At 37.0% G+C, this 144179-nt stretch overlaps 4 protein-coding genes across 14 annotated transcripts; 3 read left to right on the top strand and 1 right to left on the bottom strand.

Moving 5' to 3' along the window:
* Positions 1-7848: 7848 nt before the first annotated feature.
* Positions 7849-30360, bottom strand: LOC111598379. 2 transcript variants are annotated; one of them, XM_030223737.1, is made up of 14 exons: positions 30323-30360; positions 29416-29760; positions 29304-29353; positions 29050-29245; positions 27971-28982; positions 27775-27909; positions 26063-26274; positions 25934-26005; positions 12421-12695; positions 12181-12361; positions 9031-9273; positions 8518-8961; positions 8205-8381; positions 7849-8150 (listed from the first exon to the last, which is right to left on the bottom strand). In XM_030223737.1, the coding sequence occupies exons 2-14, from the start codon at positions 29449-29451 to the stop codon at positions 7998-8000; spliced, it is 3186 nt and encodes a 1061-aa protein (XP_030079597.1). In that variant the 5' UTR covers positions 29452-29760; positions 30323-30360; the 3' UTR covers positions 7849-7997. The 2 variants fall into 2 exon arrangements, with proteins under 2 accessions (XP_030079597.1, XP_030079596.1); XM_030223736.1 differs by lacking the exon at positions 30323-30360 and adding an exon at positions 29916-29962.
* Positions 30361-34060: 3700 nt separating this feature from the next.
* LOC111598378 (regulator of G-protein signaling 7) lies at positions 34061-88029 on the top strand. Of its 10 annotated transcripts, none has more exons than XM_030223727.1 (11): positions 34065-34298; positions 35300-35436; positions 45799-46460; positions 59681-59777; positions 59842-60757; positions 60813-61325; positions 71725-71937; positions 71989-72138; positions 84870-85841; positions 85906-86007; positions 87987-88029. In XM_030223727.1, the coding sequence occupies exons 3-10, from the start codon at positions 45948-45950 to the stop codon at positions 85964-85966; spliced, it is 3435 nt and encodes a 1144-aa protein (XP_030079587.1). In that variant the 5' UTR covers positions 34065-34298; positions 35300-35436; positions 45799-45947; the 3' UTR covers positions 85967-86007; positions 87987-88029. The 10 variants fall into 10 exon arrangements, with proteins under 10 accessions (XP_030079594.1, XP_030079595.1, XP_030079587.1 ...); XM_030223726.1 differs by having other exon boundaries at positions 35300-35432; XM_030223728.1 differs by lacking the exon at positions 34065-34298 and adding an exon at positions 34396-34472 and having other exon boundaries at positions 35300-35432.
* Positions 88030-88182: 153 nt separating this feature from the next.
* LOC115483019 lies at positions 88183-89127 on the top strand. Its single transcript, XM_030223725.1, has 3 exons — positions 88183-88447; positions 88520-88961; positions 89026-89127. Exons 1-3 carry the CDS (start codon positions 88183-88185, stop codon positions 89084-89086), a joined length of 768 nt encoding a protein of 255 aa, XP_030079585.1. The 3' UTR covers positions 89087-89127.
* A 2454-nt stretch (positions 89128-91581) lies between these two features.
* On the top strand, positions 91582-92287 carry LOC111599651. The gene is made up of 2 exons (XM_023315331.2): positions 91582-92162; positions 92227-92287. Exons 1-2 carry the CDS (start codon positions 91669-91671, stop codon positions 92285-92287), a joined length of 555 nt encoding a protein of 184 aa, XP_023171099.2. The 5' UTR covers positions 91582-91668.
* Positions 92288-144179: the final 51892 nt, after the last annotated feature.

Raw genomic sequence — 144179 nt, forward strand, 5'->3', positions numbered from 1 at the left:
AATTTCAAAAAAATGAAAACGCCAATATTTTAACTTTTCCAATTTACACACAAATGCCCATAAATTCCCATAAAAAGATTAGCTCTGCGCTCTTCAGTTAATTGCAATAAAAATTTCTTAGAAGAATGCCTTGTTTTGACAATTTTATCATGTAATACACTAATAGCATAAAAAGGCATATACATATTTCCTCAATTTTGAAGGCAAAAACTGTAACACAGAAAACGTTATTCTCGATGTTGGCCGACAAAAAGACTATCCAATTTGAATTAGCCGTGTCTGTGTATTCGTTTATGAACACCTTAATCTCAGACTCAATGAACTAGAATTTTGAAATTGTACACAACGTCTTTTTGTAGCACGTACACATCAGGTCCGGTCTTAATAATCGAACATTTTTATGGTTCCAGTAAATCAGATTAGAAACTAAATTAACTAATAAACTAAAATATAAATGATGATTCTACCTTTATTTGAAACCATTGAAAATGGGAATTTACTTTAGACGCAAAAATAATAGTCTTTTACTCAAATTTTCGAAATTGTTCTTATACTTAACTGTTTATTGATATGTATTTATATAATTATAAAAAGGATAACAAAACAAAAATAATTTAAATTACCCATTTGTCAAACTATCTATTAATTGTTTAAACAAAATACTTTGATTGATCTTAACTTAATGTTATATGAATTTTAAAAATTACTTTGACATCTCGTAGCATTTAACACAATTTGGAGGCGTTTTTCATTGAAATTAACGTTAGGTATTCAAGAGGGATCTTTTGTCACTATGCGGTTCCTTTGATTCCATTTTCCCGCTCTTTTCTTTAAGTATGCCTACAAATGTTCAGAACGGGACTCTGGGAAGGTGTCTCAACAACCTTGCCAAAATTATATGTGTTGATAGAATTTGAAATTTGACTTATTGTTAATAAGCCCAAATTTTTCCGCAATTCTCCTCAAATATATATGTTAATATTCCGATAGAATATGGAAATCATATGCTGAAAATTTCATTGAAATCCGTTAAGGGACACAAGATCAAACAATACATTTGGCCAAATGGCAAAAGCACGTGGCAAGAAGAGCCATATAGACGCGTACATTTAAGCGCGTGATATGTTACTTAGCATAGCGAGATTTTTCATGTTGATTTAAAGCAATTTAAACAAAATTTAGACACTAAATGTTTACTTTGTTTTAAACGCGAGCAAGCACCTTTGAATGTTGTGCTGACTTCTACTATATACATGGAGTATTGTCATTCTAAACAAATTTGCAGAGCTGTAATGGCATGAGCACTTGCACTAATTGAACGATGGTCAGTTTCTTACTACGATAGAACCATGATTAAGCGAGCCGTTAAGAGAACAGTCTCATAGTATGGCACGTTCGATATATAAGAGATATATAAATATATTCGTTTATAAATATATATATACATATGTAGTTACATAAAACACGTGATTACACTTTTACATCCACAGCTATATGTATGCAAACTTAAATAAATTTAAGGAAAAAAACATTTTCCCCACATCATTCAAATTCGTATCTTCACAATCAAGTTTCATGCTTGTCAAAAACAAAAAAAAAAAAACAAAGGAAGCAATGCCCCCATCAGTCGAACTCGCAATTTCTCGGCGCATCGCCTCTATCAACACCGTGTGTTATGCCTTGAATTACCATTTTTAAAGGGTTCAGGGTAAACAAAGAAACTTTCGTGGCCAGGGATCGTCGTTCACGAAAATTGGTGCTTACGACGAAGAATGGTAAACCTACAGATCACCGCCTAGACAAAAGAACGTAAATTCCCCAAAGCATTTAAGCAGGAAGACAATACTCAACGCTGTTAAATTGAGCAATTATGAAAATCCAGTTCCAAAAACTCTCTGGGCACAACTGACCTAACCTGTTCCTGCAACAAAAGCGTTTTTACATAGATTCAACATGAGCCAACTGCGTCTCACCCAAATGAATATTGAATCTAAAAGTCTCCAGACTGTGACCTAATAACCCTAAAGATGATTGTTGTGATTCCTTGTTGTGCCGACTACATTAGTGTCCAGCTTTTCAATGTCATTACCAAATTTGGCCAATTCCCAGAGAGATTAAAAGTTATCAAAAAATATCAAATGAAACCAAAGCAAGGAAATACGAAGCATTCGTAAAGCGAGACTATGAATAGCGACGCTATGAATAGTTTAATTAAAAGGTCTGATGTATAAAATCAAACCAATGCCCTCAAGCAAAACACATAAGCTGTGAAAGCCTTCGACACGAAGTCTAAGATAATATGAGTAGATAAGATAAGTAAGATATATCATTGCGGTGTCCGATGAGCACAGTATTGAATCTGGTATTCCACAATGTAGTGTACTTGGGCCATTGCTATGTCCACATACTAAATATAAAAGAACACAAGACTGAAAGGCAAAAACCTCCATTGGCTTATAAATGTTCCATTTTTCCTGCTCTGCACCTAACTTCTAGAATCATTCTGGATCTGCCAGTTATGGCAAAACGTTAGCATCAGCAGAATCGATGTTGCCCAAAGAGCCCAATCGAAGCTGTTGAGAACCATAACTAAACATAGGGAGAGATTTAAGCATTCTCCCAGACAGCAGGCAAACTCTCAGAACTTACAAGGTTGTCTAACCAATCCAGACTTTGCCGTAACGACTTACCAACACAGCGATGAGTCTTCGGCACGCGCATTCAGGATACAGTCAAAAAAATAACTTTTAGTTAAGGTATGCTAATAATTTTTGAAAACTTATAATTAGTCTTTTTATTATAAGAAGATTTAATGAAAACCAAAGGCAACATAAAAAAATTATATATATAAGATATAAAAAAAAAAATCAAAATTTTCAGGAATTATAACTTCTCGGTCATCCTATTTAACAGGCATCGCATCTACTAACACCGGCACTTCATTACGCAAAAGCTAAGCGGAAAATCTAAGTAAAAGTATCAGCTGACCATAAAATCACAATTTTATCGCAATTGTTGTTGTTAAAAAAGAGAAGAATGCACGCATTAGAATATATGTACGCACAAGTAAATGAAAAATGCATGGGCTTAATGTAGTATCAGTCGTTTTTCTTAATAATTTCGGTCCTACTCAACTGATTTCAACGAAATTCTACTTATTCAATTGAAATATTTGCCAGCTTATATTTGCAACAGAACTTAATGTAAAAATTTTTTTACCATTTTGAGCTGGTATTCAGAATGCACCAATGTTCGATGGAAGGCACAAGGAATGAGAGGCAGACAAAGCTCAGTTGTATTTGAGAACTGAGTGCAATCGAAAATCACTGCGCTAAAGCAATGTCAAACGAAAATAATATTAGTGACGCTGCAACATTAGAAGTGGAATATGGCTCTCTACCTAATATGTCAAATGATCCATGGCGAGTGTTAATGGACATGCAAAACAAAAATTTAATTGAACTTGTAAAAGCATTAAAATCAGCGCCATCTGTAGCAACAATTAATAAGGCAGTTGCCGAAATTTAACGTCTATCTTATTGGCTCTGAAAATAACATGCGAGGCAGTGCGTTAGTGACGGCTCTGAGTGCAGCGTTGGAAGGCAGTGCGTCGCAGTGGCTCTCGCACATATGTTATCCCGAAGTAAATTGGGCTGAGTTCAAGGAACTTTTCGTTCAGTGCTTTACCAGTGCAGAAACACCAGCAGCTATGTTTTTGACAATGTTATCAACTAGCCCGTCCGACGGAGATTGTCTCTCCAATTATGCTAGTCGCATGATGACCTCACTCATCACTAAATGGCGTGATATGGAGATTGCTGTTTCTGTGACGCTTGCTCAGTTGTCTCATATTGATACCAGATTGCAACGTCTAATCTTTACTTCAAACGTGCGCACCTGGAGTGAGTTACAGACCGAGCTTAAAGCTTTCACATTCAACAAACAGAAGAAATCTTTACAAGAAAAAAACAGCTGCAGCTGACATAAAACGGCAGAAATTGTCAACAATAAAATGTCATTTTTGTGGAAAATTGGGTCACAAGGTGGCTAAATGTAGAACTAGACAGCAACAAAGACTTTCTTCCCGTGTTGTGAGCATAGTGATAAGAGCGTGTTTGGTCGCCAATAGCAATCAAATTAAATCTGTTTCAAGTGTGGCGAAGTTGGACACATTTCAACCCATTGCAGTAAGTAAAAGATGGACAAGGTCAAGGATACGCATCAGGTGAAGAGAGTGCAGATTTATGAAGTTGTTGAGCCCAAAGGAGAGATGATTCATCATGGCGTGGTTTTCACGATAACATTTGACTCTGGTGCGGGATATTCTTTAATGAAACAAAAGATAAGACTAGTTAGTTGGTAAAAGAATTAACAATGTAGTACTATTGAAGGGTATTTGCAATGACAGCATTTTTAGTACATTATAAATACTTAGCAATGTAGAAATTAACAATCATTGTATTGAAATGCGATTCCATGTTTTGGACGATGAAGATTTGAAGAACAAAATTGTGATTGGTCGAGAAATATTATCGCAGGGTTTTCATGTCATTATGTCACCCGGAAATTTAGAAATTGTCAGATCAAAAATTGTAAGCTATTGTTCAAATAACGATCTATTTTCTGCATACTTATTTTGTCGGTGAAGATAAAGATAAATTAAACAATTTATTGAAAAACTTCTTAGCTCAAATTAATTAAAATTAAATTAGCAGACCCTAGAAAAGTTGTTCAAAGATGAGAACACAGACTTGGCCTAAATGAAAGGGAGTTAAGGCGGGACAAGATTGAAGAGCTGTTGGAATAAAATGTCATAAGGGAAAGTTGCTCACCAATATCCAAGTTCTCGTGGATACGGTGCTATCTTATTACATAAAATCAATAATAAGCCTTATATCGAGTTTTTCAGTAAGGCTGCTTCACCTGCTGAGGCACGATACTATTCTTATGAATTGGAGACTTGCGGTTGTCATGGCTATAAAGCATTTCCGTCATTATTTAACAGGTAGACATTTTGTTATTTTTACCGATTGTAATTCACTTAAAGCATCAAGATCCAAACGTGACCTATCTCCCAGGGTCCAAAGATGGTGGGCTTACAGTCGATCTCGTTTGATTTACAGTATAGGGAGAGTAAGCGAATGGCTCATGCTGAATTCTTTTCCAGAAATCTCCCATCCATGGATACGATTGGTACTTGTAAAATTTCTCAGAGACGAGTCAATCTGGCGGAGATATCTAGTGAATGGCTTATGGCTGAATAGCGCAAAGATTCCGATATTATTAATATTGTGAATAAACTAAAAGATAATACTCTTTGCAGAGGACATTGCAAAAACTTATGAGCTAAGAGCAGGAATAATTTATCGGAAAATTCAGAGAAATGGTAGAATTCGATCTTTGCCAATTGTTCCAAGACCATTTAGATGATCTGTAATAAATCTAATTCATAAGTCAATCATGCACTTAGGTTGGGAGAAGACTTTAGATAAGGCCCATGATTATTACTGGTTCGATCACATGTCTAAGAACATGCAAAAGTTTGTTGAAAACTGTATTACTTGCAAAATGTCAAAGTCATCATCAGGTAAAATTCAGGCTAGACTTCATCCAATACCAAAGATTGACACACATGATACACATAGACATGACTGGAAAGTTGACTGACAAGTCTGATAAAAAAGAGTATGTCATTGTCCAAGTGAACGTTTTTACTAAATTTGTTTATTTAACACACACACTCAAGATTGATGCTGACAACAGTATAGGTGCTGTGAAATTAGTTGTATCTTTTTTTTGAGTAACAAACCGCTTAATAGCAGACCAGGGTAAGTGTTTTGCCAGCTCTAGCTCTTTAGTGAGTTTTGTTCTCAACAAAAAATAAATTTGCATTTAATTGCGACAAAAGTTTAGAGGACCTATACAAATAGCTGAGTTGTTAGACGGAGATAGATATCCTTAGATCAATGACAAATAATAGGAAATACAAGTATGCTCACGAAGATAATAAGATAATAAGATAATAAGAAAATTGCCAAAGGAGTATGTACCAGTTAAGCTAGAAAGTAGTGAAGAGGCTTTAAATGAAATGATTGAAAAAGAAACTGTTGAGAGAGATTGAAATAATTGAAACTGTTGGAAGAGACAGTATGGATGCCTGAAAGGCTGATTATAAATCTTGAAAGAATTTGTCATAATGCAAGCACAATAGCAAAAATGTTTTGATCATGGCGTGTGTCGCATAAGATGGAAATAAGATGGGTTTATGATAATGAAAAAATTATTAAGAAAGTTAAATTCATTTAAAGATTAATTTTATATTACTTTAAGAATGAAATAAAGAGTTGAATTTAATATTCTAGAAGTTGAATTGTAGTTGCAATTGATACAGTTGTATGAAAAATGAAAATGTTAATGTAAAATTCTATTCGATAATTTATGAATAAAATGATTTATGCAGTAAAGCATTTTCATGGAATTACATGAGGTTGTGTTGTGGTCAGGATAGCCGTGCTTAAGTAGTTTGTCGGCGCGTGCTAGTAATGTGTGAGGATCGCACTGCGTATGGTGCGTCTTCGAGCATTTTCGTTAGAACTGCAACATTATGCTGATATTGCATCATCCTTTTTGTGCGTTGTGATTGTTTGTCTGTGTTTTGTAGTTTGGTAAAGTCCCGTTTTAGCGAGGCGATAGCTACAGAAGCTGTCGCTGAGCGTGGTTCGATGGAAGGCACACGGAATGAGAGACTGACAAAAGTTCAGCTGTATTTGAGAACTGAGTGCAATCGAAAATCACTGCGCTAAAGCAATGTCAAACGAAAATAATATTAGTGACGCTGCAACATTAGAAGTGGAATATGGCTCTCTACCTAATATGTCAAATGATCCATGGCGAGTGTTAATGGACATGCAAAACAAAAATTTAATTGAACTTGTAAAAGCATTAAAATCAGCGCCATCTGTAGCAACAATTAATAAGGCAGTTGCCGAAATTTAACGTCTATCTTATTGGCTCTGAAAATAACATGCGAGGCAGTGCGTTAGTGACGGCTCTGAGTGCAGCGTTGGAAGGCAGTGCGTCGCAGTGGCTCTCGCACATATGTTATCCCGAAGTAAATTGGGCTGAGTTCAAGGAACTTTTCGTTCAGTGCTTTACCAGTGCAGAAACACCAGCAGCTATGTTTTTGACAATGTTATCAACTAGCCCGTCCGACGGAGATTGTCTCTCCAATTATGCTAGTCGCATGATGACCTCACTCATCACTAAATGGCGTGATATGGAGATTGCTGTTTCTGTGACGCTTGCTCAGTTGTCTCATATTGATACCAGATTGCAACGTCTAATCTTTACTTCAAACGTGCGCACCAGGAGTGAGTTACAGACCGAGCTTAAAGCTTTCACACGCCAGCTTTCAATGACAACATTTGACTCTGGAGTGGAATGTTCTTTAATTAAACAAAAGATAAGTGCAAAGTTCGTTGGTAAAACAATTATCAATGTAGTACTATTGAAGCGTATTGGCAATGACAACATTTGTAGTACATTGCAAATACTTAGCAATGTAAAAATTAACAATCCTTTGGTTGAAATGATATTCTATGTGTTGAGTGATGAATATTTGGGGTCTGAGTGCAATCGAAACTCGCTGCGCTAAAGCAATGCCACACGAACTGTTACATATAAACTAACAAAACTATTATACCATACAGACTTTTCAACGCTCAAACCTGTCACACTCGATACCTGTAAAATTCGTACTTGTTTGGTTTCCTCACTTTCAGGTCCGATCAATAAAAATATGATCAGACGCTGATCAAGGCTGATCCATACATGTAGTTACACTATTTATATTATTTAGATAACAATATGCTTTGTATTTAGAAATGGTTGGGATCGGAAATTCGGTAATAAGGACTTTATATTAATACTGTTTCCATTGTATAAGGTTGTTACAGCTAAAGAGTTATAATCACATTAGTGTTATTGCTGGCACATAGTCACATAAAAGACGGTGATGATTTACGGGATCGTGAATGAGACTTCGATGTGCTTTTTAGACTGTGACGTGAGCTGCTGCGTGGTTTAAAATTGTAACTATCCCATGGTTCTGATGCGCGTCCAAACCAGTTTACTAGGTCAATCACTTCTAGCTGCAATTCAAATTATATTATAAAAATTATAATTTAGTTTAATTTTATGCTTACTTGAAGAACTTGCGGTAGTTCCTTGAATATTTCAGACTTGGTAAGATAAGCGTGTTGCGATAAAAAAGAAATACAACTGGACTTGAGCACTGTTGCTACGTAACGATCCGCTATGCCTAATAGACAGACTACGGAATCCTCATCTATCAATGAATTCAGTGTATTTTCACATATTTCCTATAAATATAGACAATCGAAAATGTGAGACTGAGAAACCAAGCAGTTAGAGAAAGAGAAGGACATAAGGACAAGAGACATAAAGTAAAAACGAGAGAACAATTAAGAGAAATGATTAAGAACCCAGCTAAACTACCTTTAAATTATCAATTGAGTATCTATCAGCCAGCAGCATAAGTTCGCATATTTGATCAGCTCCCACAGTACGATCTATAGGAGCACCATAAATGTAAAGTAGCAGTCTTCGAAAGATAACTGGCGAAGTGTCTGTTATAATGACTTTTCTGTTGATCGATTCCTTCATTCCGGACATTAATGCTTTTTTAAACCATTCACAGCGCGCGGCCACAATTACACGATGTGCTTTAAAGCTATGAATTTGCAGTGACACATTTTTTAGTTCAGTGTGCGTCGCCATCAATGTAGCCCAACTCCTGTCGCTAATTGTGGATGACGCATATGTGTGCACTTCAAATTCCATATCCGCCATTTGCGCTGAGTGAAGCAAGCGTAATGCATTTTTTGATAGGTTGCTTTGGGCTGCAATGGGCGGCTCACACAAATGTCTTATTAAGTTAAGCTGTATGTAAATAAAACCGATCTTATGTTTTTATACGGTATGGATTAAATATTTGTTGCACATATTTACCTTAAAATTTCTGTAGTCATAATATTGATTCGTGGGCATCGTTTTGCTACTGCTCTGACCTAAATCCAAATTATTTTCCTGGTCAGCCAGCTTGAGATCATGTTGTAGCTGGTTAGATGGCTCCAAAAATCCGAGCTCAATAATCGACTTCAAAAATTCTTGTTTTCGGACCACCTTACATATTTCCTCAATAGCTTCTCGAAGCGCTGATTTGTGATCCAATAACTTTACAAAAACGCCATTCTATAAAAAATGAGAAACTACTTAACACCACATTCCCACATCACATCATATAATCGGAATTCAGTGTATACTAGTTTTCAGAACATGCAGAAAGACGCGCAGAAGGCCCCATATAGTATATATAGTTTTGATCAGGATGAAGGGTTAAGTCTGCATAGCCATGTATGGCCAAATCAATTAATTAATTAATTAATTAGTAAGCGAGCTCGTAAGCAACCAAAGCCAAGGACTTGAATTTTGATTGTATATTTCTGTATACTATACACAGTACGAGCTAATAACGCAATCCGTTTCATTATTATCGACAAAAATCGATTATTCAAAAATTCGATTTTTATTAAGCAGAGCTTCAATACCATACCTTACTATTACGCTCTGAATTTAATTGAAAAAGTGTAATTATAACAAAAGTTGTTGAATAATTAATTTCCCATAGTAAAACACATTAGAGCAGCAACTGCGTAAAGTTCGTAGTCATCGGAATGCGTGGTTATGTGTGCATGTGTTTGTATGTGCACATGTGTTGCTTGTAACCTATATATAAATGAAAAGAATGATGATTGAAATAGCAGATTCAGGGTATTTTGTTGTTGGCAAATAATTAAAGAAAATTAAAATTTTTATAAAGCTAAAATTACGTGCGAGATATAATTTAGTATCTAAGTTCAGCAATATTATTTATCGAATATCAAATATCGAATATTTATTGATAATTTGATATACTCAATCTCTCTTATAACTTCTGAGATCGACGCCTTAATTCATACGGACAAAATCGACCCACCTTGTCGTCGCTGGTCGTCAAATACATATGCTTTTTAGCTAAGTCAATTAACGTTGGGCACCTCCGACTTTCTTATTTGTTTTTTATACCCTGATCCCATTAAAAATGGGAAATCAGGGTATAATGGTTTTGTGCAAATGTATGTAACAGGCAGAAGGAGGCGTGGCAGACCCCATAAAGTATATATATTCTTGATCAGGACGACAAGCCGAGTCGATTGAGCCCTGTCCGTCTGTCTGTCTGTCCGTCCGTCTGTCCGTCTGTCCGTATGTGTGAACGCGTGGATCTCAGCATCTATAAGAGCTAGAGACTTGAAATTTTTTTTGTAGGTCCGTGTATAGCACGCGCAGGTCAAGTTTGTTTCAAATATTCGATAACTATTCGCATTTAATTGTTATCGAATAAAAACATTATTGAAATGCAATAAATAAATTATATCTCAAACATCTTAGGAGCTAGAGCCTCCAAATTTTGTATTTAGTCTTATGTATATTTTATGCAATTTTGATTTTTGTTAGATTTTGGATACCGGCTCCAAATTCCCCCAAATTCTTAAAATTTAAGTTTAGTTGGAACTAGGGCCATTATGTGAAGGCGTTTGCATCTCAACCAAGCCAATAGGATATGTAGATCATATGCTGAAAATTTCATTAAAATCCATTAAGTAAAACAGAAGTTATTAAACAAAACGTTTGGTCAATTTGCAAAAGCACATGTCAGCAGCGCCACGCGCACGCATTTTTCCTATGCGTGTGCACACATACATTCAAATGCGTGTATTCTTTTCTATTCCAAGAATTGAAATTGCGATTGAATTGTGCTGAATTATTAGCTGCTACTTATGTTTAAATTTGCAACAATTCGCGTAAGAAGGGCAGTGGCTGCGTTGGTAGAGGCGCCGCTCGTGTGCAGCTTGGTCCGGGTTCGAGGTTATGAAGTGGCGATGTTGGTAGAGTTTGTGCACGTTGCGCAAATAATCCGGGTTCGAAACCTGGTCTCGCAATGTCGATTTTTATTTGTTTTCTTTTTTTTTTTAATACTCGATACAAACTACGGAAAATATTACAAAACTCAAAGGACTGGGATCAGGGTATCTCCTAGTCGGGCACCCCGACTAGAGCTTTCTTACTTGTTTCTGTATTGTACTTTGTTTAGAATAGTAAAGTAAAGTAAAGTGGCCTTTGGTAATATAGTCATATTAACGTATTTGTTATGTTCGTGTGCGTAGTCTTTTGCTAAGGAATTTGAAATTTTTATTCCTGTATACCATTATCTTATTACCTTACCTCATTATTGATATAAAATGAAAATATAATGTTTTTTAAGCCTAGCTTGAATATCGGAAACAATTTCTCTAGGGGCATTTATGATATGAATACACAAACTTAGTATATTATTTCAAATACGTATGAGAAAAACACAAATCTAGATGTCATCATGCTCTAAACATTTTTTAATAAAGTCCATGTAGGAGGAAAATTATTCAACAATTCAGGCCAAGCGGAATCACTGCGTAAACTGCACATTAAACAGAGACCGTGGTTAAACATACTTGTGTATGCACACGTAAGAGGTATTGTTTGTAATGTATGTATAAAAAAAAGTATAACGATGGAAACATCATCTCTTGCAGGGTTCACCAGACCTTCGAGATGTCACCCCGAGTCTTAATTCGAGTAATGTTGTATTCACAACTATGCCATGATAATTGTTCAATAGGGAGAGTTTAGTTTCGCATGCATTTGAGAGCAAATATAATTTTAAATTTGGTATCATTGATCTTAAAATGATTAGGTGTTGTCATAGCTTTAAGCAAGATTTTGTACAGTTTATGGTACACTTATTGACAACTTTCGTAGGTTTACTAATATTATAATATTATTGTATATTATATTATAATAAATATTAGTCAAATTGGAATAGTCGACAATTATATAAGAAATGGGTGATAATGTTATAAGAATCTTCTTACGTTCGAAAAGTATTATCTGATTTTACAAAGTTCCTAGTTTTGATATAACAGCTGGGCGAAAAAGTGGACATATGATGTGCTAGTGATAATTGTTTAGAGTGTATGTATATTTAAGGTTCAAGTATATGAAATATATAAAGCAATTACTCACAATTTGACTGGTAGCCAACTTAAAGCAGAATTTAAATTGTTTCCATCCCAGCTTGTCATCTAGGCGATCTGAAAGATTCTCTATAGTCGATATGTAAGCAGGTATGTCCACAATAAGCTTTTCGAGATTCTGTTTAATCGTGCTGCGCTTACTAAAAATGTCCATTTCACAAAAGGTGCTCCTTAATAGAAGAATGAGGTCGAAAAAGTTAGAAATATAAACATATAAACATTTGCTTACTTTTTGTCTTTAATTATTTCCAGGGCAGTTGTGATACGTCCATAAATGTCACGCATTTTTCGAACTTCGTACATATATAATACAAACTTTAGATCGTTTTCTGCGAAGCCGATGCGTTGCTCTGAATGATTGTCATAAAGTGCAGAACCGACGGGTGGACCATGACGTGGCCTAGGCGACATTATTACGCCGTTAACAAATCGCTGCTGCATAGCAATATCATCATTCAAATGTTGCTGCTTCTGCGTCCGATCTAAATGAGTGCAATTTAAGTTCTATTCGAAAAAGAATTAAACTCAAATGTAGAATAAATAAAACATGTTGAATTAGTTTTGATGCTCTGGTAGTAGTCAATATTAATCTATAATCTCCAATGAAGTGAGACAGTAAATTGGGTTTGTGCAACGCTGTCTTTTTGTATGAACGTAAGCCACTTGAAATTAGAATATATACTTATGGGTACACCCCTGTGTTATAATGTTGGGATATGTCAAATCGAGCCATACTATATCCGGTATATCAGAAACGCTAATATTCAAATCTATCAATGTATATATTTTAGTTTGTTAGATCTGGAAACTTAAAAGCTCGTTTAGTGAGTCACTGTTAGCCTCCTCTATTCATGCATCAAATATACTTTTTTTCTATCCCAGATATCCCAAAAACTATACAGTGGAAATTTTAAATGTATACTCATATATCATACGCATTACAAGTTTATCATTTTTGTTTTGATAAATTAACCCATTTTTTTATTATCGATCAAGATCAACTTAAGCGTAGCTTGAATACCGTAAGTTTTTAAGATTTCAGATTTACTGTGCAGTTTGGACCTGTAGTAAATAAAGATATTGTGTATGTTTTGGATTTTGGATACTTCGCTCCCTTCCCACCAAAAACATACTACTCCAAGTATCGAAATTTCGATTGAATTGTGCTTGAATTGTTCACTTAAGTTGCAAATTTCTTTCCAAGCCATGAAGACAATGCCAGAGTACGAGCCTGGCGGCAAAGGGAAATTTTTTTTGCTTTCTAATATTTTAATTATGAAGTGGCGGTGTTGGTAGTATTGATGTGCGTTGCGTTGACAATGTGGGTTCAAATCTTGGTGACGTAATGTTGTTTTTTAATTTTTTTATACCCTGATCCCATTAAAAATGGGAAATCAGGGTATAATGGTTTTGTGCAAATGTATGTAACAGGCAGAAGGAGGCGTGGCAGACCCCATAAAGTATATATATTCTTGATCAGGATGACAAGCCGAGTCGATTGAGCCCTGTCCGTATGTCTGTCCGTCCGTCTGTCCGTATGAGTGAACGCGTCGACCTTAGCATATACAAGAGCTAGAGACTTGACTTGAGACTTGTAGGTCCGTGTATAGCACGCGCATATCAAGTTTTGTTTCAATTGTTATCGAATAAAAGCATGATTGAAATGTTTTTAGTAAATAATATCTCGTACGTTTTAAGAGCTAGCGGCTCAAAATGTTGTATTTAGTTTTATGTATATTTTATGCAATTTTGATTTTTGTTGGATGTTGGATACCAGCTCCAAACTTTCCAAAATTATTTAAATTTCAGTTCGAAATTGGGCCATTATGTGAAGGGGTTTGCATTTCTATTAAACAAATAGAATATGTATATCATATGCTGAAATCCATTAGGTAAAACAGAAGTTATTAAACAAAACGTTTGGCCAATTTGCAAAAGCACATTTTTCCTATGCGTGTGCACACATACATTCAAATGCGTGTATTATGTTCTATTCGAAGAATCGAAATTGCGCTTGAATTGTGCTGAATTATTAGCTGCTACTTAAGTTGAGATTTGCAGCCTCTTTCACAAGCAGAGCAGTAGTAGACTCTGGGTTAAAGACATTTTTTATTGTTTTAATTTTTATTTTTAGTATGAATTGGCGGTGTTGGTAGAGTTGCGTAAAAATTGTGGGTTCGAATCTTGGTGTGGTAATGTCAGATTTTTTTTTTTTTTAATACTCGATACAAGCTACGGAAAATATTAAAAAACGTAGATAGGACTCGGATCAGGGTATCTCTTAGTCGGGCACCCCGACTAGAGTTTTCTTACTTGATAAATATACTTCATTGTTTTTATCTATTATAAGTTTATGAAAATGTTTGAACTCGCAAATACACAATAAAGCTCCAATAGGAGAGCTGGTAATTCAATCAGGAAACCCCAAAAATCGGCCGCAGCGTAACAATAGGAATTTTTTTTTGTATAAATTTGTGGGTTCCAACATACATTCAAAACGGTGGTCAGTTTCAACTGCGAACTGGAGTTTAAAGCTTTCACTTCTACAAATACAGCAATAGACACATGTCGCGAACACTACGGCCATCGAGGAACATTAGTCGAAGTACTGTTCGTTGCCACACAACTGTCGCTGTCTTAGCATAAGGTGCTTCAGTAACTGGGAGGCTGCAACATAATCAAGAGATGCTGCCGTCACAGCAGAGTACGCGATGTTGCCGTTTGTTGTCGTCATTTTGGCACGAACAACAGGCATGCTGCTCTCCAGAGCGATGTAGGTCCTGCGTCTGGGTTATAAAAGGCGGCCGCAGCTCAGCATAAAGGACAGCAAAAATATAATAAAAAGTTAAAGAATTAAAAGAAATCCGAAATTCAGTGCGAGCAATGTGATCAAATAAGGGACATCGATACTAAGGACATCGGGCAAAATAAATAAGATGCCTATCAAGCACATAGACACAGTGAAAAGGATCCGCGAACAACAGTTGCCAGCAGTGGAGTAGCTGAAAAGAGCGCTTAGAGCTTATGAATCCTGTGCAGGAGTAATCCTTTGCTACTCAAGAAAAAAACAAGAATATTTGAAAGAGGATTATGTTGACCACATTTGCCCCACAACAAGAAATAAGAGGTCGAGGAGCAAGCAGCTCTGCTCCAGAATACCAAAAAAATCGACAAACAGGAGCACAGATGGAGTTATGAGCTTCGATGGCAGGACAAAGCTATTTTCGTTACTAGATCAGGTGGCCTAGCAGTCATCTTCGGTCTGGATCTGGACCTGATGCTGATGGTGATACTGGAGCTGTAGGAAGATATGGCCAAGAAGTGATATGTGACAAGTAACAGACACTGGACAACGTGAACAACAATTATTAGCAGCTTCAAAGAGTATTTTCTGCCACTTTAAGAGCTTGAAGGACATAGTCACTCGTCGAAGACCAAGGTGGGTGAGGTATTCAAGATATATATGGTGGAAATGGAGTAAGTTACGGCAGCATCAGTGCTCAAATAAAATGCAACGCTGAGGACCCTTGATTACCATCGGAGCATGGCAAATGAAGACCTAGATCTGCCCCAAAGACATGCACGCCGATTCAACGAAAATATTTCCAGAATTTAGCCAGCGCATGTCGGATGTATGGCCCAACGTGCCACATGGCTATAGAGTGTTAAATTGGGAGGTGACCAGCAGTTTTCAGGGGCGAGTGAGAGCAACAACGAGAAGACCCCAGGCGTTAGTAGGCTCGCGTCAGATTGAAAGCACACAGTTGTTGGCCCCAAAAAGAAATGTGTAATACTTCTGGCAGACAGCAGCTGCAGTCAGGTGGACTCGCAAATTGAGGCAAAGCTCAGACTGAGGAGTTAGCAAATCTTTGTCCCTTTTCTGATACTGCAAACGGGGAGCGATCCATTAAACCAGCAAACAAGGGAACAGCCGGAGGAGAGGCAGTGGGTCCCCAGACACCAATATAGGCAAGCTCAGAGCTCAAGGTGAGTGCACAGTGTTCACAAGAATGAACAGATGAGCCTCAGAGGGACAGTTAAGCAAAACTTACAGAGTCGGTCTTCTGTTCACTCCTATCTTGGTGCTTAAAGAAATTTGGGAATCTACTCGTAAGAATCGCCCGCATCAACGTATATTGTAGATTGTACATCTATGACAACAGGAGCGTTAGAACTCACAAAAATTTATATGTTCTAAAGATGCAGTGTTATAGAGTAAGAAACTTAAACATTAAATTATTTAATTACTGTTGACTCATTATTATCGATACAAAAAAAAAAATGGGACGGCCCTTTGGGAGCGGGGCTATTTGAAAATATCCAATGATTTCCAAACTTTGTCAGACTAAGCCCCAAATTTTTAAACCCACTGAGGCCGTGTCTATTCGTGAATATTGTATAACTTACCGTTTTACAGCTAGATACGAACTCTGAACGACAAAATTACCAAAACTGATATATGTATCAAGCCCCATATTTTCCAATTAGAGCTGACATTGATTAGACCGTAAATGCGTATTATGCAGGCCGAGCGCAACTTTCTTGTCTTTCTTAATTTTTTCCGAATACCCAAATGATTAATATAAATTGCTCAACTAATAAGCTTACTGAAGCATATTTTTTTATTGATTGAATAAACTTTTTTACAGTGAAGTCACGGCATATAAATTAAATAATCAATAATCAATTATCTAATTATACTATTTACGCAAATGTTTTTAATTCAACCTTCGTAATTGATTAAAGTTAGTATGAATACACTTGACTGTGGTGGCGTTCAGTTGTGTAACGATCTTTATTCGTTTGAGTTACTGTTCTTATACCCGTATTTGATCCCTTAAATGTAACTTATCTATGCTCAGAGTGTTGGTATGTCTAATTTTAGACTCTAAGCATGTAATTTGATCTATTCTTATTACACTCCCTGCAAGTGGTTGAGGACGTAGACGGCATGCGTAGAGTTCTGGAATTCTGCGGAGGCCAAATGTGACAGCTAGCAGTTGCTGCCTCTGGTTTCTCTTCTTAATTCGTTGCCTGTGTCTCCGTCTGTATAGCATCCCAATTTTTCGATGCTTTGCAGAGATCTCTGGGACGTCCAGGCTCATCGTTGTTGATGCGCTGATTACCTTGTTGGTTGATAATCCAGCTATATTGCCAGAGGCAATCCATCCAAGTTCGTTCTTTTGTCCTAGGGTTTTCTTGATTTTCTTTACTTTTCCTAACATGATTAGGGGAAGTAAATCAACGCCAATAACAACATCATTTTTAAGGGGCTCGTTAAAATGTTGGTCTGCTAGCTCGCAAATATTCCAATCCTTATTGCCATCCATTTCAATTTTTTTGGTCGGAAGAGCTCTCTGAAGTTTTTGCATAACAAGAGCTGCGTTCTAGTGACGGATTTTTTACCTGGGTTTGATTGTTTTGTTTGATTGATTGATTTGCAAACACTATTTTTTCCACTTTCAGTTCGGTTCGGCGCAGTTTTAATTGTGCGGCTTTTTCAGATATTAAGGTTTTTTGGGAGCCTCCACCTATAAGAGCCCTTAGCTGCTCGTATTTTCCAGACTTATTTTTAATCTGGATGAGCGCAGTCCCCAGCACCGTTTATTGCCTTTTATTTTCATTTGGACAGTTGCTGCTGACGGTCTCTTTATTATTTGCATCTTCGTGAAGCAAATAGTTGTGTGCTTTGGTGCATTGATTGCACTTCCAATTCTTTTTGCAATCTTCAATGCTATGGGTGCCACGACATTTATAGCAGAGCGTGTTTTTATACACAAACTCCTTGCGCCTTCCAAGGTTCAGCTCTAAGTCTCTGTCACCTGGTTAGTGTCAATTGGCAAAAAATTTAATATTTTGTAGCTCGTTGTCTTTGCTTCCATCGACGTATGAACGGCACTCTTTTCCACTGAGTCTATTGAATTATATACTTGCTCAATAAACTCCAGCACATTATCCAAGAACTAAATTTCTCTAGCTTTCAATACATGTTGCTCGTAAGTTTGTATGACCTCCGTAGAGAATCGACGCAACAGAATTTTAGCAAATAGAACGTCAGTTTCATTACCAAATTGACCTTTTTCATTGATAATGAAAATACATTCTGTTGCTGAGTCCAAGAACTTACGGATACTGCCTTCATCATTGTTCCTCATAGCGCTTGCATATAAGTTCCCACGCTGAATTGTAGCTAGCAGACGAACCAATTAATAAATGGCCTACGACCATTTTGTTTTCTCCTTTGAGGCATAATTTCAGGTAGTTCAGCTTCCTTGTGGCGCTGATATCTTTCCCCTTGTGAGTCACCTCGCAGAATAGTTCGAAGAACGCTGACCACTCTTTAGGACTTTCATTAAAGCGAGGAAGATCCACTTTCGGTAGCTCTGTAACGTCTTCTTTTATATTTTGCAAGTCACCTACTCCTAGTCACTTAGTTTTCTTGTGAGTATGGTGACATTGCATTCCAGCTCGTCGATCTCATCAATGTCAGAGAGTGTTGTCCGTGAGCGTTGAGTGAACTTTGTTCCACAGGAAAATCTACCTATCTTTATAGTTAAGGATTTATCCCTGGCTACTGAGCTCCATATTGGCATACACTTCTTGCATGTGTTGCCTTACTTTTAGAGCTCGTTTGTACACAAGGTCTACCATCACATCCATTGGGCTCGAGCTTCTTCGGGAAAATATTATTTCCTGCTGCCTGTGCTGTGTCTTGGATGTCTCTGGTTGGGTGGATACTGTTTGGTCGGTGTCTATGGCGCGGTCGGCAACTTGGACTTTCATCAGAGACTCGTCGTAGTTCCTGATGTTTTCCATTATGTCATCATATATTTTCTCCTTAAAATATTGATGGTCGACGACACCGATTTTGATCAGCGTTAGATGATTGGCAGTAAACTCATCCTTGTTTGTGATGCTCTGCCGGATATTGTCATAGATCTCTGATTGCTTTTTGAGCAACTCAAGAGTTTTTGCCGACAGCATGTTGCTTGTGTTGTTTCGTGTGAAAATTTGTTCTTGATTAGTCTTTGGTTTGACCCGTTGGAGGTAATTTTGTTTGATCGCCTGGTTGATCGTGCTGTGCCTCTACTCACAGCTCGAATTGGTAAGCCAAAGAAAATTATTTAAACAATTTTTCACTTCACTTTTACACTTATCACGAACGTAGCCTTGTAGATTGTACTCGAAGGACCGAAATGTGAATACACAAAATGTGAACGCCATTGTGGTGGCGTTCAGTTATGTTATGATCTTTTTTCGTTTGAGCTACAGTTCTTATACCCGTACTCAAGCGTATTTTATCCCTTAAATCTAACTTATCTATGCTGAAAGTGTAAAGCTGGTATGTCTAATTTTAGACTCTAAGCATGTGATTTGATCTATTCTTATTACACTCCCTGCAAGTGGTTGAGGACGTAGACGGCATGCGTAGAGTTCTGGAATTCTGCGGAGGCCAAATGTGACAGCTAGCAGTTGCTGCCTCTGGTTTCTCTTCTTAATTCGTTGCCTGTGTCTCCGTCTGTATAGCATCCCAATTTTTCGATGCTTTACAGAGATCTCTGGGACGTCCAGGCTCATCGTTGTTGATGCGCTGATTACCTTGTTGGTTGAAAATCCAGCTATATTGCCAGAGGCAATCCATCCAAGTTCGTTCTTTTGTCCTAGGGTTTTCTTGATTTTCTTTACTTTTCCTAACATGATTAGGGGAAGTAAATCAACGCCAATAACAACATCATTTTTAAGGGGCTCGTTAAAATGTTGGTCTGCTAGCTCGCAAATATTCCAATCCTTATTGCCATCCATTTCAATTTTTTTGGTCGGAAGAGCTCTCTGAAGTTTTTGCATAACAAGAGCTGCGTTCTAGTGACGGATTTTTTACCTGGGTTTGATTGTTTTGTTTGATTGATTGATTTGCAAACACTATTTTTTCCACTTTCAGTTCGGTTCGGCGCAGTTTTAATTGTGCGGCTTTTTCAGATATTAAGGTTTTTTGGGACCCTCCACCTATAAGAGCCCTTAGCTGCTCGTATTTTCCAGACTTATTTTTAATCTGGATGAGCGCAGTCCCCAGCACCGTTTATTGCCTTTTATTTTCATTTGGACAGTTGCTGCTGACGGTTTATTATTTGCATCTTCGTGAAGCAAATAGTTGTGTGCTTTGGTGCATTGATTGCACTTCCAATTCTTTTTGCAATCTTCAATGCTATGGGTGCCACGACATTTATAGCAGAGCGTGTTTTTATACACAAACTCCTTGCGCCTTCCAAGGTTCAGCTCTAAGTCTCTGTCACCTGGTTAGTGTCAATTGGCAAAAAATTTAATATTTTGTAGCTCGTTGTCTTTGCTTCCATCGACGTATGAACGGCACTCTTTTCCACTGAGTCTATTGAATTATATACTTGCTCAATAAACTCCAGCACATTATCCAAGAACTAAATTTCTCTAGCTTTCAATACATATTGCTCGTAAGTTTGTATGACCTCCGTAGAGAATCGACGCAACAGAATTTTAGCAAATAGAACGTCAGTTTCATTACCAAATTGACCTTTTTCATTGATAATGAAAATACATTCTGTTACTGAGTCCAAGAACTTACGGATACTGCCTTCATCATTGTTCCTCAGCAGTTCCATGTTCACTAGCTGGTTAACAGCGTTTCCAAATATTTTGCGCTTTTTTCATAGCGCTTGCATATAAGTTCCCACGCTGAATTGTAGCTAGCAGACGAACCAATTAATAAATGGCCTACGACCATTTTGTTTTCTCCTTTGAGGCATAATTTCAGGTAGTTCAGCTTCCTTGTGGCGCTGATATCTTTCCCCTAGTGAGTCACCTCGCAGAATAGTTCGAAGAACGCTGACCACTCTTTAGGACTTTCATTAAAGCGAGGAAGATCCACTTTCGGTAGCTCTGTAACGTCTTCTTTTATATTTTGCAAGTCACCTACTCCTAGTCACTTAGTTTTCTTGTGAGTATGGTGACATTGCATTCCAGCTCGTCGATCTCATCAAAGTCAGAGAGCGTTGTCCGTGAGCGTTGAGTGAACTTTGTTCCACAGGAAAATCTACCTATCTTTATAGTTAAGGATTTATCCCTGGCTACTGAGCTCCATATTGGCATACACTTCTTGCATGTGTTGCCTTACTTTTAGAGCTCGTTTGTACACAAGGTCTACCATCACATCCATTGGGCTCGAGCTTCTTCGGGAAAATATTATTTCCTGCTGCCTGTGCTGTGTCTTGGATGTCTCTGGTTGGGTGGATACTGTTTGGTCGGTGTCTATGGCGTGGTCGGCAACTTGGACTTTCATCAGAGACTCGTCGTAGTTCCTGATGTTTTCCATTATGTCATCATATATTTTCTCCTTAAAATATTGATGGTCGACGACACCGATTTTGATCAGCGTTAGATGATTGGCAGTAAACTCATCCTTGTTTGTGATGCTCTGCCGGATCTTGTCATAGATCTCTGATTGCTTTTTGAGCAACTCAAGAGTTTTTGCCGACAGCATGTTGCTTGTGTTGTTTCGTGTGAAAATTTGTTCTTGATTAGTCTTTGGTTTGACCCGTTGGAGGTAATTTTGTTTGATCGCCTGGTTGATCGTGCTGTGCCTCTACTCACAGCTCGAATTGGTAAGCCAAAGAAAATTATTTAAACAATTTTTCACTTCACTTTTACACTTATCACGAACGTAGCCTTGTAGATTGTACTCGAAGGACCAAAATGTGAATACACAAAATGTGAACGCCATTGTGGTGGCGTTAAGTTATGTTATGATCTTTTTTCGTTTGAGCTACAGTTCTTATACCCGTACTCAAGTGTATTTTATCCTTTAAATCTAACTTATCTATGCTGAAAGTGTAAAGCTGGTATGTCTAATTTTAGATACTAAGCATGTAATTTGATATATTCTTATTGCACTCCCTGCAAGTGGTTGAGTGCGTAGACGACATGCGTAGAATTCTTGAATATGTTGTATGTTCATACCTGAACAGTTAGTGTTCAAGCATGAGCATGTGATTGCCGCCTATCTCCTGGACTGCGAGGAGTCTAGGGGTATAATTCCCTATCCTCAAATTACATGCTGTGGGGAACCAGTGGTAAGATATTCAAAGAAAGAAATGGAGAAATTTAAAGGAATGTTTGAAGTACCATAAAAGTCTGCGACGCTCATTAACCTATAAAGAGGCATATCGGTAGCCAATAAATAGACTGTGACGAGCAAAGTTCTCCAAAAAGCTACAGCGGCAGGAACACAAAGTCTCCAATGATCAACGGCGTACAAATAGGTTGCAATAGCAAATCATAAAATATACTATGTTGATGTATCTCGCCCGTCGGGAACCAGTTTAACCAACAACACGTGGACGGCTCTGCGTCAGATAAGAAAAGATCAGATGGACGATCTGCTCTGGAATGGCCCGGCTTAAAATACTTCAGGAAAAAGGATTCCTTTTTATGAATAAAACAAGTAAGAAAGTTCTAGTCAAGGTGCTCGATTAGGAAATTGTCGAAACGTTTTGTTTGATAACTTCTGTTTTAGCTTGTGATCTACGTATTCGATTAAAATAATAGTCAGCTGAGTAAAAATGCAAGCTCACATATTGGCCTTATTTCCAACTGTACTTAAATTTAAAGAATTTGGAGAAAATTGGAACGGGTATCCAAAATATAACAAAAATCAAATTTGTAAAGAATTTACATAAAACTAAATACAAAATTTGCAGGCTCTAGCTCTTAAACTTTAATCGTTAAGTACGAGATATATTTTAATAACAGCATTTCCATCATGTTTTTAATCTATAACATTAAAGCGGGAACAGCTATCGAAACTAAGAAAGATTGATATACATTGATGTGGGATCTTAGAAATTGACGATAAAGAATTCGTTGAGCTAAAGATTCGAGCATTAGAAGTTTAACAATTAAAATGAACAGCTTAAAAAAAGTAAGAAATTCAAAAACGAAGCTATAAAAAAATAAATAATATCAAAGATAAATTACTTTGAAATAAAATAGTCGACCTTTTCATATATAACATTAAAAGCTTTATGAAATATGAAAAAGCGAATTTAATTTTTAATGTTAGATTAGGAATTTGTAACCTAAAATTTATCAGGCATAGTGTAATAAATATTAAAATGTCAGCTCCTAATGGCTAATGACAAAAATTAAGTACTTTATTTTTATTGGAAATTTTCTTGTGTAGATTACGTGATTATAATTTGGTTTCGATAACTTATCCTTTTTCCTTATTATCAATAAGAATCGGCAAGTTAATATCGTCTTCAAAAAGTGTATAACACAACAGATAGAAGAAGAAATAGGTTGTGAACATTTAATTTTTAATAAATCTTTAGAAACAGTCTACTGTAATAGTTACATTTGGAGCTAAGCTTCCAAAACGGTAAAATTTTCCCCCAAATAGGCCCATTTTTTGTGCATATATAGAATAGAGCAATAACTCAATAATCCAATTTAAGGGATTCTAGCTCTAAGACTTTAAAAGATAGAGACCCTGTGGATTGCCAGCACCCTGTAATAATTTATATATATATAGACGCTGATTTATATTCCAAATTTCTTTAAGCTCAAAATATAACAGAATTTGTACAACACAAAAAAACATTTTTTTTACAAAAAAAATTATAATCGATCATGATTGAACAGCATTAACTACCTTCAACAATTCAATTGCGATTAAAATTCAAAGCGATTAAAACAAATTCCAACATTTATGTCCATTTTCTTGGCTTTTTATGTAAATGTATAGCATAACTCTAAAGGAAAAGTAGAATAAAATTACGTTGTTGAAAGATCAATGTCATCCGTCTGTACTATTACAAATTCCAAAAATAATTAAAATTTCAACAAAAATATACAAAACTAACAAAGTGATGCTCGTTCCAAAGCACCGACGAATATCATCATGTAGAACATCTGAATGATTAATGAAATATGACCTAAATTACGAACATCAAAATTATAGTGACGAAAATGAAGAAAAAATCGACATACATCCTTCTGACCAGCAACATCAATTGAAGAAAATGTTCATTTATCGACAATCCCACACACCAACGCATTACCTTAAAATTGAATAACAGACAAGCAAGGCAAACTGCAATGAAATAAAAATCTACCAATAAAAAAAGTTTTCTAAGAACTTTGGTTACATGCGTCAATCAACATTACTACTTTATATACTCCAACTTCACGTTTGAGTCGAACGATATGCCTTCTGCACTGCTAGTCGTTAACCTTATGGCTTTTGCATTTACGTTCACTTTATTAAGAAATTTGCCACCAATGTTATGGATGCGCTTAAGTGCTAAGGAGTTAAGGAGTCAGACGTTATTGTGCTCACCTAAAAGTGTCTCAATCGCTGATAACATATTACATCCCACAGCCTTCTATTAAAACGATGTCGTAAACGATAAGTATGAAAATGATCCTCCTTTAAAAAATCTGTTACCCCAAGTCGTGTAAAACATTACTAGAGCTAACGGTTCTGTGATAGTTCTGATTTTCGCACGTCTACTGGTGATACACGTTAAATTGCCAATAATCTGTGCGTCCTTGCCATTAATGCTCTTTTAAAAAAATTTGGTCCTTCAACGCGCAACATCTAATAATCACTCATTACTTCTCTTTTAATGTGTCGCGTTCATTTACTACTAGTACTCCTAGCAAACTAATGTAATACTCTACAGCGCTATTCATAACTTATATTTAGGTTTTGTATGTTTGTCCTAATTAAATTCAAACGGTCACGGCATTTAAAACATTAAATCAGTAAATAATAACATAATTATACTATTTAAATAAAAATCTTAAATTCAACCTTTGTAAATAATTTGTATTAGACTTACCGAAAAAGCTTATCAGCTTTCACCAATAATGTAGATATTTTTTTAACTACTTATACGAGCAATAAATATTTATATTCATAATTTAATGTTAAAAATGCCTCGGACTATGTGTTCATAAGTATATATGCCAAATTTCAAGCTTTAGCTATAAACGGACCTAAAAAAAAAATTAAGTCTAAAGAAGGCGATCGTCGCGCTCCGATACACTGACGGACAGACAAATAGACGAAAAGGGCTAAATCAACTTGGCTTGTCGTCTTAATCAACAATATAAATACTTTATGGGGTCGGTTACGCCTCGATCTGTCTATTATATCTCGCATTTTCAATGGGTTCATCAGGGTATTAACGATAAAGAATACATGTACAATACATTTAAAATGCAAATATATAGATTTTGTGGCTTTCGAATTTATACGGTCAGACAGAAGGGCATGACTAGATCCACTTAGCTCATCGTCCAATGAAGAATAAATAAATACTGGCGCTATCGACTGAAAATACTTGTTTACATGAGTATATATGAGTATATACTCCAAATTTCCAGTATTTAGCACTTAAACTAATAGCGTTTCTGGCATATTAGAAAAAGTGTTTATCTTAATACAAACATTAAATAGACGGGCATTGTACAAAACCAATTTATTTCGAAAATTAGTATTAAACCTCTTGGCCATTAGTGGACGTACATATAACGCCAATCTAGCCAATCTAGTTTAGACTTTCTAACTAAAATATTCTACTCCTTTTATGCTTTGGTTTTGCGTTAAATTATAACAATATTGATTTAAATATATATATATATATATATATATATATATATATATATATATATATATATTAAAAATAACGATCAGTTTTTTCTCTTACCTTACACATAGTTCCCAAAGACTTTTTGATTTCCTCTATCACAGTGGTTAAAATTAATAAAGTAGATTCAATCTAATAAAGATGGAAACATAAGACAAGCTGATGTTGAATTTTAGCTTAGGATCTTACCTCAGGTACAAGATAATTCACCAATTCTTCCTTCTCATAAATGCTTAATCCTATAAATATTTCCAGAGCATTTCGCAGCAATTGCAGTACTTGCGACATAAATATTGGTATGCGGGTTCGCACAAATTTGACGATTTCATTTTTCTGATAACGAGACAGGTGAGTGGCATCTTTTATAAAGATTTTGCAAAATTGCAGTACTTTAGCGCAGCCTTTTGAAGGGAAATGCATAGAACAAATTAATAGTTCTTGTCAATTGTTTTAGTTTGATATTTTTAGGTGCAGTTCATTTTTAATTTAATAAGTTCTAGTCAATCGGCGTTTTTAACATAATACCTTGAATACATATAAACATATATAGAAAGCATGTAGTTAAAAATATACACGCACAAATATATGTATGTACACAGTATGTCCAAACACAATGAGGGTATTTTTAAAACACGTATCGTACTATATTTGAAAGGTATTTCTTATTCGAAATAGTCTCCATTCAGCAGGAAAAAGAAAATAGTCGCATGGTGATAGATCAAGAAAATACGGAAGGTGGTGAGAGAAATCAGTTTTTTCATCAAAAATTCACGAACTTTTTTGACTTTTGTGAGGTGGTGCCTTTTTATGCAATAAAAGCAGCTGTTTCCCCTCTGGATATTCAAGTCTAACACGAACGGTCAACGAACGTGATCAACATTGTCTTCATTCTGGACTGAAAACACAGATTGACGCTTAGTTTCAAGGTCATATTTAAAGCGCCATACTTCATCACCACTTATGATCAAATAAAAAAAATCTGAAATGTTTTCAACTGTTGAAATGATGTCTTTACAATGCTACACACGAGCGATATTTTTACCCGAATCGTCAGTTAAAATAGTCCAAATAGTACCAGTAGATGCATTTAATTTTTCATCCAACATTCTAACAGTGAAATTACCGTCGACAGCAATGATTTCGGGGACTTTTTCACCAATTCAGCAAGATTAATTACTTTTGGACGACCAGGACTTTCATCATTAATCATTATTCCAATCTTCACGACCATTTATAAATCGATAAAAAAAAACACTAATAAACTTTCGAAAGAGGTAACCAATCATCAACATACACTTTTTGCATCAACTCGTTCGTCTCACTAAATGTTTTTCCAAGTTTAAAACAAAACTTAACATTTGCTTTTGGTTCCGTTGTATTTTTACGACACAAGAACAAAAAATAATGTCATTAAAAAGCGCGTAGACCTGTACCTTTCTACCAATATTAATAAATATATAAGCCTCTAGAGGGCGTCAAACCCCCAAACAAAATCGTCCAATGTTTTGGAAGCGCTTAGACCGTCAATGATTATTATGCAGTCGGTAGCGCCCGGCTGCAACGTTTTTAATTACTTTTCTTACTTGTACTACATATATGACAAATATTGTAAATATGCGAATTCGAATCGTGAGCTGAGCATGTTTTATTTTGGTCGGCTATTTTTTTTTAAACCGTCACTTTTTTATGCTTAAATACGTACATAATGTAAGAGTGCATGTACAATTAAAACTGTATGAGTTTTGCTTTGAGTGTCTATGAGTAGATATAAGCTATGGAATATTTTTCAAAACGCATAAATTTCGGAGTTAGGGAATCTCGTAGATATGGCTCACCCGACGAGAGTTAATTTTTATATATTATTTGCCCTAAAGTGTATTATCATAAAAAATGAGTTTTACCTATTGCACATTCTCGGAATCCATTTTGAAACGTCGCGTATAGTAAAGCTGGCGTGTGAGATATTGTAGCAGGATCTAGGTACTGTATTAGACGGTTGAGGATGTTGTGCAGATCCATTGTTATATTTACGACAACTTTCAATATAGAAAAAAGAATATTTTGGGAAATGTATTACGTTTGGAAAGTTGTACTCACATTTTTTAAGTTGTAGTAAACGCAAGTATGTGCGAGCTGGTGGCACCAGCTTTGTTAGGGAAGGTTGCGCTTCGCAAAAGTTTATTAGCTTCTCACAAACGTCCTCATCCATTTCAGGAAGCAAGGATTCTGTATAAAGCCAATGCAGGATCGGATTTAAAAGAAATGTGGATAAATTGAAAAGTACTCCAACTGGTGTCAGTGGTGACGACGGCGGTGTATCCATTGAATTGATAAACGGAAAAGGGCTGCGGGCTCGGTAAGGAGACAGTGGTGGTCGGCGTGTATTACATATAGCCAGATTCGCAGTGCTGCTGTCGTTTTGAGGATTAGACGATGACATGGGTAGTAACATCGATTCCTGACAGAAATTAAAAATATTTTTGCATTCTATTTGAGACGACTCCAGATGTGAATCGGAATGGGAAGTTGATGGAAATCGACGCAAGCCACCACCTTTCATACGTAAGAGTCCAACATCAATATCGCAAAATGTTCCAGGCGAATCCTTTTCATTACCATTGCTTAAGCAGCTAAAACTGCTACTAAAATGATGCACACGCTGCGCCTCTAATCCTGTGTTTGGAGTCAAAAGCTGATAATCGCAGATTGGCTGCATATATACGGAGGATAAACTTATGTCATGAAATTTTTTTGTTTGCTTTTTGCCAGCATCAACAATCGCAATCGATATTTTTATAGGATTAGTATTTGACGTATTTGATATAAGACGCAAAGGCTGTAAGTTTTGAGATGTTGAGAACAGGGTATTGTTTGTACACATACTACAATCAAATCCGTTGAGACGCAATATTGAGGAATGAAGAGCATATTCTAATCCAGTACCACTTTTCACTAAAACATCGCTAAAATAAGGGTCCAGTAGTGCTTCACCAAAACTAAATTGATTTTCCTGACCATTTGCTCGATCGTTCTGGAGCCTCTTGCATTCAAGTGAATACCAGTTTTCGCAACTAAGTATTAGGGAGTCAGTTGGCATTATCGTACTAGTCTACATATGTTTTACACAAATAAAAACAGTATTATTGACATAATCGATTGAAATGGAAACTACTCACATTGAACTCAATACTGTGGCCATCAAAAGCGCCAAAGACGAGACGAGGATTAGCCTCGTGTACATCAAACGTTTCACAACTAAATAAAATTCTTGCTGAATCATAGCAAGTGCTGCTGTCAGTTATTTCAGGAAGTGGACTGACTAGATCATTATACCAGGTAATGTCACTAGTATCATCTAGGCGAAATTTTATGCTGCACAGAACGAGGCCATTGTCTTAGATTATATTTCCACGTTCATTAAGAGACTTACCCCTCTAGTCCAGATAACTCGCGCATGCCTTCAAATTTACATGAAATTATCTGTGTCGTAAATAAAATTTAAAGTCCGAAAGTTTTGTGAATATAATTTTGAAATATGTTACCTCCCATGTTCCAAGAAATGTGTGCTCCAAAGCCATGATGTCTGATGTTTGTTTTCTTGCTCAATGCGAGGCTAAGAAAAGTGTATTTGTGAACTTCTGCCGCACTAGGGCCGAATAAGTTTATAGTATGCCACAATGAGGTACACTCATGCGATATTTAGGTAGTCACAATTTGAACTCGTATATACTGCATGGTTTCAAACATATTGTTGATTTATCGAATTGGCCTTTAGTGTAATTAATTAAAAAATTTTACTGTTCAACTGCTGATATTTGATGAGACAGGAGTAATTTAATACAATCCCAGTACTTTTGCGCATGCTTAACATGCATACATACATATATCTGTGAATATAAATACAGATTTATAACGTGTTTCTCTTCAATGTATGCTAAGAGACTTTTATACGCATATTTCTAATTAAGAGCTTTATTTGAAATTCTTAAAGAAAAGTATTAATTTGTCACAAAATGTGTAATGTACACAAAGTTTCACGAACCGCAGATTTATTGAAAGAATCGATCGTTTTTGTTTTGAAAACAAAAGTTCAAGGGTGGTAAAACAGTACTGAATTGGAATTCCTGTATACTGGACAACATATATATATATATATATATATATATATATATATATATATATATATATATATATATGTATATATATATATATTTTTTTTTTTTTTAGCTTTGTCCCAGTTCAGAATATCGATAATAAAGAAATGTATTATATAAAAGATGTACAGTATAGGATTGAAATTTTAATAAATATATTTATATATGAGTTTCACAAAACATATACAATTTATACAACAAGTGCTACCGTTGTTTATAATGCGCCAAACCGATGCGCGTGTCAGTGAAATTTTGAATGAATGAATATACATACATAAAGTGGTTCACAACTTACTTCAATCAGCATCTATAAAATCTTGATTAAAAGAGATACTAAAACAAATAGGAAATGTCTAGTCGGCGCTGCCCGAGTAGCAGATACACTAAGCTCAGTCCTATTTGCATTTTTTTTAACTTTTTCCATAGTTTGTATAGCTATTGAGCTTTAAAAATATAGAAATAAAATTCGATATTAGGAGACAAAAACTTAAAATATCATCAAAAAACAAAGATAAAGCCATTCATAACATTTCTCGGCAATAAGCACTATGTCTACCCAAAAGGGACAAAGCACTTACACGCCAAGTTTGCAGATCTAAAGTAAACTACCAGCTGACAGTTCAAATACAATTAAATCGCAAATTTCGATGCTACCCATAAAAAAATGGCACGCATGTGAATGTATATGTGCACATGTATAGGAAAAATTATCTACATATTCTATTGGAGTAATTATCAATTATAAAAATGTGAACTCCTATTTCCAAGTGAATTTAAATTTAAAGAATTTGAAGTGGTTATAAAAATTATAACAAAAACTAAAATTGTAAAAAATACTAAACCGGGAATAGCTGTCGAATAAGATCGTTAGTAAAAAGGTACACTCTTTCATATATTGGCTCTATTTCCCACAGAAGTTCAAATTTAAAAAATAACAGAGTTGCAGCCGGTATATAATATAATAAAAACCAAAATTGTATAAAATATTAAAAAAACTACATTTGGTGACTCTAGCTTTAGCCGTCTGGGATAGACTTAAATAACGGCACTGTGATCATGTTTTTAATCGATAAGAATAAAACGTTGAGTTATCGATTATTTAAAACAAACTAATCATAATCTATATATATATATATATATATATATATATATATATATATATATATATATATATATATATATATATATATATATATATATATATTTATACCCAAAAATTGGCGAACTTCATTTTATTATATTATCCTGATCAAGAACTTATGCCCAAACCAGCATATTTTTAAATCCTGATCCAATTGAAAATGTTAAATCAGGGTGTAATGATTTTGAGCAAATGTATGTAAAAGGCAGAAGGAGGCGTGGCACACCCAAAAAGGATTTATATTCTTGATCAGGATGACAAGCCGAGTCGATTTAATGTCCGGCTGTCTGCCCGTATGTTTGAACGCGTCGATCTCAGCATCTATAAGAGCTAGAGACTTGACTTTTTTGTAGGTCTGTGTATAGTACGCGCATATCGAGTTTGTTTCAAATATTCGACAATTATTCGCATTTAATTGTTATCGAATAAAAACACAGTCGAAATGCAGTTAATAATTATATCTCGTACGTTTTAAGAGCTAGAGCATTTTAATACCCTGATCCCATAAAAAATGGGAAATCAGGATATAATGGTTTTGTACAAATGTATGTAACAGGCAGAAGGAGTCGTGGCAGACCCCATAAAGTATATATATTCTTGATCAGGACGACAAGCCGAGTTGACTGAGCCCTGTCCGTCTGCTATCCGTCCGTTCTTCGATAACTATTCGCACTTAATTGTTATCGAATAAAAACATTATTGAAATGCAGTGAAAAAATTATTTCTCGAACGTCTTAAGAGCTAAATGTTGTATTTAGTTGTATGTATATTTTACGCAATTTTGATTTTTGTTGGATTTTGGATACCGGCTTTTTTAGTTGGAACTTGAGCCATTATGAGAAGGCATTTGCATCTCAACCAATCCAATAGAATATGTAGATCATATGGTGAAAATTTCATTAAAATCCATTAAGTAAAACAGAAGTTATTAAACACAACGTTTGGCCAACGTATTCCAAGAATCGAAATTGCGATTAAATACTGCTTGAATTATCAGCTTGTACTCAACTTCAAATTTGCAACTTTTCTTGCAAGAGGTGCAGTGGCTGCGTTGGTAGAGGCGGCGTTCGTTAGTGTTTAGTCTCGGGTTCAATCCTCGCGGCGACGAGACAATTTTTATTGTTTTATTTTTTTTTTTTTAATTATGAAGTGGCGGTGTTGGTAGAGTTGGTGCACGTTGCGCAAACAGTCCGGGTTCGAAACCTGGTCTCGCAATTTCGTTTTTTATTTGTTTTCTTTTTTTTTTTGAATTCTCGATACAAACTACGGAAAATATTAAAAAACTCAGAGGACTGGGATCCGGGTATCTCCTAGTCGGGCACCCCGACTAGAGCTGTCATACTTGTTTGTATTTAGTTTTATGAATATTTTATGCAATTTTGATTTTTGTTGGATTTTGGATACCGGCTCCAAATTTCCCCAAATTCGTAAAATTTAAGTTCAGTGGGAAATAGGGCCATTATGTGAATGCGTTTGCACATCTACCAAGTCAAGAGAATATGTATATCATATGCTGAGAATTTCATTAAAATCCGTTAAGTAGAACAGAAGTTGTTAAACAAAACGTTTGACCAATTTGCATAAGCACATGTCAACAGCGACACGCGCACGCAAGTATTCCAATGACTGTACTCTTTTCTTGTGTACTCTCTGCTTGCATTATCAGCTGCTACTTAATTCCGAATTTGCAACTCTTCTCGAAAGCGGTGCAGGGGCTGCGTTGGTGGAGAAGACTCGTAAGCGGTTAATCCTTGCCTTCCAGCCTCGTGGCGATGGAAAATTTTTTATTGTTTTAATTTTTAATTATGAAGTGGCGGTGTTGGTAAAGTTGGTGCGCGTTACGTAAAAATCTATATTCGAATATATATGTCGTAATGTCGATTTTTATTTATTATTTTATTTTTTTTAAATACTCGATAAAAACTACGGAAAATATAAAAAAACGCAGATAGGACTGGGATCAGGGTATCTCCTTCTTCTTATGTACATATATACAAAACAGTTATTCCATTATTATCTATATTCAGAATCCATTGAAAATAGAAAATACTAAGTGTTTTACTTGTGGCCCTACACTCGATCGTTTTAGATCTTGGTGATGGTCGGGAATTCCTGGTTAATGCTTTAACATATCTCTCATGTTTTTAGAGTTAAAGAAACCAAATTTGAAATTTATTTTGATCAAATTCAAGTTCAATTATAGATATAGTCAATACGTAAATTGAAATACGCATCTAGCTTCAGAATATATACATGAAGTTCATATATTTATTATGTGAAAGTTCACAAAAGTATATATTTATATTTATATTCAGCCAAACAACCATTAGTCAAGACCAAAATTTATATTCTTTTATGAGAAGGCGTATGTGGTATACTATATTGTTAAATTAAAAGGTTTTTAAAAAATTTAAAAAAATTATAACTAATCAATTATGAATATTTAGTATTTTTTGTAATGATTAATTTTCGGAAAAACCACATAGGTTAAAAGGTATCAATAAATCGGTGGTTAGTGTAAGATAATCCTTGAAATTTATTTTCTCATAAAGATTAAATAGTCAGTAAAACATGGAAGTTAACTGAAGACATCTAGAATTTAGATTAAATTACTGAAATTAATTTGTTGTCAATAAGCACAAAATCAGAAACTACCGACACCAAAATATCAACTATTTGTATATTTTACTTTAAAAGGGAAATGCAAATATTTTTCAGCATTCATGAGAATATTTTTGTTGTTCTGCTGTGCAACGACGTGATATGACCGCAAAAATATCAACAGCGAAGTTCCTTTAGTCAGAGGGTATGTTTTTAAATATCTATGTAACTAAAATAGGATTTGAGAGCTGCATAATTTTCTCTTAGGCAATACATACCGTACTTTTTTCTCTCTTTCACTTTATTTCTCTGAAAGAGTTCTGCGCAGACAGTCGAGCCACTGCGCAGCAAAATCCATATTCCATATTTCCTCGCTGAGAATACAAAGTCTGTGTCTCATGTTCTGCGGACGTCCTTGTCGTGAGTGCATCATTTACTCGGACTATCAGCGTTAAGTCAAACACTGAGACAGAAAAAAAATTTTCTTTAAATAACTATAAATGCAAACGAAAATTGGTATATAAAATTGGTAAATATTTGAGAAAAAATTCATTTCATTGTTATATAACATATTTTTTTTCGTGAATATGTGAATTACTACCCGCTTAAGAATAGTTTAGTTCATGTTGTGAACAAAAAAGTTTATAAAAACCGATGGGTAATACACAAATGTAATGGAAAAACTTGTGTACTACTAATTCCGGTGAGCTTGTTGAGAATTTTATGTATGAGTATGTTTACGTTTGCTAAAGGCATTTCAAATTATCATAAAAGCAGAAACAGATAAATAAACATACATATATGTGATTTATGGCTTTGTAGTTTAACTGAACTAATAGCAAATACAAATGGGACTTTAATTAATATATCGATTGTGGGAAACTTGACTTTTATTATTCCCTAAAATTATAGCAACCAAGTATATAACCGATATTTAAGAAAAAGGTAACGTGATTGTACCAGGGTAATTACGCCACAAGGACGTATACGAATTTAGAACAGAAAACAATAACGCAATTTTATCTCTCTTTTGCTGTTTCATATTTATCATAAGATAACACACAAAATAATATATTTACGTATTCCTCACTGAAATTAGGTAAAAATTCATTCTGATTATAGGTTAGTAATGCCATACATACACAAAAATATTTATAGTAAATTGAAATAAAGCTAGTACATACATGTATGTTTATATATAAATGTATAGTCGTGTAACGCAAATGGATATTTTAATTACTCGAAGTTGAATTAGAAAATTAATACAATTGCAATTTGCAACTCTTCTTAGTAGGCAGTGATTTATAATTTTTGGTACGTCCTTAGAAGAAGTGTCCAAGCTAACTAACAAATTTCGCCTCAAAAGGGCATAATAAATATTTGTCAATTCAATACAATAAACAGGTCAACAGTAAGTCGATTATCGAATTTTTAAATTTCTAAAACAGTAGAAGATATACATTTTTTCGATTTGCCACGCTCTCATTAGGCGTACCGACATAATTCTAAATATCTACTACATTTTAACAGTACTCGTCCCCGCCAGGCATCGAACCTATGACTCCTCGGCCTTACGCCTCACCTGTATCATCGCCGCCACTTCGTACATACAGACGGCTCGTAGTCGTAATGAATAATATATCAATCATCCCACCACGAATGTGTATGTGAGTTTTTAGATATTAGAAACTAATTACAATGATGGTAAAAAAGATAGATATTCTAATAAGTTATCAAATTTGTACATATGTCTATAAAATATCGAATATAAATTTCGGAATAATAATTAGCTAAAAGAAAACTTGGCGAAAAAAAATTTAAAAAAAATTATAAACTATTTATTTAATATTATTCTTATATCTATATAAATATATGTTCATTATACAGTTATATGCATAACTTGCTACACTAAATAAAACCAGCATACGAACTGCACATAATGTATACATTTCGGCATAATTCAAAACACAACCTTAACAGATATAAAGTTCTACTCAGACGTTACTGACTAGGGGATAACTTGAACCCTGTCCGATCTGCTGTTTTTATACTCTGATCACATTGAAAACGGGAAATCAGGGTATAATGGTTTTGTGCGAATGTATGTAACAGGCAAAAGGAGGCGTAGTAGACCCCATAAAGTATATATTCTTGATCAGGACGACAAGCCGAGTCGATTGAGCCCTGCCCGTCTGTCTTTCTATCCGTATGTGTGAACGCGTCGATCTCAGCTTCTATGAAAGCTAGAGAAATTTGAAATTTTATTTGTAGGTCCGTGTATAGCACGCGCATATCGAGTCAAATATTCGATAACTATTCGCATTTAATTGTTATCGAATAAAAACATCATTGAAATGCAGTTAAAAAATTATATCTCGGACGTCTTAAGAGCTAGAGCTTCCAAATTGTATTTAGTTTTATGTATTTTATTACTTATTATTTTATGAATTTTTGATTTTTGTTGGATTTTGGATACCGGCTCCAAATTTCCCCAAATTCGTAAAATTTTAGTTCAGTAGGAAATGGGCCCATTATGTGAAGGCGTTTGCACATCTACCAAGTCAAGAGAAGATGTATATCATATACTGAAAGTTTCACTAAAATCCCTTTAGTCGAACAGAAGTTATTAAACAAAACGTTTGACCATTTTGCAAAAGCACATGTCAGCAGCGCAACGCGCACGCATTTTTCCTATGCATTCAAATGCGTGTATTCTTTTCTACTCGAAGAATCGAAATTGGGATTGACTTGTGCTGAATTCTTAACTTCAAATTTGCAACTGCTTAAGTAAGCAGTTCAGTGGCTGCGTTGGTAGAGGCAGCGCTCATTAGCGATTAGTCTCTGGGTTAAAGAATTTTTTTCTTGTTTTAATTTTTATTTTTAGTATGAATTGGCGGTGTTGGTAGAGTTGCGTAAAAATTGTGGGTTCGAATCTTGGTGTGGTAATATCAGATTTTTTTTGTTTTTTTTTAATACTCGATACAAGCTACGGAAAATATTAAAAAACGCTGATAGGACTCGGATCAGGGTATCTCTTAGTCGGGCACCCCGACTAGAGTTTTCTTACTTGATAAATATACTTCATTACTTTTATCTATTATAAGTTTATGAAAATGTTTGAACTCGCAATTTCACAATAAAGCTCCAATAGGAGAGCTGGTAATTCAATCAGGAAACCCCAAAAATCGGCCGCAGCGTAACAATAAGAATTTTTTTTGTATACATTTGTGGGTTCCAACATACATTCAAAACGGTGGTCAGTTTCAACTGCGAACTGGAGTTTAAAGCTTTCACTTCTACAAATACAGCAATAGACACATGTCGCGAACACTACGGCCATCGAGGAACATTAGTCGAAGTACTGTTCGTTGCCACACAACTGTCGCTGTCTTAGCATAAGGTGCTTCAGTAACTGGGAGGCTGCAACATAATCAAGAGATGCTGCCGTCACAGCAGAGTACGCGATGTTGCCGTTTGTTGTCGTCATTTTGGCACGAACAACAGGCATGCTGCTCTCCAGAGCGATGTAGGTCCTGCGTCTGGGTTATAAAAGGCGGCCGCAGCTCAGCATAAAGGACAGCAAAAATATAATAAAAAGTTAAAGAATTAAAAGAAATCCGAAATTCAGTGCGAGCAATGTGATCAAATAAGGGACATCGATACTAAGGACATCAGGCAAAATACCTAAGATGCCTATCAAGGACATAGACACAGTGAAAAGGATCCACAAACAACAGTGGAGTAGCTGAAAAGAGCGCTTAGAGCTTATGAATCCTGTGCAGGAGTAATCCTTTGCTAGTCAAGAAAAAAATAAGAATATTTGAAAGAAATTTCGCGAAGAAAAAAAAATAAGTCTTCAAGTCTTAAGTACGAACTTAGATGTATATTTGAAAGACATTTGGCGAATGGAGAATAGGATAGCACACAACATTAGGATAGGGGGATTGCAAATTCTCATGGTCGCTATTTGACGCAAAGTGAAGTAAAGTAATAGCCGCAGCTGTGGAAGACGACATGGAAGGCGATAGGCGTATCGTTAAAGTGGCGCGGTTAGTGTTGTCGCTCGCCCTCAGGAAGCGCAGCGAGGATTATGTTGACCACATTTGCCCCACAACAAGAAATAAGAGGTCGAGGAGCAAGCAGCTCTGCTCCAGAATACCAAAAAAATCGACAAACAGGAGCACAGATGGAGTTATGCGCTTCGATGGCAGGACAAAGCTATTTTCGTTACTAGATCAGGTGGCCTAGCAGTCATCTTCGGTCTGGATCTGGACCTGATGCTGATGGTGATACTGGAGCTGTAGGAAGATATGGCCAAGAAGTGATATGTGACAAGTAACAGACACTGGACAACGTGAACAACAATTATTAGCAGCTTCAAAGAGTATTTTCTGCCACTTTAAGAGCTTGAAGGACATAGTCACTCGTCGAAGACCAAGGTGGGTGAGGTATTCAAGATATATATGGTGGAAATGGAGTAAGTTACGGCAGCATCAGTGCTCAAATAAAATGCAACGCTGAGGACCCTTGATTACCATCGGAGCATGGCAAATGAAGACCTAGATCTGCCCCAAAGACATGCACGCCGATTCAACGAAAATATTTCCAGAATTTAGCCAGCGCATGTCGGATGTATGGCCCAACGTGCCACATGGCTATAGAGTGTTAAATTGGGAGGTGACCAGCAGTTTTCAGGGGCGAGTGAGAGCAACAACGAGGAGACCCCAGGCGTTAGTAGGCTCGCGTCAGATTGAAAGCACACAGTTGTTGGCCCCAAAAAGAAATGTGTAATACTTCTGGCAGACAGCAGCTGCAGTCAGGTGGACTCGCAAATTGAGGCAAAGCTCAGACTGAGGAGTTAGCAAATCTTTGTCCCTTTTCTGATACTGCAAGCGGGGAGCGATCCATTAAACCAGCAAACAAGGGAACAGCCGGAGGAGAGGCAGTGGGTCCCCAGACGCCAATATAGGCAAGCTCAGAGCTCAAGATGAGTGCACAGTGTTCACAAGAATGAACAGATGAGCCTCAGAGGGACAGTTAAGCAAAACTTACAGAGTCGGTCTTCTGTTCACTCCTATCTTGGTACTTAAAGAAATTTGGGAATCTACTCGTAAGAATCGCCCGCATCAACAAATATTTAGATTGTACATCTATGACAACAGGAGCGTTAGAACTCACAAAAATTTATATGTTCTAAAGATGCAGTGTTATAGAGTAAGAAACTTAAACATTAAATTATTTAATTATTATTATTATTTAATCATTATTATCGATACAAAAAAAAATGGGACGGCCCTTTGGGAGCGGGGCTATTTGAAAATATCCAGTGATTTCCAAACTTTGTCAGACTAAGCCCCAAATTTTTGAACCCACTGAGGCCGTGTCTATTCGTGAATATTGTATAACTTACCGTTTTACAGCTAGATACGAACTCTGAACGACAAAATTACCAAAACTGATATATGTATCAAGCCCCATATTTTCCATTTAGAGCTGACATTGATTAGACCGTAAATGCGTATTATGCAGGCCGAGCGCAACTTTCTTGTCTTTCTTAATTTTTTCCGAATACCCAAATGATTAATATAAATTGCTCAACTAATAAGCTTACTGAAGCATATTTTTTTATTGATTGAATAAACTTTTTTACAGTGAAGTCACGGCATATAAATTAAATAATCAATAATCAATTATCTAATTATACTATTTACGCAAATGTTTTTAATTCAACCTTCGTAATTGATTAAAGTTAGTATGAATACACTTGACTGTGGTGGCGTTCAGTTGTGTAACGATCTTTATTCGTTTGAGTTACTGTTCTTATACCCGTATTTGATCCCTTAAATGTAACTTATCTATGCTCAGAGTGTTGGTATGTCTAATTTTAGACTCTAAGCATGTAATTTGATCTATTCTTATTACACTCCCTGCAAGTGGTTGAGGACGTAGACGGCATGCGTAGAGTTCTGGAATTCTGCGGAGGCCAAATGTGACAGCTAGCAGTTGCTGCCTCTGGTTTCTCTTCTTAATTCGTTGCCTGTGTCTCCGTCTGTATAGCATCCCAATTTTTCGATGCTTTGCAGAGATCTCTGGGACGTCCAGGCTCATCGTTGTTGATGCGCTGATTACCTTGTTGGTTGATAATCCAGCTATATTGCCAGAGGCAATCCATCCAAGTTCGTTCTTTTGTCCTAGGGTTTTCTTGATTTTCTTTACTTTTCCTAACATGATTAGGGGAAGTAAATCAACGCCAATAACAACATCATTTTTAAGGGGCTCGTTAAAATGTTGGTCTGCTAGCTCGCAAATATTCCAATCCTTATTGCCATCCATTTCAATTTTTTTGGTCGGAAGAGCTCTCTGAAGTTTTTGCATAACAAGAGCTGCGTTCTAGTGACGGATTTTTTTCCTGGGTTTGATTGTTTTGTTTGATTGATTGATTTGCAAACACTATTTTTTCCACTTTCAGTTCGGTTCGGCGCAGTTTTAATTGTGCGGCTTCTTCAGATATTAAGGTTTTTTGGGAGCCTCCACCTATAAGAGCCCTTAGCTGCTCGTATTTTCCAGACTTATTTTTAATCTGGATGAGCGCAGTCCCCAGCACCGTTTATTGCCTTTTATTTTCATTTGGACAGTTGCTGCTGACGGTCTCTTTATTATTTGCATCTTCGTGAAGCAAATAGTTGTGTGCTTTGGTGCATTGATTGCACTTCCAATTCTTTTTGCAATCTTCAATGCTATGGGTGCCACGACATTTATAGCAGAGCGTGTTTTTATACACAAACTCCTTGCGCCTTCCAAGGTTCAGCTCTGAGTCTCTGTCACCTGGTTAGTGTCAATTGGCAAAAAATTTAATATTTTGTAGCTCGTTGTCTTTGCTTCCATCGACGTATGAACGGCACTCTTTTCCACTGAGTCTATTGAATTATATACTTGCTCAATAAACTCCAGCACATTATCCAAGAACTAAATTTCTCTAGCTTTCAATACATGTTGCTCGTAAGTTTGTATGACCTCCGTAGAGAATCGACGCAACAGAATTTTAGCAAATAGAACGTCAGTTTTATTACCAAATTGACCTTTTTCATTGATAATGAAAATACATTCTGTTGCTGAGTCCAAGAACTGACGGATACTGCCTTCATCATTGTTCCTCAGCAGTTCCATGTTCACTAGCTGGTTAACAGCGTTTCCAAATATTTTGCGCTTTTTTCATAGCGCTTGCATATAAGTTCCCACGCTGAATTGTAGCTAGCAGACGAACCAATTAATAAATGGCCTACGGCCATTTTGTTTTCTCCTTTGAGGCATAATTTCAGGTAGTTCAGCTTCCTTGTGGTGCTGATATCTTTCCCCTAGTGAGTCACCTCGCAGAATAGTTCGAAGAACGCTGACCACTCTTTAGGACTTTCATTAAAGCGAGGAAGATCCACTTTCGGTAGCTCTGTAACGTCTTCTTTTATATTTTGCAAGTCACCTACTCCTAGTCACTTAGTTTTCTTGTGAGTATGGTGACATTGCATTCCAGCTCGTCGATCTCATCAAAGTCAGAGAGCGTTGTCCGTGAGCGTTGAGTGAACTTTGTTCCACAGGAAAATCTACCTATCTTTATAGTTAAGGATTTATCCCTGGCTACTGAGCTCCATATTGGCATACACTTCTTGCATGTGTTGCCTTACTTTTAGAGCTCGTTTGTACACAAGGTCTACCATCACATCCATTGGGCTCGAGCTTCTTCGGGAAACTATTATTTCCTGCTGCCTGTGCTGTGTCTTGGATGTCTCTGGTTGGGTGGATACTGTTTGGTCGGTGTCTATGGCGTGGTCGGCAACTTGGACTTTCATCAGAGACTCGTCGTAGTTCCTGATGTTTTCCATTATGTCATCATATATTTTCTCCTTAAAATATTGATGGTCGACGACACCGATTTTGATCAGCGTTAGATGATTGGCAGTAAACTCATCCTTGTTTGTGATGCTCTGCCGGATCTTGTCATAGATCTCTGATTGCTTTTTGAGCAACTCAAGAGTTTTTGCCGACAGCATGTTGCTTGTGTTGTTTCGTGTGAAAATTTGTTCTTGATTAGTCTTTGGTTTGACCCGTTGGAGGTAATTTTGTTTGATCGCCTGGTTGATCGTGCTGTGCCTCTACTCACAGCTCGAATTGGTAAGCCAAAGAAAATTATTTAAACAATTTTTCACTTCACTTTTACACTTATCACGAACGTAGCCTTGTAGATTGTACTCGAAGGACCAAAATGTGAATACACAAAATGTGAACGCCATTGTGGTGGCGTTAAGTTATGTTATGATCTTTTTTCGTTTGAGCTACAGTTCTTATACCCGTACTCAAGTGTATTTTATCCTTTAAATCTAACTTATCTATGCTGAAAGTGTAAAGCTGGTATGTCTAATTTTAGATACTAAGCATGTAATTTGATATATTCTTATTGCACTCCCTGCAAGTGGTTGAGTGCGTAGACGACATGCGTAGAATTCTTGAATATGTTGTATGTTCATACCTGAACAGTTAGTGTTCAAGCATGAGCATGTGATTGCCGCCTATCTCCTGGACTGCGAGGAGTCTAGGGGTATAATTCCCTATCCTCAAATTACATGCTGTGGGGAACCAGTGGTAAGATATTCAAAGAAAGAAATGGAGAAATTTAAAGGAATGTTTGAAGTACCATAAAAGTCTGCGACGCTCATTAACCTATAAAGAGGCATATCGGTAGCCAATAAATAGACTGTGACGAGCAAAGTTCTCCAAAAAGCTACAGCGGCAGGAACACAAAGTCTCCAATGATCAACGGCGTACAAATAGGTTGCAATAGCAAAACATAAAATATACTATGTTGATGTATCTCGCCCGTCGGGAACCAGTTTAACCAACAACACGTGGACGGCTCTGCGTCAGATAAGAAAAGATCAGATGGACGATCTGCTCTGGAATGGCCCGGCTTAAAATACTTCAGGAAAAAGGATTCCTTTTTATGAATAAAACAAGTAAGAAAGTTCTAGTCAAGGTGCTCGATTAGGAAATTGTCGAAACGTTTTGTTTGATAACTTCTGTTTTAGCTTGTGATCTACGTATTCGATTAAAATAATAGTCAGCTGAGTAAAAATGCAAGCTCACATATTGGCCTTATTTCCAACTGTACTTAAATTTAAAGAATTTGGAGAAAATTGGAACGGGTATCCAAAATATAACAAAAATCAAATTTGTAAAGAATTTACATAAAACTAAATACAAAATTTGCAGGCTCTAGCTCTTAAACTTTAATCGTTAAGTACGAGATATATTTTAATAACAGCATTTCCATCATGTTTTTAATCTATAACATTAAAGCGGGAACAGCTATCGAAACTAAGAAAGATTGATATACATTGATGTGGGATCTTAGAAATTGACGATAAAGAATTCGTTGAGCTAAAGATTCGAGCATTAGAAGTTTAACAATTAAAATGAACAGCTTAAAAAAAGTAAGAAATTCAAAAACGAAGCTATAAAAAAATAAATAATATCAAAGATAAATTACTTTGAAATAAAATAGTCGACCTTTTCATATATAACATTAAAAGCTTTATGAAATATGAAAAAGCGAATTTAATTTTTAATGTTAGATTAGGAATTTGTAACCTAAAATTTATCAGGCATAGTGTAATAAATATTAAAATGTCAGCTCCTAATGGCTAATGACAAAAATTAAGTACTTTATTTTTATTGGAAATTTTCTTGTGTAGATTACGTGATTATAATTTGGTTTCGATAACTTATCCTTTTTCCTTATTATCAATAAGAATCGGCAAGTTAATATCGTCTTCAAAAAGTGTATAACACAACAGATAGAAGAAGAAATAGGTTGTGAACATTTAATTTTTAATAAATCTTTAGAAACAGTCTACTGTAATAGTTACATTTGGAGCTAAGCTTCCAAAACGGTAAAATTTTCCCCCAAATAGGCCCATTTTTTGTGCATATATAGAATAGAACAATAACTCAATAATCTAATTTAAGGGATTCTAGCTCTAAGACTTTAAAAGATAGAGACCCTGTGGATTGCCAGCACCCTGTAATAATTTAAATATATATAGACGCTGATTTATATTCCAAATTTCTTTAAGCTCAAAATATAACAGAATTTGTACAACACAAAAAAACATTTTTTTTACAAAAAAAATTATAATCGATCATGATTGAACAGCATTAACTACCTTCAACAATTCAATTGCGATTAAAATTCAAAGCGATTAAAACAAATTCCAACATTTATGTCCATTTTCTTGGCTTTTTATGTAAATGTATAGCATAACTCTAAAGGAAAAGTAGAATAAAATTACGTTGTTGAAAGATCAATGTCATCCGTCTGTACTATTACAAATTCCAAAAATAATTAAAATTTCAACAAAAATATACAAAACTAACAAAGTGATGCTCGTTCCAAAGCACCGACGAATATCATCATGTAGAACATCTGAATGATTAATGAAATATGACCTAAATTACGAACATCAAAATTATAGTGACGAAAATGAAGAAAAAATCGACATACATCCTTCTGACCAGCAACATCAATTGAAGAAAATGTTCATTTATCGACCATCCCACACACCAACGCATTACCTTAAAATTGAATAACAGACAAGCAAGGCAAACTGCAATGAAATAAAAATCTACCAATAAAAAAAGTTTTCTAAGAACTTTGGTTACATGCGCCAATCAACATTACTACTTTATATACTCCAACTTCACGTTTGAGTCGAACGATATGCCTTCTGCACTGCTAGTCTTTAACCTTATGGCTTTTGCATTTACGTGCACTCTATTCAGAAATTTGCCACCAATGTTATGGATGTAATGATCAAGTCTGCCGGTTGTGATTTCTGAGCAAGGAACAACGCGCTTAAGTGCGTAACTACAACGTCAATAGCAGTTCCGATTTGAAATATGAAGCAGCACTAAAGCTAAGCAACTCATATATCGCTCCTTGGAATTGCCACTTCTTGTTTCGACGAACAACGAACATTGGTGCAAAATTTAGACGATACTCGATGCTCGTACTTTTGTAACCCTTTTAGAAAATCTCGATAATCTTGAAGTTCTCACTTCATCACATTTCCTAATTTGTGAACCACTTATGGAGTCAGACGTTATTGTGCTCACCTAAAAGTGTCTCAATCGCTGATAACATATTACATCCCACAGCCTTCTATTAAACGATGTCGTAAACGATAAGTATGAAAATGATCCTCCTTTAAAACATCTGTTACCCCAAGTCGTGTAAAACATTACTAGAGCTAACGGTTCTGTGATAGTTCTGATTTTCGCACGTCTACTGGTGATACACGTTAAATTGCCAATAATCTGTGCGTCCTTGCCATTAATGCTCTTTTAAAAAAATTTGGTCCTTCAACGCGCAACATCTAATAATCACTCATTACTTCTCTTTTAATGTGTCGCGTTCATTTACTACTAGTACTCCTAGCAAACTAATGTAATACTCTACAGCGCTATTCATAACTTATATTTAGGTTTTGTATGTTTGTCCTAATTAAATTCAAACGGTCACGGCATTTAAAGCATTAAATCAGTAAACAATAACATAATTGTACTATTTAAATAAAAATCTTAAATTCAACCTTTGTAAATAATTTGTATTAGACTTACCGAAAAAGCTTATCAGCTTTCACCAATAATGTAGATATTTTCTTAACTACTTATACGAGCAATAAATATTTATATTTATAATTTAATGTTAAAAATGCCTCGGACTATGTGTTCATAAGTATATATTCCAAATTTCAAGCTTTAGCTTCAATAGTGGTCAAATGGGTTTCGATCAGGTGGACAGCTTTATAGACAGACAGCACGACTGACCTTGCACAAAACCAATATATTCTTTCACTTCGTTAATGCGTTTAAAAATTATATTTTTTACCACATAAAACGGAATAATAAATGCTTAAAATATATGTTACGAAGATTTGCTCAATAATTAATTTCAACTATACCCTTTACTCTATTCATAGCATATACACAGGAATTTAAATAGAAACATCGACCTTTCATGTAAAAAAATGTGGTAAACAAAATGTACAAGCACAAAATTTATAGAAACTAATATATATAATCTTCGTACGCCAAGAAACATTTATCAGATAAAAGTACACAAAAAGCAATGGAGCCACCTAGCCGGTTACAGCCGAAAAGAGAACAACAGTTGGTTCTTTGCAGTCCGTTTATCACAGTCGAAACGTTGCCAACGTCAGCAACAGAGCATCATATTCAAACACAAAAGCAAACGCAGGAACATGTTGTTCGAATATCACAATATACAAAAAGCTCACCACCATTGATTTCACGTCAAACGTTCATGCAACCCTCAACACAAAAAAATTTGGGTACATTAACAACAGTAAATCGAAGTACCACTAACAATACGAACGATGAAAGCAGTCCAGCATTGGCTTCAACTGCAGCAACCATTAAAGCCACTACACAGGCAGCTACTGGTTTCAGTGGCAGTTCGTTGGGGCATAACTATCGACAGCACCATCATCAGACGCACCACCAGCAGCCTGGTTTAAATAACCATCCCAGTCATGGTAGTGATACTGGATTCAGTGGCTTCTCTCAACTAGCCCATCAGCAAACCATTGAAAAGCTTTCTCGTCCAATGGCTTTCGATAAGGTAAGTACCTGACTATCTTCACTATAGAGAGAATTAAAAAGAAATCTAATAAGAACAAGTAAGAAAGCTGTAGTCGGGGTGCCCAACTAGAAGATACAGGGCTCGTCGTCTCTGAGCGTTGCCTCTACCAACACTACTACTGCTCTGCTTGTGCAAGAGGCTGCAAATCTGAACTTAAGTATCAGCTGATAATTCAATCATAAGTCTATCGCAATTTAGATTATTCGAATAAAAAAGAATGCACGCATTTGAATGAATGTGTGCACATATGTATGTATATAAGAAAAATGCATACGCTTGGCGTACGTGCTTTTGTGAACCACGTGCTTTTGTAAACTAGCCAAACGTTACTGTTATTTTACGATCTATGATCTACATATTATTGGAATTTAGTAAAAACGCAAACTATGTCATTAGCCTTTTTTCCAACTGACGGTATATATATACTTTTGCCTGTTACATACATTTGCACAAACCATAATACCCGGATTTCCCATTTTCAATGGGATAAGGGTATAAAAAGAAGCAAACCATATTAGAATGGGTTTCAAAGCACGCTTAAAAAAAATAAATAAATATTTATCGAAAAACAAATAAAAGTAATCTGAGTATGCTATACGTATGACTATACATATAAAATTTTGTCTCTAGCTTTTGTGGTTTACGATATGCCTATTGGGGGTGTGGTAAGTCAGCAAAAAATTTATCTTTAGTTTTAGAGCTAGAACACTATAATTTGTGAGTTTCTGATTAGATCATCTACAAATCGATGCAATATTTATATATATTATATTTTGATGCTAGAGGTCGAGCCGAGCTAATATTTCTTCTTTCGATAACTTATTCCATTTCCGTAATATCGATAATTTGATTTCGTTTTCCACAGTAAAGTCCTATTCTAGTCTGCACTGTTAATTGTAATGTATGTAGAAAAGAATCGTTGAATAATTTGAAGATTATAGCTTCATAAGGCTTATATATATATATAATATGGGATGACACTTTTATACCCTGAACGCATTTAAAATGGAAAAGCAGGGTATACATGCTAGTATGTTAAAATATATGTAACAAGCATAAGTATATATATAGACTTGATTAAGACTACTAGTCGAATCGATTTAGGCCTGTCCTTCTGTTCATCTGTCCGTAAGTGTGAACGCGTCGATGACAGCATCTATAAGTCGTGTATAGCACACGCATATCAAGTTGGTCTCAAATAATCGACATTTTTTATTGTTTTTTTTTTTATTTTTTATTAAAAAGTTACGGTGTTGGTTGAGTTGGTGTACGTTGCGCAAACAATTCGGGTCTCGTAATGTCGTATTTTTTTTCTTTTGAAATACTTGATTCAAACTACGGAAAGTATTAATAAACGCAGATAGAACTGGGATCAGGGTATCTCCTAGTCAGGCATCCCGATTCTAAAGATTTTCTATTCATCTTTATTTGACTTCTGTTACTGAATGTGTTTTTTTAATTTTATTTGGTCTTAATTTAATTGTGATGCTTCTTTACTGAGGCTTCTAATTATTTATGTGGAAATACTTTATTATGAAAATACTTTTTATACTTTAGCTTCCTAAGCGACTTTATATTTTTCTTCGGAACGCATCAACAAATAAGCAACCATATTCTTTGCTTCTCTATTTGATGATGATTATTTAATAATTTGATTTAATACCATAGTATAGATCACAGCTTTGAGAATAAGAACCAATCTTTATGTTCACCACAAAATATTTGCAGTTGAATCTTAGGTACCTCTGGAAGGTTATCCGTTTTCTCTTGGCTAACCTATTGAATTTTTTGCTGCCTATTCTTAAATTTTATTCTAACGTACAAGCCACTGTTATATTATTCCAATTCGACCTACATATCCAGAACCTCGCCCTTGTAAAACGGGTTGAGTTGGCTTGCCAGAAACAGCTTACTGGCGACGGGTCTATATCAATAATAGCTTGCCAATAATGGCTTGCTGGCGACGGCTTGCAAACAGCAGCAGACGATAACTTTGCCATACGCGGCTTGCTGTCACACATTAACAAATTGAAGTTTTATATAGCATATACCTTACTCTCTAAAATTGACATAAAAATTAGATATTTAGTGATAGCAAGCAATTTAACACAAACGAGAAAAAATTACATTGAAGTAAAATTCAAAGTAAAATAAGCTTTAAAAACACTTTAAATTATAATTGATATTATAATTTAAATTATTAATAAAAGCAAAATATATTGCAAATTTTTACTACACTTAAAACTACATTATTCGCATACATATATATCATATTTGATACAATGAATTTCACTTTCAAATTATATCTCACAGTTTTGGAAATTATTTAAGTATTGATATATTTTACCCTAAACCTTAAAAATATTTTTAGTAGTCCGAAAAACAAATCAATCCAACTTAATAAGACCAGTACTTATATTAGATCAAATTGGTCAACAATCAGTGTAATATCAAATTAATCATCAGCACATAAATTAACAATTGTGAAATTTGGCAACCGCAAAGGAAATTAAAGCCACAATCAAAAGAATTTTAGAAGAACGATTACCAGAGAAGAAAGATTACAGAGTTAATCCAACAAGATTAAATACTTAGGGAATTTAACCACAACAGCTGAATAATATGAACAATTTAGATAAAGTATCTGACATTGTCAAAAGCCTTCGCGAATTTTACGAAAGCCCAGCTGAGTTCAGGTCATGGAAGAAATGGTTCGGTGGGATTTTATCAGTATACGCGTATCAAGAAGGTAATCCAAAATATTTCGGAGTTTTATACGTAGAGTAATAAAATTATGGGAAGTGTTGCCATAGAATGTTACAGTACACCATTAAATTTGAGGGCAATATCCAAACGTTGGATCCCTCATCAAGCGCTATCTGATTACTCTCTAGTACCAGTATAGTATGATCATCTACAATAACCCCGGGTGCCCAACAATAGGCATTTTTCTCTAATATTAAATAAAATCGGGTACATGATTAAGATGTATAGTGGGTAAGTTGATTTTAATAAAGAATTTACATTGATCGCAGATGCCTTAGATGTTTTAATTTGAGCAGTACCTTCACAAAATAATAAACGAATCGCATTTATCTCAAGAAACGTATTAAAAACCGAAGTAATCTACGAAACAGCAAAAAGGGAAATCCAAGCAATTACTTGGACAGAAAAGGCAGTCCGTTGGTATTTGTATAATAAAAATCTATACAAATAATTAATCATTAACAGATCATTTTCATAGAAAGAGGGACGTAACATAGATGGAAATCATACCTCGACGAATACAATATGGAATTACTCTACAAGTTTCTAAGTAAAGATCTATACAGATGATGAATCATTAACCCAAGGTTGCAATTAGTCATATCTCGATGGAAACAATTAAGAATTACTCTACAATCAAAATGTAGTAGCTACTATAAAAAATACCAATAAAAAGCCAACAAAATCACCCTTCAACGCTTTTGAAAATATTCATTATAAAGAAAAACCAGCTGCCTACAAATTGGAAACCTCACGTTCCACAGAAATACCATGTCTCAACTGACTACAATGAAACACGGCTTCCGGAATATCCCGGACATATCCAAAATATTGAGATCTACTCAATCGAAAAAAATCTCATAATAATAGACAAATTGTCAAACTCCCCAAATGCGTAGTAATGGATAACAAAAAGCCACTTAACTCAAACATACAAATCTTTAAAACTCTTCCCAACAAAGGGTTTTTGAATGGACAGATCGAAAGGTACCATTCAACCCTCTCACATCATGAGATGTGTGAAAATATAGCAACAGTTAACAGAATTAATTAATAATGTTTGCGCTTATAGTTATTCAGTACACTCAGTAAAAGACAACAATTAACAGTCTTTTTCAAGAAAAAACAAAAGCAATAGATCTGGAAATGTATGAGATAAGTGGACAGGACAACAATGGAAAACTAAAACGAAAATAGCATAAGAAGGATTTTTCTCCCGCCGCATTTGTAGTTTATTATTTAATAAAATATAAAAAAAGCCAAGAAACGAAATAAAAATACAAAAATCGTCCCGGATCAAGGAAGATTGAAGAAATTCGTAAGTTTCAGTTAGTTCACAAGTCTGAATCCTACACACATATTTCCCTAAGCAACACACACAGACCAACCTCAAAAACAGTTATTGTATTTCAATCAAAATTAAATCGTTCGTTTATAAGAGACAATTTCGATCACTAAGTTTTATCGGTTCTACTTGGAAGCACACCTTAAGAAACAATAAAATCATTATTAATTCGCGCAGAAATTATAATCAAACCATAGTTACCAATACGATTAGTAAATATATATAAGTAGACTTAGTCATGCAATAGCTATCACTTTTCAAGCAGCATGAGGATAGCAATTTGCTGTTCTTGCTGGCGACAACTTTGCCAACAACGTCTGGCAGCAATCTGGTCACAATCATCAAATTGACGCAGAATTTTTCTTAGTTACTAGCTCTCTAGAAAATTAACTACAGTCAGTTGGATGCGTAAGACGAGTGAAAGGAACAAAAACCTGAGTCCAAGTCCTATAGCGCATTATGCCTTGGGCGATTCTGCATCCTCAATTCTTTCTCGCTGCCCTCGGATGGTATCGAGGTTTTGATGATTCATCCTGTGCAGGAGTGGCAAGCTTAGGATCAGCTCACGGCTGATGATGTTAAGCCGCAACTCCGTTAATCATAGCCTTACGCTCGAAGGTAATTAAGTGAGAGCCGTTAACTGATACTTCCGCCCCCCTCATCTGTTTTGACTTTTGCACTTTTTGACTCTTTGCTCTCATTTAACACTACGATGACGATACCGTCATCTATGACTGAGACTGGGTACAAGTGGCTCGGCTGAGAAAGACAGTGATCCGTTCCTCCAAAGTGTAGACAATTATGTAGACAGACTTAATCTTTGGATAATTAATTATTATATAAACAATACTATGTGATTGAAGGAACTTAACAGATGAGGTCTCTAATAGGCTAACTATGGGTATCTCTGTAGGATGTTCAGACATTACGGCTTTTAAATCTGTGTGATCCAATATGATAGGACTTATAATATTAGACTTGGCAAGTGTAATTGTGAGCATCAGATTCTAAATTTCAGTAATCAACATTCAATTCCTCACTAAAAGCGTTTCATAGAGATGTTGAGTGTCTACAAACTCACTTCTGTTTGCTTTTCATATTTTGTTTACTTCAACTTTCGGTATGTATCTGGAGTGTGAATAGTCGGCGATCCGAGCTTTCGCTGTTGCCAGCCTTACGGGGAAAAGACAACTGTAGGTTGTCTTTATGGAACACCCTCCTTTTAATGAAAAGAGACGTTCCTAGGTTCTTGAATAACTTCTTCTGAACATAAAGGGATAAGCTTATATCCTAGTCTTTTTTTCTTTTTACAAAGACCCTACATCAAAGCTTCGCTAAAGTTCTGCAGAAGAGGCATGTATTATCTCAATTGTGGTCACAACAGCAGTATTAAAAGGTAATGCCTCGTTAAAAGTCGGAAACGCTTTTTTCCTGTTCATGATCACACTTTTGATGTCGTTTTAACCGAATTTAGGACGACTGTGTCATCTACACTGGTGAAGTTGACGTCGACGCAGTAGTAGAATTTAAGCATCTCGGAACCATTTTTATAGTTGTTTGATTTCCCCTTCACATTAATATTTACTCCAATTGGATTTACCAGGTCGAAACCTATAATGGCGTCGAGTGTGGCAAATGAACTTAATAAAAAGAAAGTAGATGACTTACCAAAAATGTTTAAACAGCATTTCTGGCTGATTTTATCAGAGCCATGAATGGAACTGACGGTGAATGAGGATTTTACGAATATTATATCTCTCAACTTCTTTTTTTTTTCTTCTTGTCTTCTTCTTCTCTTTGATGTAATTCTTTGCCGTACCCGTGTCGATAAGAAACTTTAGTCTTCTCTTCTCTTCGTTTTGGATCCAGTTACTGAACTTATTTTTATTGTAACCTGTCTGCTGCTTAAACTTTGACACTAAAGGGTCAACGGCCATGGGCTTTGCCGACTTGGCATGGGTTTGGTTGTTTTGTATATTATTAGACTGTGCATTGCTGTGCTGTTCATGTTTCATATAATAGGGATTCTTTTCTTGCATTCCAGGAGATTGGCTCGTTTGGGAGCGTTTTTGCTTCCTATCAACTTTATAATTCTCTTTTTCTTGCTTCGCCCTAGAATAAGATGCTGAGAAAGCGCATCTCTCTAGGCTGGCCTCTGAGTCTCTGTCTAAATCCAGAGCAGACGGCAGATTTTGTTATTTGAGCTGGAAGAACTACAGCTCTCAATTTTTTTAAGGCTGGTGACAAATGTGTGCAACGCATCTTCTCTAACCTTCTCGTTCAATGTAGCGGTTCTATCTACTTCGTACGATGCTGAGAACTTATTGGTGACCATTGTAAGCTTTCGCTGGAAACTCCATTAGCGGGTCATTATTTTGTTAAACTTTCTCTACGTCTTGTCTTAGGACCCGTAGAGCTGTTCTATCCGCGTATGTGTCGTCTCAGCTAGCTAACATAGCGTCAAAGTCCAACAGTGTCTGATAAGACAGTGACTTTGCGGCACCCATAATTCCATCGTACGGCCGATTGTTGTGCTTTTGCCTATTGCTTTTTGTCTTTAATTTGTTTTTATACCCTAATCCCATTGAAAATGGGAAATCAGGGTATAATGGTTTTGTGCAAATGTATGTAACAAGCAGAAGTAGGCGTGGCAGACCGCATAAAGTATACATATTCATGATCAGAACGACAAGCCGAGTTGATTGAGCTCCGTCCGTCTGTCCGTATAGGTATACGCGTCGATCTCAGCATCTATAAGAGCTATAGACTTGAAATTTTTTGTGGGTCCGTGTATAGCACGCGCATATCAAATTTGTTTCATATATTCGATTACTATTTCCATTTAATTCTCATCGAATAAAAACATGATCGAAATAAAGTTAATAAATTATAGAGCCAAATTTTATATTTAGTTAGTTATTTTATGCAATTTTGATTTTTGTTGGATTTTGGATACCATCTCCAGATTTCCCCAAATTCTTAAAATATAAGTTCAGTGGGAAATTGGGCCATTATGTGAAGGAGTTTTCATTTCTACCAAGCCAATAAAAATGTAATCAAAATCTGTTAAGTAAAATAGAAGTTATTAAACAAAACGTTCGTCCAATTTTCAAAAGCACATGTCAATCTGCACACATACATTCAAATGCGTGTATTCTTCTCTATTCGAAGAATCGAAATTGCGATTGAATACTGCTTGAATTATCAGCTGCTACTTAACTTCAAATTTGCAACTTCATGCGTAAGCAGTGCAGTGGCTGCGTTGGTAGAGGCGACGCACGTAAGCAATAATATCTGGGTTCGTGCTGCGCGGCGAAGAATATTTTGTTGTGTTTTAATTTTTAATTATGAGGCGGCGGTGTTGGTAGAATTGATGCGCGCTAAGTTAACAATTTGGATTCGAATCTTGGTTTCATAATGCTAGTTTTTATTTGTTTTATTTTTGAATTCTCGATACGAACTACGGAAAATATTAAAAAACGCAGATAAAAGTGGGATCAGGGTATCCCCTAGTTGGGCACCCAGACTAGAGTTTTCTTATTCGTTTCCTTTGTTGTTTTATTTTTTAGCTTTAAAAGCTCATTGACAATTACGGTTAGCGCATTAATTTATTTGTGAGTGTTTGTATTCGCTCTGCGTTGTTTGGGTTTCCCTAAGGTCAACTTCGTCGGTCATTCCAGCTACTACTATCTTTTCTGTCAAGTGCGACCTATGTATATTCCTTTTTATATGCTTTTTAGTATTATTATTTATTTTTTTTAATAATTAATAATAATAATAATAATAATAATATATTGTGGATCCAGTGAGAACAGTTGTCCCCAAATCTGCTTCTTTCTTCTCTTTCTCATACAAAGGTATCAACTTATTACCCAGGCGTTTGGTGCTTTTTACCTACATCTTGCCTACATCGAAAACTCGATTTTGCCTCTTCTTATTGATTCTACTTCACTGGCCCTAAAAACTAGTTGTACTGTGTTAGGGCTACTTTCCATCCTCCATCTCTAGGCTCCTTGCTATGTCTGCTTACGTGCTGTGGAAACGTCCACTTTTCCATTCGATATGCTGTGGAGCGGGGATGCAAAGCTTATTGACGTTTCAAAGATGTTTGACAACATTGGTTTTATCGTCGATTTAGTATGGGGGTAGATGTTCATCAACTGAATTAGTGCAATTTTAACATCTATTGAATTTGAAAAATTTGTCAATGCTGGTTAAGAGTTTTTTATTTGTCGAAAAAATGTCGACTTGAAGAATTTCTCAGGTATAAGACAACATAGAGGTTTTACACTCGTAAAGGTTTTTTGGTTCAGAGTATTCGCGGATGGACCTTAACTTTTTGAGGTCGGATCTTGCACCTGCATTGGTTACAATGAAACCAAGAATACTTGACACATGCTTTGTAAAATTGAGATTTTTTTAATCCCACTCTCATATTGGCTTCTAGAAGTTTTTCCAGTACCAAATCCACCTGTCTGATATGATCTTCTTCATTCTTTAAGAAAACAATTACGTCATCGACATAAAAATCGCACGACCTTCCAATCTGATCGCGCAATACGTCAAAAGTTAACCTGCAAAACTCATTTTCCTCCGTTGCGTTCTGCAAGATTGATCTGATGATCGTGAAGTATTTCGCTTGTCCCAAGTTTACTAATATTATCCAGATATGGATGGGATACCATTTATTCATTTAACTTCCTGAAATCAATGACCAAACTTTTTTCTTTTCACCAAACTCGTCGATGCCTTTCTTGTTGACCACCCATATGGGTGGTACCACGTATTGGTGGTACAACAGTACGGGGACCGGGATTTTCTGATAATACCATTTTTTAAGAGATCATAAATATCTTTATTGACAAAATTTGCCTCACCCGCTGGGAATGGGGACATTTTTATATAAATAGGCTCGTCGTGGATTGTTTTGATGGTACCAACGATTGCCGTATTTTATGGTTAGGACTCGTTTGGGTTTGCAAAAGTCTTAGACCTCTTTTGTTACATTTTCTCAAAGGTTTGTGCTCTTCATGTCATGATAGCTTCATGATTAGCTGTGCCAACGCAAGTATGTTCGGCAAACTACTGGGTTGAGCTACATATAAGGCATTGGTTAATCTTTTCCTAAGATTAACACACGGAGTGCATCCGTTCTGTATTTTTCATGCATATGATTGATGATAGTCACATCATGTGACATAACAGTTTTGTTGGTGAGGAGTGTGAGCTTTATCCAAAATTCCAATACCAATAGCCGCATCATATGACATAATAGTTTTGTTGGTAAGGAGTGTGAGCCTTATCTCAACATCATCGTAAAAGTCCAATACCGTCATATTACCCTGTCTAAGGGTTCTCATCTTTTGTTTGCCTAAATGTACTGGACGCTTGTCTGCATAGGTAAAATCTATTCTGTTAATAATAGCGTCGAAATTCAACTTTGTGTTAAATGAAAATGTTCCTATCAGTCACTATACAGTTTGTAGGCAGCCTTTGGTACTTGGCGCCAAGTCACGTATTGATCTTGTGTGCCATTAAACTCCGGGACAGACTTCACTATTGAAACATCCTCATACTCTTTTATGTTTAGCTGAATTACTGTCACCTGACTAACACGGTCTGTCAATTCCTGTAATCTTTGTTCAAAATCTGTTTTCTGGGCACGTAAGGCTGCATAAACTGCGGCATTGGTGATTGCACTGTTCAGCGTTCATGTTATCTCGTTTTGGTAAATTGGAATTAATGTCTTAATTAATTATCTCAAAAAGTCTAGTGAGCCCGTATCGTCACTACTCATTTAACTCTGCACCATTGGGTGAACAAATTAAACGAATTAATGCGTAATAACCAAAAGAATTTCTGTGGTTTTGCATGTCACAATCAAAATCGAATAAAGGAATTTTCTCGTTATATATTTTCACCAAAGAGAAATAACCAAAGAAAAATAATTATCTATTGGTTGCCAACAAGTTCGCATACGAAGTTATGAGTACTTTGATAAAATTTCACTTTATTCCGATTATGACAGTTTGATTGCTTAATTATTCAGTCTGCTAGAAATACCCTATTTTTACACAGCGATTACATTTTATCTCTTAGCTAAGAACTAATCCGTAGGGTATAAACGGCATAGGCTCGTTTGTCTGTTGGTGGCCAATTAAGTAAAGTATTAAGATTGTATTAATGATAGATGCTTTATTTCCGTGTGATCACGTCGGTCTTAGTCTGGCGAAGATACAACCGGAAACAAAAATAATAATTACTTTCTTTGTGTGAAGTCGGCTGCGTGCAATTTTGTAACGCGATTGAAGTTGAACTTGACCAGCTATAGTTAAGAATTGTTAAGAATCAGGGAATAATGGTTTTGTTAAAGTGTGTTTTACAGACAGACAGAGGAATAGCAGGCCCCATAACTTTATATGTTCTTAATCAGGAAGACAAGCTTAGTCGATTTAGTCCTGTCCGTCTGACTGTCCGTCTGCCTGTATGTATAAACGCATCGATCTCAGACTATTAGAAAGTCCGTACAGCTATGTGTGCGATAACTCTTAAGATCTTGCTTAAAATGCAGTTAGTAAATATGTAACTCATTCAACATTCACATGTGTGCATTATTTTTTATTCAAGACAAACTTAAATTTAAGCTTCGTTGACAATAAATTAATAATATAGGGCAACAACAAGTAATAATCTCCGATTGTTCAGTGAAACAAAAAAAACAACATTACAAACAACATTACTAAACTAAAAGCAATGTCCTACACACAAAAGAAAGAAATATTATATCACAATTATATATATAAAACTATTGCTATAATTTGTTACAACTATTTTGTTATCATTGTATTCAATATATAAATTCAGGGTACTACCACAAAACCTAATTGTTAAGTAACAAGAAAACTCTAGTCGGGGTGTCCGACTAGGAGATACCCTGATCCCATTCCTATCGAGTATTTAAAAAAATAAATAAAATGGAAACGACACCAAAATTCGAACCCACAATTTCTACGCAGCGCGCATACCTCCGCCACCTCATAATTAAAAAAAATTTAAAAAAAAAATAAAAAATCTTCTTACGCAGCCGGGATCAGACCCTGGGATTAGCCACTTACGAGCGCCGACTCTTCCAACACCGCTAATTCACCTCTTGCGAATTCACCTCTTGAGAGAAGAGTTGTAAATTTGAACTTTGGCATCAGCTCATAATGAAGCACAATTCAATCGCAATTTCGATTCTTCGAATAAAAAATAATACACGCATAAATACGTGCCATTGGCGCTGCTGATATGTGCTTTTGTAAATTGGCCAAACGTTTTGCTTAGTAAATTCTGTTAGGTTCTTAATGGATTTAAATGACATTTTCAGCATATGATCTACATATTCTATTGGCTTAGTAGAGATGCAAACGCCTTCACACAATGGCCCTATTTCTAACTGAACCTCAATTTTAAGAATTTGGTGAATTTAGAAGCAGGTATCCAAAAACTAAAAAAATTCAAAATTGCATAATATAATATAATATAAAACTAAATACAAAATTTGGAGGCTCTAGCTCTTAAGACGTACGAAATATAATTTAATAACTACATTTCGATCATGTTTTTATTCAATAACAATAAGCCGGGAACACTTATCGAATGTTTCAGACAAACTTGATATGCGCGTGCTATACACGGACCTACAAAAAAAATTTCAAGTCTCTAGGTCTTATAGATGCTGAGATCATTCACACATACGGACATACATTTGCACAAAACTATTATACCCTGATTTCCTATTTTCAATTGGGATGTACAAGTAACTCCAAAGAGCAAACCGAAATTCAAAATATTGTAGTTGAGGAAAACCACTCTCTATAACCTGTTGTATCCATTTGATCAAAGGTACTTTTATTAAGAATGGGGGAGTCATATATGGGACACTTCATATGTGCAGGAACAGAAAATAGTCACGAACTTTTTTGGTTTTGGGAAGTGGTAAATAGTAAATAGTATTCTCCATCAACAATTTGACCTTCTGGAACAAATTCCTTTTTACAATATCATTGGAATCGTAAAACGTGATCAACATTGTCTTCATTCTGGACTGAAAACACAGATTGACTCTTAGTTTCAAGGTCATATTTAAAGCGCCATACTTCATCACCACTTATGATCAAATAAAAAAAATCTGAAATGTTTTCAACTGTTGAAATGATGTCTTTACAATGCTACACACGAGCGATATTTTTACCCGAATTGTCAGTTAAAAGAGTCCACTTATGATCGGATCAAAAAAACCTGAATTGTTTTCAGCTGTTGAAATGATGTCTTTACAATGCTATACACGAGCGTTATTTTTACCCAAATCGTCAGTTAAAATAGTCCAAATAGTACCAGTAGATGCATTTAATTTTTCATCCAACATTCTAACAGTGAAATTACCGTCGACAGCAATGATTTCGGGGACTTTTTCACCAATTCAGCAAGATTAATTACTTTTGGACGACCAGGACTTTCATCATTAATCATTATTCAAATCTTCACGACCATTTATAAATCGATAAAAAAAAACACTAATAAACTTTCGAAAGAGGTAACCAATCATCAACATACACTTTTTGCATCAACTCGTTCGTCTCACTAAATGTTTTTCCAAGTTTAAAACAAAACTTAACATTTGCTTTTGGTTCCGTTGTATTTTTACGACACAAGAACAAAAAATAATGTCATTAAAAAGCGCGTATACCTGTACCTTTCTAATGCTATCAATGTTTAATTGATGGTGTTACGTGTTTCATGATTTAAATAAAAAGTCCCCTTATTTTTTGAGCATACTGTGTAGTCTAATAAACTCATATGTAGTGACACACGGAACCTCTTTTCAGATCCAACAAAAAACTTATCTTCCAGATTCAAAATTGTAGACAAATTGCCACCTCGTTCAATGTAACCAATAACCTAGCTATAAAAATTCTTTGTTTTAAATAAATATTTAGATCTGACTAATTTTATTATTATTTTAAAGAGCATGTCGTTTAAGACAACAGTTATGGAATCACTTAACAAGACGTACTGACTTGCCAAATATTTTTGCATTTTTTAGATGGAGGTTCTAGTACGGGAAATGCAAGATCAGGAGCATGGTGTGCCAGTTCGTCAGCAAAAGATGTTTCTTACATCTATTCCATATGCTTTTATGGGTAAGTACGACATTTAATCTAATAAGGATTGCAACTTTAGATACGCTATTTTATTACCACACAGGGTATGATTTAATTGAATGGCTTATGGACCATCTCCAAATAGAGGAGTCGGAGGCATTAAACATTGCCAATCAGCTGTGCCTACATGGCTACTTTTTCCCCGTCAATGATTCGAAGACTCTGACAGTTAAAGACGACTCATCTCTTTATCGCTTCCAGACTCCTTACTACTGGCCCTGGCAACACAAGGCACCGGACAATGTGGAATATGCTATTTATTTGGCAAAACGTTCACTTCGTAATAAACAGCGCCATGCATTAGAGGATTACGAGGCTGAGGCTTTCGCCTCGCTCCACAAGAACCTTAAAGGCAAGTGGGACTTTATTTCAATGCAAGCAGAGGAGCAAGTACGCCTTGCCAAGGAGCGTAAGAAAGGGGACAAAATTGTAGGCGACTCACAAGAGCGTGCTTATTGGCGCGTACACCGTCCACCACCTGGGCAATTTACACCACTTGAGCCGTGTCCGGTGCCGTCACGAGATCGTCAGGGCCAGAAACCTAACAAAAAAAAGACTGTTGATGATATACAACGTGAAGTGGAATTTCTGAGCAAAACCCTAAATAGAACACGAATGAAAATGTCACAAGCCTGTGAATCGCTTGTTAGCTACTCGGAGACGTTTTACGAGTACGATTTCTTTTTGCAGCCAGCGCTGCCTTCCAATCCTTGGGTAACTGAGGATATTACATTTTGGCAGCTAAACAATACGTTTGTGGACATACCTACAGAAAAGCGTGTAAAACGATGGGCTATTTCTATAGAAGAACTTGTGTCTGATCCCACAGGGTTGCAGGAGTTTACTATGTTTTTAGAAAAAGAGTACTCTCACGAAAACATACGATTCTGGATTGCAGTCAATCGTCTTCGTCGAGCAGCTCACTCGCAAGTGGCGCGCAATGTTAACGAGATATTTGAGTGAGAAAATTCTTACCCGCATAAATGGAAGCATAATAAAAATTTTTATTTTCAGAGAGTTCCTTAAACCTGGAGCGCCTTGCGAAATTAATATCGATGGCAAAACCATGGAAAGCGTCCTACGTGGTCTTCAAAATCCTTCGCGATTCACTTTTGACTCTGCCTCAGAGCATATTTACATGCTTCTTTTAAAGAAAGATTGCTATCCACGCTTTATACGTTCAGATCACTACAAACGACTTATTGATAGTGGCATCCAGCCATCGCATAAAAAACGTTTCTTTAATTTTGGAACCGTGAGTGGAGCGAAAAAGAAGATGACTGCCGCCCTTTCAAGTCAACCAAATGTAGGCGAGGTGACTAAGAACACATCTACAGCCGGTACAGCTTGCGGTATTTGTCCTGTTACCAATACACCACCTTCAGGTAATCTAGCGCGACGTCGCGGTAGCGACCGCAGTCTTTCTGGCTCGGCGCTTGAGCTAGCAGTCATTGCTGTCGATAAGAGTGGTAGTTCCAAAGTGCCGCACTCTCATTCGCAAAATAATGTATGTGAGCTTTCTTACAGGTAAGATCTATTATAATTTGATAAATATCAGTTCTATTCCATCCTCAATCGGCGAAGTTATACCAATCCAAGTTGTTTGATTTATTGATATTAATCGTTCCTAGTAAAAATATACAAAAATGCTGCAGTCCGGCATTAACGACTACATAATAGTCATTTGCGGTCAAAACATTGCCAGCTCGTACAATTTAGAAAATATATTTTTTTACCGAGCTTCTACAATTTAAAGAAGCATATATATATAGATATAAGTTTTGGTAAATCAATAGAGGAGGTCAGCAGGAACTTTGTCGTCAAATATCCAGTTCTACACGTTAAACTGTAGAAGATACAATTTTTTCGATTTTCCACACTCTAGTACGCAAAGACATATTAGTTTTGGCTCTTCCTAAGGAATCTTTAGAAGTGTAAGTGTAAAACCGTATCTGCCATATATTTAGGTGTGCATGTACAAAATTGTAACCGCGTGTGTTTTTTTTTTAAATAAATGCATAAAATTTCGGGCACCCTCTTAAATGTTTCTCGAGTATTGGATATATATGATTCGATTTCAGTTTTTTATGTTAGCTACAGCAAGTTGTTTCAAAAAACTTTCCTGTTTCAATGTAGTCGATTAATGAACAGTCAACCTTCAGTTATAAAAGCACATGGCTTACGTCTTTTGAGGTACTATCCGTATTTTGCCAATTAGAGGCGTTGGCTCTCTTCTTGGCAAACTCGATATTAGGTTTAAAATATAATTTGATTGTGAAGATACGAAATCATGTTATGCTTTTATTTTTATTCATTGATAAGAGTATAATATAATGGTCTTGTGAAAATGCATGTAACAGGCAGATAAAGTAAATATATTTGACTAGGCGCTGTGTCCACCAAATATAGACTTGAAATTCGAAACGTATAATCTTGACGCAGTAAGCAGAGCGCATGATCTGTTAGAAAGTTTATAATTGCGTTCATTCTTAATCAGGGAATACACTTGACAGTGATGGCATTCAGTTTTGTAATAATCGTTATTAGTTTGAACTAGAGTTCTTATAACCGTACTCAAGCGTATTTCATCCCTTAAATGAAACTTATCTATGCTGAGTGTGTAAGGCTCAGCGTTGCTATGTCTAATTTTAGATTCTAAGCATGTCATTTGATCTATTCTTATAGTGGTTTAGGGCGTAGACGTAATATGCTGTATGTTCATGCCTGAACATTCTTCGGAGGCCAAATGTGACAGATAGCAGTTGCTGCTTCTAGTTTCTCCTCTTAATCCGTTTCCTGTGTCTTCGTCTGTAAAGCATCCCAATTTTTCGATGCTTTGCAGATCTCTGGGACGTCCAGGCTCATCGTTGTTGATGCGCTCCAAGTTTGTTTCTTATGTCCTAGGGTTTTGTTGATTTTCTTTAGTTTTCCCAACATTATTAGGGGAAGTAAATCAACGCCAATAACAATATCATTTTTAAGGGGCTCGTTAAAATGTGGGTCTGCTAGCTCGCAGATATTCCTATCCCTTTTGACATTCATCTCACTTTTTTTTGGTCGGAAGAGCTCTCTGAAGTTTTTGCATAACAAGTGCTGTGTTTTAGTGACGAATTTGCTTTTAAACTTGGGTTTGATTGCTAAGCGAACACTATTTTTAAGAATTTCACATTTTGCAAAATTTCTCGAACTTCCACTTTCCGTTTGGTTCTGCGCAGTTTTAATTGTTGTGCGGCTTCTTCAGATATTAAGGTTTTTTAGGAGCCTCCATCTATCAGAGCCTTTAGCTGCTCGTATTTTCGAGACTTATTTTTAATCTGGATGAGCGCAGTCGCCAGAGTTAACAACGGATAATACTACGCTGTTCCCACCTAAGCCCCTTCGCAACAAAAGCTAACTACGACCATGAGTGCCAACTCGGACACATTCAACATAACGGACCATAAGTAGCTGAAGACACTGACGCCGCGACGGTGCACGCTAAAAAAATATATGTGCGCAGCTACATTGAGTTAATGCGTTTTCGGACATTTTCTCAAGAAGAGACAAATTTTGCATCAGCCTATCTAGCGCTGTAGCTTGGAAAAAGTCCCGTTTCAGCGTCTGGCGCCGAGTGAAGTTCGGCGCGAATAAAAGCAAAAACCTACGACTGCCAGAGAACAAAGAACACTCTCATGCTGGACATTGAACGGAGCACATTAATTAAGCAACAAAAATTAAACATAAAACCACGAACACAATTAAAATTAAAGCGTTTTATTTACACCAACGATTGTAACACATAACCTCGGCCACGGTGGCATCGCCCATACGCTCGGGATGGTAACTGGCGCAGCCGGAAAAACAACGGAAAACAGCGGAAATCAATGTTACCAACAACATTACTACTAATACTGTAAGGGTATGTAGCGGCAAACATGAAAATGTGCAAAAAAAAAAATTAAACATAAAATTCAATATACATATACATATGCATACATACGATTGAATAGAAACAAAACAATATACACACGCATGAAACATATTAACCTTGTGGTTTCCAAATGGTTAAAGATAACGGTGCCGTTTGCTACGTAGTGAATCACATTAATTGAAGTCGCTGCCGAAATAAAGGACAAATACCACGCCACCATTGTCATATACATATACACGACAACTTTGACAACTGTATTTCACTAATTCTCACGATGGAAGTTACATTACATTGCATTACATAAACGCATACATAAGCTATATAAAAAAAAATGCACAATTTCATAGTCTGTCGTTACAAACAATCCTATACATATATACAGAAATATAAACTATTTTCATAATTATCACACAGATTACAGACAACACACTGAGTTCGAGGCTACAACCCGATCTCCACACAAACAAACAAAATGTCAATGTCAAAAATATTATTTCCAAAGATTCTCCCAAATACTAAGGGAAGAACTAGGTCAGGACCTAGCAGCCAAAATCTTCCGCTAGTAGCCGAACAAGAAGAAATAGTTGAGATGACCCACCAGGAAACGATTCAAGCCTCACAAGCAAGAATGGACTCGGGTAGATCTTCGGTCCCGCTAACCCCAACTGTTAGTGGTACCACAAACATCTGCACAATACTCACTCCGACCGACATTTTAGCCTTTGTAAAAGAACTACCAACATTTGACGGAACACCAACAACATTGGACAAATTTATTACAAACGTCAAAGAAATTATTATGTTAATCAGGGGCACGGATCAAACACCTTACGAACAACTTGTGCTCCGAGCTATTCGTAATACAATAATAGGAAGAGCTGACGAGGGATTGACACTAGCTAACACCAGCCAAGTGTGGGATAATATCAATGAAAATTTGTATAGGCTGTATGGCAACAAAAATCCGAAGCTACCTTATGGAAATGCAGACTCTCCAAGATGGCCTATCTTTGGGGAAACTTTTCTTCGGCATATCCAAAATCAGGGAGCAACTTTACTCTTTGCTCAGAAACAGTACCGAAAGCCCAGAGGGTCAAGCTATAAAGAAACGACTGTACAACGACGTTGCCCTTAATGTATTCGTTATGGAACTACGCGATCCTCTCCGATCGGTTATCAGGGCTAGAGACCCCAGTACTTTAGAACGGGCATACGAAATATGTCACATTGAACTTACGTACTCAAAACCGAGATACACTGACGGACGCCGAAACTATAATTATAACAACCAGAGGTCTAACAATTACAGTCACTACAATCAAAAATCAAGTCACAATGGACAACACAATAACAACCATATCCCTTATAACACAGACAACCCACGATCAAATAATTATAATAACCAACCTCAAAACCCTTTTAGCAACAATGAGCAGAGACATTTAAGCAATATAGTAACGCAAGACACTAATTCATGCAACATCAACGATTCCACAAATTTTTTTACAACTGCCTCTCCGCCCCCGAAAAATATTTGACTCTACCTAAATACAAAGCATGTCTACCATACAAATAATAACTTCGTTTAATAATACACCATTAAAATTCCTGTTAGATACTGGATCAACAAACTCTTTTCTTTTATTGAACCAAATCTAATAACGATAGACAAGATGACAACACTAGACTTACCCATTAGAATAAATACTGTTCTTAGCAGTCACGAAATTACAAACTCTACAAATATTCCTCTATTCAAAGAATTCAACGAGTCAACAAACATACAACTATTAATTTTCAAATTCCACACCTTCTTTAACGGCATTCTAGGTATGGACATACTAACAAAACTAAGTGCAAAAAATTGACTTACCAACACGACAGCTAGTAACCCCTCTTGTGACTTTACCCATCTTCACGAAAGTCGACACTACCATTCACGTCTACGAAATTTGTAGCTCTAGCAAGACATTATTACCTTTGCCAGTCCAAACGCCAGACGGCGACTTCTACTTACCAAATACAATACTAGGAAAACACTTTACCATTTCTGGTGGATTATACACTGCTACCAAAGGTGTTGCAAACCTCGAATTGGTCAACGAATCAACCGGCGATCAAGTTGTTTGCATTAAAGACCCCTTACCCACACAACCTTTCAATAACAACGAGTTCATCCACTTCCACAACCTTGTGAATGCACCAACCCTCGAAGGCCTTACGCAGTCTAAACCCAACATTCTGAGTACGGAAAACCTAAATAAAGAGGAGAAATCACATCTCATCCAAATTTGCTCAGAGTTTTCAGACATATTTTATAAAGAAGTCACCCAACTAACCTTCTGTAGCGAAATAACACACTCGATCCCAACTACAGGTAATATTCCAATCCACGTTAAGTCTTATCGTCAGCCATTTATTCATAAACAAGAAATAAAGATACAAATTTCTGAACTTATTGATCAAAAACTAATAAGAAATAGTTTTTTGTCTTGGAGTGCACCCGCATGGGTTGTTCCAAAGAAAACAGAGAAAGAGATACAACAGAAATGGCGACTCGTTATTGATTTCAGAAAGCTTAACGAAAAAACAATTTCTGATCGATACCCAATGCCAAACATTAGTGAAATTTTAGATAATGTTGGTAAGGAATCTTATTTCACAACACTAGACTTGGCCAGCGGATTCCACCAAATCCAGTTGAGTTCCGCAGACATCCCAAAAACTGCGTTTTCTGTAGACAGTAGACACTTCGAGTTCCGAGAGCCTTTCGGATTAAAAAACGCTCCAGCCACATTCCAAAGGGTGATGGATAACGTTTTGAGCGACTCCATAGGAAACATATGTCTAGTGTATTTAGATGATATTATTTTTTCAAAATCACTACAACAACAACTACAATAAATGATATTTCAATAATATTCTCCAAGCTTAGGAAGGCAAACCTAAAAATTAAATCTTCAAAATGCCACTTCCTAAAAAAAGAACTCGAGTTCCTTGGACACATTGTTACACAGGATGGGATAAAACCAAACCCAACAAAAATTGAGGCTGTAAAAAGTTTTCCATTACCCAAAAATCGCAGACATTAAGTCTTTCCTAGGTTTGCTCGGGTACTATCGTAAATTTATTAAGGACTTCGCGAAAATTTCCAAACCCAATTAAAAGGGATAAAGCCCATTGTTATAGATCAAGATTTCTTGGACGCATTCTAGCTCTAAAAAACCCTCCTTTGCAACGACCCCATACTTAAATATCCCGACTACGAAAGGCCATTCACCCTAACGACAGATGCAAATAACTTTGCTCTAGGTGCCGTTTTGTCACAGGTACGCTTAAACAATGACAGACCAATATGCTTCGCCAGCAGAACTCTGACGGAAGTTGAAGTAAATTACTCAACGGTTGAAAAAGAAATGCTAGCGATTGTATGGGCAACCAAGTATTTCCGGCCATACCTTTTTGGCAAAAAGTTTACGATCGTAACAGATCATAGACCACTAACGTGGCTTATGAACTTTAAAGATCCTAGCTCAAAGTTGGTTCGTTGGAAGCTTCGCCTTAACGAATTCGACTTTGACGTTATATACAAAAAAGGGTCACAAAATGTCATTGCTGACGCCCTCAGCAGAATAGAAATACACCTAAATCAGAAAGACAATAGCTAAGACCAGCTCGAAAGTAGTGTACCTACAAAGAACGTCATTAACGATTTCAGTACCCAATGCATTATAAAGAGTGGACAACATCCTAACATCACTTCAATGGCAACTTTCAAAAACAAGCTAAGACAAACAATAACCCGACAAACATACAACTTGACAGAAGTAACCAAAATGCTGAAACTAATTTTAAAACCACGCAAAGTAGTTGCAGTACTCACAACGGATGATATTTTTCAACTCATTAAAGAATCCTTCAATAAATATTTCTCCGACAATAAACTATACAAAATTGTACGTTGTGAATCCCTACTCGAAGACATCACTGGCACAGAAGACCAAACTAAAACTATTGAAAAATATCACATTGACAACAATCATAGGGGCATCGACGACACGTATGCACACCTCAAACGACAGTACTATTTCCCACAAATGAAAGCAAAATAACAAACCTCATAAAAAACTGTGACACTTGTTTAACTCTAAAGTACGACAGACAACCTCAACCAGTTCCCCAACTACTAACCGAAACACCTAACATGCCTTTAAAGATAGTTCACCTAGACGTCTACACAATAAATAACAATTGTAATCTAACTATAATAGATAAATTTGCTAAATTCACACAAGCCTACCCCCTCCTAAGCAGAAATACAGTCAACATTGTTAAGAACCTGAATCCCTTTTTCAGCCTTTTCGGCATACCACAAAAACTTGTCTACGACCAAGGCACAGAATTTTCAGGGAAACTATTCAGTGATTTTTGCGGACAATACAATATACAAAACGACAATACGACCTCCTTTCAACAGTCCTCAAACAACTCGCCCATCGAAAGATTCCACTCGACTCTGACAGAAATCTATAGACTCATCGAAGACAAATTTAAACAGACAAAATCAAAAATAGAACATGATGAAATCTTGACAGAATGCCTAATCACATACAATAACGCCGTACATTCTAGTACAAACCACACCCTTTGAACTATTTGCAATTAAGATAAATAACGAGCATTATTACCTAACTAAATTCAACGAATTCCGCGCCAAAATCTATTCTCAATTACAAAAGAAAATGCATCAAGCTAAAATCAAACTTGTAGAAAAAACCAACGACAATATACCTAACCCACCCACTTTAGAAGAAAACGACGTTGTCTTCAGGCGAAAAAATTGACGCAATAAATTAACAGCTAGATTTACAAAACACAAAGTTAAAGAAGATAGCGGCCCGACCCTGTTATAACAGCCAGAAACCAAAAAATACATAAAAAAAAAAATTCGCAAAACCATTTAACGACTAACTAACACTACAAACTGATTTACATACGCACAACACTACATGGACAGCTCTTAGACTTCTAGCTATTGGACAGTAAACAACCAATCTTGTTCATAAATGCGGAGACTTCAAGAGATATCGCCGGATTAAGAGCATTGGAACACGTTGTTAACCTGACCAACTATGACACAAACATCATGAAAAGACTCCCCACACCTACACCATTGTACGAACCAAAAAACATCAATACTAGAAGAAGTCAATCAAAAACAATACAAGTTAGACAGTGTAGTGAATCGTAAAAAGATTAAAAGAAACCGTTGAAAATACGAATAAGGAACGGGGCAATCCCAATACAGTCATTTACACATATACAATCTACTCACTCTAGAAACTAAGATTAATGACAACAACAACAATTACATTCATAATACAAATAATCAGCGTTAGATTATTGGCAGTAAACTCATCCTTGTTTGTGATGCTCTGCCGGATCTTGTCATAGATCTCTGATTGCTTTTTAAGCAACTCCAGAGTTTTTTCCGACAGCATTTTGATTGTGTTGTTTCGTGTGAAAATTTGTTCCTGATTTAGTCTTTGGCTTGATAGGTTGGAGGTGTTTTTGTTTTGATCTCCTGGCTGATCGTGCTGTGCCTCTACTCACAGCTCGAATTGGTAAGCCAAAGAAAATTTTTTAAACAATTTTTCACTTCACTTTTACACTTATCACAAACGTAGCCTTGTAGATTGTACACATAAAAAGGTAAACGCCATTGTGGTGGTGGTCAGTTGTGTTATGATCTTTACTCGTTTGAGCTATAGTTCTTATACCCGAACTCAAACGTATTTGATCCCTTAAATGTAACTTATCTATACTGAGTGTGTAAGACTCAGCGTTGGTATGTCTAATTTTAAATTCTAAGCATGTAATTTGATCTATTCTTATTGGACTCCTTGCAAGTGGTTGAGGGCATAGACGGCAAACGTAGAATTATTGAATATGCTGTATTTGCACGCCTGAACAAAATCAGAACTTTAAAAATTTTTTGACGACAAAAACTATGTATTGTGTATGTGCCCGTCAGTCTTTTCTGTCCGTATGTATGAATGCGTAGATCTCAGAACAAATAAGAGCTTTAGACTTATTTGTAGTTATGTACCATGCGCATATCAATTTTGCTTCAAATAACCAATAGCTATTTCAGTTACACTGTTATCGGTTAAAAATATTCAAAATGCAGTGTTGTAATATTCTTATAATGTTATAGTATGCTGGTGGTATCCTAGTAGCTTGACGCGCAGCCGTAAGGTAGATCTTTTTCCGACAAACCAGAGATGATTCTTCAGTCTTGTAGTGAATTGCTTTTTTGTTAATTAGGGAAGGCATCCGGGTTCGTTTTTTGTTAAGCAGCATTCACTGCTAAGGGAAGTAGATCCGTCCAATTGGACGGAAGAACAGTCTCCTCTTCTTAACGCAAAAGTGGTTAGAGTTAAATTCTTAAAATTGATCATCACATTCCATCTTTTTAGCCAGGTGTTAATGGTGTGTCTATGTTACTGGCGGTCTTTGGTGAGTTGGTATAACTGGCACCCAGTAATCTAGTGCCCGATATGGTTGGCATGTCAGCGGTAAATAGGATTTTCCATTCCCACTTAAGCGTGGATTTCTATTTTTAGTCGATCTGAGAAGGTCAACAGTAAGCCAATTGCTATATTTCGAAATTGCAATTGTAAAACTAGCAAAGATACAGTTGTACTCGGTCATACTATTGGTTCATTGAAATTCTGAGTACAGCATGTAATCTTTTTGTGCACATTGCATGCAGTAGGCAGAAGAATGTATGAGATACCTCATAAAAATATATATTGTTGATCAGCACGGCGCATTAAGTAAAAATAGTAAAAAATGTTATCAGAATTTCAATCATATTGTCCTATGTCAAAGTCCACGTGTTAAGTAGCTCTACTGTTTTTGGATCACCAATTCCAAATCAATAATATTTAGTTATAATATTCAATGGGCAAAAAATACTTTTTATACCCTAAACCCATTGAAAATGGGAAATAAAGGTTTAATGATGTTGTTTTAATTCTATAAAAGGAGGCGTCAGGGCCTATAAAATATATATATTCTTGATCCGGATGACAAGTCGAGTTTATTGAGACCTTTCCGTCTGGCTGTCCGTCCGTCCACCTGCTCGTCTGTCCATATCAAAGGTAAAGTCTCGAAATTATATAGGTCCCGGTATAACCCGCGCGTAGCCAGTTTGTTTCAAATAATCGATAACTGTTTTTATTTTATAGTTATCGATTAAAAACATGGTCGATATATAGTTATTATTTATATCTCCAATGATTTTGTATTAAGCTTTCTGTATATTTTCTACAATTCTTATTTTGTTATAATTTGCACGCCAGCTCTTTAAATTAAGTTTAGTTGGAAATAGAACCAATATGTAAAGGAGTTTGCAGTTTTACTAAGCAGACGAGTACTTCGACAGAATATGCAGATCATATAACAATTTCATTCAAATCCGTTGAGTAAAACGGAATAGTTTGGCCAACATTTGGCCAAGCGTGCGCATTTTTCCTTCACAAATGCGTACATTCTTTTATATTCGAAGACATTCGAAATTACGATTGAATTGTGTTTGAACTGAAAGCTGCTACTTTAATTGTGATTTTTAACTTCTTACACAAGCAGTGCAGTGCAGTGCGGCGCTTGTTGCCGAGAAGCTTTGTGTGCAATGGCGGCGGCGGGACGTTTTTTGTTTTTTAATTGGTAAAGTGGTTCGAATCTTGGTGTTCTAGGGTATGTTTTGACTTCTTTTTTATGCTCGATACAAGCTATGTAAAAATATCAAACAGACGCGGACAGAACAGGGTTCAGGGTATCTCCTAGTCGGGCACCCCGACTTGAATTTTCTTACTTGTTGGAAACGAGAACGCACACAAACTAAAAAATGTAAACTAAGTCCAATTATCTGAAAGAATTACTCATCCACTCTATTGAACTAACTGCTAAATATATTATATATTCTAAAATGGTTGTTTTCATGTAACGCAGAGAATCACCGAACATAAAACTCGTTCAATTAGACACTTCTGTGGATATCCAGCCAGCACTATCAGATATTTTTATATGTCCATGGGATGAGCCAAATATAAGTTTAGCATCTGATGTACCTGTGATTCCACCTAATAATATAAATATAGCTGTTCTATTACCTTCTCGGTCCAGTAGTACTAATGTCGATGAGCTATCAATGCCGTTTAACAGGTAAATGATCAAACAATCTATTAGTATATAATAAGTTAACTGTTAAAATAGCAATTCAGAAAGCTGTGAAGTTTTGGAACGTATGCAACGGAACTTTTGCATACGACATCAGGCAACCAAAGATTGTGCAGAGGCGTGCTTACGGATTCCAACAGCAAACTTAATCGAGCAACGTCGTGCTTCCATTTCGTTAACGCACAGGTATCATATTTTACCCAAAAAAAGGGAGTTCGTAGATTTTTTTCATTATACCCTGATTTTGTTAACTGTATGTAACAGGCAGAAGGAGGAGTTTGAATTTTTACTTAGCTGACAATTACTCCGATATAATATGTAGATCATATGCTGAAAATTTCATTTTGGTGTCCTAATTTCGGTTGTAATTGTTTTTTTTTATGTTCGATACAAGCTATGGGAAATATTACAATAGGAATAAATTCAGAATATCTCTTAATCGGGTACCCCGACTAGAGCTTGATTACTTGTTTTATTTTATTTTTAGTAGCCTTTGAGAAATTAGTCGTAATAGTTATTCAATTCTCTGTAATACGCAGAAAGAGGAGTGTTTAACTTTGTATATTCTACATTTTAAAAGCTTATAACTCTAAATTTAACGACCCAATTACTAGTGGCCTTCTTTATTGGCTTAAAAAATTACATACATCTAAGCAATATGAGGGTGTCTATCTTCGAATATTTAGTTACTGTAAAACCAAAAACTGTTAAGAATCTACATGAAAGTAAATTAAAAATTTGTAGATTCCTCTTTGAAAAATTTAAGCGATATTATTCAATAACTGCAGTTCGATGACATGAATATTTATTGATTCTTCGATGATATACAATATATATATACCCGTTTTTCTATCTGCAGTTGATCTCAGAAAATTTGTTTATATGTAGATCCCCGAAGAATTAATAAATAAATATATATATAATAAATATATATATTACTTACACCCATATATATTACTTACAGAAAAACAGATGCAATTACACATTTAAATTAATAATTTGAACATTTCGTCTGTGACTTGCGTCAAATAGATCAAATACTGTATAATCTAAAACAAAAGTAAATATATATTTTCGAAATTCTAGCAATGATAGCAATTGATTTTATGAAAAGTCAAGGCTTAATAGGTTCCGTGGTTAATAGGTTCCGTTAAGTATTTGTAACTTTACGAGCAGACAATGTATTGCGTCGATGGTAAAGATGACGCGTGAAGTCGAATAGTTGATCTGCTTCTCAGCTTCTCAGAAAAAACAATTTTGAAATAATTTTTTTTCTTTGGCTCAGCGTGACATTTCAATAAGTACTAACTTACACGTGACCAGCGATTGTTTCACCTGTTGGCAACGAACAATAATGATGCTGTGCGTCGAACCTTTTCTTCACTTTGACAATTTTATGGTGTACATAATTGGTTGAAAAACGTCAAAATAGTAGATTTTCAATTTTGATATTGATGCCGCTGTACCTCTTTGAAGAATCTGGCTCGTTACGTTTTATTGCCTGATGCCTGATTGCTGATGCTCATCGCAGACTTTTTATTGTGCAATACATTTTTGTAGTCCGATGATCATCACATAATCTTATTACTGGTTGTCGCTATATTTATAGGCTGATTTTGGATACTTTAAATTTTTCTTTTTGAAATTGGATCCCATCATTTCGATCTGGGAGTGTCTCCAATAGTCTTCGTACAGCGTACTTTCCTAGAACTTTAACTGCAGACAAAAAGCGAAAATGATAACGGTTTTTTGCGAAATGTTGCTTATGTATTTTACGCATAGCGAAATAAATTCGAAGTATTTTTTATGTACATTTAGTTGGCGAGTGGACAAAAACTGATTAAAAATGCCAGGAAAACATTTAACAATTGAAGAATGCCATATTATTTTAAGTATGCATGTTAAGCAACAAAAATCCTATTCGGAAATTGCGGAAATAATTGGTCGAAGTCGTTCTACAGTACAATCTGTCATTGGAAGGTTTAAATATGAAGGGCGAGTAGAAAATAAGCAAAAATCAGGACGACCGAAAATTTTGACAAGCTCGGATCAGCTGAATATAAAACGAATGGTATCCTCAGATCCATTTATTAGTAAAAATATGATAAGTGCAGAGCTTTTGAAGTCATCGAACAAGGAAGTGCATCCAGAAACTATTCGAAAAGCCATAGTTGCTAGCGGGTATAAGTCGTGCACTCCCAAACGAAAACCATTTATAAGTAAGGATAATAGTAAAAAACGTTTGGAGTTTGCTCATCAGTACAAAAATGCACCAATTGAGTTCTGGCGTCATATATTATTCTCAGACGAATCAAAGTTTAATATATTTGGATCAGATGGACGACTGCTTGTGTGGAGAAGAGCTGGAGAGGCACTAGATCCAAAAAACACAATTAAGATAGTAAAGCATAGTGGTGGTGGTGTGATGGTATGGGGGATATTATTTTTTTCCAAATTGTTAAAATATTAGTTAATAAATCTGTAAATTTAAATTTTTAATTTTTGCCTATCTTGTATCACTTATTCGTTGCCAAAGAAAAAAATTATTGCTGTACGAAGACATTATTGGTCCACTGTATGTTGAATACAAAAGAATGAGCTACAGCGATCTATACTGTTCGAGCCTGTTTCATGAAAATTGCTATTATATGTCTTTGTTCTATTATGATTTAAACATGTGTTAACAAGCAGTGGTATATCAAAACAAATTAAACCCTATTCACATATTAGTTATTTTTGGAACATAATTTCCATTTCAACCATTTTTGTGAGGAGATGGTATTTTAAATATAAAATAAACAAAAAGCATAATTAAGCTTCAAAGACATGAATATGAACTGAATATGATAAACATTTAATTAGGTTTCATGTACATTGGATAAGTCATTATTTTAAACAAATTTGACTTTTGAGTGCTATAGATCTTCTTTTAAAATTTTAGAATAACAACGTATGAAATAATGCTTGGTAGGCTAATGTATTCGAATCGTCGCAATTGCCGCACGGAAAAATCGAGAAATATTCGTGTATGACTGGGGAAGGTGTCCGCATGAGAAAGGAACGGACTAATCACCATCCAGGTGCGTGACATGGAGTCAACAGAAAGATAATCAGCTAACTTTGAAGACTTTCGATTATTGACACGTCAGTCGAGATCTGCTACTATAGATTTAATTCATCAGGAAATACTTATATTATTACGTTATTACATGCTCACATTTTTTAGCTCTTTGTTTTATCAATTAACTGCACTTAAAAAATACTTTGTCAATTTTCGTCTAATCGTGTGGGGTTCTCACACTGCGCATCTTCGTTGCTGGTCGCTAAAGTATAGTTGACTACAGACCGGCCCGAGTGACATTAGAAATTCATAGTACAAAGCATGAAACAAAACTTTTATATAAACATGATCACAAAGTCAAAAGGACCAAGTTCAAAACAATGTGTTATAATTAACGTCGTGTCAATTAGTTAAAACATATACCTAGCGAAAACAAAAAAAAAAAAAACAAGTAAGAAAGCTCTAGTCGGGGTGCCCGACTAGGAGATACCCTGATCCCAGTCCTCTGAGTTTTTTTAATTTTCCGTAGTTTGTATCGAGTATTCAAAAAAAAAAGAAAACAAATAAAAATCGACATTGCGTGACCAGGTTTCGAACCCGGATTATTTGCGCAACGTGCACCAACTCTACCAACACCGCCACTTCATAATTAAAAAAAAAAAAAGCAATAAAAAATTTTTCATCTCCACTGGTCTCGAACCCCGGACCGAGCTGCATACTAGCGCCGCCTCTACCAACGCAGCCACTGCTCTTCTTATGCGAGCTGTTGCAAATTTGAACATAAGTAGCAGCTAATAATTCAGCACAATTCAAGCGCAATTTCAATTCTTGGAATAGAAAAGAATACACGCATTTGAATGTATGTGTGCAAGTTATTTAGGTCTATCCGCTCCAGTGGTCCTCGTAAGGGGATGCCGTCGGGTAGATCCAGGTTGTTAGTTGATAATGTAGATTAGGTTGAGATACAGTTAAGTATCAGATCACTGGCCTTGTGGCTCAGTGATATATTAATTAATAAGTCAAGATTATACGGCCAATTGCCGGAGCAATGTTTATTCAACGTGCGTTAGCTTACGTTATTGGAACAGAACTGATCGTGACAATGAAATGAATAAAAGACTAAAGCTAAGTACATAAAAGGGAAATATGAATCCAAACCTAAATACATATTATATAAAGATCACGCCATGGGCTGTCGGCCGCGCGGAGCTATGCCGGCATATTTATGTTAGCGCTACAATGTCTGCGATTGCGACATATAACGAAAACTGCTAATGCCCGCAATAGCATATTTTGCAGACGTTGCATTCGCAGTGCAACCGAAATCCGATACGTTGATGTTTTAGCTGCGTGGGTTGCTCCGAACTTAACGCGAGGGTTGTTCGTTAACTTGGTTGTTAACTATTCCCCCTTTAAGTTCATTGCCGTCCTCGGTGATGCGCAACTCCTGGATGAATCTCTGCAACTTAATCGAGGTGTTCTTCCGATAACAACATAGGCCAACTACGATGAGGCTACAGAACAGGAGGCTGATAATTACTCCAATGGCGAACCAGAACTTGGGAGATCCGTTAGATGACATGTCGTCGCTTAATTCCCTAATGGCGTGCAGGTTGTGTTCATTCATTCGCAGAAGTAGGGGTACGCTTAGCACGTGATCGTGTCCCGTAATGTTCAGTAAAGGTGAAGTCGGAATGCAAGGAACCATATCGACAGTTTTATCGTGGTTGAGATACGTGGTGTCGTTTACCATGGCGTTGCGCTCAAACGTTATGAGATTAGTTCCCCTGACATATATTGTGGGGCTTCCATCTATACTAACGCTCGCAGGCTGGTTGATGATGATCATTCCTTCGTCAACCCTTGTCATAGGTTCCAGGTGACTGGGCTGCGTTCGGCATATGGCTGATTCGCCTGAGTGTAATCCGCGGGCGCATGTATCATGCGCGGCTAGCTTGCAAAATGTTGCGTGGTTAGTTGTGACGCAATCGGTGGCAGCTTTCACTCCGTCCTTGCATTCAGCTACTATGTTATCGTGTAATTGTAGCACGGTGTTTTGATGTGCCACCGGAAAAATTATGATCTTTTTACAAACAAATCTTATATTAGGGTATTCTATAATTATATGAAGGGTGCTGTCGGATTGAAATATTTTAATTTTTGATACTGCCATTAAACTAACTATGGAGACCTCTGTGAGCTGTTCAGTGAAAATAGATTTTAAGCTTTATGATCAAAAATAGTTGGATTTATTATATCTGATTTGGCAAGCGTAATTGTAAGCATAAGGTTTTGAATTTCTGTGATAAGCATTCTATTTCTTGCTAAAAGTGTTTCATACAAGTGTGGGGTGTCAACCATTTCAGTCTTTTTAGCTTTGATTATTCTATTAACTGACTCTGTGAGCAGGTTGATTTGTTTCTGAGTTTCTGTGTTGATTACAATTTGTCTATTGTTTGATTCTATTAATTGTGTTTCCGAATTTCGAATTTTCTCCAAGTCAGACGCATCAGGCGTTCCAGCTATTACTTTTAGTGCTGTGCCTAGGAAGTCTAAACTTCTTGCTATCCTGTGGTGTATTGTTAGAGTGGACAATAAGTTTTGGACGTGTTCTATGTCTCCTTCTAAAAGCTTTCGCATGTGAGAGAGGGGAAATAGTTCGGATAATTTTATGGTATCGTCTATGATGGCTGAGAATTCTGTCAAGTTAGTCGAGTGTCGTATGAATTTACTTTGCTCCCATAGTAGAACACTACCGTCTAGCACAGGAATGTATTTCGCATTTGAGAAGTCGGTGATGCGCGCCCCCGTTGCGGTTAGAATTGACAGTATTATGATGGTCAACCTGTAGGAAATGTGAAGCGAAGTTATATTAACTGTGTGGAACCAAAAAAATGTTGTAGTTTATTTAAGGTTGTCCTTATGGACCACCCTCCCCTTAATAAGTACAGCCGTCCCTAGGTCTGCTTGTATGTGTCCCTCAGAACATAATGGGGTCAGCTTGTTTCCTAACCTCTTGTTGTTTTTTACGAATACTTTTTCACCTACATCGAATACCCTATTTTGCCTATTTGTGTTATATCTGATGAGTTGATCTTGCTGGGCTTTGATTATCCTGTCTTTGATATTATGTTGTAACTCGATATTTTGAGAGTGAATGACGTCTATAGTCTCTGTTCTGTAACTGAATGAATTGTTCTATTATATTCTATAGTTGCTCTTATTATTATCTGTGTTGTGTATTGTCAAAGTCAATTGGAACCTTTTTGGACATGTGTTTGCTTACCATGCCGTTTTCGCCCTTAAGCATGTTAGTTAAAGGTCTCGCAATTGACACAAAGTCTTTAATAAACACCCTGTAGTAACTAGCAAGTCCCAAAAACGATCTTAATGCGAAGAGGTTTTTTGGTTCAGGGAATTCTTGGATCGCTTTGACTTTTTCGGGATCAGTTTTTGCTCCATTGCTTGAGACAATGAAACCTAAATATTCAACGCTCTCTTTAAAGAATTTAGTCTTCTCTTTAGAGACCCTCATGTTGGCGTCGTAAAGCTGTTGGAGAACTATGTCAATGTGTTTGACATGGTCCGTTTCGTTTTCAGAAAATATTATCACGTCATCAACATAGACGTAGCATATTTTTCCGATTTGTTCTCTTAATACATCATCGATTGCTCTTTGAAAGATGCTTCCCGCCTTTTTCAACCAAAAGGGTAGCCGGCAGAATTCGTATTTTCCGCCATTTACCGAAAATGCCGTTTTTTCGCGATCTCTTTCATTTAGATAAATCTGGTGGTATCCAGATTTCAAATCTAGTGTTGTGAAAAATTTCGCTTTTCCAAGATTGGCTAGAATCATTGGGATGCTCGGCATTGGGTACCTATCGGCGATGGTTCGCTCGTTTAACTTTCGGAAATCGATGACGAGTCGCTTATTTTTGTTGCCGTTTGCGTCTGTACCTTTTTTATCAACAACCCATGCAGGGCTGTTGTATGCAGACCGTGATGGTTTTATAATGCCATTTTTTAGTAATTGAGCGATTTCGTTGCTAACAAAATCGGCTACGCTTGCCGGGTATGGGTATAGTTTTGAGTATACCTCTTTGTCGTCAATGGTGCGGATTGTGGCCACAACCGATGTGTTAAACGGCAGTGCCTCGTTAGAGGTCGAAAATGTGCCAATCCTTTTCAGTATGACATTTTTAAACTTGTCCCTTACATTATCGGGGACTACTATGCCATCTATGCGTGTAAAGTGTACATTATCGCATAGGTGGTGCTGCAACACCTCCGTCGTATTGCCGTAGGTGATATTATTATTGTTTAAATTTAGATTTACCCCTGCTTGTGTCAATAAATCGAAGCCTATTACAGCATCAAAAGTGTCAAGAGTGTCTAAAATAAAAAATGGGGCACTTTTTCCAAAAATTTTCATGGAACATTTTTCTTTAATTTTACTGGACCCGTGTATGGAGTTCACAGTGAATGGGGTGTCGACAGGTGTTATGTTTTTTAACTCCTTTACGGGTTTTACATAATTTTTTGCCGCCCCAGTGTCGATTAGGATTTTCAATGTTTTGCCAGCCAATTGTCGCTCGACGAACGGCAATTTGGAGCGATCTCTAAAAAATTCAATAGGTCATTGTCTCCTAGCGAATCACTCTCATCGGAGGCCTCAGCAACTGCAGCTTCTGCTGCACTTGTGTAGTCTTGATCCTCTTGGTTAGAGTTCTGTTGAGTTACATTATTGATTCTTTGGCGTCTTTGCCCTGACACACGTTCTGACGTGTTCTGTCTCTTTTGAGCTTCGCCGTATGTGGGGTTACTCTGAGGTTTACCCCAATTAGTCGGTTGTCTAAACTTTGAAGTTGATGGATCGATGTCCATGGGTTGCGCCTGGCTCTGACCTTGGTTAGAGTTGTTGGGCCTGTTGCTTGAACTTGGTCCGGGTTCGCTTTGTTGGGTTTTATTTTGGTTTTGTTTGAAGTGTGGATTTTTCTCGAAATATTTTCCCTGTTTTGGTATAGAATTATTTCCTTGCTTATTAGGCTCCCTCGAGTGGTTCCTATCTTCGATTGCTTTGGCATAGGTCGCAGCAAACATGCTTCTTTCTATGCTGTTCTCAGCCTCGCGAGCCAACGCTAAAGCGGATGGCAAATCTTTAGGCTGTGCCGGTATGACCAATGCTTTGAGAGGCCTCCTAAGGCCTGCCATAAAAGCATGCAGGACATCATTCCTAATTTCTGCATTGAGGATAGCTGCTGCCTGTTCATTATGTGTCATGACAATTTTGTTTGTAACGAGCGTGAGTGTTTTCTCGACTTCGTCATAATATTGCATTATGTCTAGGTCACCTTGCCTAACCAATTCTAATCGCTGTCTGAGGACACGCAGGGACATTTTGTCCGCGTATGTGCAATCAAGTCTAGCGATGATTGCATTGAAGTTGAGCACAGTATTGTGGGATGTGAGCACTGAGCGTGCTGTGCCACACACTTTGTTTTTTAATATAGCCACTGCTTGGTAATGGGTTTCACTTCCATCATATCGTTTGAAAATTTGATATGCCTCTACGGCAGCTTGTCTCCAAGACACATATTCTTCGTGGTCACCACTAAAATTCGGTACCGATTTAGCAACGTCTAGTCTAACTTCGCATCTAATGTTGGGATCGATCGTTACGCTTTCATATACTTGAACTTGAGGTGTTTCTACTCTAAGTGAGCTCACTTGATCTCTCAATGCTTGAATTTCGGCATGCATTTCATTTCTAATTTGTTGTTCGCGTGCTAGTGCGCTGCTGATAGCGTTGTCTATGAAAGCTTTAACTGTTTCTGGGTCCATTTCTGTTTGGTTTGATGTACGGGGTGCAAAGCCTAAACTATATTCTTCGTCGCTATCGATTTCCACTTTAATATTCCTATAGGTCCAACTCGTTAGCAGTTGGCGAAAATCCAACAATAAGAGAGAAAACAATCGAAATGACAATAAACCCGCACACAGTTTATATTTTATAGAGTTAGTTATGTAAAGCGGTTTGTATGGATACTTTGGTTTGAAATAATTCAACAGATTTATGTATTACGTCACCTTGCGCCTACGTTCACGCTGCCACTTTGTTTTATATTTATCGGAATTTTTAATTTTTTTCTTTTGTCACTGAACAGTCACTTACATGTTCTTATGGTGTGGGTGCTTAGATGTTAATCCCGTTGGGCGCCAGTTATTTAGGTCTATCCGCTCCAGTGGTCCTCGTAAGGGGATGCCGTCGGGTAGATCCAGGTTGTTAGTTGATAATGTAGATTAGGTTGAGATACAGTTAAGTATCAGATCACTGGCCTTGTGGCTCAGTGATATATTAATTAATAAGTCAAGATTATACGGCCAATTGCCGGAGCAATGTTTATTCAACGTGCGTTAGCTTACGTTATTGGAACAGAACTGATCGTGACAATGAAATGAATAAAAGACTAAAGCTAAGTACATAAAAGGGAAATATGAATCCAAACCTAAATACATATTATATAAAGATCACGCCATGGGCTGTCGGCCGCGCGGAGCTATGCCGGCATATTTATGTTAGCGCTACAATGTCTGCGATTGCGACATATAACGAAAACTGCTAATGCCCGCAATAGCATATTTTGCAGACGTTGCGTTCGCAGTGCAACCGAAATCCGATACGTTGATGTTCTAGCTGCGTGGGTTGCTCCGAACTTAACGCGAGGGTTGTTCGTTAACTTGGTTGTTAACTTGCACACGCATAGGAAAAATGCGTGCGCGTGGCGCTGCTGACATGTGCTTTTGCAAATTGACCAAACGTTTTGTTTAATAACTTCTGTTTTACTTAATGGATTTTAATGAAATTTTCAGCATATGATCTACATATCCTATTGGCTTGGTTGAGATGCAAACGCCTTCACATAGTGGCCCTAGTTCCAACAAAACTTAAATTTTAAGAATTTGGGGGAATTTGGAGCCGGTATCCAAAATCCAACAAAAATCAAAATTGCACAAAATATACATAAGACTAAATACAAAATTTGGCTCTAGCTCTTAAGACGTTCGAGATATAATTTATTTACTGCATTTCAATAAAGTTTTTATTCGATAACAATTAAATGCGAATATTTATCGAATATTTGAAACAAACTTGACCTGCGCGTGCTATACACGAACCTACAAAAAAAATGTCTAGCTCTTATAGATGCTGAGATCCACGCGTTCACACATACGGACAGACGGACGCACAGACAGACGGACAGGGCTCAATCGACTCGGCTTGTCGTCCTGATCAAGAATATATATACTTTATGGGGTCTGCCACGCCTCCTTCTGCCTGTTACATACATTTGCACAAAACCATTATACCCTGATTTCCCATTTTTAATGGGATCAGCGTAGAACAAGTATGGGCGCTCTAGTCGAGACTGCTCGACTTAGAAATACCGTAAACCCTGCGAAGACGTGCCATTTTTATTATTCTTATTATTAGAGGTCATCTCATCAGAAATCAGATGCTTCTATTTTTATGGATATTTAACTTACGCTTATCGATAATAACGAAATGACATGATATCTTTTTTTATATACATACAGTCTGTCAAGAAACACTTTACACAGTGGAAAAAATCTCAATTTTTTGACTTTATGTAAAAAAATAAAGAGTTTTTGTTTAATTTAACTAATTTTTTTTAATGGTTAACTGTTTAATAGGTATTTTTAAATCAAATTATAGAAAACAGAAACAAAAACAATAATGGTGAAACTTAAAAAACAACAAAAACTTAGATTACTCATATTTTACACTGTCAAGAAACTCTTTACACACTTCTTATATATTGTTCTAAATTTAAAATGTAAAACTAATTATAACTAATTTTGAAATACTTAATATTTAGTATGGCCCCCCTTAGCATTCTGTACATGTTGGAGTCTTCTTTTCATTGAGTTGACCAAGTTTTGAATATACTCTAGGGGTATCTTCTGCCACTCTTCCAGTACGAAAGCTTTTAGCTGTCCACGGTTGGTTGGATTCCTTTTTCCAACCTTTTGCTTTAAATAAGACCACGCATGTTCGATTGGGTTGAGATCTGGGCTTTGGGGTGGTGTATCCAAGACCTTTCCGCAGTTGTAAAGCAACCAATTACGTACATTATACTCCTTATGTTTTGGATCGTTGTCTTGGTAAAATTTAAAAGTTGGCCGATTTTCACTAATAAAGCCAAATTTGGTTAAAAAATATTGCTCGGCATTCATTGTGTTTTCAATGAATACCAATTCACCGACTCCTTGGCTGGAAATGCAGGCCCAAACCATAACCGACAGCTTTCCAAATTTGACTGTTGGAATGATATTCGCTTTGTCGTAAGCTTTAGAGACCTTTCGCCATACTTTGGGCGGACCTTCGTTGTAATACAACATTATTTTGGTCTCGTCGCAAAATATAACGTCCTTTCAATACTCCTCTGGGTGCCTAAGCATAGTAAGAGCAAAACAGAAGCGCTTTTCCACATTTGTCGACGACAGCAAGGGTTTCTTACGTGCCACTTTCGAAGAATACCCATGCCGTAGAATAGCCTGACGGATCGTTTCGTGGGACACATCCACACCACACTCTTCTTTGAGCTCCTTGGCAAGAGTTCTGGTCGAGATTTGGGGATTTGATTTGATCTTTCGCATCATAAGGCGGCTTGCCCGATCAGATATCTTTTTTTTTCGGCCACCCACACCCTTTGCCTCAAGTCTTCCCTCATTTCCGCGCGACTGAGAACGTTGTATATGGTTTTTCTTGACACAGAAAACATTTCCACTAATTCTGGAACTGATTTGCCCAACTGCCGATTGTAGAAGATCAATTGGACAACATCGAAGCTTAATCTCTTTCCGGGCATTATTAATCAAAATTTGTATTGCTTTTATATGTGTACTCAGCCAAATTTCGCACAAAGTGAAAAATAAACACAAAAATAGAGATGCATAGACAGATTCTAAAGGCATAGTTAACGGTAAAGCCCCGTTATTTCTTAGAATCAGAGCAAAACAGATGAAGAGAACAAAATGTGTAAAGAGTTTCTTGACAGTGTAAAATATGAGTAATCTAAGTTTTTGTTGTTTTTTAAGTTTCACCATTATTGTTTTTGTTTCTGTTTTCTATAATTTGATTTAAAAATACCTATTAAACAGGTAACCATTAAAAAAAATTAGTTAAATTAAACAAAAACTCTTTATTTTTTTACATAAAGTCAAAAAATTGAGATTTTTTCCACTGTGTAAAGTGTTTCTTGACAGACTGTATGTATGAGTATGTCGGAGACTAGGTAGTTGAAATGTATAGGCGCCTTGTAGGCGCGTGCTGGTAATATGTTTGAAGGTCACACTACATATGTATATATTGGTGCGTCTTCGAGCATTTTCGTAGAAACATAATTGCAACATAATGTGATTGGTTGCCTGTGTTTTGTAGTTTGGTAATGTCCCGTTTTGGCGAGGCGACAGCTACAGAAGCTGTCGCCGAGCGTGGTTCGATGGAAGACACAATGAATAAGAGACTGACACAGTTCAGTTGCATTTGAGATCTTAATGTATTCGAAACTCGCTGCGCTAAAGCAATGCCGAACAATAATAATATAAGTAACGCGACAACATATACTTTATGGGGTGCGACACGAATCCTTCTGCCTATTACATACAATTTTCTAAAATCACTATACCTAATTCCCAATCTCAGAAAATAAAAACTTGTCTCTTTGTATTCATTTTCCATACTTAACTCAATTTTACTTGGAATATCGGTTCATAAAACGAATACCAAATATTTTTTATATATCTGTTTGTTTTCTGTTTCCGCGTTTTTCAGCAGTGCGTGTGAGTATCAGATCGCACCCATCAATTCCTCCTTGACCTCAACGTTACCCATCGTTAATTCCAATTGTCAATGTGTAGATAGCAGCAGAACTATTACTGAAGACCTACAAGTTGTCAGTGAAGCGGAATGCAAATCGATGTCAAATTATAGTAGTAAGACTTCTGAATTTGACTTTTCTAATTTGCCCATGGCAGAATCGTTACCGAGACTACCGGAAACAACCAAGATTCCTTTACAAAGGGAGGATTACGAAATACTCGCTCCAGCAGTCAAGCAGCAACACTCGGTCTCAACAATACCTGTGAAGCAATTGTACAACGAGGGCGGCCCTCAGCTTTGCGCCATTGCAACCGCACCTTCAGTAAAAATTGATCGTCAGCTTAAATCAGACTTAGATGTAGTAAAAGAAGTTAAAATTGAACTAATCGAGTCTTCCGTCTACAACAGTGGTACTACAAAAAATTCTTATATGTGTAGCAAAGAAGAGTTAGGAATCGTTTCAAAGATAAAAATCAGCGCAGCGCAGTTAACTGTAGAAGCAAATGTTGAGTATCATATTCAGGAAAATGCAGATGTTGAGTTATCGCCCACTACTGATGAGTATCAAGAAGGCACGCATTTTGGAAGTAAAGACGTAGTTTTCGACTATGATATTATAGAAACAGAGAGATATCTAGGATATACACCGCCAGCACCGACGCCAGTGCCTTCTATGGCACCGCTCGCTGTACTGGAAGTCGATATAGTGGATGAAGAACCCGTTAATGAGTCTGCAGCGGCTAGACCACTAACGCCTGCATTAAGTAACGATGACGTTTGTCGTCGGCGTAAAAAACGCAATGCTACAGTTAAGAAGCTTAGCTCATTTGATGAACGAGATAAAATGAATGAAAAGCCTACCACCTCCGCGCAAACAACAACTGATGAAGCCGAACATAACGCAGTATGTCCCTGGGAAGATGAGTAAGTATTTCACATTTATATTATAAAATATTTTTGATCTAACGCTCAAGTCCTATTATTATAGAAACGTTAGCACCAATGATGGAACATTTGTGAAGACATATGCTACGTTGGGATATTTATGAATATTTATGAACCATCATAAAAATATGCCACAGCTTACAAAGTAACTTTCTTAATGTAATGGGAATTAAAATACATTATTACGTTTTCTTAACAAACTAATTTTATGTATATATGTATGGATACAAAAATGCATATCCGCTTCGCATGTTAAATAAAAACGGTTAAAAAAAAAGAACTAAACTTTTTTTCCTGAATAAGTACAAATATTACAACTGTTGAGCTTATATGTGCGTTTGTATGTGTTGGTTGCTATGTACTTAAGTATAAAATAAACGTAGACTGATTGGAATATGACCCAGGGTTCAGAATACCAAGTGGATTAAAATTTTAGGATTTCGAGATGCAAAAACAGAGAATTCAGTTAATACCACAATCCAAAGAAAAAAACCTAGAGAATATACAAACTAGGCGCCACTAATTGCAACCTACTCGCTCACGGCTCGAGCGGGCATAAAATATTTTTGGTCCATCAGGAGAGGAAGTCAATAGTAACTCAATAAGCGAATAATCTCTCAAACATTACAAGATATAGATATTTGCCGTTTTCCACGTTCCCTATTCACGCAGATATATAATATATATTTTTGTGATTATGCCAATTTTACTACGCTCCTTTTATATACAGAGAACAGCGCAAGCACGCGCATAGTCACGTTATCCGCTATATGGGCTTTACTTAATTACTTAATTCCTTCTTCCAAATAGACGTTTTAATAAAATTTTTTGAAAGTGATAATAATAATATTGGAAATAAATATTTGCAAATTCGATAATTAATTCACGCTAAGCTAAAGAACTAAATTAAATGATTATCGATAGTAAGGAATGAGTTATCGCAACAAAAAGATAAACTTTTGCACCATTTGGTATACAATAATATGTATTTAAAATTTCTACAGCTTGTGTGTTTTACAAAATTCCTGCTTTTACACGGAATGACAGAGAGATATAACTAGATCGATAGAGCTTGTAATCCTATTAAGAAATATATATACTTTATGATAAGTAAACTTTATGGTATGCCACGCCTTCTTCTGCCTATTACATACTTTTCACAAAACTATTATTAAATTCCTATTTTCAAACTGCCCGCCTTTATATCTCGACAAGTAAAGTGACGGAGAGTTCAATTTCTGGCGTCATCGGCTTTTTTCTTCTTCGTTTTACAAACATGAAGTGGAGATCTAAGTCGAGGGTATGCGCGTTGCTGAGTCCTGTGGCATTGATGCCGGCTTTCCTCCTTTTTTTGACAAACGATCTGTTGGGTATCAGAGTATCTCCTAGACGGGCATCGTATTTAGAGCTTTTTACTTTTTTTAATGTTAGCGGTTTATCCAAACAATTAGCAAAACTGAATCTTGGTGAAATGCATCAACTCTCATTTCTTAAACAGCCAAATACTCAATATTATCCGCAGCCAATCAGAACTTCCCACAAATGTCAATCCACGATCAATGTCACCAATGAAGGGCTATAAATACTATCTTAAGAATATTAGTATTTTTAGTGATTTTCCGAGCGTGGAGAACCTAAACAAATTTTTCAATTTAAAGAAAGATTAAGATCCGACTTGTTTACATAAACATTATTTAACTATCATCGCTCCGAAGAACAAAGAGAGAACATTCTTACCAATAAACCTCCCTAATCTTATACATAAATTACCTGTTGCCATGGTTTTTCACAGATAATTTGAGCAAACGTTTTCTTTATGGCTCTATACGCCATGGCTTAAAGTATTAAGGATACTCGTATTCGAAACTCGCTGCGCTAAAGCAATGCCGAACAATAATAATATGAGTAACGCGACAACATATACTTTATGGGGTGCGACACGAATCCCATTACATACAATTTTCTAAAATCACTATACCTAATTCCCAATCTCAGAAAATAAAAACTTGTCTCTTTGTATTCATTTTCCATACTTAACTCAATTTTACTTGGAATATCGTTTCATAAAACGAATACCAAATATTTTTTATATATCTGTTTGTTTTCTGTTTCCGCGTTTTTCAGCAGTGCGTGTGAGTATCAGATCGCACCCATGAATTCCTCCTTGACCTCAACGTTACCCATCGTTAATTCCAATTGTCAATGTGTAGATAGCAGCAGAATTATTACTGAAGACCTACAAGTTGTCAGTGAAGCGGAATGCAAATCGATGTCAAATTATAGTAGTAAGACTTCTGAATTTGACTTTTCTAATTTGCCCATGGCAGAATCGTTACCGAGACTACCGGAAACAACCAAGATTCCTTTACAAAGGAAGGATTACGAAATACTCGCTCCAGCAGTCAAGCAGCAACACTCGGTCTCAACAATACCTGTGAAGCAATTGTACAACGAGGGCGGCCCTCAGCTTTGCGCCATTGCAACCGCACCTTCAGTAAAAATTGATCGTCAGCTTAAATCAGACTTAGATGTAGTAAAAGAAGTTAAAATTGAACTAATCGAGTCTTCCGTCTACAACAACAGTGGTACTACATAAAATTCTTATATATGTAGCAAAGAAGAGTTAGGAATCGTTTCAAAGATAAAAATCAGCGCAGCGCAGTTAACTGTAGAAGCAAATGTTGAGTATCATATTCAAGAAAATGCAGATGTTGAGTTATCGCCCACTACTGATGAGTATCAAGAAGGCACGCATTTTGGAAGTAAAGACGTAGTTTTCGACTATGATATTATAGAAACAGAGAGATATCTAGGATATACACCGCCAGCACCGACGCCAGTGCCTTCTTTGGCACCGCTCGCTGTACTGGAAGTCGATATAGTGGATGAAGAACCCGGTAATGAGTCTGCAGCGGCTAGACCACTAACGCCTGCATTAAGTAACGATGACGTTTGTCGTCGGCGTAAAAAACGCAATGCTACAGTTAAGAAGCTTAGCTCATTTGATGAACGAGATAAAATGAATGAAAAGCCTACCACCTCCGCGCAAACAACAACTGATGAAGCCGAACATAACGCAGTATGTCCCTGGGAAGATGAGTAAGTATTTCACATTTATATTATAAAATATTTTTGATCTAACGCTCAAGTCCTATTATTATAGAAACGTTAGCACCAATGATGGAACATTTGTGAAGACATATGCTACGTTGGGATATTTATGAATATTTATGAACCATCATAAAAATATGCCACAGCTTACAAAGTAACTTTCTTAATGTAATGGGAATTAAAATACATGATTACGTTTTCTTAGAAAACTAATTTTATGTATATATGTATGGATACAAAAATGCATATCCGCTTCGCATGTTAAATAAAAACGGTTAAAAAAAAAGAACTAAACTTTTTTTCCTGAATAAGTACAAATATTACAACTGTTGAGCTTATATGTGCGTTTGTATGTGTTGGTTGCTATGTACTTAAGTATAAAATAAACGTAGACTGATTGGAATATGACCCAGGGTTCAGAATACCAAGTGGATTAAAATTTTAGGATTTCGAGATGCAAAAACAGAGAAATTCAGTTAATCCACAATCCAAAGAAAAAAACCCATAAGAATATAAGAATTAGGCGCTACTAATTGCAACCTACTCGCTCACGGCTTGAGCGGGCATAAAATATTTTTTGTCCATCCGGAGAGGAAGTCAATAGTAACTCAATGAGCGAATAATCTCTCAAACATTACAAGATATAGATATTTGCCGTTTTCCACGTTCCCTATTCTCGCAGATATATAATATATATTTTTGTGATTATGCCAATTTTACTACGCTCCTTTTATATACAGAGAACAGCGCAAGCACGCGCATAGTCACGTTATCCGCTATATGGGCTTTACTTAATTACTTAATTCCTTCTTCGAGATAGACATTTTAATAAAATTTTTTGAAAGTGATAATAATATTGGAAATAAATATTTGCAAATTCCATAATTAATTCACGCTAAGCTAAAGAACTAAATTAAATGATTATCGATTGTAAGGAATGAGTTATCGCAACAAAAAGATAAACTTTTGCACCATTTGGTATACAATAATATGTATTTAAAATTTCTTCAGCTTGTGTGTTTTATAAAATTCCTGCTTTTACATGGAATGACAGAGAGATATAACTAGATCGATAGAGCTTGTAATCCTATTAAGAAATATATATACTTTATGATAAGTAAACTTTATGGTATGCCACGCCTTCTTCTGCCTATTACATTTCACAAAACTATTATTAAATTCCTATTTTCAAAGTGCCCGCCTTTATATCTCGACAAGTCAGGGACGGAGAGTTCAATTTCTGGCGTCATCGGCTTTTTTCTTCTTCGTTTTACAAACATGAAGTGGAGATCTAAGTCGAGGATGCGCGTTGCTGAGTCCTGTGGCATTGATGCCGGCTTTCCTTCTTTTTTTGACAAACATGTAATTTCTTTCGGAAACTGCGAGCTCGAACAATTTTATAAGGTTATTCTAGATGTAAGCTATGGAGTACATTTAAAAACGATCAGTTGGGTATCAGAGTATCTCCTAGATGGGCATCGTATTAAGAGCTTTTTTACTTTTTTTTTTAATGTTAGCGGTTTATCCAAACAATTAGCAAAACTGAATCTTGGTGAAATGCATCAACTCTCATTTCTTAAACAGCCAAATACTCAATATTATCCGCAGCCAATCAGAACTTCCCACAAATGTCAATCCACGATCAATGTCACCAATGAAGGGCTATAAATACTATCTTAAGAATATTAGTATTTTTAGTGATTTTCCTAGCGTGGAGAACTTAAACAAATTTTCCAATTTAAAGAAAGATTAAGATCCGACTTGTTTACATAAACATTATTTAACTATCATCGCTCCGAAGAACAAAGAGAGAACATTCTTACCAATAAACCTCCCTAATCTTATACATAAATTACCTGTTGCCATGGTTTTTCACAGATAATTTGAGCAAACGTTTTCTTTATGGCTCTATACGCCATGGCTTAAAGTATTAAGGATACTCGTATTCGAAACTCGCTGCGCTAAAGCAATGCCGAACAATAATAATATGAGTAACGCGACAACATATACTTTATGGGGTGCGACACGAATCCTTCTGCCTATTACATACAATTTTCTAAAATCACTATACCTAATTCCCAATCTCAGAAAATAAAAACTTGTCTCTTTGTATTCATTTTCCATACTTAACTCAATTTTACTTGGAATATCGTTTCATAAAACGAATACCAAATATTTTTTATATATCTGTTTGTTTTCTGTTTCCGCGTTTTTCAGCAGTGCGTGTGAGTATCAGATCGCACCCATGAATTCCTCCTTGACCTCAACGTTACCCATCGTTAATTCCAATTGTCAATGTGTAGATAGCAGCAGAATTATTACTGAAGACCTACAAGTTGTCAGTGAAGCGGAATGCAAATCGATGTCAAATTATAGTAGTAAGACTTCTGAATTTGACTTTTCTAATTTGCCCATGGCAGAATCGTTACCGAGACTACCGGAAACAACTAAGATTCCTTTACAAAGGAAGGATTACGACATACGCGCTCCAGCAGTCAAGCAGCAACACTCGGTCTCAACAATACCTGTGAAGCAATTGTACAACGAGGGCGGCCCTCAGCTTTGTGCCATTGCAACCGCACCTTCAGTAAAAATTGACCGTCAGCTTAAATCAGACTTAGATGTAGTAAAAGAAGTTAAAATTGAACTAATCGAGTCTTCCGTCTACAACAGTGGTACTACAAAAAATTCTTATATGTGTAGCAAAGAAGAGTTAGGAATCGTTTCAAAGATAAAAATCAGCGCAGCGCAGTTAACTGTAGAAGCAAATGTTGAGTATCATATTCAGGAAAATGCAGATGTTGAGTTATCGCCCACTACTGATGAGTATCAAGAAGGCACGCATTTTGGAAGTAAAGACGTAGTTTTCGACTATGATATTATAGAAACAGAGAGATATCTAGGATATACACCGCCAGCACCGACGCCAGTGCCTTCTATGGCACCGCTCGCTGTACTGGAAGTCGATATAGTGGATGAAGAACCCGTTAATGAGTCTGCAGCGGCTAGACCACTAACGCCTGTATTAAGTAACGATGACGTTTGTCGTCGGCGTAAAAATCGCAATGCTACAGTTAAGAAGCTTAGCTCATTTGATGAACGAGATAAAATGAATGAAAAGCCTACCACCTCCGCGCAAACAACAACTGATGAAGCCGAACATAACGCAGTATGTCCCTGGGAAGATGAGTAAGTATTTCACATTTATATTATAAAATATTTTTGATCTAACGCTCAAGTCCTATTATTATAGAAACGTTAGCACCAATGATGGAACATTTGTGAAGACATATGCTACGTTGGGATATTTATGAATAAAACAATCATAAAAATATGCCACAGCTTACAAAGTAACTTTCTTAATGTAATGGGAATTAAAATACATGATTACGTTTTCTTAACAAACTAATTCTATGTATATATGTATGGATACAAAAATGCATATCCGCTTCGCATGTTAAAAAAACGGTTAAAAAAAAAGAACTAAACTTTTTTTCCTGAATAAGTACAAATATTATAACTGTTGAGCTTATATGTGCGTTTGTATGTGTTGGTTGCTATGCACTTAAGTATAAAATAAACGTAGACCGATTGGAATATGACCCAGGGTTCAGAATACCAAGTGGATTAAAATTTTAGGATTTCGAGATGCAAAAACAAAGAATTCAGTTAATACCACAATCCAAAGAAAAAAACCTAGAGAATATACAAACTAGGCGCCACTAATTGCAACCTACTCGCTCACGGCTCGAGCGGGCATAAAATATTTTTTGTCCATCCGGAGAGGAAGTCAATAGTAACTCAATGAGCGAATAATCTCTCAAACATTACAAGATATAGATATTTGCCGTTTTCCACGTTCCCTATTCTCGCAGATATATAATATATATTTTTGTGATTATGCCAATTTTACTACGCTCCATTTATATACAGAGAACAGCGCAAGTACGCGCATAGTCACGTTATCCGCTATATGGGCTTTACTTAATTACTTAATTCCTTCTTCCAGATAGACATTTTAATAAAATTTTTTGAAAGTGATAATAATATTGGAAATAAATATTTGCAAATTCCATAATTCACGCTAAGCTAAAGAACTAAATTAAATGATTATCGATTGTAAGGAATGAGTTATCGCAACAAAAAGATAAACTTTTGCACCATTTGGTATACAATAATATGTATTTAAAATTTCTTCAGCTTGTGTGTTTTACAAAATTCCTGCTTTTACATGGAATGACAGAGGGATATAACTAGATCGATAGAGCTTGTAATCCTATTAAGAAATATATATACTTTATGATAAGTAAACTTTATGGTATGCCACGCCTTCTTCTGCCTATTACCTACTTTTCACAAAACTATTATTAAATTCCTATTTTCAAAGTGCCCGCATTTATATCTCGACAAGTCAGGGACGGAGAGTTCAATTTCTGGCGTCATCGGCTTTTTTCTTCTTCGTTTTACAAACATGAAGTGGAGATCTAAGTCGAGGGTATGCGCGTTGCTGAGTCCTGTGGCATTGATGCCGGCTTTCCTTCTTTTTTTGACAAACATGTAATTTCTTTCGGAAACTGCGAGCTCGAACAATTTTATAAGGTTATTCTAGATGTAAGCTATGGAGTACATTTAAAAACGATCTGTTTGGTATCAGAGTATCTCCTAGACGGGCATCGTATTTAGAGCTTTTTTACTTTTTTTTAATGTTAGCGGCTTATCCAAACAATTAGCAAAACTGAATCTTGGTGAAATGCATCAACTCTCATTTCTTAAACAGCCAAATACTCAATATTATCCGCAGCCAATCAGAACTTCCCACAAATGTCAATCCACGATCAATGTCACCAATGAAGGGCTATAAATACTATCTTAAGAATATTAGTATTTTTAGTGATTTTCCGAGCGTGGAGAACCTAAACAAATTTTTCAATTTAAAGAAAGATTAAGATCCGACTTGTTTACATAAACATTATTTAACTATCATCGCTCCGAAGAACAAAGAGAGAACATTCTTACCAATAAACCTCCCTAATCTTATACATAAATTACCTGTTGCCATGGTTTTTCACAGATAATTTGAGCAAACGTTTTCTTTATGGCTCTATACGCCATGGCTTAATGTATTAAGGATACTCGTATGCTAGTCGGTGCTCAATCGCAGTCCACTTGAAATTATCAACATTGTAAATAATGAGACCCGAATAATGTGGGTTTTCCTAACATGTATATTTGATTGATTAGACAATATATATGGCGCAGTCGGTAGGATAGTAAACCATGAATTCTATCCGAGCTATAATTATTAATTGCCGATTTCCGTCAAAATCCTCTGGACTGATCGAACATCACTGCAAAGACATAACTTATATATGGGCCTAACATAACATTAACTTGATATGTGAACAAAAAAGCCAGAAAATTCAGAACTGACAATCTCACTAAAAGTGCTCGTAAATAAAATAGCACGTAAGAAAGCTCTAGTCTAGGGGGTGCCCGACTTGGAGACAACTCCATCCGAATTGCGTTATAAAATACACTCCATAGCTTAGTATTAGGCATAAACGTATACAAATTTTTGAGATTGGATTACAAAATTTAAATAACAAGTTTGACAGAACTAACAAATAAAATAGATCCAGTCACATAGGCCCAACTATGAGGTAACCTGAACTCCGTCCAATCTACAAATTTTTATATTTTCTATAACTTAGATACAAAACATAAAAAACTGTAGGACACAAAGACTCAAGCCAACATCTCCTAATCAATACGCAGCAACTCTACCAACACCGAAACTTCAAATTTAACAAATAACAAGATTTAAGATACCCTAAACCAAATCCAATCTTTATTTTTTAATATTTTCCATGGCTTCTATTGAGCACTAAAAACAAAACAAATAAAATCCTACCGATCGTCACCTGGCATTACACACAGAGCTTAGAGAAGAATGCACGCATTAAAATGTATGTGCGCATATGCACAGAAAAAATGCGTACGCTTTAAGCTGCTTGCCACGTGCTTTTGCAAATTGACCAAACAATTTGTTTAATAAATTCTGATTTACTTAACTGATTTTATTTAAATTGTCAGTATATGGTTTACATATTCTATCGGCGAACTTGTCAGCTAAGTAAAAATTCAAACACCTTTATATATTGACTCTATTTCCAACTAAACTTAAGTTTAAAGAATTCGAGGAAACTTGGAGCCAGTATCCAAGATATTGACAAAATCAAAATTGTATAAAATATATATAAAACTAAATACAAAATTTGGAGGCATAAGCTCATAAGCCGTACGAGATATAATTTAATAACTGTGTTTTGATCATGTTTTTAAACATGAATCGTAAATAGGTATCGATTATTTAAGACAAACTAAGCGCGCGTTCTATAAACATACCAACAAAAAATTAAAGTCATTAGTTCTTATAAGTTCTGAGATTGAAACGTTCCTATGAACGGACAGGGCTAAGATGCCTCGTCTTCTGCTACATGTTACGTACTTTTCAATAATGGTTTTAAGGTATAATTATCAATCATTCTATAGCGAAATATAATTGTATAAATATAAATATATATAATTGTAATAAAACAATACTGTTGAGATTCGAAATAATAAATTTAATAAAAAAACAAAAATTTTTTGTCTATCTGTTTTCGTACCTAAGTTCTATGTAACTTTTAAAAAAAAATTGCGAATGAAAATATAAGTAAGAGCGCACTATATGACAAAGCAACGCTGTACGCTAACAAAGCTATGTATAGTAGATTTCGGATTAGCAATAATGTTTTGCGGAAGGTCCCACCTCGAGGTACATATCCTAGGAGGCGATCAATATTTTTTTGATTCTTTAGTAAATGAGCGAACTTATAAGTACTCGAACCATTTTATGAGCCCAACAGATTTGTTTGTCTTGCGTAGCCTCGTTCCGACAATGTATTAGAGTAAAAGAAATGAAAAAGAAAACACGTGCTGATCCTCTGTATGCATGGTCTGGGCTTAATTGCGAAGCTTAAGTCACTCTTAAATAAAAATTACGACAAAGACATATTTAATGCTGAGATGTTTAATTTAATAAATATGCTACGACATATATACAACTATAACAATAACCAATATCCACATTTATAATAACTTGCATATGTATATCGATGTACTTAATCTATACGATTGACACAATACCACAAACATTTTTTATTAAGTATACTAAAACCGAACAAGAAACACCAATAGAAGAAATATAACTTCTAAATACTATGAACAAAATCCTTTACTATACCAACCAGGGAACAAGAGTTTTTTAAAAGATGGGAAAATCATATATCAGAGACTTCATATATATGCACACGCATTTAACCATAAGCCAAAGCTTGGTGACTTTAGTAAACAAACAAGCATTTGCGATAACACCAGTGAACTACTAACAAACTGGGCCAATAAATCATCCCACAAAACGTTACTAACGCACACACAACTAGCTATAAATAACAAAGTATGAAAATTTAATCTTCAGTCATCTTAAGGCTGAAAATTCTTAAGCCTATTTTTTTTTAAGTTTAAATAAAGTGCAGACTCCGACAAAGCCAAATATTAAAATGTTTTTTATTTTTAATTGGAATTGCATAAAATATTTATATGTATACATAATAAATAGCCATGAATGTCTGCGTTAATTGAACGTCTCATTTATGCTCGATCTACGAGCGCCGGTTGATCATGATTACGCCGATGACAGCAAGATGTTCTGGCATGAACATACTAGATTTTAGGATTCTTAACGCACTCAACGACTAGCACGCAATGCAATAGGAAAAGATCAAATTACATGTTTAGAATCTAAAATTAGACATACCAACGATAAGGCTTACACACTCAGCAATAGATAAGCCAGATTTAAGGGATGAAATACGCATGAGCACGAGTGTAAGAACCTTAACTCAAACGAATAAAGATAATTACAGAACTGAACATCACCACATCAAGTGTATCAAAATTGGTCCTTCGAGCCGGAGAATACAAGACTTAATAACATCAATTCGTAAATGGAATATAGAGAATTTGGAACGAATGACCGCAAACTCTTTACAAATATAAATAGCTTACAAAGCTATGCTTTATATGCTTATCTTTCGAAATAGTCCGAATCTAAGCGGATTGGAAATTGAGTGTCTCTAGTCTGTATTTGTTGAGTTACAGAAATAACTTGAAGTAGTTGTAATTGAAAGTAATTTAGTTTTCGTAAGTATTCGTTGTTAGTCCAGTGAACAGTTTGAAAAGCGTACATATTGTAGATGAGTACAGCATTATTCTTTGTAAGGATTGTATCGGATAAGATTTTTTCGTATTTAATTATTTGGTTTGGTTTTTCGTTATGGTTGTGATCATTCTGTAGATCTCGATAAGGGCTGAATTATGCACTCTAAGGGTAGTTGCTATATGTCTGCTGGAACGAATTTGTTTAATATTGGCTGTCATACTGGTTACAGTAATCTTCGAAGATGTTGCTTGAGAATTCTGTTCCATGAACATAAACCATTTATTTCGGTATGCTGAAAAAGCTGATAAAATGTTTCAAGATACAATATCTATGTTATTTCTGTTTGGTGTGGGGATGGTGCAAGCGAATTTTAAGAAGCTATCGATCAGTTGAGTTTTGGATGTCGTTTATTATATAAATTTGTATATAGATTATGTCCATTGGCTCACATGTGAGAAAAAAGTTTTCCCTAAAAATACATTAATGCATTAGTTTTGTAATAATCATATATGACATTTTGCTGTTCAGTGGGGCTAATGATACGAATTAAGATAAGCGTAGAATAATTGGTATATCACATATTCGCAGAGTTTAGGGTATATAATAGTCGAGCAATCTCGATTTGTCTATTGGGCACCAGTAAGTAATTATTGATATAAAACACCCAAAATCTTTTAGCACATGGCGCAAAAAAACCCTTTTCATTTATAATCAGGATTTCACCAAGCGCTATATAAATTATTCGCAACATACCGATTGACTAATAATTGCAAGGTACATACACCGAACGGAATAAATCGCAGCTAATACAACACGTACATATGAGTTATACGTAAAATTTAATGTGAATGAATAAAACCACTTACCCCTTTATACAATACAAAATAATTCGTCACTAACTTCCAAATTATTTTTAGAGTTTAACCTGCATTTTACCTGAGTATAATTATCTCGCCGTAAATATTCACAGGACTCGCTAAAAACCCGGAAATTAGAAGAACCACATTGTATAGGCGATACTGCATGGCCCAAGCGCAGCTGCTGCATATTAAGAGAGAGAGAGAGAGAGCGATCGTGCATTCCGATGTATGTGCGTGTATGCGTTGTTCAAAAAATTAATTGTTGAATACCTTTTCTCCTAGAATTTTATCTTTCTTAATGCAATTCTGAAAGCATAATTATGGTAAATAGTCTCTATTAATTCAAATATATTAATTTTGAATTTGTGTGGGGGAGGTATACAAAATTCAAAATATCCAATACCTCTGTATTCATTACAAGAACGCATGTAGTAAACCGGATGAGCTATGGAAAAAAAGATAATCACTAACATTCAACCATAAATACTTTGAAAAGTCTGATTAAAACAAACGCGACGAATAATGTTTCCAAGAGTACACCCCAAATATTAAAAACTTGCATAGGGCTCTGCGAAAATTGGGCGCTATGGACAATAAATATCTTCAAGTCAACAATGGCAAAAGTTCAAAGTAATCAGGCGTATAAACCAATTAAGATTGCTATGAATGGAAACCAGAAACTCCAAAGCTGGATTTGCCAAATTTCTATGACGATCAAAAGAGCAACAGACGTTTTAAATGCTGTTGAAGGAAACAAAACATCTTATGACAGATGTATGTGATGCAAAAAAGCTCAACCATATTAAAATATGATTGCACGGAGAAAAAAAGTGTGGTTAGACATCTTTTAAGTGGATCAGAGAGATCAGTACAGGATTCATCAAGCCTTTAAATCACATTTTGGACCCATACAGTCTTAACTAAAAGTTCGAAGCAAGTCTTACACAGCATACGGCATATTAATAAACTCATTCGAAAACGGAAATTGGATAAGTTGCGAGTCCCATCTTTGCTTACATTTTATTATGACGATGTAGCTTTACAAGACACGAGAAGTAAAAAAAAGCTAGAACACGTTTTGGGAATCATTGAAGTATGCTCTAATTAGGACTACATAATTTTGCTAGTTGCACACGATCATAAACATATCAGCTTTGCGACACTCTTCTACATGAAGAACCACAAGACAGAAAAAAAAATTAACTAATTCATAATAAACAGAAGAGACAGACTACTGGTCACAGTATGGCTATTGGTTTCTGACGAACCTAGTTAATTCTTAAGACTTGCTCTATAAAAAGGCTTAGTTCAAATTGAGCAGCATGTGCATTGACTTGACTTGACACGCAAAACGCTTTCAAGCATTGCTGATACATAAGAAAAACAAAAAAATTACCAAGCAAGTTGTTCAATGTCAAAACGGAAGAGAAACAGGAGAAATACTTGCTTGCCAATCGCAATTTAAGCAAACCCAGTCGGATTTGTATGATTGTCGGTGCAGATGGCTTCCCATATATTTTCGAAAGTTATACAATGGTTATTGATGGACTATTTAGCAAAAAGTCAAAGTTTGGTTGGATTATCTCTGAGATCGTTTGCAGGAAAATAACTAATAAAGTAATTCCAGTAATAACCACAATTAATCTTGGAGATTTAGCAGTTCAAGGACGAGGACTAACACAACGTCATAGAGGACGAGCGGTGCGAGTAGCTTTTAACACATTACAACTTTAGACAGCAATGGAGGATTTTTTGGGATTAATGAGTACCATTCTTAAATAGATTACTAAAGTGGTTACAAGTAAAACCCCGACTATTAATGAGGTGTCTCTAGGAATGTACATCAGTGAAGGTGTTCTATTTTTATTTTTTGGGCCTTGAGACTGAATTTGTATAAAATTTGCCACGTATTTCTTGTTGTTTTAATATTCAAGATGCATAGGCAACTTTAAGCTCGTTAGTTGTAAAATTGCTTGTTGCGATAACATGCTACAGCATGAAAAAAGTTGGTATTTCAGAAACAGACTTTAATACGCAACATTGGCAACAAGTAAGAGAGGGACAACAGAAATTTAATTCTTACATTTCTATTTTCTAATTATATATGTGTAGGATGTAGGTTTGCTCAATTTTTCACGCACCTAGTCTATAGTAACGTTAAATGGTACATCGATAGAGGAAATTGATAGTAACTCACTAATTATATTTTCTAGATCTACAACTTTAGAAGAAGGAACTAGTATGAAATAAAAAAAAAGATTATGTTTTACACTTTTTGGAGCTGTCGGCGTTTTGCCGTAAATGAGTAATATGCAGTCTGTAGCGCCCAACTGCAACATTTTAACTGTAGTATCTGTAAGTCACAAGCTCACTTTTAGGGTGCTAACCTTAACACTGTACAAAATACAAAGTTTCCAGATTTGCCAAACAGAGCGAGCTCAAACCTATACGAGCTAGAAACTTAAATTTTTTATAGTTCCAGCGTTTCTTACTTATTGTTTTTATTTTTATTTATTTTATTGTTTCTTATAGTTACACTTAAAAGTTTTACACATATTGTCATGAACACATTTAAATATAGTTAAACAATATCACAATCTTACTTACCTGTGAATTCGGGAATATCTGACCCGCCGGATGTTGATATGATTGAGCCACATTTTTTATAATTATTAAGACTATATAATATCCATGTTTTAGTAAAACATTTTCTTTACAAATCGTTCCGTTAATATGATAAATAAATAAATAGATCATGAAAATGAGAGTTGGATAACGCTTAAATCAACATCTTATACGTTTAATTTCAATTTAACGGAATGTTGAACAAACCATTAACGCTTGGGTATATTTGAGTTTTGATCGCAAATAATGAGCATTCCGTTAAGACCTACCAAGCTGAGATAAGCACGTAAATATAAGTTATGCTAGCAGACAAAACCATAAGTATTTAATAAATAAAACAATTAGTTGGTGTTGTTTTTTATACCCTGATCCCATTGAGTATATATATTCATAAAGTATATTTATTCTTGATCAGGACGACAAGCCGAGTCGATTGAGCCCTGTCCGTCTGTCTGTCCGTCCGTCTGTCCGTATGTGTGAACGCGTGGATCTCAGCCTCTATAAGAGCTAGAGACTTGAAATTTTCTTTGTAGGTCCGTGTTTAGCACGCGCAGGTCAAGTTTGTTTCAAATATTCGATAACTATTCGCATTTAATTGTTATCGAATAAAAACATTATTGAAATGCAGTAAATAAATTATATCTCGAGCGTCTTAAGAGCTAGATCCAAATTTTGAATTTAGTTTTATGTATATTTTATGCAATTTTGATTTTTGTTGGATTTTGGATACCGGCTCCAAATTCCCCCAAATTCTTAAAATTTAAGTTTTGTTGGATTGTCAATTCGTAAATGGAATATAGAGAATTTGGAACGAATGACCGCAAACTCTTTACAAATATAAATAGCTTACAAAGCTATGCTTTATATGCTTATCTTTCGAAATAGTCCGAATCTAAGCGGATTGGAAATTGAGTGTCTCTAGTCTGTATTTGTTGAGTTACAGAAATAACTTGAAGTAGTTGTAATTGAAAGTAATTTAGTTTTCGTAAGTATTCGTTGTTAGTCCAGTGAACAGTTTGAAAAGCGTACATATTGTAGATGAGTACAGCATTATTCTTTGTAAGGATTGTATCGGATAAGATTTTTTCGTATTTAATTATTTGGTTTGGTTTTTCGTTATGGTTGTGATCATTCTGTAGATCTCGATAAGGGCTGAATTATGCACTCTAAGGGTAGTTGCTATATGTCTGCTGGAATGAATTTGTATAATATTGGCTGTCATACTGGTTACAGTAATCTTCGAAGATGTTGCTTGAGAATTCTGTTCCATGAACATAAACCATTTATTTCGGTATGCTGAAAAAGCTGATAAAATATTTCAAGATACAATATCTATGTTATTTCTGTTTGGTGTGGGGATGGTGCAAGCGAATTTTAAGAAGCTATCGATCAGTTGAGTTTTGGATGTCGTTTATTATATAAATTTGTATATAGATTATGTCCATTGGCTCACATGTGAGAAAAAAGTTTTCCCTAAAAATACATTAATGCATTAGTTTTGTAATAATCATATATGACATTTTGCTGTTCAGTGGGGCTAATGATACGAATTAAGATAAGCGTAGAATAATTGGTATATCACATATTCGCAGAGTTTAGGGTATATAATAGTCGAGCAATCTCGATTTGTCTATTGGGCACCAGTAAGTAATTATTGATATAAAACACCCAAAATCTTTTAGCACATGGCGCAAAAAAACCCTTTTCATTTATAATCAGGATTTCACCAAGCGCTATATAAATTATTCGCAACATACCGATTGACTAATAATTGCAAGGTACATACACCGAACGGAATAAATCGCAGCTAATACAACACGTACATATGAGTTATACGTAAAATTTAATGTGAATGAATAAAACCACTTACCCCTTTATACAATACAAAATAATTCGTCACTAACTTCCAAATTATTTTTAGAGTTTAACCTGCATTTTACCTGAGTATAATTATCTCGCCGTAAATATTCACAGGACTCGCTAAAAACCCGGAAATTAGAAGAACCACATTGTATAGGCGATACTGCATAGCCCAAGCGCAGCTGCTGCATATTAAGAGAGAGAGAGAGAGCGATCGTGCATTCCGATGTATGTGCGTGTATGCGTTGTTCAAAAAATTAATTGTTGAATACCTTTTCTCCTAGAATTTTATATTTCTTAATGCAATTCTGAAAGCATAATTATGGTAAATAGTCTCTATTAATTCAAATATATTAATTTTGAATTTGTGTGGGGGAGGTATACAAAATTCAAAATATCCAATACCTCTGTATTCATTACAAGAACGCATGTAGTAAACCGGATGAGCTATGGAAAAAAAGATAATCACTAACATTCAACCATAAATACTTTGAAAAGTCTGATTAAAACAAACGCGACGAATAATGTTTCCAAGAGTACACCCCAAATATTAAAAACTTGCATAGGGCTCTGCGAAAATTGGGCGCTATGGACAATAAATATCTTCAAGTCAACAATGGCAAAAGTTCAAAGTAATCAGGCGTATAAACCAATTAAGATTGCTATGAATGGAAACCAGAAACTCCAAAGCTGGATTTGCCAAATTTCTATGACGATCAAAAGAGCAACAGACGTTTTAAATGCTGTTGAAGGAAACAAAACATCTTATGACAGATGTATGTGATGCAAAAAAGCTCAACCATATTAAAATATGATTGCACGGAGAAAAAAAGTGTGGTTAGACATCTTTTAAGTGGATCAGAGAGATCAGTACAGGATTCATCAAGCCTTTAAATCACATTTTGGACCCATACAGTCTTAACTAAAAGTTCGAAGCAAGTCTTACACAGCATACGGCATATTAATAAACTCATTCGAAAACGGAAATTGGATAAGTTGCGAGTCCCATCTTTGCTTACATTTTATTATGACGATGTAGCTTTACAAGACACGAGAAGTAAAAAAAAGCTAGAACACGTTTTGGGAATCATTGAAGTATGCTCTAATTAGGACTACATAATTTTGCTAGTTGCACACGATCATAAACATATCAGCTTTGCGACACTCTTCTACATGAAGAACCACAAGACAGAAAAAAAATTAACTAATTCATAATAAACAGAAGAGACAGACTACTGGTCACAGTATGGCTATTGGTTTCTGACGAACCTAGTTAATTCTTAAGACTTGCTCTATAAAAAGGCTTAGTTCAAATTGAGCAGCATGTGCATTGACTTGACTTGACACGCAAAACGCTTTCAAGCATTGCTGATACATAAGAAAAACAAAAAAATTACCAAGCAAGTTGTTCAATGTCAAAACGGAAGAGAAACAGGAGAAATACTTGCTTGCCAATCGCAATTTAAGCAAACCCAGTCGGATTTGTATGATTGTCGGTGCAGATGGCTTCCCATATATTTTCGAAAGTTATACAATGGTTATTGATGGACTATTTAGCAAAAAGTCAAAGTTTGGTTGGATTATCTCTGAGATCGTTTGCAGGAAAATAACTAATAAAGTAATTCCAGTAATAACCACAATTAATCTTGGAGATTTAGCAGTTCAAGGACGAGGACTAACACAACGTCATAGAGGACGAGCGGTGCGAGTAGCTTTTAACACACTACAACTTTAGACAGCAATGGAGGATTTTTTGGGATTAATGAGTACCATTCTTAAATAGATTACTAAAGTGGTTACAAGTAAAACCCCGACTATTAATGAGGTGTCTCTAGGAATGTACATCAGTGAAGGTGTTCTATTTTTATTTTTTGGGCCTTGAGACTGAATTTGTATAAAATTTGCCACGTATTTCTTGTTGTTTTAATATTCAAGATGCATAGGCAACTTTAAGCTCGTTAGTTGTAAAATTGCTTGTTGCGATAACATGCTACAGCATGAAAAAAGTTGGTATTTCAGAAACAGACTTTAATACGCAACATTGGCAACAAGTAAGAGAGGGACAACAGAAATTTAATTCTTACATTTCTATTTTCTAATTATATATGTGTAGGATGTAGGTTTGCTCAATTTTTCACGCACCTAGTCTATAGTAACGTTAAATGGTACATCGATAGAGGAAATTGATAGTAACTCACTAATTATATTTTCTAGATCTACAACTTTAGAAGAAGGAACTAGTATGAAATAAAAAAAAAGATTATGTTTTACACTTTTTGGAGCTGTCGGCGTTTTGCCGTAAATGAGTAATATGCAGTCTGTAGCGCCCAACTGCAACATTTTAACTGTAGTATCTGTAAGTCACAAGCTCACTTTTAGGGTGCTAACCTTAACACTGTACAAAATACAAAGTTTCCAGATTTGCCAAACAGAGCGAGCTCAAACCTATACGAGCTAGAAACTTAAATTTTTTATAGTTCCAGCGTTTCTTACTTATTGTTTTTATTTTTATTTATTTTATTGTTTCTTATAGTTACACTTAAAAGTTTTACACATATTGTCATGAACACATTTAAATATAGTTAAACAATATCACAATCTTACTTACCTGTGAATTCGGGAATATCTGACCCGCCGGATGTTGATATGATTGAGCCACATTTTTTATAATTATTAAGACTATATAATATCCATGTTTTAGTAAAACATTTTCTTTACAAATCGTTCCGTTAATATGATAAATAAATAAATAGATCATGAAAATGAGAGTTGGATAACGCTTAAATCAACATCTTATACGTTTAATTTCAATTTAACGGAATGTTGAACAAACCATTAACGCTTGGGTATATTTGAGTTTTGATCGCAAATAATGAGCATTCCGTTAAGACCTACCAAGCTGAGATAAGCACGTAAATATAAGTTATGCTAGCAGACAAAACCATAAGTATTTAATAAATAAAACAATTAGTTGGTGTTGTTTTTTATACCCTGATCCCATTGAGTATATATATTCATAAAGTATATTTATTCTTGATCAGGACGACAAGCCGAGTCGATTGAGCCCTGTCCGTCTGTCTGTCCGTCCGTCTGTCCGTATGTGTGAACGCGTGGATCTCAGCCTCTATAAGAGCTAGAGACTTGAAATTTTCTTTGTAGGTCCGTGTTTAGCACGCGCAGGTCAAGTTTGTTTCAAATATTCGATAACTATTCGCATTTAATTGTTATCGAATAAAAACATTATTGAAATGCAGTAAATAAATTATATCTCGAGCGTCTTAAGAGCTAGATCCAAATTTTGAATTTAGTTTTATGTATATTTTATGCAATTTTGATTTTTGTTGGATTTTGGATACCGGCTCCAAATTCCCCCAAATTCTTAAAATTTAAGTTTTGTTGGAACTAGGGCCATTATGTGAAAGCGTTTGCATTTCAACCAAGCCAATAGGATATGTAGATCATATGCTGAAAATTTCATTAAAATCCATTAAGTAAAACAGAAGTTATTAAACAAAACGTTTGGCCAATTTGCAAAAGCACATGTCAGCAGCGCCACGCGCACGCATTTTTCCTATGCGTGTGCACACAAACATTCAAATGCGTGTATTCTTTTCTATTCCAAGAATTGAAATTGCGCTTGAATTGTGCTGAATTATTAGCTGCTACTTATGTTCAAATTTGCAACTGCTCGCAAAAGCAGAGCAGTGGCTACGTTGGTCGAGGCGGCGCTCGTATGCAGCTCGGTCCGGAGTTCGAGACCAGTGGAGATGAACAATTTTTTATTGTTTTATTTTTTTTTTTTAATTATGAAGTGGCGGTGTTGGTAGAGTTGGTGCACGTTGCGCAAATAATCCGGGTTCGAAACCTGGTCTCGCAATGTCGACTGGAGCTTTCTTACTTGTTACTTTTTGTGTTGGTTATTACTTTACTGTCTATAAAGCAAAAGTAATTAGTTTTATTTAACCAAGAGCTTTTTTCTGCAATTAATTAATTAATTAACTATTAAAAGCAACGCATTAGCAAACGGTTTCTTATCAATTGCGGGATTATGATCTCAACTACATTTATATACATCCATGTTTTATTATTTTGGGTAGGGGTAAGTAAATTTTATTACGCGCTTATATATTAGTCGGGTCGTCACTCTGGCCGGTGTCTTTCATGTGGCTGTCCCTCCCTTTTTCTTGGGCTGCGTAACACCCTCTTCAACTTAAAGATGAAGCCTTTCATGAACCTTAACTCAGCATTGTAATAAATGCTCTTACGTCCAGGTGCAAGTGTTTCCGCCAAAGTAAGGTTTCAGCGGAGTTAAAGATTCTATTCCAATCATTTATGTTTCTGCATATTTGCTCTATTATAGTCCCTAATATAATTTCACTTTCTTTTAACCACAATTCACAGTAAAAGAAAATATCCTCTGTGTCAGAACTTATTCCCATCTTATGTAGATAAAAGACGATTCACCGTGGTTTCTATTTAGCCACTGCTCTATATCGAAATCCAGCTGTTCTTTCGTCAACTGCACCGTATTCGTATAGTACGGTCACCGACCTAGTTTGCATGCACTGATGCAGTACGCTTCTGATGACTTCATTCGTCGTGTAGTTTGAAATTTGCCGTTCTCCTAAGTACTTCAAAATGAGTTTTTTTCTAGCTAACTGCTTGGCATGCGGATCTTGATTTCTTAAGTGAATGCAAAAAAATTGGTCTGATTATGCCAGTGTCATTAGGTCACTATTCATGGATTGATACTTGAGAGGACCAAACTTTTGATCCTACGCATTAGTACGGAGTAGCCACGGGTCTAGACGTTAAAGAGGACAGCCCGGCTCTTATTTGAATTCACCTTCATTATCGCAAGATTGGTTATTACTGAAAGTTAGCAAGTATCTCGATCGCGCAATTGACTATGTGTTAAAAGGCCCGCACACATCTGCATGAATTAATTCCAATAAGTTTTGCGCCCAGTTGGCAGTTGCATCAGGAAATGGCTGAGCAGGAATATTACTGATTATGCTAGTTTTTTAATTCATATTCGCTGCAAACGCCATTTTTTTAATATCGCGCACCATTCCTTTACTGAGACATGGCAAATAGGCAACGTGGTTTCTCTTTATAATACGAGAACCTTCAGGGATTAATTTAATATATTTTTAACCAAAAGTTATAAAGCATACCAGCCCCACATACTTTTTTCAAATTATCTGCCTTTATCGCATTTTTTCTTTTTTTATACCTTGATCCCATTGAAAATGGGTAATCATGGTATGATTTTGTGCAAATGTACGTAATAGGCAGAAGGAGGCGTGGCAGACCCCATAAAGCAGATATATTCTTTATAAGGATGACAAGCCGAGTCGATCCGAGCCCTGTCCGTCTGTCTGTCCGTCCGCTTGTCCGACTGTTCGTATGTGCGAGGATCACAGCATCTATGAGCTAGAGACTCGCATATCAAGTTTGTTTCATAAATTCGATAACTATTTCCATTTAATTCCTATCGAATAAAAACATGATCGAAATGCACTTAACAAATTATATCTCGTACGACTAAGCGTCGAGCTAAAGCCTCAAAATATTATATTAATTATTATGTATATTTTATGCCATTTTGATTTTTGTTGGAATTTGGATATCGCCTCCAAATTTCCCCACATTCTTAAAATTTAAGTTCAGTGGGAAATAGTCCTAATACGAATCCAATAGAATATGTAGATCATATGCTAAAAATTTCATTGAAATCTATTAAGTAAAACAGAATTATTAAACAAAACGTTTTGCATGCGTGTGCAAACATACATTCATCATTTAGCTCAATTGCTACTGACCCAGTGCCATCAAGAATTATCACGAACTTATTTATGTAGCTCATGCGCTTGTTTTGCAATTCTTTATGAACCCGAATTGTAAAGTTTTCCCAGTTAGCCTGATCCTGTTCATCGCCTTATCATCCTTGCCTGCCAATTCACAGCATCAGGATCATTTGTTGATAGCAGCTCTCCTGATGCTACACTCCATAATTATGCATGTACAATAACGATTGCCCTTCCCTAATTTGTCAATTTTAAAAATTCCGCTCAAATCTGATTATCACTTTGTTTCTGTGCCACACCGATGTTGATCACTGTTAATCGATGTAAATCACTTTGATCTTTAAAATGTTGGACCCATAACTTGGATAAAATATTTTGATCAATGCACGGGAAGTTACCAATAAAATCAGCAGATTTTTTCGTGCAACAAAGAATTAAATAATATGATAATATAATAATATAATTGGACACATCTAAGTCACAATCTTTCTAGAAGTAATATTCATGGTTTATTTGCGACGAAGTATTGTTCTGCAGACAGCCAGAAACAAAACATGCTTCCCCGATATATATGTCAATTCATGAGTGCATTGCTAAATGAACTGATCTTTATTGGATAAAGTTTACCTGATACCTGTAATGCAAGAGCATGCTTGTCGCCAACCCTTTGATTACCAACTATGATTCTTTACAATTTTCCAATATTGCTATATTAGTAATGTTTTTGAGAACCACGGAAATGTTTCTCTTTATAATGTGTATGTGACGATTGCGCATTTGTTTTTTTGACAGTAATTTGAGTACAGTAAGTAATTTGACATATTCCTGTAACATGTCAGTGGCTTCGTAGATGCATTGGTTTCTCATAACGCCTTAAGAGTTTCGAAGTCTGCTCAGCATACAGAAGTATGCTTAGAGGGCTGATTTATCAGTACAATTATCGGTTATCTGGGAGTTTTCCGTATTTATGTGTCATCAATATTTGTGCCTTCTTTCAGTTCCGTTCGTAGTACAAGCGTAGAAACGCATTGTAGTCATTAGTAAGATGAAATTTCCCTGGCTTATAATGGAATTCATCCTCTACCCGTGAGGTTGTTGTATTTGTAAATTTACGCAGAAAGAGAGGTATTAATGGAGATGGTTTGGGCTGTTGGAAAAAATATGTTGCTAATACAATTTATTGAGAACTGGCCATGCTATTATTTTAGGACACAATTGTTTTTTTTTTTTGGAAATATTGGGAGCCCCACGTGTAGCTCCTATTTCCATTACTCTATATACACAGTTTGTCAAGAAATTGTATACACACTGAGACCCTAACAGTCACATAGTACTTCTAATAATCAATACTGTTAATAGTTAAAATCGTAGAAAACTGGACTGACACTGAACTTTATAGTGTAATAAGATTACACCAACATTCAGTAACGTAAATACAGCCAATTGAGATAACGCAGTTTGACATTGCGATTAGTGATAAAAACCAAAAAACCCAGGACATCGAGTTCCAAGGACTTTACGAAATTATACAGAATACGAGTACTTAAAAAAGCATATATTTATTAAATAAATGTACGCGTCTAGTGGGACGAAAAGAACAGAGGCCCACTTAGAAACTATAGTTCTAATAAAAAATGGGATGATGCATAACGGTGGTCAGACAATAGTTTTTAACTTGGGAAGAATACATGAATGTTAGACATCCGTCTAATTTTATGTCCCCTAATAAATATAACTATGATATCACAGTCAACTACCCGATGGCCAATTCCATCAGCTGCCATTGCATTGCATTGCATTGATTGCAGTTAGCTGTTAGTCTCAGATATCTTCACGTCTTGCCCTTTTCTCCGGTGAATGGAAATGGATACGATGAGATGACTTCACATTATTTGCAATATCCCTATAAATATATATATTATATGTGAATTATATGTTGTGTTTTCTACAATGATCCAACGTTGGTTATATTATAGTCTTCTTTGTCTTATACCGTGGCGAACCATAGCGGAATATAAGATAACAAGTAACCCTCGCGCTATAACTTTGTAGAATAAGTACTGCCCTCGCATGCGCATTCCGCTGACGCGCCAGAGTCAGCGCAATGCCCTTACAAAGTCAGCACCGGTAACATTGTTTTACGGTAGATTTGTTTAACAGTTATACTGAGTCGGCGTGTCGGTCGAATTCTTGTAGCTTAAGAATAACTGTAGTTTGTAGCTTTTGTCTCTTTTAGCTTTCGATTTCATTTTAGTTTTACTTTAAGTACAGTCTTGTTCAAGAGATTTACGAATAAACACACATTGCTCCGGCACACTGCCGTTACTAAAATCATTTTGCTGATTAATATATTGCTGAGCCACAAAGCCTGTAATTTGGATATCTTAATTATATCCCATCATAATCTGCCTATCAATTTGATCTACATTGTGCTCCGAACGACGGCTTCCCCTAACGCGGACCCTGGACGGACGGAACTCAATAATTGACGCGCAACAAAACAGTCTACGAACCCACATTATGTCTCAGTTAATGTAAGTTTATAAAGTTTTAATTTCAAGTCAAACCACACATTAAGTGAAACGAATAGACAAATAATAAAAATACACCAGCGTGATTGGCAGCAAACACAAGGTTATCATGTTCTTTGCCAAGCTAGCCATTAAATAAATAATAAAGCTTTTAAAAACACAGCAGTGATTGATTTGTTTCAGTGCAGTTCCGTAAATCAATGAGCCGTTTTGATTTAAATAGGCAAATAAAAACAGAAATCCCTAGTGACGAAGAGTGGGATACAGACCCCGAAGTTAATCAGACACAAAACTTAAGCAACCTAATAGTGAATACAGAACAGGTTCAAGCTCTAATAAATAGCGCCTTACAGTATCAAGAGGCTAGACATCGACTATTATTCAATCAGTTACAACAACAATTAAATAGCTTGCGAATAGAAGTACCTCAGGTAGAAACATACGAAAGGATATCGGTAGACCCAAACGTTAGGTGTGACCTACCACTTGACATAATAAAATCGGTACCCGATTTTAACGGCATACCAGATGAATACGTAGCATGGAGGCAATCGGCCACCGATGCCTATGAATTATTCAGACCCTACGAGGACAGTGCTGTAAGTTTCGCACAACACTGTGCTAAATTTTGAGGCTATAATAGCTAGGCTGGATTGCACCTATGCAGACATAACTTCACTACGCCTCTTGCGACAAGGATTAGAATTGGACAGACAAGGTGACCTAAGCCTCATGAGCTACTATGACGAAGTTGAACGAAAGTTGACTTTGGTCACGAACAAAATCGTCATGTCTCATGAGCCCCAACAAGTCAAACTGCTTAATGATGAGGTTAGATCGGATGCTCTACATGCATTCATCTCGGGTCTAAGAAAGAACCTAAGAGCAGCCGTGTTTCCAGCACAACCAAAAGACTTACCGTCTGCATTAGCATTAGCCAGGGAGGCCGAAGCTAGTATCGAACGTAGCGCCTTTTCTGCATCATACGCTAGAGCGCTAGAAGAAAGAGCTCAGGCGAGCGAGGGCAACAAATACCGCTCACACAATAAGCTAGGCAAAAATAATACGGACAACAAGAATCAAGAAAGAAACCCTCACTTTGTAAAAAAAAAGCAGAACCATCAGGTAAGCAAGAAAAGTAGCGAGGAAGATCCACCCGTGCCAATTGAAGTCGACAACTCTTCCAAGTTTAGACAACGCACGGAGTTCGGAAATAATCAGAACTTACGTTCACACCCCCAGAAAAGGGCAAACACGTCAGTGCGTTTTAAAGGCGCCAGACGACAACGTGTTAACAACATAGCTCAAAACAACTCTGCCGACGAAGATCAGAAATACAAGGAGGCAGCAGAAAATGCTGTAGCTTGTATTGACGACGAAACCGAGTCCATTGATCTCAATGATTCGTTGAATTTTTTAGGGAACGCTCCCGGCTGCCGTTCATTAAACGACAGTTGGCTGGGAGAACCTTAAACATTTTGATAGATACCGGGGCGGCTAAGAACTATATCAGGCCCGTAAAGGAGCTAAAAGTAGTTTCACCAGCCGATAAGCCCTTCACTGTGAGCTCAATGCACGGCTCCAGTAGAGTTAAAGATAAATGTCTGGTCAAGATTTTTGAGCAGACATTCCCCTTTTTCCTGTTAGACACACTCACCTTGTTCGACGCCATTATAGGCTTCGACCTGCTAACGCAGGCGGGAGTCACGTTGGACCTTCAGGGTAACACCTTGAAATACCTAGACAAACAAGAAAAGTTAGGATTCTACGAGTGTTCTAATGTCAATTTCTCCAATGTGAACGACATAGTTGTACCACAATCGGTAAAAAAGAACCTCAGAGACATGGTCACAAAGAGGAAAAAAGCGTTCTCGACCTCTAACGAGGCGTTACCTTTCAATACCTCTGTTGTTGCCACAGTTAGAGCTAGAGATAGCGAACCAATATACTCCAAGTGGTACCCCCTGCCAATGGGTGTATCTGACTTTGTAAACAAAGAAATTGAATATTTACTCAAAGATGGTATAATCAGACCATCAAGGTCACCGTACAACAGCCCAGTCTGGGTTGTCGACAAAAAAGGAACCGACAGCAACGGCGACAAAAACAAACACCTTGTGATCGACTTTAGAAAGCTAAACGAGCGAACTATTGCCGACCGGTACCCAATGCCTAGCATCCCTATGATTCTAGCGAACCTAGGAGAGGCAAAATTTTTTACAACCTTGGACTTAAAGTCGGGTTGCCATCAAATTTTCCTCGCGGAACAAGACCGTGAAAAAACATCATTTTCAATAAATGGCGGCAAATATAAGTTTTGTCGGTTGCCCTTTGGCCTCAAGAATGCGTCAAGCATTTTTCAAAGGGCTATAGACGACGTTCTAAGGGAACAAATTGGGAAAACTTTCTACGTGTATGTAGACGATGTGATAGTTTTCTCAGAAAACGAAATAGACCATGTAAAGCATGTTGTCACAGTGCTAAAGAACCTGTGTGATGCCAACATGAGAGTGTCACAAGAGAAAACTCAGTTTTTTAAAGAAAGCATTGAGTTCTTAGGCTTTTTAGTGACCAAACACGGCATAAAAACTGACCCCGAAAAGGTCAAAACCATCCAAGAGTATATTGAACCAAAAAGCCTCTACAGCCTTAGGTCTTTCCTCGGCCTGGTCAGCTACTATAGGGTCTCCATAAAAGATTTTGCATCCTTAGCGGCTCTCCTAACAAATATACTCAAGGGAGAAAATGGCAAAGTTAGTAAACACATGTCCAGGAAAGTTGGGGTAAACTTCAATGAAACCCAACGTAACGCCTTTCAAAAATTACGCAACATTCTGGCATCAGAATACGTCTGCCTCGTGTATCCAGATTTCGGTCAATCATTCGACCTAACCACGGATGCATCAATGAGTGGCATTGGAGCTGTCCTTTCGCAAGGGGGCAGACCAATAACCATGATTTCAAGAACTCTCAAAACTAGCGAAACACACTACGCGACCCATCGTATGGGCGTTAGGTAAACTGCGTAACTACCTATATGGTGCCCAAGATATAAAAATTTTCACGGAGTATCAGCCTTTGACATTCACAATTTTCGAGAAAAATACTAACGCCAAGATCAAAAGGTGGAAAGCCTTTATAGACGAACACAACGCGACGGTACTTTACAAACCAGGGAAAGAGAACTTTGTGACTGACGACCTTTCTAGGCAAAACATAAACGCCTTACAAAATGAACCTCAATCGGACGCTGCAACGATTCACAGCGAACTCTCTCTGACCTACACGGTCGAAACGACCGACAAACCAGTAAATTGTTTCAAAAACCAGATTATCTTAGAAGAAGCGTGTTTCCCATTACAACGCAAAAAGATACTTTTTGGCCAAAAGATTCGCCACCTGGTCACCTTCACTGACAAAAATTCATTAATTGAAACAATAAAGCCTCTCATTGTTACAGACGCAGTAAATGCCTTTCACTGCGACCTTCCGACACTAGCCAGCTTCCAGCATATTCTAGTTTCAAGCTTCCCTGCAACCAAGTTTTGGCACTGCAAGAACTATGTGCTCGACATTTCTGATAGAAATAAACAGATAGAAATAATATTGACAGAACATAACCGAGCGCATAGAGCGGCACAGGAAAACATTAAACAAGTCCTTCGTGACTATTATTTTCCGAAAATGTCCAACCTAGCCAAGGAAGTCGTTGCAAATTGCAAAGTTTGCACAAAATCCAAATACGATAGACACCCGCAAAAACAGGAATTGGGTGCCACTCCAATCCCTTCATACGCAGGCGAAATATTGCACATCGACATTTTTGCCACCGACAAAAAACTATTTCTAACTTGCATTGACAAGTTTTCAAAGTTTGCCGTCGTACAACCACTACCGTCTCGAGCAGCAATAGATGTAAAAACACCCATTATCCAGCTAATAAACATTTTTCCTGAAATCAAAACACTCTATTGTGATAATGCAGCGGCATTCAACTCAGAAATGATCACATCATTCCTGAAGAACAGCTACAATATAGACATTATAAATGCACCACCGCTTCACAGCAGTTCAAATGGACAAGTAGAGCGGTTCCACAGTACCCTGGCGGACATAGCCAGAAGCCTGAGGTTAGATAGAAAAGCCAGCGAAACTATTGAGCTGATATTAAGAGCAACGGTAGAATATAATAAGTCAATCCATTCGGTTACAAACCAAAAGCCGATTGACATCATACATGCCACTTCAACAGAAGTTAGATTATCTGTCAAGAAAAGAATTCAAAAGGCACAACAAGCCGTACTCGACAGATGCAATCTAGACAGACAGAACAGAGTGTTTGAGGTAAGCGAAACGATGTTTCTAAAAAACAACAAGAGATTTGGGAACAAACTAACGCCATTATGCTCAGAAGAAAAGGTGGAGGCAGACTTGGGAACCACGGTTCTCATTAAAGGGAGGGTGGTCCATAAAGATAACCTCAAATAGTAACTAAGGTTAGGCACTAAGACACAATAGTTTATTTTTGGCACTGCTTACTCTTTACAGGCAAATAGTTATAAATTCTGAAACACAAAAACAAATCAGTCAATTAACTTTTACCGTGAACGAAATTATAAAGGCTAGAAAAGCCGACTTCATAGACTCGCCACATTTGTATGAGGCACTCTTGGCAAGGAATAGAATGATTACCACAGAAATACAAAATTTAATTCTCACGAACACTCTCGCCAAATCAGGCATTGTAAATCCAACAATTTTTAATCACAATGACTTGGAATCATTACTTCATGAACACCCCCCAGAAGTCCCCATAGTTAGCCTGATGGAAGCTTCTTCCATAAAAGTCCTCCAATCCGAAAATATCGTCCATGTACTAATTGCATATCCTAGCATCAAGTCACATCACCACATCATACTACAGCTCCAAGATAACATCGTAGCTGACTGTGACGGTGACATCCTGGCGACCTCGGATTGTACTACAACCAATTTTGGCGCGGTCTGTAAGAGAGCAAAAGGCGAAACGTGCGCTCGAGCCCTACATGCCGGAAGCACGGCGAACTGCCGGTCTCAACCCAGCAACCTGAGAACCATCACCGAAGTAGACGACGGCGTAATCATCATCAATGAAAACTCGGCAGAAGTAAGCTCTGATGAAGGGCCAGAAATCAACATCAATGGCACATATCTCATCACTTTTGAGCGCTCCGCTATAATCAACGGGACGAGAATCATTAACCAACGTGAGACGTTAAAAAAGAGTCCAGCCGTAGCAGGGTCTCCGCTTCTCAACATCATAAGCCATGACCCAGTTCTAAGCTTACCGCAACTCCATCGGATGAACGACCACAACTTACAAGTCATCAGTGAGTTTAATGAGGAGCTGGAGTCATCCGGATCCCAAGCTAACTGGCTCATCAGCGGTATAATCTTGGGCGTCTCCCTCAGCTGCATCCTCGTGAGCTATCACCTCTACCAACGCAGACAAGCATCAAAAATATTTCAGGAAACCATCAATAAGTACAATGTAACCGAGGACGGTCACGAACTTAGTGGGGGGGTAGTTAACAAGTAACCTTCGCGCTATAACTTTGTAGAATAAGTACTGCCCTCGGATGCGCATTCCGCTGACGCGCCAGAGTCAGCGCAATGTCCTTACAAAGTCAGCACCGGTAACATTGTTTAACGGTAGATGTTCAGGCATGAACATACTGTAGTATATTTAATAACGTATTCATAATACCCGAAGCAATGTAGAGTATTCTGCATATAGATGTGTCATATGCCTAACATATGATAGTGTATACTAAATACGCATATAGTGACATTTGTCCCTACGCATAAACATAGGGCGAGCGCAAAGATAAGCAAATGTAATATGATCAGCCATTTATGGTCAGACGATGTGCCTGGACGTCCCAGAGAACTCTGGGAAGCATCGAAAAATTGGGTTGCTATACAGACGGAGACGCAGGCCACGGATTAAGAAGCGAAACCAGAGGCAGCCACTGCTAGCTGTCACATTTGGCCCCCCGCAGAATGTTCAGGCATGAACATACTGTAGTATATTTAATAACGTATTCATAATACCCGAAGCAATGTAGAGTATTCTGCATATAGATGTGTCATATGCCTAACATATGATAGTGTATACTAAATACGCATATAGTGACATTTGTCCCTACGCATAAACATAGGGCGAGCGCAAAGATAAGCAAATGTAATATGATCAGCCACTTATGGTCAGACTACAGCAGCGCGGGAGATGCCGCGTACGCACTTTGCCTAAAGTATATGCCACTTGCCTAATGTTTATGCCATATGCATATAAGTATATACAAGCAATATATATGAAGCTACATAGCGGAGAGCATAGCATGTCTCCCGCTTGGAGCTCCACTCATTACATAATGTACTTAGGTTAAGAGACGAAATACGCATGAGCCAGGGTATAAGAACTCTTGCTCAGACAAATAAAGATCATTACACAACTGAACACCACCACAGTTATATGTATTCACAGTAGATTTGTTTAACAGTTATACTGAGTCGGCGTGTCGGTCGAATTCTTGTAGCTTAAGAATAACTGTAGTTTGTAGCTTTTGTCTCTTTTAGCTTTCGATTTCATTTTAGTTTTACTTTAAGTACAGTCTTGTTCAAGAGATTTACGAATAAACACACATTGCTCCGGCACACTGCCGTTACTAAAATCATTTTGCTGATTAATATATTGCTGAGCCACAAGGCCTGTAATTTGGATATCTTAATTATATCCCATCATAATCTGCCTATCAATTTGATCTACATTGTGCTCTGAACGACGGCTTCCCCTAACGCGGACCCTGGACGGACGGAACTCAATAATTTATATTCTTTGTTATATAGTAACAGCAATACCAGAGTAATGATTTTATTACAAGAGGAGGCTTAAGCTACTTGAACAGAATTCATGCTAAAGCAGTCAGAGAGCAGCTAAACAATATTCGAAAGAATAAAAAGAATGTAAAGCTACAAAGTTACACAACTACAGCACCATGATCGGGTGTGATTTTTATATTTTCGAATTTGAGTTTCTGTCGGACACAGCAAATAATAGGACTTGTGGTCTGTGTAAATGTTATTGTCTCGTGTACCAAACAGGTATCGTTATAATTTTCCCAGCGCCAACAATTCTCTTTCGTTGGTGGCATAGTGGGATTCACTCTCTTTCAAAGTTCTTGAAATTATAGTAGTAGGTCTGTTCTCCTGTGACAAAACCGCACCAGTACCATAAGCAGAAGCTTACTTTCGGAAAAATAAGTATCTGAGTAACGCCTTCTGATGATAAGACAATAACCATTTAAATGCATCTCGTTCTGCAATTTCCAAATGTATGAGACACTTTAAGCCGAATTCTAACCGACAAAACTCGTACTTTCCACCATTTACAAAGAAAGTGGGTTTTTCACGGTCTTGTTTGGGCAAATATATTAGGCTTTACCCAAATTGGCCAATATCTCACAGATATTGGGCATCGGGCATTAAAGAATCCAATAAAAAAAAATTAAGCTGTTTTACTTAAAATATTTATTTAAACACTTGTGGTGGAATTGGTTAGAACCATGGATGGAACTAGCAGTGAAAGAAAAGCTGACTGCGCCTATGTTTTTTAGAGTTTATGGGCTTAGCATAATTTTTTGGCCGCCCCTGTGCCAGTAAAAACTCTGAGCTGAGCAGCGGAAAGCGTTCATTAAAAAATTGAACAAATCTTAGGCTTCAGTAAGCGGCTGTGCACGAGTTGTTGTATTCCTGGTCTTCGTTGGCCTTTCTGGTTTAACATAATATCGTTGTATGTTAACGTTGCTTCAATTTTGTCATAATAGATTTTATGTCTATGGGTTCTGACGGCTGACCTTGATCAGCTTGAGGATTTTGATTTGTATTGTTTGTTTTTACTTACTTGGTTTTGAATTATATATTATTATTTTTTTTCTTCTCATAACCTCTATAGTTTTAGCATAGCTGCAAAAATTCTATGTTATGTGTTTATTTCAGTTTTTGGTACAGAACCAAGACTTAGTATTTGTTTATGTGTTTTATTGTATGCCTCTAGTACAGAACCAGTGACTACGGGCGTCGCAACTATTACTTGAACCAGTTGGACAACGGATGAGTAAAATTAGTGAAGGGTGAGACACGGTGCTCTATTGTCAACTGCTATATTGATACTGGTTTATTTCGTAAATTGTATGGTCTTATACACAGTTTTCTTAGGGTCTAAGGATCAATAATGATTTATGACATTACATTACATGTATCCTAAATATACATAAAAAAGGTTATTTGACGGTCAAGGGTTCTCTTAAAACTAACATAAATATATAGATAGCGACCAGATGGAACACCTGCTTTATGCATTATGTCTGCTATATTATCTTATGTAGAGTGAGTTCTGGAAAGCGTTTTTTCTTAGAAGACATGAACTCGAACATTCTACTATGCTAGATTTTGCCTCTCTAGGCAAAGCTAAAGCGGATTGTAAATCCTATGATTGAGGCTGAAATACCACTGATTTTAGTGACTTTTAAAGTCCTGAGAAAAATCGTATAACGCATCAACTCTGACCTCTTCGTTGAGCAATGTTGCCGTATCCGCCTTATGCGTTATGACAATCTGATTTGCGACAAGTGGCAACTTCTTAGATGAACAACATAATACATCATAATATTCCATGAGCCTGACTATCTCTAGCCCTTTTTGCAGGAGCCGTAGCGATGTCTTATCGAAATACATATATGCAATCAAACATGACAATTTTCTCATCAAAATTGAATATCATGTTATACGATACTAACAACGATCATGCTAGACCCCTGATTCTCTCTTTGATAAGAGTAACACCTTCGTTATATGCGCTGTTAGTTATAAATGACTTTAAAAGCTTGTAAGCATCCATGGCACACAGCCTCCAGGCTAAATAATCATCCTGAGACCCATTGAACTCGGGTATTGATTTTATAATGTCCAACTTAATGTGAAATAGAATATCTGGATTCACTATAATTCTCTGATAAACCTCAACCTGCGGCTTTTATATACGCTGTTCATTTGTTATTTCCCCATATTCATCTAAGTATCACACCTCTGTTTTACCCTTACTCACTCGACGACCTCTCTGAATGAAGCCAAGAAGCTTAACAATTTTTATCAACACAAAAGATCTTGTTGACACTTCACACAAACGCTTTTATATAACGGCCGGTTAAATACATTCGGCAACAACTGTAGTTAATATGTAAGGAATTTGCAATTCATAAGATTCACAATTATTCTTGCGTTACTTTAAACATATTCTTTATATATATTAATGTATTAATGACCAAACCATGTATTGTGCACTCCACCTATCTCAGTTCGGCACGTATTTCTGTTGTTTTCTGAAGTTGGACGCCAATTATTGTTTGTGTTTTCTACAATGTACCAACGTTGGTTGATATTATAATCTTCTTTGTCTTATCCCCTGATGGGCCTTAGCGGAATCGCTTTTTTGTCATTGCATACATTGTACAGTACTGGCCTTATGGCTCAGCAATGAAATATATAATTTAACGGCAATGCCAAAGTAATGTAGTTTTTATTACAAGTAAAGGATACTTGAACAGAATTGAAACTAAAGCCGCAAGCTAACTGAGGCAAATACAAATATACCAAACGAATCTAAAGCTACAGCCGGCAAGTCGACCCAATATAAGTCTTAACGCTGATCTTGCATGCCAATCGAATATAACTCTCCCTTGACGTCTATCTGTAACTCTCTCGCAGCAGCAGGTTCAGATGTTAGTGCAATGCTTGAATATGAAGTTTCCGCTTACCACTTCCCGTTCTCAGCGAAGGGCGCTAAACTGTATATCGGCATTGTTTTTGCAAAGCTACTTATTTGCTAGGGTAATATAATGTGTGTGGTTTTACTTATTATTAATCCCCCCAACTTCCCACACGTAAGTCTAAGCTTCTCGCAAATCTATAGTGTATTTTGAATAAGGACAATAGAGTTCTTAAATGATCTGTATTGACATCTAGTAACTTGCACATATGTGATTGGAGTTGTGAAAGGAGTCAGACAACTTTTCTGCCTCATCAATCAATCGAATTCTGAGAGATTGCTTGAGTGCCTCAGGCAATCTCTCTGTTCGAACACCAATACCTCACCGTTTACGATCGGGATGTCATTTGAAGTTGTCCTTGTGGACCACCCTCCCCTTAATGAGAACAGATGTTCCCAGGTCTACTTCCACTTTTTGTTTTGTGCACAACGGTGTGAGCTGGTTTCCCAACCTCCTATTATTTTTCAGGTATACCTCTTCTCCACCTTCAAAAATACAGCTTTGTCTGAAAGTATTGCGTCTTTTGATGATGTCTTGCTGGGCTTTTATCAACCTTCCTCTGATGCCCAAGCAACGCGCATTGGCCCCTGCGTAAACAATATCAATTGGCTTCTCGCGGGTGACTGAGTTAATTTTGATTTTCCTGTCTAACTTTAGACATCTTGCGATTTCTGCTAAGGTGTTATGAAACCGCTCAACTTGGTCATTTGATGAGCTATGAAGAACCGGCCTGTTCACAACGTCAATGCCGTAGATGTTTCTGAGCATAGAAGTTATGGTTTCAGAGTTGAAAGCGACCTCATTGTCGCAATTAGATAAAATGTTTACAATCTGTAACAAAAGACCTGTGATGTTGACAATCGTTCTGGACAGTATTGGCTGTACAATTGCAAATTTGGAGAGCTTGTCAACACATGTTAAGAAATGTTTCCTATCGGTTGAGAAAATGTAAAATGTGTAACATTTCGCCTGTGTAGCTTGGGGTGTGGGTTTCCCCGAGCTCTTGTTTCTTAGGGTGCCTGTCATATTTGGCTTTGGTGCAGACTCTGCAGTTTACAACCACTTCTTTGCATAAGCTGCTCATATTGGGAAAATAGTAGTCACGAAAGACTTATTTGAAATTTCCCTGAGTTCTTCTGTGCACACGATTGTGTTCAGCTGTGACAATTTGTAAGTGCTCATTTCTATCGGATATATCTCGCACAAAATTTGTACAGTGACGGAATTGGGTGGCCGGCAAGTGAGAAATTAGGCCATGTTGGAAGCTTGCTAAGGTGGGTAGGTCGCAGTGAATAGCGTTTACGACTTCAGTGCTCACGACTTCTTTAAGAGCTTTTAAGATGCTTGCTCTTGTGGGTGAAACTGATTAAGTGGCATGTTTTGCTGCGAAACAGGATTAGTTTCCGCTTTAGCGAAAAACAATTAGTGGCTTATCAGTAGCCTCGACCTTGTAGGTCAGTGTAAGTTTGCTGTGAATTGCAACGTCCGATTGGGGTTCATCTTGCAAAGAGGGCCCCGTCAACAAAGTTTTCTTTGTCTGGTTTGTAAAAACCTTGGCATGTCGTTGGTCGATGTATGGCTTAAATATTTTAATTTTTGCGTTCGTGCTTTTGTCATCTACCGTGAACGTGAGCGGCTGGTGGTCCGTGAAAATGTTAATATTCCTCGAACCATACAAAAAGCTCTGCAATTTGCCCAGAGCCAAACCAAAAGCCATCAGTTCTCTTTCATTGGTGGCTTACTTTAGCTCTGCCTATTTTAGTTTACGAGATATCATTGTGATGGGCCTACCTTCTTGAGATAGTATTGCGTCAGTGCCAAGAGGTTTTTAAAGTCTGGGTACATGAGTATTTACGGCTTCTGATGCTAAAGTGTGACGAAGACGTTTAAATACGTTACGTTCAGTCTCATTGAACTCAACAACTCTGTAATTGGACGCGCTATAGCGGCAAAGTCCTTGATGAATACTCTGTAGTCGGTTGTTAAACCTAGGAAATATCTGACACTGTAAACGCTGAGGGTATTCTTGTATAGCTTCAACTTTTTGTGGATCAGACTTTGTTCCGACCTTACTAACTATGAAGCCGAGGTATTCTAAGTTTTCTTTACGTTGACGTTATATATCTTTCCAATTTGTTCCGTCAGAACATGATCTAATTTTCTTTGAAAAAGAAGAGAACGAAGTCTTTTCGAGGTCATGCTCCGCAAGATAAATCTGGTGGTACCCAGACTTAGGTCAAGGGTGGTGAAAAATTTTACCTTTCCTAGATTCGCTAGAATCATTGGGATGCTAGGCATTGGGTAACGGTCTGGGATGGTTTGTTCGTTCAGTTTCCTGAAATCGATGACCAACCTCTTATTTGAGTCACCAAAGGCGTCTGTACCCTTTTCATCAACAACCCCAGTTGTGCTGTTGTAGGTCGACTTCGACGGCCTAATAATGCCATCTTTCAGCATTTGGTTGACTTCGTTGTTTACAAAGTCGTAAACACCAATGAGATTTTGGTAAGCTTTGGAGTACACCGGTTCGTTGTCCACTTTACGAATGGTAGCAATGACAGCGGTGTTGCCAGGGGGAGCTTCGTTTTCTGTTGAAAAAGCTTTCTCTTAATGATCATGTTCTTGAACTATTTTTTGATGGAGGTAGCAACTACAATGTCATTGACATAAGTGAAATATACATCAGCGCACTGTGGTACTAAGTTTTTTAAGAAGTATCCTGATATTCCAGAGCATTGTTTGCTTACCTTATCCCCGGCATATGTTAACAAGTCGAAGCCTAAGAGGCGTCAAAAGAGCTAAAAGTGTCTAATAGGAAGAATGGGGAACAGTGCCCGAAAATGTTAATTAGGCACTATTGCCTAATTTCGGTTGAACCGTGTATTGCGTTCACCGATAATGGTTTGGCGACCGGTAATATGGTGTCAATTAACATTCTTAGAGTTCTCCCAGCCAACCGTCGTTCAATGAACGCCAACCAGGCGTGCTATCTAAAAAATGAACTCAGTCGGCATTTTGCCGCCTTTTCGTAGTCTACCTTAAGTTCGTTGGAGTATGCCTGAACCGCCTTCGGCGTCTTGGGACTGTCAAACGATCCGACGAATTTTTCAGCTTTGTAGCGATGGATTGGCTTATATTGTGTTCCGTGCGTAGCCTAATCCTATACGAATCAATTTCCATTGGCTGTGGAGCTTGCACTTGGTTGTCCTTGTAAGAAGAATCTTGAGAATTGAGCTTTTTGTGCTTAACAAAGTGTGGGTTCCTATCCCGGTTTTTGTCTTCTTTGCTAAACCTGCCTAGCTTGCCATGGGAACGACTCTTGCTGTTTTCAGCCACTTGAGCCCACTCCTGTACAGTCTTAGCGTAAGAATATACGAATATGCTCCTTATAATGGTTGCCTTCTCCTCTCTGGCCAGAGCTAGGGCAGATGGCAGGTCTTTGGGTTGTGCTGGGAAAACCACAGCACTAATCGGGTTTTAGACCCTCCATACCACATACTCATCTTGAGCACCAGCGAACTCTGCCACAGACTTGATTATGTCCAGAGGAATATCGCACATAACATCAGGTCTAACAGATATTTTTTCATATTTAATGATCTGAGATGCTGCCACCTGTAAACTCTGCACCCGAGCAACTAAAAAGTTTATTTGGGATTGCAACTGGGATTGTTGCTGCGCTAATGCCTGTCTGACGGCATTGTCAATGAGTGATTGGATCTGACTGGGGTCCATTGTTAATGGCTGGCAGGTCTCTTGTTAATGGCTGATCTATTATGTAGCTATCTTTTTCCGCTTCCCAGATATCCTCAGTGTCACAGTCGAGTTTCACGTCCCTACTCATTGGCTGTTGGTTTACACTACACAAATATACTTTCGCCGATAATCAATGATCGGCAGTTTCGTGAGCTTCCACATTTGGGTCATGTCATGGCGATTGATTTAATTCTTAGTATCCTTGGGTCATGCCTAAGAATTCACTTTTCAAACATACATGTTCCAATTGCCAGTAGGTTCGTGTTGTGGTTGGGCACCAGTTAATCTAATCTAACTCTCCCTTGACGTCTCTATGTAACTCCCTTGTAGCAGATCCAGATGTAAGTGAATTAAATATGATTAGGGTGGAAGGCTGACTGGCCTTTAGTTGTTAGACTTGGGTTTAGACAACAATAAGGAATAAACGTTTCCGACTGTTGTTGGAGCAGTATTTATTGAAATGACTTATGTTGTCGCGTATGTAATTCAACAACTAAAAAGCTAGAAGCACATCAAAGCATATCTCTACCCTGAACTGTCAATGCATTACGCCACAAAATCGTGATCGTCAAGCCGGCTCAGAATTCCTTGCAACGCAGCGCAACACTTGTATATGAAGTGTCCGGTACTTGCCGTTCTCAGTGCAGGTCGCTAAACTGCATTTCGGCGTATCAGCATTGTTTATGCAAAGCTAAGATAATACAATGTGTGTGGTTTCCCTTATTGTTGACTTGCATAAGATATCAGGTTACTAAAGCTGACCATTGCGAACAGGTCACTGAAGTGAGCATTTGCTCTAGCAAAAAATTGCAAGTACAGTTAAGCATGCAAGCTGCTTGACTGTACTTGACCTTGCAACCAAAACAGCTGCACTACAGACAAGGATCAGTCTTCTTGACTTTCGCAAGATGAAAAGATGAAAGCTTATGAATTCAACGAGACGCTTTCTTAGCTGGAAGTGGCTAGTGAGCGGCATGTCTCTACTCTGCCGAGAAAACACGTCAGCCATGTTGCTTGCCCATCCTGAAACGTTTCCTTTTGGTAAACCTACCTGAAGGGCTCTCCGAAGAGATGAGACACTTGATCAAATCAGACACTTCTTTACTGTGATCGAATAGTTCCGCTCCGTACTTTTCAACGTCCTACTAGCATAGGATATTACGCGCTCTTAATCATCAGACGCCTGCTTCTGGATCACTTCCTAAAAATGGCGTCGCTACCGCTGAAATAATCCCTTTACTGATACTTTCAATCATGTCAGTGCCGGCTAGATTTCTTAATAGATATTTGCCAATATACCCCTTTCGGCTGAAAGTTCGTAATGCAGCTTCTCGCCTAAAGCTCGGTGTTCTTTTTGTCCTTTGCAATCGGCGTGCTGTAAAGACTCTCAGAATGCTCGATGCAACCTTTGGCCAGTAGCTCATCCACTTGCTTATTAATTTCCGCCTGAATCTTCGAATGCTTTGGAAAATAACACTACAATATAGGCTACTTGTCGTACATCGTGATCCACTGTTCAGTGGTGCTCTTTATGTAAAGAAACTCGGACAATTCCTGTTACAAGTATGCATCCACTTCCACATTCTTATGAAAAGACAGCTGGCGCTTCGTGCTTACCTCCTTTGATGTATGTATATCCACTGGGATGCTACGGTAGTCACTGATTTTTTCCTCCTCCAGCTGTACCCTTGTTTCCGGATTTCTTGATTCCAAGATGCTGCCTATACTGATCAAGAAATCCCAGCCCAGCACCAAGTCGTCGATCACCCATGGCAGAATCCACAAAGGAACTAGGATTTTTGAACTATCCATCCCGATTCTCACCACCAATTGCAAGTCCACTTGACTGCACCTGTCGTCTTAATCATGTCAGCTTCCGGACAGCGCGCATCATTCCACGTTTCGAAGCCTACTAGCAAAATTTTTACTATTAAAGCTGCTAGGGGCTCTTGTTCAATGAGTTAGGATGTATGTCTGCCTGCCGCTCGTGCCAAAATGACGGCCACATCGCGAATTCTATATCAATATCGCGAATTTCACATAATCAAACAGTCTCCCGTTGTCCGAAGTACCTCTTGTTACTAGAACGACAGCGTCCGCTACTGTTGATTAGCGACTCACGCTACTTTGGCTAACTACCGTAGGTGGCTGTCATGTGGGCGATGCGGTCTTTAGGAGTGACAGAGACAAACTCCTGTTCGGAATCTGGCCCTTTCAAGTGGCGACGATGCCTCCTATACTATACTATACCTGCTTCGCGATGTTAAGCGATATATTTGTGTAAGTACATAGGAACAACGTGTATTTAATAGTTTTCTTATCGCTCCTCATTCTGTGTACTCCCTTTTTAGGGCGAGCGCAAAGATAAACAAATGTGATATGATCAGCCACTTATGGTCAGACCCCAGCAGCGCGGGAGATGCCGCGTACGCACTTTGCCTATGGGCTATGCCGCTTGCCTTATGTTTATGCGAAATGCATATAAGTATAAACAAGCTATATATATGAAGCTACACAACGGGAGAGCATAGTATGTCTCCTGCTTGGAGCTCCACTCATTACATAATGTACTTAGGTTAAGAGACGAAATACGCATGAGCCAGGGTATAAGAACTCTTGCACAGACGAATTATTTGGTCCTTCGAGTAAAATCTACAGGGCTACGTTTGTGACAAGTGTGAAAGTGAAGTGAAAAATTGTTTAAATACCTTTTTGGCTTACCAATTCAAGCTGTGAGTAGAGGCACAGCACGATCAACCAGGCGATCAAAACAAAAACACCTCCAACGGGTCAAGCCAAAGGGTAAATTAAGTTCAAATTTTCACACGGAAAAAACACAATCAAAATGCTGTCGGCAAAAACTCTGGAGTTGCTCAAAAAGCAATCAGAGATCTATGACAAGATCCGGCAGAGCATCACGAACAAGGATGCGTTACCAGCCATTGATAGATTGGCAGCAGAGTTTACTGCCAATCATCTAATACTGGTCAAAATCGGTGTCATCGACCATCAATATTTTAAGGAAAAAATATATGATGGCACACTGGAAAACATCAGGAACTACGAGGAGTCTCTGATGAAAGTCGAAGTTGCTGACCACGCCATAGACACCGACGAAACAGCATCCATACAACCAAAGACATCTAAGGCACAACACAGGCAGCAGGAAATCATATTTTCCCAAAGAAGCTCGAGCCCAATGGATGTGCTGGTTGACCTTGTGGACAAACGAGCTCTAAAAAAAAGGCAACACATGCAGGAAGTGTATGCCAATCTAGAGCTCAGCAGCCAGGAAGAAATCCTTGACTATAAAGACAAGTTGATTTTCCTGTGGAACAAAGTCCAGTCAACGCTCACGGATTTAGAGGCAAAATACGAAAAATTTGCCTTCGACATCGATGAGATCGATGAGCTGGAATGCAATGTCAGCATACTCACAAAAAAACTTAACAGAAGAGTAGCTGGTTTGCAAAATACACAAGAAGACGTTCCAGAGCTACCAAAAGTGGATCTTCCTCACTTCAATGGAAGTCCCAAAGAGTGGCCGACGTTCTTCGAGTTATTCTCTGAGATGATTCACAACAGGAGAGATATCAGCGACACAAGGAAGCTGAATTACCTGAAGTCATGCCTTAAAGGAGAAGTCAAAATGGTCATTATAGATGGAGCCCTTATAGATGGAGGCTCGCAAAAAACTCTAATATCTGAAGAAGCTGCACAACATTTAAAACTGCGCCGAACTAAACGGAACGTGGAAGTTCAAGGAATTTCACAAAATATAGAAATCTGCATATAGATGTGTCATATGCCTAACATATGATAGTGTATACTAAATACGCATATAGTGACATTTGTCCCTACGCATAAACATAGGGCGAGCGCAAAGATAAGCAAATGTAATATGATCAGCCACTTATGGTCAGACTACAGCAGCGCGGGAGATGCCGCGTACGCACTTTGCCTAAAGTATATGCCACTTGCCTAATGTTTATGCCATATGCATATAAGTATATACAAGCAATATATATGAAGCTACATAGCGGAGAGCATAGCATGTCTCCCGCTTGGAGCTCCACTCATTACATAATGTACTTAGGTTAAGAGACGAAATACGCATGAGCCAGGGTATAAGAACTCTTGCTCAGACAAATAAAGATCATTACACAACTGAACACCACCACAGTTATATGTATTCACAGTAGATTTGTTTAACAGTTATACTGAGTCGGCGTGTCGGTCGAATTCTTGTAGCTTAAGAATAACTGTAGTTTGTAGCTTTTGTCTCTTTTAGCTTTCGATTTCATTTTAGTTTTACTTTAAGTACAGTCTTGTTCAAGAGATTTACGAATAAACACACATTGCTCCGGCACACGGCCGTTACTAAAATCATTTTGCTGATTAATATATTGCTGAGCCACAAGGCCTGTAATTTGGATATCTTAATTATATCCCATCATAATCTGCCTATCAATTTGATCTACATTGTGCTCTGAACGACGGCTTCCCCTAACGCGGACCCTGGACGGACGGAACTCAATAATTTATATTCTTTGTTATATAGTAACAGCAATACCAGAGTAATGATTTTATTACAAGAGGAGGCTTAAGCTACTTGAACAGAATTCATGCTAAAGCAGTCAGAGAGCAGCTAAACAATATTCGAAAGAATAAAAAGAATGTAAAGCTACAAAGTTACACAACTACAGCACCATGATCGGGTGTGATTTTTATATTTTCGAATTTGAGTTTCTGTCGGACACAGCAAATAATAGGACTTGTGGTCTGTGTAAATGTTATTGTCTCGTGTACCAAACAGGTATCGTTATAATTTTCCCAGCGCCAACAATTCTCTTTCGTTGGTGGCATAGTGGGATTCACTCTCTTTCAAAGTTCTTGAAATTATAGTAGTAGGTCTGTTCTCCTGTGACAAAACCGCACCAGTACCATAAGCAGAAGCTTACTTTCGGAAAAATAAGTATCTGAGTAACGCCTTCTGATGATAAGACAATAACCATTTAAATGCATCTCGTTCTGCAATTTCCAAATGTATGAGACACTTTAAACCGAATTCTAACCGACAAAACTCGTACTTTCCACCATTTACAAAGAAAGTGGGTTTTTCACGGTCTTGTTTGGGCAAATATATTAGGCTTTACCCAAATTGGCCAATATCTCACAGATATTGGGCATCGGGCATTAAAGAATCCAATAAAAAAAAATTAAGCTGTTTTACTTAAAATATTTATTTAAACACTTGTGGTGGAATTGGTTAGAACCATGGATGGAACTAGCAGTGAAAGAAAAGCTGACTGCGCCTATGTTTTTTAGAGTTTATGGGCTTAGCATAATTTTTTGGCCGCCCCTGTGCCAGTAAAAACTCTGAGCTGAGCAGCGGAAAGCGTTCATTAAAAAATTGAACAAATCTTAGGCTTCAGTAAGCGGCTGTGCAAGTTAACAACCAAGTTAACGAACAACCCTCGCGTTAAGTTCGGAGCAACCCACGCAGCTAAAACATCAACGTATCGGATTTCGGTTGCACTGCGAACGCAACGTCTGCAAAATATGCTATTGCGGGCATTAGCAGTTTTGGTTATATGTCGCAATCGCAGACATTGTAGCGCTAACATAAATATGCCGACATAGCTCTGCGCGGCCGACAGCCCATGGCGTGATCTTTATATAATATGTATTTAGGTTTGGATTCATATTTCCCTTTTATGTACTTAGCTTTAGTCTTTTATTCATTTCATTGTCACGATCAGTTCTGTTCCAATAACGTAAGCTAACGCACGTTGAATAAACATTGCTCCGGCAATTGGCCGTATAATCTTGACTTATTAATTAATATATCACTGAGCCACAAGGCCAGTGATCTGATACTTAACCGTATCTCAACCTAATCTACATTATCAACCAACAACCTGGATCTACCCGACGGCATCCCCTTACGAGGACTACTGGAGAGGATAGACATAAATAACTGGCGCCCAACGGGATTAACATCTAAGCACCCACACCATAAGAACATGTAAGTGACTGTTCAGTGACAAAAGAAAAAAATTAAAAATTCCGATATATATAAAACAAAGTGACGTAATACATAAATCTGTTGAATTATTTCAAACCAAAGTGTCCATACAAACCGCTTCATATATCTAACTCTATAAAATATAAACTGTGTGCGGGTTTATTGTCATTTCGATTGTTTTCTCTCTTATTGTTGGATTTTCCCCAACTGCTAATGAGTTGGACCTATAGGAATATTAAAGTGGAAATCGATAGCGACGAAGAATATAGTTTAGGCTTTGCACCCCGTACATCAAACCGAACAGAAATGGACCCAGAAACAGTTAAAGCTTTCATAGATAACGCTATCAGCAGCGCACTAGCACGCGAACAACAAATTAGAAATGAAATGCATGCCGAAATTCAAGCATTGAGAGATCAAGTGAGCTCACTTAGAGTAGAAACACCTCAAGTTCAAGTATATGAAAGCGTAACGATCGATCCCAACATTAGATGCGAAGTTAGACTAGACGTTGCTAAATCGGTACCGAATTTTAGTGGTGACCACGAAGAATATGTGTCTTAGAGACAAGCTGCCGTAGAGGCATATCAAATTTTCAAACGATATGATGGAAGTGAAACCCATTACCAAGCAGTGGCTATATTAAAAAACAAAGTGTGTGGCGCAGCACGCTCAGTGCTCACATCCCACAATACTGTGCTCAACTTTAATGCAATCATCGCTAGACTTGATTGCACATACGCGGACAAAACGTCCCTGCGTGTCCTCAGACAGCGATTAGAATTGGTTAGGCAAGGTGATCTAGACATAATGCAATATTATGACGAAGTCGAGAAAAAACTCACGCTCGTTACAAACAAAATTGTCATGACACATAATGAACAGGCAGCAGCTATCCTCAATGCAGAAATTAGGAATGATGCCCTGCACGCTTTTATGGCAGGCCTTAGGAGGCCTCTCAAAGCATTGGTCATACCGGCACAGCCTAAAGATTTGCCATCCGCTTTAGCGTTGGCTCGCGAGGCTGAGAACAGCATAGAAAGAAGCATGTTTGCTGCGACCTATGCCAAAGCAATCGAAGATAGGAACCACTCGAGGGAGCCTAATAAGCAAGGAAATAATTCTATACCAAAACAGGGAAAATATTTCGAGAAAAATCCTCACTTCAAACAAAACCAAAATAAAACCCAACAAAGCGAGCCCGGACCAAGTTCAAGCAACAGGCCCAACAACTCTAACCAAGGTCAGAGCCAGGTGCAACCCATGGACATCGATCCATCAACTTCAAAGTTTAGACAACCGACTAATTGGGGTAAACCTCAGAGTAACCCCACATACGGCGAAGCTCAAAAGAGACAGAACACGTCAGAACGTGTGTCAGGGCAAAGACGCCAAAGAATCAATAATGTAACTCAACAGAACTCTAACCAAGAGGATCAAGACTACACAAGTGCAGCAGAAGCTGCAGTTGCTGAGGCCTCCGATGAGAGTGATTCGATAGGAGACAATGACCTATTGAATTTTTTAGGGAACGCTCCAAATTGCCGTTCGTCGAGCGACAATTGGCTGGCAAAACATTGAAAATCCTAATCGACACTGGGGCGGCAAAAAATTATGTAAAACCCGTAAAGGAGTTAAAAAACATAACACCTGTCGACACCCCATTCACTGTGAACTCCATACACGGGTCCAGTAAAATTAAAGAAAAATGTTCCATGAAAATTTTTGGAAAAAGTGCCCCATTTTTTATTTTAGACACTCTTGACACTTTTGATGCTATAATAGGCTTCGATTTATTGACACAAGCTGGGGTAAATCTAAATTTAAACAATAATAATATCACCTACGGCAATACGACGGAGGTTTTGCAGCACCACCTATGCGATAATGTACACTTTACACGCATAGATGACATAGTAGTCCCCGATAATGTAAGGGACAAGTTTAAAAATGTCATACTGAAAAGGATTGGCACATTTTCGACCTCTAACGAGGCGTTGCCGTTTAACACATCGGTTGTGGCCACAATCCGCACCATTGACGACAAAGAGGTATACTCAAAACTATACCCATACCCGGCAAGCGTAGCCGATTTTGTTAACAACGAAATCGCTCAATTACTAAAAAATGGCATTATAAAACCATCACGGTCTGCATACAACAGCCCTGCATGGGTTGTTGATAAAAAAGGTACAGACGCAAACGGCAACAAAAATAAGCGACTCGTCATCGATTTCCGAAAGTTAAACGAGCGGACCATCGCCGATAGGTACCCAATGCCGAGCATCCCAATGATTCTAGCCAATCTTGGAAAAGCGAAATTTTTCACAACACTAGATTTGAAATCTGGATACCACCAGATTTATCTAAATGAAAGAGATCGCGAAAAAACGGCATTTTCGGTAAATGGCGGAAAATACGAATTCTGCCGGCTACCCTTTGGGTTGAAAAAGGCGGGAAGCATCTTTCAAAGGGCAATCGATGATGTATTAAGAGAACAAATCGGAAAAATATGCTACGTCTATGTTGATGACGTGATAATATTTTCTGAAAACGAAACGGACCATGTCAAACACATTGACACAGTTCTCCAAAAGCTTTACGACGCCAACATGAGAGTCTCTAAAGAGAAGACTAAATTCTTTAAAGAGAGCGTTGAATATTTGGGTTTCATTGTCTCAAGCAATAGAGCAAAAACTGATCCCGAAAAAGTCAAAGCGATCCAAGAATTCGCTGAACCAAAAAACCTCTTCGCATTAAGATCGTTTTTGGGACTTGCTAGTTACTACAGGGTGTTTATTAAAGACTTTGCATCAATTGCGAGACCTTTAACTAACATGCTTAAGGGCGAAAACGGCATGGTAAGCAAACACATGTCCAAAAAGGTTTCAATTGACTTTGACAATGCACAACGCGACGCTTTTGACCGCCTAAGAAATATTTTGGCGTCAGAAGACGTCATACTCATGTACCCGGACTTTAAAAAACCTTTTGATCTAACGACAGACGCTTCCGCTAATGGTATTGGTGCAGTACTGTCTCAAGGGGGAAGGCCAATCACAATGATATCTCGAACATTAAAGCAGAGTGAATCTCATTATGCTACCAATGAAAGAGAATTATTGGCCATCGTGTGGGCTCTCGGAAAATTACAGAACTATCTGTATGGCACCAGAGAACTTCACATTTTCACGGACCATCAGCCGCTCACCTTTTCAGTGTCAGAAAAAAACACTAACGCAAAGATTAAAAGATGGAAAGCATATATTGAAGAGCATAACGCACAGATTCATTACAAGCCTGGGAAAGAAAACTTCGTGGCAGATGCCCTGTCCCGGCAAAACGTTAATGCCCTCCAAGATGAAACACAATCATGTGCTGCTACCATCCATAGTGAGATATCCCTGACCTACACAATCGATACAACAGACAAGCCTGTTAACCTTTTTAGGAACCAAATCATCCTAGAAGAAGCACGCTACAATTTGTATCGTAGACTTATCATATTCGGCAGAAAAACCCGCCATGTGATACAATTCACAGACAAGAATGACCTCCTCGAATCCATAAAGCTTGCAATAAACAGTGATGTGGTAAACGCATTCTATTGTGATCTCCCGACCTTGGCAGTCTTTCAACACGAACTCGTATCACTCTACCCTACAACAAAGTTTTGGCACTGCAAGAATATTGTAGCCGACATTACTAGCAAAAGTGACCAAATAGAAATAGTTAATAATGAACATAATCGCGCACATAGAGCAGCGCAGGAAAACATGAAACAAATTCTTCGCGAATATTACTTTCCAAAAATGGCCAAATTAACTAAGGAAATAGTCTCAAATTGCAAGGTGTGCACTACCGCTAAGTATGACCGTCACCCAAAAAAACAAGAACTGGGGGAAACGCCCATACCATCCTATACTGGTGAAATGCTGCACATAGATATCTTCTCCACTGACCAGAAACTATTCTTGACCTGTGTTGATAAATTTTCCAAATTCGCCATTGTACAACCCTTATTATCCAGATCAATAATAGATATCATTAACCCCATGTTACAGTTAGTCAACATTTTTCCAAGAATAAAAACTATCTATTGCGACAATGAGGCATCGTTCAATTCAGAAACGGTTACCTCGCTACTAAAAAATCAATTTAACATAGACATAGTCAACACCCCCCCACTACATAGCTGCTCAAACGGACAGGTGGAGCGCTTTCATAGCACTCTATTAGAAATAGCCAGATGCATTAAAATTGACAAAAAATTAAATAACACAACACAGATAATAATAAGAGCAACTATAGAATATAATAGAACAATTCATTCAGTTACAGAACAGAGACCATTAGACGTCATTCACTCTCAAAATATCGAGATACAACATAATATCAAAGACAGGATAATCAAAGCCCAGCAAGATCAACTCATCAGATGTAACCCAAATAGGCAAAATAGGGTATTCGATGTAGGTGAAAAAGTATTCGTAAAAAACAACAAGAGATTAGGAAACAAGCTGACCCCATTATGTTCTGAGGGACACATACAAGCAGACCTAGGGACGACTGTACTTATTAAGGGGAGGGTGGTCCATAAGGACAACCTTAAATAAACTACAACATTTTTTTGGTTCCGCACAGTTAATATAACTTCACTTCACATTTCCTACAGGTTGACCATCATATTACTGTCAATTCTAACCGCAACGGGGGCGCGCATCACCGACTTCTCAAATGCGAAATACATTCCTGTGCTAGACGGTAGTGTTCTACTATGGGAGCAAAGTAAATTCATACGACACTCGACTAACTTGACAGAATTCTCAGCCATCATAGACGATACCATAAAATTATCCGAACTATTTCCCCTCTCTCACATGAGAAAGCTTTTAGAAGTAGACATAGAACACGTCCAAAACTTATTGTCCACTCTAACAGTACACCACAGGATAGCAAGAAGTTTAGATTTCCTAGGCACAGCGCTAAAAGTAATAGCTGGAACGCCTGATGCGTCTGACTTGGAGAAAATTCGAAATTCGGAAACACAATTAATAGAATCAAACAATAGACAGATTGTAATCAACACAGAAACTCAGAAACAAATCAACCTGCTCACAGAGACAGTTAATAGAATAATCAAAGCTAAAAAGTCTGAAATGGTTGACACCCCACACTTGTATGAAACACTTTTAGCAAGAAATAGAATGCTTATCACAGAAATTCAAAACCTTATGCTTACAATTACGCTTGCCAAATCAGATATAATAAATCCAACTATTTTTGATCATAAAGACTTAAAATCTATTTTCACTGAACAGCTCACAGAGGTCTCCATAGTTAGTTTAATGGCAGTATCAAAAATTAAAATATTTCAATCCGACAGCACCCTTCATATAATTATAGAATACCCTAATATAAGATTTGTTTGTAAAAAGATCATAATTTTTCCGGTGGCACATCAAAACACCGTGCTGCAAATACACGATAACATAGTAGCTGAATGCAAGGACGGAGTGAAAGCTGCCACCGATTGCGTCACAACTAACCACGCAACATTTTGCAAGCTAGCCGCGCATGATACATGCGCCCGCGGACTACACTCAGGCGAATCAGCCATATGCCGAACGCAGCCCAGTCACCTGGAACCTATTACAAGGGTTGACGAAGGAATGATCATCATCAACCAGCCTGCGAGCGTCAGTATAGATGGAGGTCCCACAATATACGTCAAGGGAACTAATCTCATAACGTTTGAGCGCAACGCCATGGTAAACGACACCACGTATCTCAACCACGATAAAACTGTCGATATGGTTCCTGGCATTCCGACTTCACCTTTACTGAACATTACGGGACACGATCACGTGCTAAGCCTACCCCTACTTCAGCGAATGAATGAACACAACCTGAACGCCATTAGGGAATTAAGCGACGACATGTCATCTAACGGATCTCCCAAGTTCTGGTTCGCCATTGGAGTAATTATCAGCCTCCTGTTCTGTAGCCTCATCGTAGTTGGCCTATGTTGGTATCGGAAGAACACATCGATCAAGTTGCAGAGATTCATCCAGGAGTTGCGCATCACCGAGGACGGTAATGAACTTAAAGGGGGAATAGTTAACAACCAAGTTAACGAACAACCCTCGCGTTAAGTTCGGAGCAACCCACGCAGCTAAAACATCAACGTATCGGATTTCGGTTGCACTGCGAACGCAACGTCTGCAAAATATGCTATTGCGGGCATTAGCAGTTTTGGTTATATGTCGCAATCGCAGACATTGTAGCGCTAACATAAATATGCCGACATAGCTCTGCGCGGCCGACAGCCCATGGCGTGATCTTTATATAATATGTATTTAGGTTTGGATTCATATTTCCCTTATATGTACTTAGCTTTAGTCTTTTATTCATTTCATTGTCACGATCAGTTCTGTTCCAATAACGTAAGCTAACGCACGTTGAATAAACATTGCTCCGGCAATTGGCCGTATAATCTTGACTTATTAATTAATATATCACTGAGCCACAAGGCCAGTGATCTGATACTTAACCGTATCTCAACCTAATCTACATTATCAACCAACAACCTGGATCTACCCGACGGCATCCCCTTACGAGGACTACTGGAGAGGATAGACATAAATAACTTGCACGAGTTGTTGTATTCCTGGTCTTCGTTGGCCTTTCTGGTTTAACATAATATCGTTGTATGTTAACGTTGCTTCAATTTTGTCATAATAGATTTTATGTCTATGGGTTCTGACGGCTGACCTTGATCAGCTTGAGGATTTTGATTTGTATTGTTTGTTTTTACTTACTTGGTTTTGAATTATATATTATTATTTTTTTCCTTCTCATAACCTCTATAGTTTTAGCATAGCTGCAAAAATTCTATGTTATGTGTTTATTTCAGTTTTTGGTACAGAACCAAGACTAAGTATTTGTTTATGTGTTTTATTGTATGCCTCTAGTACAGAACCAGTGACTACGGGCGTCGCAACTATTACTTGAACCAGTTGGACAACGGATGAGTAAAATTAGTGAAGGGTGAGACACGGTGCTCTATTGTCAACTGCTATATTGATACTGGTTTATTTCGTAAATTGTATGGTCTTATACACAGTTTTCTTAGGGTCTAAGGATCAATAATGATTTATGACATTACATTACATGTATCCTAAATATACATAAAAAAGGTTATTTGATATTTGATATTTGGTCAAGGGTTCTCTTAAAACTAACATAAATATATAGATAGCGACCAGATGGAACACCTGCTTTATGCATTATGTCTGCTATATTATCTTATGTAGAGTGAGTTCTGGAAAGCGTTTTTTCTTAGAAGACATGAACTCGAACATTCTACTATGCTAGATTTTGCCTCTCTAGGCAAAGCTAAAGCGGATTGTAAATCCTATGATTGAGGCTGAAATACCACTGATTTTAGTGACTTTTAAAGTCCTGAGAAAAATCGTATAACGCATCAACTCTGACCTCTTCGTTGAGCAATGTTGCCGTATCCGCCTTATGCGTTATGACAATCTGATTTGCGACAAGTGGCAACTTCTTAGATGAACAACATAATACATCATAATATTCCATGAGCCTGACTATCTCTAGCCCTTTTTGCAGGAGCCGTAGCGATGTCTTATCGAAATACATATATGCAATCAAACATGACAATTTTCTCATCAAAATTGAATATCATGTTATACGATACTAACAACGATCATGCTAGACCCCTGATTCTCTCTTTGATAAGAGTAACACCTTCGTTATATGCGCTGTTAGTTATAAATGACTTTAAAAGCTTGTAAGCATCCATGGCACACAGCCTCCAGGCTAAATAATCATCCTGAGACCCATTGAACTCGGGTATTGATTTTATAATGTCCAACTTAATGTGAAATAGAATATCTGGATTCACTATAATTCTCTGATAAACCTCAACCTGCGGCTTTTATATACGCTGTTCATTTGTTATTTCCCCATATTCATCTAAGTATCACACCTCTGTTTTACCCGTACTCACTCGACGACCTCTCTGAATGAAGCCAAGAAGCTTAACAATTTTTATCAACACAAAAGATCTTGTTGACACTTCACACAAACGCTTTTATATAACGGCCGGTTAAATACATTCGGCAACAACTGTAGTTAATATGTAAGGAATTTGCAATTCATAAGATTCACAATTATTCTTGCGTTACTTTAAACATATTCTTTATATATATTAATGTATTAATGACCAAACCATGTATTGTGCACTCCACCTATCTCAGTTCGGCACGTATTTCTGTTGTTTTCTGAAGTTGGACGCCAAGTATTGTTTGTGTTTTCTACAATGTACCAACGTTGGTTGATATTATAATCTTCTTTGTCTTATCCCCTGATGGGCCTTAGCGGAATCGCTTTTTTGTCATTGCATACATTGTACAGTACTGGCCTTATGGCTCAGCAATGAAATATATAATTTAACGGCAATGCCAAAGTAATGTAGTTTTTATTACAAGTAAAGGATACTTGAACAGAATTGAAACTAAAGCCGCAAGCTAACTGAGGCAAATACAAATATACCAAACGAATCTAAAGCTACAGCCGGCAAGTCGACCCAATATAAGTCTTAACGCTGATCTTGCATGCAAATCGAATATAACTCTCCCTTGACGTCTATCTGTAACTCTCTCGCAGCAGCAGGTTCAGATGTTAGTGCAATGCTTGAATATGAAGTTTCCGCTTACCACTTCCCGTTCTCAGCGAAGGGCGCTAAACTGTATATCGGCATTGTTTTTGCAAAGCTACTTATTTGCTAGGGTAATATAATGTGTGTGGTTTTACTTATTATTAATCCCCCCAACTTCCCACACGTAAGTCTAAGCTTCTCGCAAATCTATAGTGTATTTTGAATAAGGACAATAGAGTTCTTAAATGATCTGTATTGACATCTAGTAACTTGCACATATGTGATTGGAGTTGTGAAAGGAGTCAGACAACTTTTCTGCCTCATCAATCAATCGAATTCTGAGAGATTGCTTGAGTGCCTCAGGCAATCTCTCTGTTCGAACACCAATACCTCACCGTTTACGATCGGGATGTCATTTGAAGTTGTCCTTGTGGACCACCCTCCCCTTAATGAGAACAGATGTTCCCAGGTCTACTTCCACTTTTTGTTTTGTGCACAACGGTGTGAGCTGGTTTCCCAACCTCCTATTATTTTTCAGGTATACCTCTTCTCCACCTTCAAAAATACAGCTTTGTCTGAAAGTATTGCGTCTTTTGATGATGTCTTGCTGGGCTTTTATCAACCTTCCTCTGATGCCCAAGCAACGCGCATTGGCCCCTGCGTAAACAATATCAATTGGCTTCTCGCGGGTGACTGAGTTAATTTTGATTTTCCTGTCTAACTTTAGACATCTTGCGATTTCTGCTAAGGTGTTATGAAACCGCTCAACTTGGTCATTTGATGAGCTATGAAGAACCGGCCTGTTCACAACGTCAATGCCGTAGATGTTTCTGAGCATAGAAGTTATGGTTTCAGAGTTGAAAGCGACCTCATTGTCGCAATTAGATAAAATGTTTACAATCTGTAACAAAAGACCTGTGATGTTGACAATCGTTCTGGACAGTATTGGCTGTACAATTGCAAATTTGGAGAGCTTGTCAACACATGTTAAGAAATGTTTCCTATCGGTTGAGAAAATGTAAAATGTGTAACATTTCGCCTGTGTAGCTTGGGGTGTGGGTTTCCCCGAGCTCTTGTTTCTTAGGGTGCCTGTCATATTTGGCTTTGGTGCAGACTCTGCAGTTTACAACCACTTCTTTGCATAAGCTGCTCATATTGGGAAAATAGTAGTCACGAAAGACTTATTTGAAATTTCCCTGAGTTCTTCTGTGCGCACGATTGTGTTCAGCTGTGACAATTTGTAAGTGCTCATTTCTATCGGATATATCTCGCACAAAATTTGTACAGTGACGGAATTGGGTGGCCGGCAAGTGAGAAATTAGGCCATGTTGGAAGCTTGCTAAGGTGGGTAGGTCGCAGTGAATAGCGTTTACGACTTCAGTGCTCACGACTTCTTTAAGAGCTTTTAAGATGCTTGCTCTTGTGGGTGAAACTGATTAAGTGGCATGTTTTGCTGCGAAACAGGATTAGTTTCCGCTTTAGCGAAAAACAATTAGTGGCTTATCAGTAGCCTCGACCTTGTAGGTCAGTGTAAGTTTGCTGTGAATTGCAACGTCCGATTGGGGTTCATCTTGCAAAGAGGGCCCCGTCAACAAAGTTTTCTTTGTCTGGTTTGTAAAAACCTTGGCATGTCGTTGGTCGATGTATGGCTTAAATATTTTAATTTTTGCGTTCGTGTTTTTGTCATCTACCGTGAACGTGAGCGGCTGGTGGTCCGTGAAAATGTTAATATTCCTCGAACCATACAAAAAGCTCTGCAATTTGCCCAGAGCCAAACCAAAAGCCATCAGTTCTCTTTCATTGGTGGCTTACTTTAGCTCTGCCTATTTTAGTTTACGAGATATCATTGTGATGGGCCTACCTTCTTGAGATAGTATTGCGTCAGTGCCAAGAGGTTTTTAAAGTCTGGGTACATGAGTATTTACGGCTTCTGATGCTAAAGTGTGACGAAGACGTTTAAATACGTTACGTTCAGTCTCATTGAACTCAACAACTCTGTAATTGGACGCGCTATAGCGGCAAAGTCCTTGATGAATACTCTGTAGTCGGTTGTTAAACCTAGGAAATATCTGACACTGTAAACGCTGAGGGTATTCTTGTATAGCTTCAACTTTTTGTGGATCAGACTTTGTTCCGACCTTACTAACTATGAAGCCGAGGTATTCTAAATTTTCTTTACGTTGACGTTATATATCTTTCCAATTTGTTCCGTCAGAACATGATCTAATTTTCTTTGAAAAATTCTGCTTGCATTTTTGAGACGCTATTTACCGAGAACGAAGTGGTACCCCGACTTAGGTCAAGGGTGGTGAAAAATTTTACCTTTCCTAGATTCGCTAGAATCATTGGGATGCTAGGCATTGGGTAACGGTCTGGGATGGTTTGTTCGTTCAGTTTCCTGAAATCGATGACCAACCTCTTATTTGAGTCACCAAAGGCGTCTGTACCCTTTTCATCAACAACCCCAGTTGTGCTGTTGTAGGTCGACTTCGACGGCCTAATAATGCCATCTTTCAGCATTTGGTTGACTTCGTTGTTTACAAAGTCGTAAACACCAATGAGATTTTGGTAAGCTTTGGAGTACACCGGTTCGTTGTCCACTTTACGAATGGTAGCAATGACAGCGGTGTTGCCAGGGGGAGCTTCGTTTTCTGTTGAAAAAGCTTTCTCTTAATGATCATGTTCTTGAACTATTTTTTGATGGAGGTAGCAACTACAATGTCATTGACATAAGTGAAATGTACATCAGCGCACTGTGGTACTAAGTTTTTTAAGAAGTATCCTGATATTCCAGAGCATTGTTTGCTTACCTTGTCCCCGGCATATGTTAACAGGTCGAAGCCTAAGAGGCGTCAAAAGAGCTAAAAGTGTCTAATAGGAAGAATGGGGAACAGTGCCCGAAAATGTTAATTAGGCACTATTGCCTAATTTCGGTTGAACCGTGTATTGCGTTCACCGATAATGGTTTGGCGACCGGTAATATGGTGTCAATTAACATTCTTAGAGTTCTCCCAGCCAACCGTCGTTCAATGAACGCCAACCAGGCGTGCTATCTAAAAAATGAACTCAGTCGGCATTTTGCCGCCTTTTCGTAGTCTACCTTAAGTTCGTTGGAGTATGCCTGAACCGCCTTCGGCGTCTTGGGACTGTCAAACGATCCGACGAATTTTTCAGCTTTGTAGCGATGGATTGGCTTATATTGTGTTCCGTGCGTAGCCTAATCCTATACGAATCAATTTCCATTGGCTGTGGAACTTGCACTTGGTTGTCCTTGTAAGAAGAATCTTGAGAATTGAGCTTTTTGTGCTTAACAAAGTGTGGGTTCCTATCCCGGTTTTTGTCTTCTTTGCTAAACCTGCCTAGCTTGCCATGGGAACGACTCTTGCTGTTTTCAGCCACTTGAGCCCACTCCTGTACAGTCTTAGCGTAAGAATATACGAATATGCTCCTTATAATGGTTGCCTCCGCCTCTCTGGCCAGAGCTAGGGCAGATGGCAGATCTTTGGGTTGTGCTGGGAAAACCACAGCACTAATCGGGTTTTAGACCCTCCATATCACATACTCATCTTGAGCACCAGCGAACTCTGCCACAGACTTGATTATGTCCAGAGGAATATCGCACATAACATCAGGTCTAACAGATATTTTTTCATATTTAATGATCTGAGATGCTGCCACCTGTAAACTCTGCACCCGAGCAACTAAAAAGTTTATTTGGGATTGCAACTGGGATTGTTGCTGCGCTAATGCCTGTCTGACGGCATTGTCAATGAGTGATTGGATCTGACTGGGGTCCATTGTTAATGGCTGGCAGGTCTCTTGTTAATGGCTGATCTATTATGTAGCTATCTTTTTCCGCTTCCCAGATATCCTCAGTGTCACAGTCGAGTTTCACGTCCCTACTCATTGGCTGTTGGTTTACACTACACAAATATACTTTCGCCGATAATCAATGATCGGCAGTTTCGTGAGCTTCCACATTTGGGTCATGTCAGAGAGGAGAATGATATTTCCGTAAAGATAAACAATTTTTTTTTGTTTTAAAAGCCGCAACTATTGCATGGCGATTGATTTAATTCTTAGTATCCTTGGGTCATGCCTAAGAATTCACTTTTCAAACATACATGTTCCAATTGCCAGTAGGTTCGTGTTGTGGTTGGGCACCAGTTAATCTAATCTAACTCTCCCTTGACGTCTCTATGTAACTCCCTTGTAGCAGATCCAGATGTAAGTGAATTAAATATGATTAGGGTGGAAGGCTGACTGGCCTTTAGTTGTTAGACTTGGGTTTAGACAACAATAAGGAATAAACGTTTCCGACTGTTGTTGGAGCAGTATTTATTGAAATGACTTATGTTGTCGCGTATGTAATTCAACAACTAAAAAGCTAGAAGCACATCAAAGCATATCTCTATCCTGAACTGTCAATGCATTACGCCACAAAATCGTGATCGTCAAGCCGGCTCAGAATTCCTTGCAACGCAGCGCAACACTTGTATATGTATTGTCCGGTACTTGCCGTTCTCAGTGCAGGTCGCTAAACTGCATTTCGGCGTATCAGCATTGTTTATGCAAAGCTAAGATAATACAATGTGTGTGGTTTCCCTTATTGTTGACTTGCATAAGATATCAGGTTACTAAAGCTGACCATTGCGAACAGGTCACTGAAGTGAGCATTTGCTCTAGCAAAAAATTGCAAGTACAGTTAAGCATGCAAGCTGCTTGACTGTACTTGACCTTGCAACCAAAACAGCTGCACTACAGACAAGGATCAGTCTTCTTGACTTTCGCAAGATGAAAAGATGAAAGCTTATGAATTCAACGAGACGCTTTCTTAGCTGGAAGTGGCTAGTGAGCGGCATGTCTCTACTCTGCCGAGAAAACACGTCAGCCATGTTGCTTGCCCATCCTGAAACGTGTC

The sequence above is a fragment of the Drosophila hydei genome, unplaced genomic scaffold (assembly GCF_003285905.1).
Source record: "Drosophila hydei strain 15085-1641.00,03,60 unplaced genomic scaffold, DhydRS2 tig00000271-arrow-arrow-pilon, whole genome shotgun sequence".
Lineage (NCBI taxonomy): Eukaryota > Metazoa > Arthropoda > Insecta > Diptera > Drosophilidae > Drosophila > Drosophila hydei.

Coding starts and splice junctions, on each gene's coding strand:
- LOC111598379 (XM_030223737.1), bottom strand. CDS start 29,451: ATGGCTTTGGAGCACACATTTCTTGGAACATGGGAG. Junction 12,696..25,933: donor CTTTGGGAACTATGTGTAAG/GTAAGAGAAAAA, acceptor TTTTTCGAATAG/AACTTAAATTGCACTCATTT. Junction 12,362..12,420: donor GAAATAATTAAAGACAAAAA/GTAAGCAAATGT, acceptor TCTTCTATTAAG/GAGCACCTTTTGTGAAATGG.
- LOC111598378 (XM_030223727.1), top strand. CDS start 45,948: ATGGAGCCACCTAGCCGGTTACAGCCGAAAAGAGAACAACAGTTGGTT. Junction 59,778..59,841: donor TATTCCATATGCTTTTATGG/GTAAGTACGACA, acceptor ATTACCACACAG/GGTATGATTTAATTGAATGG. Junction 71,938..71,988: donor CTATCAATGCCGTTTAACAG/GTAAATGATCAA, acceptor CTGTTAAAATAG/CAATTCAGAAAGCTGTGAAG.
- LOC115483019 (XM_030223725.1), top strand. CDS start 88,183: ATGGCAGAATCGTTACCGAGACTACCGGAAACAACCAAGATTCCTTTA. Junction 88,448..88,519: donor TTCCGTCTACAACAACAGTG/GTACTACATAAA, acceptor AAATCAGCGCAG/CGCAGTTAACTGTAGAAGCA. Junction 88,962..89,025: donor GTATGTCCCTGGGAAGATGA/GTAAGTATTTCA, acceptor CTATTATTATAG/AAACGTTAGCACCAATGATG.
- LOC111599651 (XM_023315331.2), top strand. CDS start 91,669: ATGTGTAGCAAAGAAGAGTTAGGAATCGTTTCAAAGATAAAAATCAGC. Junction 92,163..92,226: donor GTATGTCCCTGGGAAGATGA/GTAAGTATTTCA, acceptor CTATTATTATAG/AAACGTTAGCACCAATGATG.